Below are 136,579 nucleotides of genomic sequence, written 5' to 3' on the forward strand. Positions count from 1 at the left end.
AGGCAGAGCGTTCCAGTGGTTAGAGCACTAACCTCAGTTTAATTTCCTGTTCCTCCATAGACTGGCTGTGACATCATTGACAGTCATTTAGTCTCTCTGCCTCAGTTCCCCTCTGTAAAAAGGGGATTATAGCATGTCCCCCTACCACAAAAGTGTTGGGAAGATAAATACATGAAGGACTATGGGCCGTATAGTGTTTGGAACTATATAGGTACCTCAGATAGGCTTAAGAGCTGTGGAGCTACTCAGGGATTTCAATCGAAACTTCCTGTTTGCATCACTTACAATGTGTGCATCAGGCATCCTTAATCACCTTGAACCTTATTAGGTCTGTAGGGACTGATTTCCCAGGCACTGAGTATTTGAGTGGTCTCTAGCAAAACAGTGTCTCAATCCACTTTCAGTATATTTAGCTGCATTCAGCATGAACACATGCGGAATGCAGCCTCTTCTAGCTGTGCATGTTTCTGGTCAAAACTTCCAGAAGCAGCCACAGATTTCTACTTGCCCAGCTGTGTCATCTTGAGATGTGCAAGCAATGTGCATGAATAGTTCCTATTGGACTTCAAATGTATTGTGAGTGCTCTGTATTCTGAAAAGCAGGCCCCAAACTCCAAGGCCACTTTCGAAAAAACGTAGGCTTGTTGGCTCGATGAAAAAAAAATGCAAAATGTGCCATGCATGAGACAAGCATCAGAATGTGGTTTTTATTGCAACACTACAAAGCATTTCTCAATAGGTGTCATTGACATAATTCCACTTTAGATCTGAAGCCATTTTAAAAAACGCAGAAAGATTCAGAGAGAAATAATATTAAGTTCACTCATATCGGACTCAATCTCGGAACAGCAAAACAAAAGAAATATTCCAACAGAACTAAGAACGAACCGTTTCAGCCCCAAAAGTGAATGTTCTAGGAAGCTATGAGCAAAGAAAATCCACAGTCTGAAATGTAAAGATTTATGCAGTCTTTCCTGTGGCAGACTGCAATTAGTGGTGCTCTTGCTGCAGTGACATCGAATCATTGGTTGCTGAGAATGGGAATGCCAAACAGAAGCAAACTGCTACCTATTGATATGCCAGTAGAATCTACGCTGTAGCATGCACCTTTCAGATAATTTAATTTGCTTCAAAACAATCCCTTTCTCCTTTACTTTCCAAACCACCTTCCTCTTTCCTTTGTACTGCCTAGCACATTCCCTCTTATCTGGGCAGATGGCATCTCCCCGCTTATGAGACCGTGGGAATGGAGTACAGCAGGAGCAGGTACTAATTTTTAACGGGGGATCACTCCAAGATTTTGGTAAATGGTCAAGGGTCGCACTTTGCTACGGAGAGATGTGGGGTCTGGGATGGAGGGCGGGTGCAGAAGCGAGATAAGGACAGGGAATGGGTGCATGAGAGGGTGGCGGTCTGGGTGAGTTTGGCTGAAGAAGGGGATTGTGGCGCAGGATCTGGAAGAATGTGTGGATGAAGGAGAGTTTTCTGGCTCAGGGGAGAGTTGTAGGAAGGGTGCAGATCGGGGCGTGGTGCCAAGGGTAGGCTCTGGCTGGGAGGTGCTTACCTAAGCAGCTCCCAGCCAGCAGCACTCCAAGACGAGCTTCCCTACCTTCCAGCTGCCTCAGACCCCCTGTCTCCCTGTGCTACAGGGAAGGCTTGGCACACTGGCCCTGTCTGCAGCAACATTTCTCACCTCCTATTTGTGGGTTTCCAGCCAATCGAGCTGAGAAACTGTGCTTCACAGCCCCCTCTCCCACACACCCGGCAAACTCTTTCAGCCACCATAGCAGCTCAGACTTAGAGATTTTACTACAGGCGGGGGCAGGGTACAAAGGTCTCCCTCGGTTGTGGGCCACATGAAAAGGCTTCAAAAGGCTGGATCCATCCTGCAGGGCTTGCCTTGCTTGTCCTTGGAGTACAGACAGTAATCAACCTTGTACTGACTGACTATAGAAAGCATTTGTGAAGATGTATCCATCATACTGTTTCCTAATACACTTTATTAACACTCCCGGGCACACAAGGCATTGTTATTTTTTAAGCAGAATCATCCTGGTATGTCACAGCAGGCTGAAATTTTGTATCTGGCCTCTGGTCGCTTTGTGCAGCTTTTATCTCTATTCCACACTGAACCAAAAATGCGGCACTCTGCTTTATTAAACTCTAGTTAAGTTGAAACAAAATCCTGATGACTAGTTAATCAAAGAGGTACCATCAAGAAGAGATGTGGGCTGTGTTTAGTGATGAATTGATGCCTTATAAATATGTAATTGATTTTATACTCATCTTTTCAGGCTTTGGCTTCTGCTTTGAGACTACATACCATCATGAGCTGCGTTAAGAAAAAAAGTACTCGTGTGCATATTGTAATTGGTGGAGCTGCTCAATATTTTATGAAGTACAAGTGGGTGAAAACTTTGAAAACATGAGCACGCACTGACATCGAGACATGGAATAATTTCCTGACTGGCACTGTTTTTCCCAGAGTAAGTACAGGAAGAAGAGAGCAAAGAATCGGACTCTGCATATTCAGTGAGGGCCCCATCTTAGACAGGGCCACATACCCTCAGCTTCTGTGGAAGTGAATGATGTTAAAAGCAGTAAAAGCTCTGTTATTCAGGAGGGGGATAACCAGTACATACTGTTAACCTGCACTTGGGGCCCACTGCAGCGGGGTTGGCTGCTGTGATTCCAACTTATATGGGGCCTGCTTCCTGGGTGGGGCTGGCTGCCCTACCACAGATGGCAGCTGCATGGCCAGCTTCCTAGGTGGGGCCAGCATGCAGCTTCCCAGCCAGGGGCAGCTGCTGTGGGGTGGCTCCCATCGCCCCAGATGGGAAAGGCAAAGTGGGGCTGGCTGCCCTGCTGGGGCAGGTGGCACTGGGACACACACCCCCCAGCTCCCCAGGAGCCACAGTCAGATGAGTGGGACTAAGTAGAAAATTTGATTATCTGGCAGCCCCTGTTCTCCAGGGATGCCAGATGATCAAGCTTCCAGAATCCCTTTAATGGCCAGGCTTTAATGTAGCAGTCACCCATACATGAAAACTGAGACTGAATCTTCTGTCTTATATAATTGGCCACCCTGAGAGTTTCAAAGGATGAGGGAAAATTATTTTTGGAAAATAACAAAGAAGCAATGGTATATTCTCTCATTTTCTAGTAGGGGAAACTCAAGCACCAAGTGCAACATAGCAACAATTGAAAATAATAGACTAAACTGAAGTAAGCAACCAATTGTTTTACTTTATACCTTCTTACAGCTCCAGGGCACATAAGTTATAAACATTCTTATTCCTTTATAGTATCACATTCAGAGTACGGTAGGAAGAGGTCCGTGGGGGGTGTCAGACCATATGTGTGGGAGTCTAATTTACACCACTTTAGGCATCAGATTTGAATTTAACACAATGCATAACCCAAACTTGAACTAACTTCTTGCAAGCTGATTCATACATCCTGGGGAATATGTGGCTATCCGTTTGTGTGATGCCCCCTGAAGTAAGGAATGGGGGGGTCAGCATCTGCATAGGCACAGTTCTGCTTGCATGATCACAACTGAAATATGTATTAATACAGAAGCTAGAACATACAAAAATTAGTATCTGTGTGACTCTTTTTTGCCAGGTTGTCAAGACCTCAAAGCATGCATCTTGCCTGTTTCATCTTCATTACACAGCTCCACACAATAAAACCTATTCAAATCATTTACATGGAGCATATTTTAAAATATTTATGTCCCAAGAGAATGGTCTTTTAATGGGGTTCTTCACTAGGGATAGGGAAAGAGAATCCTTTACCCCACAGTCTTTGGAAATCAAAAATTGTTATTCTGTAGACACTGCTGGTTTCTCATATTGCTTTAGCATTTAGGGTGCTGGTTTCTGTGTAGGCTGGAACTATTACAAGAACAACTTCTTCCCAAGGGATCTCAGCATCTTTGCTTTCAGGTGAAGACAGGAACAAAGACCCTTTAAGGAACAATGCAAGTAGTTTAGTTCAGATTTACTTTGGGTTTTAGAAGAAAGGTTGGGTTAGATTTTGCCTTTTTTTTTTAACTGGAAATGATTTGCCTTTTTATAATGCAATAGGTTTTGAAACAATCATTACTTAAGATTCTCTGTCCATATGAGACATATTAACAATAAGAACATAAGAATAGCCATAAAGGGTCAAACTCATGGTCCATCTAGCCACAGTGCTGTCTTCCAATAGTGACTTCTGCCAAAAGCTTTGCAGGGAATGAACGGAACAGTGCACTAATCAAGTAATCCATCTCCTGTCATCCAGCCTCAGCATCTAGCAATCATAAGCTTAGGGACACCTGGAGCATGGGGTTGTGTCTCTGATCATCTTGGCAGATAATCTATTCTCCATTAACTTACTGAATTCTTTTTAAACCCAGTTATGCACTTGCCTTTCACCACATCCCATAGCAATGACTTCTGCAGGTTGACTGTGTACTTCCCTAGGTTTGTGTTAAACCTGCTGCGTATTAATTTCACTGGGTGACCCCTGATTTTTTTGTTAGGTAAAGGGGTAAATAACACATCCTTAGTCACTTTCTCCACACCATTTATTAGATTAGTATTATTTCCTACCTCCCCTCAGTCACTTTTTTGCCAAGGTGAACAGTTCCACTCTCAAAATCTCTCCTTATGTTCAAGATGTTCCATACCCCTATTGATTTCTTCCCCTTCTCTGTACTTTTTTTCCAACTTTAATGTGCCTCTTTTGAGATGAGGAAAGCATTCCATGGATTTATTCAGTATTTGAGGTGTGGCCATACCATGGATTTATTTATGTAGTGGCATTGTGATATTTTGTCATATACTTTATCACTTTTCTCATGGCTCTTAACATTGGCTTGTTTGTATACTTGAGTTTATGTTTTCCTATGTGCATTTTACTTTGCATTGATCAACACTGAATTTCATCTGCTTTTATTTATTTATTTGCCTTGTCACCTATTTTGTAAAAGTCCTCTGTAACTTCCAGAAGTCTGATTTGGATTTAATACTTGAAAAATTTTCTATCGTCTGCAAATTTTCCCACCTCACAGTTCACTCTCTTCTCCAGATCATTTATGAATATGGTGAACAGCACAGTTCCCAGAACAGATCATTGGATACCCTGCCATTTACCTGTCTCCATTGTGAAAAAGGGCTATTTATTTCTACCTTTTGTTTCCTGTCTTTTAACCAGTTAGTGATCCATGAATGGAGCTTCCCTGTTATCCCGTGATTGCTTACTTTGCTTAAGAAATGTTGTCAAAGCCTTCCTGAAATCCAAGTACGCTGTATCTACTGCGTCATTCTTGTCTGAATGCTTGTTAACATTCTCGATGAATTCTGATAGATTGGTGAGGCATGATTTTTCTTTGCAAAGCCATGTTGACTCTTCCTCAGTATATCATGTACATCTATTTTGGATAATTCTCGTCTACCTTTTCAACCAATTCACCTACTATTGAAGTTAGATTTACTGGCCTTTAAGTGCCAATATTGCCTCTAAAGCCTTTTAAAAATATCTGTCAAATTAACTATCCTCCCGTCATCTTCTATAGAGAGTGATTTAAGTGATAGGTTGCACAGTAATTATGTAATTAGCATACATAAGTATATGTAATTAGTATGTAAAAACTATAGCAATTAGTAATTCTGCAATTTCCACATATGAGTTCCCTCAAAACCCGTGGGAAATACCATTTGGACTTGGTGACTAATTACTTTTTAATTTATCAGTTTGTTCGAAACTGCCTCTGTTGATACCTCAGTGACAAGCTTTCTGTTTTCACCTTTAAAGTCCTCTACAATGCTTGTTTTTTTGTATATATCTTTTTTATCTTACTATGCTGCTTCACCCTCTGTGAGCGATGTATATCTGTCCACTTCTCCTACAGAATACATTTGTTTTTCATGCCTTCCCATACACCTGGATCAGGCCAACATGATAGTCTGCATAACTACTTTTCCTTTTTCAAATTTCTTATCATGACCCACATCTGCCATCAGACCTATGAGAAACTACCAGCTCATGATAAATGAATAAATGACAAGTGAGGACTGGCAATAACTATTTTCTCTGTAACTTGTAATTAATTCTATTCCTTTTTCAAACAATTTATCTGGTAGTACATCACATACAGCTTGTATCGAGAGGGTATTCTATATGCATAATGCCTAGTAGCCTTATTTGTGTATACTTATTGAAAAAGTTACACTTTTTCCCTCAAGAAATAGTTTACACTAATGCTGGGGTCAGCACCAGCAATGAATCACACGAGAGTCCATCTGAAGAGAAAGGAATATAGTAAGCATAACAGCTGACCACAAATGGTGCTTGGTTCGTATAAATAATATATTCCAGAAATGAATCAATTATGGTTCAATGGGAAAGGCTGTAGTGCCATCATACATTATTTCATGTTTGCTGTTTAAATAAACCACCACATTTGAAAGTGAACAATAACACGGCACAGTTATTCATTCATAGATCCAGCACTTTATTGTGCCTATGAAATTCTATTTCCTTTGTTTCCTGTGCCCTTGTCTGCACATCTAAAGAAATCCTCCTGGGTATTAACTAATGAAAAGCCTTATAAATCAAGAAAGGCTTGCCTTTTTGGCTGCTGTCATTTGCTGTGCTTTGGCAGCCAAACAAATATTGATATCTCTGGGCATCATCCAATTATTGGAATTTCTTTCTTCTGCGTTCCAGAGCAATGCAGTTATGAATTTAATCATTTTCTGATTTAAAAAATCATTATTATTTTCTCTGAAATATTGTCCTGTACACATTTTATGAGATGTAAAAAATAACGTTTTTAATTTGGATCCAAACTTCTCCTGATTTGCATACCCCCCTACAGCCACTTAGAAGTAAATGAAGTAAATAAAAAATAAGCAAACATCATTCTGGGAAGTATTAACAGGAGTGTTGTAAATAAGACACAAGAGGTAATCCACCCACTTATCTCTGCGCTGATTAGGTCACAAATGGAGTATTGCGTCAAGTTCTGGGTACTGCATTTCAGAAAAAATGTGGGCAAATTGGAGAGGGTTCAAAGAAGACCAACAAAAATTATTAAAGCTGTAGACAATATGACCTGTGAGGGACAATTGAAAGAATTGGGTTTGTTTAGTTTGAAAAAAGAGAAGACTGAGGGGGGACATGAAACAGCTTTTAAGTATGTAAAAGGTTGCAACAAGCAAGAGGGAAACAAATTGTTCTTCTTGACTCCTGATGAAAGAACAAGAAGCAATGGGCTCAAATTGCAGCAAGGGAGGTTTAAGTTGGATATTAGGAAAAACTTTCCAACTGTCAGGGTTGTTAACGACTGGAATATATTGACTTTGGAGGTTGTGGACTCTCCATCCTTGGACATTTTTAAAGTAGGCTAGCCAAACATCTGCCAGGGATGGTCTAAAGAGTGCTTAGTCCTGCCATGAAGACAGGGGACTGGACTTGATGACCTCTCAAGGTTTCTTACAGTGCTACAAGTCTATGATTAAATTAAATAGTATGGTGCAGAGATGATTTTTCTTCACTGTCAGTTAACAGACAGAAATTGTGCTTAGGAGAAAAATAGGTGAATTAATGCTAACAAATAACATGTAAGCAATCAGCATTTGTTCCTCTGGCGGATGTTTGAAATGAATCTAAGATTCAGCATCTGCATAAGATGAGGAGCTAATTTCTCACGCTTCTATTATACACAGCAAGTCTCATCTTATTTTGTGCCATTGTGACAAATCTCTTTGGACCCAAACAGAATACTGTGTAATCTTCAAGCCAACAGCCTCACAGGGAGAGTTTGTTGAGGAGAATTATTACTTTCTGCACCAGAATGTGGATATATGCTGTGATCACATTACAAAAACCTGAAATCAAAGCAAAACAGACATTTAGGAGGGAAACACTGACACTGTGTCTACACGGTCCCTCCCTTTCAGAAGGCGCAGGCAAATAAGCAAGATTGGAAATACAAATGAGGTATTTAAATATTGTGTGCCTCATTTGCATATTCCCCCATTATCTGGTTTCTGGAAGAGCCATTATCGGAAGCTGAAGCAGCTGTGTGGACTGGGATCCTTCAAAAGGAAACTCCCCTTTCGAAAGCACCCTCTTCCTGAGACAAAATAGGAAGAAGGGTTCTTTGGAAAGGGGAGTTTCTTTTCAAAGGAACCCCATCCATATGGCTGCTTTGGCTTCTGGAAATGGCTCTCCTGGAAGCCAGATCATGTCGGAATACGCAAGAGATGTGACATATTTAAATCTGCACCTCATTTATATTTCTGATCTTGCTCATCTGCATGCCCCTTCCAAAAGTGAGTGGTCATGTGGGCGCAGCTTGAGAGATTTTTAGATAGGCCAAGGTATTGAAGACACAAAATAAGTTATCTCTTTTTATTCCCCCAGGTTCAATTTGATCTCAAAGCCCAATTATTTTTTGGTGTCAGAGAGACAAGTACACAGAATTGAGAGTGTCTTCCATTAATTTTCTCTTTAATGATCTACCCACACTGAATAAATTGCATACCTGGGGTTAGATTCTGATCTTCCGTACATGGAGTTATTTCATGGCTTCCATGCCTATAGACAAAGCTTCACATTAAAGCACCTAAGAAAAAAAGTCAAGAACAAGGCCCTCCCTGGGCCTTCAGAGATCTCACAAAGGCTTTTGGCTTGGCCAGCGGAAAGAGCATTTCGCATCTGCTACAGTGCATTTGTTGTCCCCCAGTCCTTCGCAGCATGAATTGATAGCATAGATTGATAGCATAAATGCTGCCTGTGGTTCACAAAGAGAAATTTTCAGATCCAATCCGAGAAGCAGATTGTCAAAGCTATGGGGGAAAGTCGGAAATTTCTTAACATGAAAACAGCTACATCTGTCTTGTTGCAAACTGTTCTGTAAGAAAAAATAAAAACCTAAAAGAGGTTGGGAAGGCCCTTCCAATAGAGTGAAATGAATGGTGTGTGGTACTGTAATGCTAAATACCTTTGTTACTGTGAGCCACAAAATGCCCTTGTGATTTTGTTCAGAGTTTACTTAATATTCTGTGTGTGTGTCAGCCTAAAGAAGACAAACGTACTCAGTCAGGATGTTGCTGAATCCCCATCAATCAGCATTGACAACTATATGTTAGAGGTCGTCCACGAGTTCGTTTACCTCAGGTCCACCATCACTGACACCCTGTCGTTGGACACTGAGCTAAATAGGAGGATCGGAAAAGCGGCCACAACTCTGTCCAGACTCAGCAAGAGAGTGTGGAATAACAACAAGCTGTACACTCACACCAAAGTGCAAGTCTACAAAGCCTGCATCCTCAGCACCCTCCTTTATGGCAGCGAGACTTGGACCCTGTATGCCCACCAGGAAAAGAGGCTGAACGTCTTCCACTCGCACTGCCTCTGGCGCATCCTTGGAATATCATGGAAGGACAGTGACCAACACCGCCATCCTCGATCAAGCTGGAATCCCAACCATGCACACCCTCCTCAGGCAGCGTCAGCTCCACTGGCTTGGCCACATCTACAGGATGAATGATGGAAGGATTCCAAAAGACATCCTGTATGGTGAGCTAGCCTCTGGCAAAAGACCTCCCAGACGCCCCCAGTCTCCCTACAAAGATGTCTGCAAGAGACACCTCGTAGAGGTAGACATCGAGCTGGACAACTGGGAAGAACTAGCAGATGACCGCAGCAGATGGAGGCAGAGGTTACACAAGGGCCTTCAGAAGGGCAAGGTGAGGATCAGACAGCTAGCAGAGGAGAAGCGAGAGCACAGAAAGCACACTAAGGACTTGCCAGACACCCACCACATCTGCAAGAGATGCAGCAAGGACTGTCACTCTCATGTGGGTCTTCATAGTCACAGTAGACACTGTAAATGAAGTCCTCAATTGAAACTATAAAGGGCGCAATCCATAGTCTATGCAGACTGAAGGATGCCTACTACTACGTGTCTGTATACCTTTTAAGTCTGATATGCATTCTGTACAGTTAGGAAAATACCATGAAGATCTAAACCAGCTGACCATGGATAAGAAGAAATATTTTATGATTTGGATTATTACTTCCTTTCCATCAGCCACTGCATCCAAGGACTGGGCTGCCCTACCAACTTAGGTCAGCTTAACTACATCACTCGGTCCTGTGAGAACTTTTGTGTCTTGTGCAGTGTAATTGAGCTGACCTAACCCCTTGTGTATACACCACTAGTTTGACAGAGTAATTCTCCTATTGACCTAGCTACTGCCTCTCGGCAAGGTGGATTTACTACAGCAACAGAACACCTTCTGTGCTTCTGTAGAGTTTCTAGCTTAGACATAAATCATTGTGATCAATGATGTTTCCCTGCTTTGTGGTCACAAATCCTTCACCATAAAACTCCTGTTGTGTTCCATTCCGTCTGGCTGGGCTACCTAGGATTACAGAATGGTGCCTGTTACTGTAGTATCTGAGAGCCTACCAAAGAATAAACTGGCAATCAACATATGCCAGAAGTGTAATTTACTTTCTGTTTCCTTGAAGTGCGTTAGTGCAATATTCATAGATCTTAAAGCCAGCAGGGATCTTTACAATGAGCCAGTCGTACCACCTGCATGACCCACATCACAGTATTAATTAGTTTTCTTCTTGCCTTCCTTTCTCAACCAGCTTACATTCCAGACTTACATAACTTTGTTTTTATTACAGTAGTGCCTAGAAGTAACTTAGATTGGTGTCACCAGGTGCATCCATATACACAGCCCTATGCCTAATGTTTACAGTATCTGTTTCAATAGCCAAAGGGTGGGAAGAAAGGGTGATTATTACTATTCCTATTTGATAGGTGGGTAAAGAAGGCACAGAGATATTAGCAGTTTTGCCAAAAGTTGCACAAAATCTGAAACAGAGTCAGGAAACGATCATAAGCCTCCAGTGTGATGCTTTAATGACAAGGCCAGTGCATCTGCTGCTGCTGTCAAGTAATTCTACTGCTTCTGTCTTCATCAGAGTGATGCTCACAAGTTACTATCCTGACACAACAGCTGTTCCAGATCTCTGGCTCAGTAATGAGCATGCCAGCAAGGGCATTGCAGAAGTTTGTAATGTGGGGGTACTGAAGACCGCTGAACCAAATTGTAAATCCTAATATATAATGGAAACCACTTCGAGCCAGGGGTATGCAGCATTAATTAATTCTAGCACCTATGCAAACAGGGAGTGTTTAAAGTAGAAGAGAATACAATACAGAAGTAAACTTATAATTTGCCTTTTATCTCTTAAATCTACAATACTGCACTATTAAGGAAAATATTCAGTAGTTAATCAGAAGGTTACCTTTATGCATTTATCACAGCCTAAGGATCTTACATACTGCATATTCATTTATCACATATTTGCTCTAACAGGTTAGCCTCAATGTGTTTTATTTCCATCAGCCCTCATGCTCCTTGCAGCTATTGTTTGACACAGCATATTATAGTGATCAATCAATATCTGATTAGATGTATGAAGGTTGTTCCTTAACTTCAGGTCAGATTGAAATGTTGCAGCCATAGTAGAAAAATAATATTTTCACTTGCTCTGTGGAGGGGAAAGTCCTGAGAGCTGCTACTTGTTGATGAATTTATGTTGTGTGAAAGGAAAATTTATATTTCTGTTTTTCTTTCAGGCACTTGGGAAAGAACAAAGAGAATTAACCAGTAATTGTGTGGCTTGGTTATTACTTTCAGCCGAGCTGTGTAGTTTAAATATTGACTTGGAGGGGAAAACCCCCTAATTTCTGCATGCTGTATGAGCATTGAATGTACTAGCCATACTAATTTCAAACTGGCGGTTATTCACAACTTACACTGGATCAACTGAGATGAGAATTTGACCTATATTATATCTGTAATAAGTCAAACGCTTTACACAGGGCCTCTCAGCTACCACATTATAGGATCACTGATCACACTATATATATTATATAGTGGGAGGATATATTAAATACCGAAAGTCTTTTGCTGTACTGTGATTAAAAGAACAAGGGGAAAAACGAAACAGGTGGTCTGAACTTCCTTACACTGAGCCAGTTGCTTGGCTGATGTAAATGGATGTAGCTCCACAGAAGTCAATGGCACTCTGGTGACTTACACCTTCTGAGGAACTGTCCCATTACCTACAGTGCGTACTAATTCCGCAGTCTTCTGGGCATTTTCCATAGTGGTTGGTCTCTTATAAATACCTAGGCAGAAAGTCTCAGTTCCACTTCCATTAACATATCTTAGGGAACAGCACTTCTAGCAGTCCAATTCTCCCTTTTCCAGTACTTGTGGAGCAACACACTGACACTGAAAAGTCGCATGAAAATACTTCCTGGAGTATTTGGAGAACATTCTGAGAATCCCCTTGCAGTCCATTAGAACTCCCCCAAGCAGCTCAGTACTAAATAAAGCCATAGTGTCTGAAAAGTGCCTTTTTAATTTGTGAGGGAACTGTTCCTGCTAAGGGAACTATGACTCTGCTACGGCTATGTCTATACAATAGAGCTATTTGGGGATATCCCAAAATAGCTATTCCACATCTTTGAAATGCGCCCCTTATGTCAAAATATTTTTTGAAATAACGAGCATCCTTTTTTGGCATCCCGGTACTCCTTGTTGTAGGAGGAGTAAGGGATGCTTCAAAATAGCACTTTATTTTGACATTTGGCACTGTCTAGATAGCACCAAATGCTGAAATTAACCTAGTTCAAAATAAACTCAAAAGAAGATATGCAATTTGCATAGTGCAAATTGCATATCTTATTTTGAGTTTAGGGTGTCATGTAGATGTAGCCTGTGATATTTTAGCAAGATTAAGTCTTTCCCTGTTTAAAGTGAGAACCACAAGTGAGTTTAAAAACTTATTTAATAATGACAGTGGCCAATTCCAGACTTCTGATGTCTAGAAAGCAAAATCATCCAAGCATAAACCATCCACTGGAAACCAATGCTTGTTCAGTTCATCATAAGGCAAACCAAAATAGAGCAAAAGAGGAAACAGGAGGGGCAAAGAGAAGGGGGAGACAGTCTTGTCTTATCACTCCCTGTTAGCCGATGGCCAAGGATGTTTGGTGAGATGTCAGCTATGCCCGTTTCACACCATCCGTGACTTCAACCGCTAGGACTCACTGTCCCTTCGCGGCGGGCAGTCAGGATTGACTGACAGGCACCCTAAGAGTTTGCCCCGTGGAGGCAGCACAACTCAATGCTAGGCTCTTAGTACTCTCACCTAATGGCCAGGCTTTATAGCCAAAAACGCATGAGGTTCTTTGATTGTGTTGGCTGCTTTACAGTAACCCAGGGAAACAACAGTCAGGCTTGTGCATAAACGGTCACCAAAATTTGTTAAACTAGATTCTAATCATGTGGTTACAAAATTGCTAGTGCCTACTTATTTAAATGTATAGATGTTACACACACAAACAAGTTACAAAACTGAAGCCACGATCCCAAAGAAAAAAAAAAAACAAAGTATAGAGCTCTATTTCAAAATATGTGTACACTAAAGATAGGAGATCAGGTGTGGGCGCTTCTTACCCTCCTTGCATCTCTCGATTCCAGCGGTGCCAAGCCAGGATCGGTCACTCAATTCCGCAGAAAGACGAATAAGGGACAAGGCTTAGGGACCCCTTTTGCTGCAGAAGCCTTGGGAGGCTGTCACTTATCTGACCAGCAGATAGATAGTGAAAAGCACTCAAAAATTATGGTGCTGTTGGTCCCATACTTATACCTCTGTAGTCCTGTATTCTCTTTCTCCTTTCTTATGCCAAATTGGGGCTGGTCTGTCTGGGTGACGCCAGCTCTCGCAAGAGTAGTGTGAACTTAATTTACACTTGCAAGGGAGAGAAACAATAAGTTTTGACTACTGGACATTCCTTTTTATTAGGGTAAATATTTCTCTCCTGGGATGTTAGTGTGCGTGCATCAAGTTATTAGTAGGGGCTAAGAGCCATGTCTGTCACAGCTCCTCTGTCTGCTGTGAGCCTAATCGTTGTATATGTTCCCAGAGCCACATTGTAGCAGCACCTGTGCTTTCTCACAGCCTCAAAGGCTGTGCTGGAATTTACGTTAAGTGCCCTCTTGTCTTGGCTCCCTTGTTTTCCCAGCAATGCTGGTCTGAGAGGGGGCTGGCTGTCTGGCTACACTCCCTCACTTGTACTCCACACAACAGGATTGGTGGAGAGGGGACCTGGGCAGCACCCCATCAAAGTGCAGAGGTGCACACACTCTCTCCTATGCGCTGAGGAGCTCTGGGAGGAATTATGTTTTCTGGTGTGTGCCTGTTGCAGGGTAGCTATATGCTACTCACAGTGTGGACTAGTACCAACCAAGCATGTTCTAACTCAATATCAGTACTGTGTAAGAGGTAAGCATTGATTACTACGTAGTACTTACGTAATATCACGTTACCTGTGTCCATATTAAAACAGCTTGACAAATCACTAAAATAATCCTCATGATTACCCTGTTCAGCAAGAAACGTATGTCCCCAGTTTACAGTTTGGGAAATTAGCGAAATCCTAACCTTTGTTATTGTTTTCCAATGGGATGTGAGAGCCTAAATCCCGTATGGTTTTTATGTGGACATTTGAGCCAAAGAGTTGGCAGTTTGCCACACCACAGTGAATCAGTGACATAGGCAAAATCAGAGCTCTGGTGTCCCTAACCACCTTGTTCCATGTTTATTTTTCTCAGCCATGCTGCCATTAACTCTGTGATACATAGATCACTCTTCAGCCATCTGCTTGGTGTCCTGGGACGAACCCAGGCGGGTAGCAGGAAAAGCCCTGCTACACCTTCAGGCTCCGGGACCGTCCCCCACAACTCACCAGGCCACACCTCCGGGTTGCACAGATTCACACGGTACCCCAGCAGGATCGGAAACGTGTACAACAATGAGGTTAGGCAGGAAAGGTTTGTGCAGACTTGTGCCGGTTTATTAAAAACAAGACACAGTACAATAAGCCCTACACTTATGTGTAAGTTAATGTTTAACAAGTGCTTCCTTGAATCAAGAAGATGATAATCATTGTTAGAATACTGGGCATAGATGTGGTCTTGGGCAGGTTCGGTTCCGGAACAATTTTAAAGGAAAGTACTATATATATATATATATATATATATACATATATAAATTTGTTTAGTAAAAGGAGGAAGAGGGCACTACTCCTTTTACCCTTACCAAAGATTGGGTCACTACTCCAATCCCTAATAATAATAATTTTTTATAGTTTTATGAGAGGCTGATAGAGGCCGCTACCCCTCTATCAGACCAGAATAGAGGAATTGGGGAAAGGGGAGGCTACGCCTTCACCCTGGTAAGTACTTTATTTTCATACCAATACTTTAGCAAATTGGCAATAACTAATAACTACCTAAATACCTAACTACTAATAACTAACAAATATATTAACAATGTTACTACTCACTATAAAACAAATAACACAGTAATAATAATATACTTACCTTTTCTATGAGTCTAACAACAAAGTTAAGAAACTGACAATTTTACTAATGCACAAACTAAAGGCAAAAGGTAAACTCTTTTAAAAAGTTCTTAAATGAATAACGACTCTTGGAGTCCAGGGTTTTTTGATAGCCTTTTTGGCAAAAGGATATTATCAAGTCAAGTCAAGTCAAGTCCAGTGAGTTGTGGTTGTCAATGATGCACTGCTGCAGCCCTCGAGGTGGGCCCTGAGGATTATGATACTGGGAGCGCAGTACCTTCGAACAGGCCAGTTTGACCCCTAGCTCACTTTCCTACAGAAGCACCACCTTGCTGTGCTCAGGTGCCACCACAGGTGTTGCTGCAGGGACCGCCGCAGGAGTTGCCACTGCTGCAGCGGGTGCATAGCTGGGCGACAGTTTTGCGCCTCTGGGAATTCTTCTGTAAATTGGGATAAAGTGACAATCTTGCACCAGCTGTGTCTTCGGCTGCCGATCTCTGCCACCGAAGTCTTCAGGACTTGGGGCAAAGCCCCAGGACTGCGTTAGCTACTACCCTAGTGGGGTTCGCCAGCTGCTTCCCTCCAAGTCTACAGTGATTTCAGCTCTGCTTTCTTCAGCCCACCTAGTAGAACAGTGGACCCAGAATCCTGTCTGGGCTGTTCGTTTATAGAGGGTTCTCATGAATAATTCATGAGAACATTTGCCTATTGCTAAGTCTTCTCTCAGGTCTGCACTCTGATGGAAAGTTCCAGAAAGGCTTGGCTCTTGACCAATCAGAGTGCTTCCCTCATGGTTGTACACATATTCATGAGCATCAATTCAAATTCTCGGGGGAGTTACTGGTCAAAATGGAACCATTACAGTACTGCCAAGGGGCAAATAATAACAATTTAAGGTTTCATGTGTTTGCGTTCAGTCCACATAAAACGTGATCATACTTCCACTCTGACCAACGGGGACGATAATGCCGGTGTTGATGTTATTACACGACACTTGGGAAGCGAGAGGAGGGGAAGAGGAGGAAAAAGAGATGAAAAACTGGCCAGCACACCCCATTTTGCTGGTAATGCAAAGACAGCCCTCCTGAAAGTCAATGTGTCGGTGAGAAAGTGCCACACTTCATCAAGTGCTTTGGGTGTAAATGCAGAGTGTGAGGCTCTTGCCATTTGGAATGAATTATTGTATTGGCTTGATTAAGCTGACACATTCTTGGCACACATATGCATTTAGCTCACCCTTTTTCCAGTGTTTAGGAACCTTTTAAGAGGAATCATACTTATAATTCCCAAAGGACAATGAGAAGGATGCATTGGCTTCCAGGCTGATTTTGATGGCTCTGTGCTTTCTGTGGGGGAAAAATATAGCATTTTGACTTCTTCATTGGGGGACCAAACAGATTAAAATAATATGTGAAGAGTATTAGTAAAGGTAATGACAGAAGTGGTCATACACTCATCCCTCATGATACAAGCACAATTGGTTCCCAAATTTCTGCTTGTAGGTGAAAACTCATAAGCGCAACACTAAATTCCCATTAAAACACATGTAAAAGTATTCAATTCATTCCAAGTGCCTGTAACTTGACATAAACCAGTTGAGTTTAGGTACTTTTCTGATGTATTTGAATAGTTTGGCACCAGAAATAGAATGGAGTGTGTGTATGTAGAGCAGGGATTCCCAGCCTATGGGTTGAGACCTAAACATGGGTCACCATTAGATTTGTTAAAGTTCATCAGCTGGCAGTTCCCAGCTTCATGTAACTCTTAAAGAAGCCATTTACAGTTTCTTAACACTGCTGGTCAGGCAGATATCTATCAATAAAGAAAACTGCTGGAGATGGCAGCTATCTCTATCACTAGAAATAGCAATTACCTTATGCCTAGGTGCTGAAACCTTAGTTAATTGGTTTCAAGGACTGTTACCTTCTGGGAGCAAGAGGGCTGGGGGAGCCACTCAGCCTAGCAGCAACAGCGAAGAGGCTACGGGAGGAGTGTCTAAGGCTGGAACTGTTTACAGGTGTAGGGAACGGTCAAAGACTGGGGGAAGTTTGGGGCTGCAGGGAGAGTCTAAGACTGGGAGTGGTTTGGGGCTGCTGGGGATGTGTAAGGCTAGGGGAGGTTTGGGCTGTTAAGGAGCTCTAAGGCTGGGAGCAGTTTCAACTGTTGGGGGGTCTAAGGCTGGGGGCAGTTTGAGGCTGTTGCGGGGGTCTAAGGATTGAGGAGGCTTGGGGCTACTGGGTGGGTTTAAGGCTGGGTGTTAAAACCTGTCCAAGTGTGAGGTCTGCGGGGTGTCAGGCAAGGGGGGTTAATACAGCAAACCCTTGTGTTACCCAGGGGCTGCTCAGTTTCCTGGCTCCAAGAGTGGCGGGAGCTGGGAACCAGGTGCAGGCTGGTTCCAGTCTCCAATGGCTTGCGAGACCGGGAAACTGATCTGCTCATGGATGGTCAGTCTCACATTCATGCCAGTGGAGGGGAGGGAACGAGGCGAAGAGCCTTCTTCTTCTCTCCTCCCAGCCACAGGGCTGTCAAACAGCTGCACGCCTCAGGGAAGGGAAGGACAAAGCTCCAACCGCTGGGCTGTGAGTCTCCCCGCCTCCGTGCCAGGGACCCCATGCTTGGACAGGATCCAAGCGTGGGACTGCAAGTTATCCCAACAACGAGCCAGGGACCCCATAGCTGGAGCTGAGCCAGCCATGGGGATGGGGGTATCCCTGGCCCCTGGAGAGAGACCCGACAGCTAGCTCTCCTCCAGCCACGGGGCTGCAGGTCTCCCCACTCAATGGCTGGGGACCCATGGCTAGAGAGGAGAAAATGCGGGACTGCAGGTTTCACCACGTATCATATACCAGGCTCTTTCCTCTGATACAGCCTCCATCAAGAGCTTTCTGAGTGATCCAGGGCGAGTGTGAGGGCGGGCAGGGAGGAGGACATGGCTCTGTCCAGGGAGGCCGCCGGCAGCTAGTCGCTTCTGGCAGCAGGCAGCGCTCCGCCCCTAACGTGCTCCTTTTAAACTTTCAAAGAGCACTAGTTGAAAAGAGCCCAGAACAGGGCAAGAGATGAGAAGAGGCAGAACTAGCATGGCCCAAAAGGACTCAGCCTCACAGCCAGCAATGCTACTGCGAAGGGGAAGGCAAGAAGAAATGGCAGCTCAAGCAATCTACACGTCTGGGCCCTAAACACGCAGCCCAACTTCTCCCAGGCATCCCCGAAAAGCCTCTCTCCGCCGGGAGAGAAAGACAAGCCGCACCAAAGCTAGGCCCATCCTGGTCCCAAAGCTTGTTGCTCCGATTTTCAAAGTCTCACAGCCGGTAGAAACCCCCATGGTAGAAAGCAATACAGGAAAGCAGAGAGGGGAAAAGCGCAGCAGGAGAAGGACACAAAAGCAGAGGGTGGAACTAGCAGCGGCGATGAAAGACAAGCAGTTCGTGGAAATTCCAACAATGCCTCTGTGGGAGCCCGAAAGATGGCGTCCAACTTCTCTCCGCTCCCCCCAGAAAATCCCCTTCCCACCAGGAAAGACAGAAAGGCCATCCGGATGGAATCCAGGCCCCTCCTGCTACCAGACTCAGCGAGGAACAAACCGTTTCCTCGTCCCCCGTGGCCAGCCGTTTAACGGCAGCACGAGGCCGCTGGGCTCCTGGGAGGGAGAAGTGCCGTCGGTGCTGAAGACGCTCTCGACAGCGGCTCTACGGCATGGATCCAGCGATGGGTTTCCCGTGAGGCCGCAGGTTAGCTGGAAAGAATCTTCTCTGACCGACTGTGGCGCTCGCCAGGGTGTAGTCAGAAGCCCCGAGGGCTGCCGAGTAAAGTGCCGATCCTCCAGAAAGCGGTCCCTCTTTTCAAACGGTTCCACGGGCTGACACGGCCCGGCATCCCCTGCTGCGGGGCGTGTGCCGCCCGGGCATTTCCCAGGAAAGAGGCTCCAGCGCACATCTCGGTACGCAGAGGGCACCCGTGCCATTTGCAGACACTTGAAGGCTCCCGTCAGTTGCTCGTCCTGGGGCCAGTTGTGGATGTTTCGAAGAAGCTCCCGGCAATTGGGCCGCAACCCAAGGGACAAGGCCTCGGCACGCACCGAGCCGAAGGGCGGCCTCGTCGGCCTCTCCTGCTGCGGGGTTGTGGCCCAAAGCATCTTGCCATCACCTCCGTAAGACGTCAGCCAAGGGACCGTTTCGCTTGACAGAGGCGGGGGTCCTCCCAACGTGCCCTGTCCCCCCAAAGCACACGCTGCACCCAGTGGGGTGGAAAATCCCACAGCCTGGAGCAAAGAGTCGCTTGTGGATTTTCTCCTTGCTGTGCCCTTCCCCGCTGGCCAATTGGGCACAGCAGGGCAGGCCGCCCTTTGGGGCAGGAAGAGAAGAGGCTGCACCTCCAAAGGAACGCCGGCCACACTGGGAGCGCCCAAGCCTGTCAGGGGTGGGATTCGAACCCACGCCTCCAGGAGAGACTGCGACCTGAACGCAGCGCCTTGGACCGCTCGGCCACCCTGACGGCCGCCTGGCCTCCTCCCTCAGCTACCTCTGGGCAGACAGGCAGCACTCCGGCCCACTGCGGGTCAGGGCCGCTGTGCCAACAAAAGCTCCACCCCTGGCTGCCAAGAGGAGACGGTGGCCCTTGAAAAAGTCAGCCGCCTGCCAGGGGTGGGATTCGAACCCACGCCTCCAGGGGAGACTGCGACCTTAACGCAGCGCCTTAGACCGCTCGGCCACCCTGACGGCCACACGGGCCCCTCCCCTTCTTTTCTGCCCGCCGCTGGCGGTGGCAGGGGGACATGGCCCCTGCCAGCAGGTGGCCTGCTTTCCCAACCAGGCCCCGGGGGCCGGAGGCGGGGGCGGAAAAACTCCCGCCAGCAGATCAACAGGAAACCCCTGAAAACAACTGACGCAAAAGAGCAGGGCGCCTCCCTTCCCCCGAGCAACAAAAGCCTGACAGCCCACTTTCAGGAGTGGCATTTGGAAGCCACACCTCCCCACAAGGCAGCGCTCTGGACCACTCATTCAGCCGCACCCAGCTGGCACGTTTTTCTCCTGGGTGGCCGTCAGTGGAATTCAAAAGGCAGCGGCGCGCCTCACGCCAGCGTCCTGCTGGCCTCTTCCCCTTCTCTTTCTGAAAATGGCCACGCTGGTAGAAAACAGCACGGGGAGAGCCACGCAAGAGCAGGCAGCAAAGAACGCAGCCCAAACGGACACTCGAGCGCATGCAAACGGGGGACTTTGAGCAGGAGAGCCCCCTGCTGAACGAACCAGGCGTGAGTAAGTTCCTTTGGGGTGAGTGACTTGGCTTGACTGTTGCTCTGCATTTGTCTTCTCTTTCAGGTGATTTCACTGACCGTGACCGTTGGGATTCTGAGCCTGGGACCTCTTGGAGCCATTGTTGCTTTCCTCAGCCTCCTTGGAATCAGCCTGGGGATCAGCCCTCTGTGATGTTCTTGGATTCGAAAATGACGAGCAGAACCATTGCTGGAACCACGGTCCAAAGCTTCTAGCTAATGTTGTGCCAAGTGGGCCAGACGAGGGGTCTCACGAAAGCTGGTCATTCACGGAATCTCTCGTTGCTGCTGCTGCTGCTGCTGCTGCTATAGATCTGTATCATTTGTGGCTGGGAAGTTGTCAGGGGCGGCCCTCTGCTTGGAGTTGAAGTTGGTTCCGGGAGACCACTTGAAGAGGCGTGGCGACCTCGTCGTCAGCTGAAGCTGCGCTTAGCAGGCAAAGGGCCTCCTCAGACTCCAATCCACATCGGAAGCAACAGCCTGGGAGACTGCCACAAGCCGAATGGCTCCCTCCTCCACCGTCGAAAGGAAGAACGACCACGCCCAGGTGACCCACTCGTGTGCTTCTCCGTTTGGAGCGTGCTCCCAGACAGGAAGAAACAATGGATTTCCCTTCACATGAGGAAGGCTACCACGTGCAATTTGCACGCATAGGACGCATTCGGAACCACGCAATTTGTTGTCACTTGTTTGAAGAGACTGTCTAAAATTAGGCCTTGTTTTGGCTTTGCAAGGTTTGCAGGATTGGCCTTTAAGTCCCAACGGGCTCAGAAACGAAAAAAATACCCCAAAGTTGGACTCAAGTGCCTCATTTCCCAAAGATAACTAGGATTTCAGGCCTTAGACACCTGACAAGGGTGGTCTAGATGCTGGTTGGTCCTGCCAAGAGGGCAAGGAACTGGACCCGATGACCTCTGGAGGTCCCTTCCAGTTGCAGTGTTCCATGCTTGTAGGATGAGGGGACCCTGAGGCTCCTCCGTTTTGCCTGCACTCTCTAGTCTCGAGCCCAGCTCATCGCTTCAGGAGTGCATCTGCGACACAAACTCAGCCTGGAAGGGCTGCTGACCCAGCCTAAGAGAGGAGGTACTCCCAAGACTTTTCGGATGGCAGCTTAGTCCCCCGGCTGCAGCCTGCACCAAGAGCTTTCCGAGCGATCCGGGGCAGGCAGGGAGGAGGACATGGCTCTGTCAAGGGAGGCCGCCGGCAGCTAGTCGCTTCTGGCAGCAGGCAGCGCTCCGCCCCTAACGTGCTCCTTTTAAACTTTCAAAGAGCACTAGTTGAAAAGAGCCCAGAACAGGGCAAGAGATGAGAAGAGGCAGAACTAGCATGGCCCAAAAGGACTCAGCCTCACAGCCAGCAATGCTACTGCGAAGGGGAAGGCAAGAAGAAATGGCAGCTCAAGCAATCTACGCGTCTGGGCCCTAAACACGCAGCCCAACTGCTCCCAGGCATCCCCGAAAAGCCTCTCTCCACCGGGAGAGAAAGACAAGCCGCACCAAAGCTAGGCCCATCCTGGTCCCAAAGCTTGTTGCTCCGATTTTCAAAGTCTCACAGCCGGTAGAAACCCCCATGGTAGAAAGCAATACAGGAAAGCAGAGAGGGGAAAAGCGCAGCAGGAGAAGGACACAAAAGCAGAGGGTGGAACTAGCAGCGGCGATGAAAGACAAGCAGTTCGTGGAAATTCCAACAATGCCCCTGTGGGAGCCCGAAAGATGGCGTCCAACTTCTCTCCGCTCCCCCCAGAAAATCCCCTTCCCACCAGGAAAGACAGAAAGGCCATCCGGATGGAATCCAGGCCCCTCCTGCTACCAGACTCAGCGAGGAACAAACCGTTTCCTTGTCCCCCGTGGCCAGCCGTTTAGCGGCAGCACGAGGCCGCTGGGCTCCTGGGAGGGAGAAGTGCCGTCGGTGCTGAAGACGCTCTCGACAGCGGCTCTACGGCATGGATCCAGCGATGGGTTTCCCGTGAGGCCGCAGGTTAGCTGGAAAGAATCTTCTCTGACCGACTGTGGCGCTCGCCAGGGTGTAGTCAGAAGCCCCGAGGGCTGCCGAGTAAAGTGCCGATCCTCCAGAAAGCGGTCCCTCTTTTCAAACGGTTCCACGGGCTGACACGGCCCGGCATCCCCTGCTGCGGGGCGTGTGCCGCCCGGGCATTTCCCAGGAAAGAGGCTCCAGCGCACGTCTCGGTAGGCAGAGGGCACCCGTGCCATTTGCAGACACTTGAAGGCTCCCGTCAGTTGCTCGTCCTGGGGCCAGTTGTGGATGTTTCGAAGAAGCTCCCGGCAATTGGGCCGCAACCCAAGGGACAAGGCCTCGGCACGCACCGAGCCGAAGGGCGGCCTCGTCGGCCTCTCCTGCTGCGGGCTTGTGGCCCAAAGCATCTTGCCATCACCTCCGTAAGACGTCAGCCAAGGGACTGTTTCGCTTGACAGAGGCGGGGGTCCTCCCAACGTGCCCTGTCCCCCCAAAGCACGTGCTGCACCCAGTGGGGTGGAAAATCCCACAGCCTGGAGCAAAGAGTCGCTTGTGGATTTTCTCCTTGCTGTGCCCTTCCCCGCTGGCCAATTGGGCACAGCAGGGCAGGCCGCCCTTTGGGGCGGGAAGAGAAGAGGCTGCACCTCCAAAGGAACGCCGGCCACACTGGGAGCGCCCAAGCCTGTCAGGGATGGGATTCGAACCCACGCCTCCAGGAGAGACTGCGACCTGAACGCAGCGCCTTGGACCGCTCGGCCACCCTGACGGCCGCCTGGCCTCCTCCCTCAGCTACCTCTGGGCAGACAGGCAGCACTCCGGCCCACTGCGGGTCAGGGCCGCTGTGCCAACAAAAGCTCCACCCCTGGCTGCCAAGAGGAGACGGTGGCCCTTGAAAAAGTCAGCCGCCTGCCAGGGGTGGGATTCGAACCCACGCCTCCAGGGGAGACTGCGACCTTAACGCAGCGCCTTAGACCGCTCGGCCACCCTGACGGCCACACGGGCCCCTCCCCTTCTTTTCTGCCCGCCGCTGGCGGTGGCAGGGGGACATAGCCCCTGCCAGCAGGTGGCCTGCTTTCCCAACCAGTCCCCGGGGGCCGCAGGCGGGGGCGGAAAAACTCCCGCCAGCAGATCAACAGGAAACCCCTGAAAACAACTGACGCAAAAGAGCAGGGCGCCTCCCTTCCCCCGAGCAATAAGAGCCTGACAGCCCACTTTCAGGAGTGGCATTTGGAAGCCACACCTCCCCACAAGGCAGCGCTCTGGACCACTCATTCAGTCCCACCCAGCTGGCACGTTTTTCTCCTGGGTGGCCGTCAGTGGAATTCAAAAGGCAGCGGCGCGCCTCACGCCAGCGTCCTGCTGGCCTCTTCCCCTTCTCTTTCTGAAAATGGCCACGCTGGTAGAAAACAGCACGGGGAGAGCCACGCAAGAGCAGGCAGCAAAGAACACAGCCCAAACGGACACTCGAGCGCATGCAAACGGGGGACTTTGAGCAGGAGAGCCCCCTGCTGAACGAACCAGGCGTGAGTAAGTTCCTTTGGGGTGAGTGACTTGGCTTGACTGTTGCTCTGCATTTGTCTTCTCTTTCAGGTGATTTCACTGACCGTGACCGTTGGGATTCTGAGCCTGGGACCTCTTGGAGCCATTGTTGCTTTCCTCAGCCTCCTTGGAATCAGTCTGGGGATCAGCCCTCTGTGATGTTCTTGGATTCGAAAATGACGAGCAGAACCATTGCTGGAACCACGGTCCAAAGCTTCTAGCTAATGTTGTGCCAAGTGGGCCAGACGAGGGGTCTCACGAAAGCTGGTCATTCACGGAATCTCTCGTTGCTGCTGCTGCTGCTGCTGCTGCTATAGATCTGTATCATTTGTGGCTGGGAAGTTGTCAGGGGCGGCCCTCTGCTTGGAGTTGAAGTTGGTTCCGGGAGACCACTTGAAGAGGCGTGGCGACCTCGTCGTCAGCTGAAGCTGCGCTTAGCAGGCAAAGGGCCTCCTCAGACTCCAATCCACATCGGAAGCAACAGCCTGGGAGACTGCCACAAGCCGAATGGCTCCCTCCTCCACCGTCGAAAGGAAGAACGACCACGCCCAGGTGACCCACTCGTGTGCTTCTCCGTTTGGAGCGTGCTCCCAGACAGGAAGAAACAATGGATTTCCCTTCACATGAGGAAGGCTACCACGTGCAATTTGCACGCATAGGACGCATTCGGAACCACGCAATTTGTTGTCACTTGTTTGAAGAGACTGTCTAAAATTAGGCCTTGTTTTGGCTTTGCAAGGTTTGCAGGATTGGCCTTTAAGTCCCAACGGGCTCAGAAACGAAAAAAATACCCCAAAGTTGGACTCAAGTGCCTCATTTCCCAAAGATAACTAGGATTTCAGGCCTTAGACACCTGACAAGGGTGGTCTAGATGCTGGTTGGTCCTGCCAAGAGGGCAAGGAACTGGACCCGATGACCTCTGGAGGTCCCTTCCAGTTGCAGTGTTCCATGCTTGTAGGATGAGTGGACCCTGAGGCTCCTCCGTTTTGCCTGCACTCTCTAGTCTCGAGCCCAGCTCATCGCTTCAGGAGTGCATCTGCGACACAAACTCAGCCTGGAAGGGCTGCTGACCCAGCCTAAGAGAGAATGTACTCCCAAGACTTTTCAGATGGCAGCTTAGTCCCCCGGCTGCAGCCTGCACCAAGAGCTTTCCGAGCGATCCGGGGCGGGCAGGGAGGAGGACATGGCTCTGTCCAGGGAGGCCGCCGGCAGCTAGTCGCTTCTGGCAGCAGGCAGCGCTCCGCCCCTAACGTGCTCCTTTTAAACTTTCAAAGAGCACTAGTTGAAAAGAGCCCAGAACAGGGCAAGAGATGAGAAGAGGCAGAACTAGCATGGCCCAAAAGGACTCAGCCTCACAGCCAGCAATGCTACTGCGAAGGGGAAGGCAAGAAGAAATGGCAGCTCAAGCAATCTACACGTCTGGGCCCTAAACACGCAGCCCAACTGCTCCCAGGCATCCCCGAAAAGCCTCTCTCCACCGGGAGAGAAAGACAAGCCGCACCAAAGCTAGGCCCATCCTGGTCCCAAAGCTTGTTGCTCCGATTTTCAAAGTCTCACAGCCGGTAGAAACCCCCATGGTAGAAAGCAATACAGGAAAGCAGAGAGGGGAAAAGCGCAGCAGGAGAAGGACACAAAAGCAGAGGGTGGAACTAGCAGCGGCGATGAAAGACAAGCAGTTCGTGGAAATTCCAACAATGCCCCTGTGGGAGCCCGAAAGATGGCGTCCAACTTCTCTCCGCTCCCCCCAGAAAATCCCCTTCCCACCAGGAAAGACAGAAAGGCCATCCGGATGGAATCCAGGCCCCTCCTGCTACCAGACTCAGCGAGGAACAAACCGTTTCCTTGTCCCCCGTGGCCAGCCGTTTAGCGGCAGCACGAGGCCGCTGGGCTCCTGGGAGGGAGAAGTGCCGTCGGTGCTGAAGACGCTCTCGACAGCGGCTCTACGGCATGGATCCAGCGATGGGTTTCCCGTGAGGCCGCAGGTTAGCTGGAAAGAATCTTCTCTGACCGACTGTGGCGCTCGCCAGGGTGTAGTCAGAAGCCCCGAGGGCTGCCGAGTAAAGTGCCGATCCTCCAGAAAGCGGTCCCTCTTTTCAAACGGTTCCACGGGCTGACACGGCCCGGCATCCCCTGCTGCGGGGCGTGTGCCGCCCGGGCATTTCCCAGGAAAGAGGCTCCAGCGCACGTCTCGGTAGGCAGAGGGCACCCGTGCCATTTGCAGACACTTGAAGGCTCCCGTCAGTTGCTCGTCCTGGGGCCAGTTGTGGATGTTTCGAAGAAGCTCCCGGCAATTGGGCCGCAACCCAAGGGACAAGGCCTCGGCACGCACCGAGCCGAAGGGCGGCCTCGTCGGCCTCTCCTGCTGCGGGCTTGTGGCCCAAAGCATCTTGCCATCACCTCCGTAAGACGTCAGCCAAGGGACTGTTTCGCTTGACAGAGGCGGGGGTCCTCCCAACGTGCCCTGTCCCCCCAAAGCACGTGCTGCACCCAGTGGGGTGGAAAATCCCACAGCCTGGAGCAAAGAGTTGCTTGTGGATTTTCTCCTTGCTGTGCCCTTCCCCGCTGGCCAATTGGGCACAGCAGGGCAGGCCGCCCTTTGGGGCGGGAAGAGAAGAGGCTGCACCTCCAAAGGAACGCCGGCCACACTGGGAGCGCCCAAGCCTGTCAGGGGTGGGATTCGAACCCACGCCTCCAGGAGAGACTGCGACCTGAACGCAGTGCCTTGGACCGCTCGGCCACCCTGACGGCCGCCTGGCCTCCTCCCTCAGCTACCTCTGGGCAGACAGGCAGCACTCCGGCCCACTGCGGGTCAGGGCCGCTGTGCCAACAAAAGCTCCACCCCTGGCTGCCAAGAGGAGACGGTGGCCCTTGAAAAAGTCAGCCGCCTGCCAGGGGTGGGATTCGAACCCACGCCTCCAGGGGAGACTGCGACCTTAACGCAGCGCCTTAGACCGCTCGGCCACCCTGACGGCCACACGGGCCCCTCCCCTTCTTTTCTGCCCGCCGCTGGCGGTGGCAGGGGGACATGGCCCCTGCCAGCAGGTGGCCTGCTTTCCCAACCAGGCCCCGGGGGCCGGAGGCGGGGGCGGAAAAACTCCCGCCAGCAGATCAACAGGAAACCCCTGAAAACAACTGACGCAAAAGAGCAGGGCGCCTCCCTTCCCCCGAGCAACAAAAGCCTGACAGCCCACTTTCAGGAGTGGCATTTGGAAGCCACACCTCCCCACAAGGCAGCGCTCTGGACCACTCATTCAGCCGCACCCAGCTGGCACGTTTTTCTCCTGGGTGGCCGTCAGTGGAATTCAAAAGGCAGCGGCGCGCCTCACGCCAGCGTCCTGCTGGCCTCTTCCCCTTCTCTTTCTGAAAATGGCCACGCTGGTAGAAAACAGCACGGGGAGAGCCACGCAAGAGCAGGCAGCAAAGAACGCAGCCCAAACGGACACTCGAGCGCATGCAAACGGGGGACTTTGAGCAGGAGAGCCCCCTGCTGAACGAACCAGGCGTGAGTAAGTTCCTTTGGGGTGGGTGACTTGGCTTGACTGTTGCTCTGCATTTGTCTTCTCTTTCAGGTGATTTCACTGACCGTGACCGTTGGGATTCTGAGCCTGGGACCTCTTGGAGCCATTGTTGCTTTCCTCAGCCTCCTTGGAATCAGCCTGGGGATCAGCCCTCTGTGATGTTCTTGGATTCGAAAATGACGAGCAGAACCATTGCTGGAACCACGGTCCAAAGCTTCTAGCTAATGTTGTGCCAAGTGGGCCAGACGAGGGGTCTCACGAAAGCTGGTCATTCACGGAATCTCTCGTTGCTCCTGCTGCTGCTGCTGCTGCTATAGATCTGTATCATTTGTGGCTGGGAAGTTGTCAGGGGCGGCCCTGTGCTTGGAGTTGAAGTTGGTTCCGGGAGACCACTTGAAGAGGCGTGGCGACCTCGTCGTCAGCTGAAGCTGTGCTTAGCAGGCAAAGGGCCTCCTCAGACTCCAATCCACATCGGAAGCAACAGCCTGGGAGACTGCCACAAGCCGAATGGCTCCCTCCTCCACCGTCGAAAGGAAGAACGACCACGCCCAGGTGACCCACTCGTGTGCTTCTCCGTTTGGAGCGTGCTCCCAGACAGGAGGAAACAATGGATTTCCCTTCACATGAGGAAGGCTACCACGTGCAATTTGCACGCATAGGACGCATTCGGAACCACGCAATTTGTTGTCACTTGTTTGAAGAGACTGTCTAAAATTAGGCCTTGTTTTGGCTTTGCAAGGTTTGCAGGATTGGCCTTTAAGTCCCAACGGGCTCAGAAACGAAAAAAATACCCCAAAGTTGGACTCAAGTGCCTCATTTCCCAAAGATAACTAGGATTTCAGGCCTTAGACACCTGACAAGGGTGGTCTAGATGCTGGTTGGTCCTGCCAAGAGGGCAAGGAACTGGACCCGATGACCTCTGGAGGTCCCTTCCAGTTGCAGTGTTCCATGCTTGTAGGATGAGGGGACCCTGAGGCTCCTCCGTTTTGCCTGCACTCTCTAGTCTCGAGCCCAGCTCATCGCTTCAGGAGTGCATCTGCGACACAAACTCAGCCTGGAAGGGCTGCTGACCCAGCCTAAGAGAGGAGGTACTCCCAAGACTTTTCGGATGGCAGCTTAGTCCCCCGGCTGCAGCCTGCACCAAGAGCTTTCCGAGCGATCCGGGGCGGGCAGGGAGGAGGACATGGCTCTGTCCAGGGAGGCCGCCGGCAGCTAGTCGCTTCTGGCAGCAGGCAGCGCTCCGCCCCTAACGTGCTCCTTTTAAACTTTCAAAGAGCACTAGTTGAAAAGAGCCCAGAACAGGGCAAGAGATGAGAAGAGGCAGAACTAGCATGGCCCAAAAGGACTCAGCCTCACAGCCAGCAATGCTACTGCAAAGGGGAAGGCAAGAAGAAATGGCAGCTCAAGCAATCTACACGTCTGGGCCCTAAACACGCAGCCCAACTTCTCCCAGGCATCCCCGAAAAGCCTCTCTCCACCGGGAGAGAAAGACAAGCCGCACCAAAGCTAGGCCCATCCTGGTCCCAAAGCTTGTTGCTCCGATTTTCAAAGTCTCACAGCCGGTAGAAACCCCCATGGTAGAAAGCAATACAGGAAAGCAGAGAGGGGAAAAGCGCAGCAGGAGAAGGACACAAAAGCAGAGGGTGGAACTAGCAGCGGCGATGAAAGACAAGCAGTTCGTGGAAATTCCAACAATGCCCCTGTGGGAGCCCGAAAGATGGCGTCCAACTTCTCTCCGCTCCCCCCAGAAAATCCCCTTCCCACCAGGAAAGACAGAAAGGCCATCCGGATGGAATCCAGGCCCCTCCTGCTACCAGACTCAGCGAGGAACAAACCGTTTCCTTGTCCCCCGTGGCCAGCCGTTTAGCGGCAGCACGAGGCCGCTGGGCTCCTGGGAGGGAGAAGTGCCGTCGGTGCTGAAGACGCTCTCGACAGCGGCTCTACGGCATGGATCCAGCGATGGGTTTCCCGTGAGGCCGCAGGTTAGCTGGAAAGAATCTTCTCTGACCGACTGTGGCGCTCGCCAGGGTGTAGTCAGAAGCCCCGAGGGCTGCCGAGTAAAGTGCCGATCCTCCAGAAAGCGGTCCCTCTTTTCAAACGGTTCCACGGGCTGACACGGCCCGGCATCCCCTGCTGCGGGGCGTGTGCCGCCCGGGCATTTCCCAGGAAAGAGGCTCCAGCGCACGTCTCGGTAGGCAGAGGGCACCCGTGCCATTTGCAGACACTTGAAGGCTCCCGTCAGTTGCTCGTCCTGGGGCCAGTTGTGGATGTTTCGAAGAAGCTCCCGGCAATTGGGCCGCAACCCAAGGGACAAGGCCTCGGCACGCACCGAGCCGAAGGGCGGCCTCGTCGGCCTCTCCTGCTGCGGGCTTGTGGCCCAAAGCATCTTGCCATCACCTCCGTAAGACGTCAGCCAAGGGACTGTTTCGCTTGACAGAGGCGGGGGTCCTCCCAACGTGCCCTGTCCCCCCAAAGCACGTGCTGCACCCAGTGGGGTGGAAAATCCCACAGCCTGGAGCAAAGAGTCGCTTGTGGATTTTCTCCTTGCTGTGCCCTTCCCCGCTGGCCAATTGGGCACAGCAGGGCAGGCCGCCCTTTGGGGCGGGAAGAGAAGAGGCTGCACCTCCAAAGGAACGCCGGCCACACTGGGAGCGCCCAAGCCTGTCAGGGGTGGGATTCGAACCCACGCCTCCAGGAGAGACTGCGACCTGAACGCAGCGCCTTGGACCGCTCGGCCACCCTGACGGCCGCCTGGCCTCCTCCCTCAGCTACCTCTGGGCAGACAGGCAGCACTCCGGCCCACTGCGGGTCAGGGCCGCTGTGCCAACAAAAGCTCCACCCCTGGCTGCCAAGAGGAGACGGTGGCCCTTGAAAAAGTCAGCCGCCTGCCAGGGGTGGGATTCGAACCCACGCCTCCAGGGGAGACTGCGACCTTAACGCAGCGCCTTAGACCGCTCGGCCACCCTGACGGCCACACGGGCCCCTCCCCTTCTTTTCTGCCCGCCGCTGGCGGTGGCAGGGGGACATGGCCCCTGCCAGCAGGTGGCCTGCTTTCCCAACCAGGCCCCGGGGGCCGGAGGCGGGGGCGGAAAAACTCCCGCCAGCAGATCAACAGGAAACCCCTGAAAACAACTGACGCAAAAGAGCAGGGCGCCTCCCTTCCCCCGAGCAACAAAAGCCTGACAGCCCACTTTCAGGAGTGGCATTTGGAAGCCACACCTCCCCACAAGGCAGCGCTCTGGACCACTCATTCAGCCGCACCCAGCTGGCACGTTTTTCTCCTGGGTGGCCGTCAGTGGAATTCAAAAGGCAGCGGCGCGCCTCACGCCAGCGTCCTGCTGGCCTCTTCCCCTTCTCTTTCTGAAAATGGCCACGCTGGTAGAAAACAGCACGGGGAGAGCCACGCAAGAGCAGGCAGCAAAGAACGCAGCCCAAACGGACACTCGAGCGCATGCAAACGGGGGACTTTGAGCAGGAGAGCCCCCTGCTGAACGAACCAGGCGTGAGTAAGTTCCTTTGGGGTGAGTGACTTGGCTTGACTGTTGCTCTGCATTTGTCTTCTCTTTCAGGTGATTTCACTGACCGTGACCGTTGGGATTCTGAGCCTGGGACCTCTTGGAGCCATTGTTGCTTTCCTCAGCCTCCTTGGAATCAGCCTGGGGATCAGCCCTCTGTGATGTTCTTGGATTCGAAAATGACGAGCAGAACCATTGCTGGAACCACGGTCCAAAGCTTCTAGCTAATGTTGTGCCAAGTGGGCCAGACGAGGGGTCTCACGAAAGCTGGTCATTCACGGAATCTCTCGTTGCTGCTGCTGCTGCTGCTGCTGCTATAGATCTGTATCATTTGTGGCTGGGAAGTTGTCAGGGGCGGCCCTCTGCTTGGAGTTGAAGTTGGTTCCGGGAGACCACTTGAAGAGGCGTGGCGACCTCGTCGTCAGCTGAAGCTGCGCTTAGCAGGCAAAGGGCCTCCTCAGACTCCAATCCACATCGGAAGCAACAGCCTGGGAGACTGCCACAAGCCGAATGGCTCCCTCCTCCACCGTCGAAAGGAAGAACGACCACGCCCAGGTGACCCACTCGTGTGCTTCTCCGTTTGGAGCGTGCTCCCAGACAGGAAGAAACAATGGATTTCCCTTCACATGAGGAAGGCTACCACGTGCAATTTGCACGCATAGGACGCATTCGGAACCACGCAATTTGTTGTCACTTGTTTGAAGAGACTGTCTAAAATTAGGCCTTGTTTTGGCTTTGCAAGGTTTGCAGGATTGGCCTTTAAGTCCCAACGGGCTCAGAAACGAAAAAAATACCCCAAAGTTGGACTCAAGTGCCTCATTTCCCAAAGATAACTAGGATTTCAGGCCTTAGACACCTGACAAGGGTGGTCTAGATGCTGGTTGGTCCTGCCAAGAGGGCAAGGAACTGGACCCGATGACCTCTGGAGGTCCCTTCCAGTTGCAGTGTTCCATGCTTGTAGGATGAGGGGACCCTGAGGCTCCTCCGTTTTGCCTGCACTCTCTAGTCTCGAGCCCAGCTCATCGCTTCAGGAGTGCATCTGCGACACAAACTCAGCCTGGAAGGGCTGCTGACCCAGCCTAAGAGAGGAGGTACTCCCAAGACTTTTCGGATGGCAGCTTAGTCCCCCGGCTGCAGCCTGCACCAAGAGCTTTCCGAGCGATCCGGGGCAGGCAGGGAGGAGGACATGGCTCTGTCAAGGGAGGCCGCCGGCAGCTAGTCGCTTCTGGCAGCAGGCAGCGCTCCGCCCCTAACGTGCTCCTTTTAAACTTTCAAAGAGCACTAGTTGAAAAGAGCCCAGAACAGGGCAAGAGATGAGAAGAGGCAGAACTAGCATGGCCCAAAAGGACTCAGCCTCACAGCCAGCAATGCTACTGCGAAGGGGAAGGCAAGAAGAAATGGCAGCTCAAGCAATCTACGCGTCTGGGCCCTAAACACGCAGCCCAACTGCTCCCAGGCATCCCCGAAAAGCCTCTCTCCACCGGGAGAGAAAGACAAGCCGCACCAAAGCTAGGCCCATCCTGGTCCCAAAGCTTGTTGCTCCGATTTTCAAAGTCTCACAGCCGGTAGAAACCCCCATGGTAGAAAGCAATACAGGAAAGCAGAGAGGGGAAAAGCGCAGCAGGAGAAGGACACAAAAGCAGAGGGTGGAACTAGCAGCGGCGATGAAAGACAAGCAGTTCGTGGAAATTCCAACAATGCCCCTGTGGGAGCCCGAAAGATGGCGTCCAACTTCTCTCCGCTCCCCCCAGAAAATCCCCTTCCCACCAGGAAAGACAGAAAGGCCATCCGGATGGAATCCAGGCCCCTCCTGCTACCAGACTCAGCGAGGAACAAACCGTTTCCTTGTCCCCCGTGGCCAGCCGTTTAGCGGCAGCACGAGGCCGCTGGGCTCCTGGGAGGGAGAAGTGCCGTCGGTGCTGAAGACGCTCTCGACAGCGGCTCTACGGCATGGATCCAGCGATGGGTTTCCCGTGAGGCCGCAGGTTAGCTGGAAAGAATCTTCTCTGACCGACTGTGGCGCTCGCCAGGGTGTAGTCAGAAGCCCCGAGGGCTGCCGAGTAAAGTGCCGATCCTCCAGAAAGCGGTCCCTCTTTTCAAACGGTTCCACGGGCTGACACGGCCCGGCATCCCCTGCTGCGGGGCGTGTGCCGCCCGGGCATTTCCCAGGAAAGAGGCTCCAGCGCACGTCTCGGTAGGCAGAGGGCACCCGTGCCATTTGCAGACACTTGAAGGCTCCCGTCAGTTGCTCGTCCTGGGGCCAGTTGTGGATGTTTCGAAGAAGCTCCCGGCAATTGGGCCGCAACCCAAGGGACAAGGCCTCGGCACGCACCGAGCCGAAGGGCGGCCTCGTCGGCCTCTCCTGCTGCGGGCTTGTGGCCCAAAGCATCTTGCCATCACCTCCGTAAGACGTCAGCCAAGGGACTGTTTCGCTTGACAGAGGCGGGGGTCCTCCCAACGTGCCCTGTCCCCCCAAAGCACGTGCTGCACCCAGTGGGGTGGAAAATCCCACAGCCTGGAGCAAAGAGTCGCTTGTGGATTTTCTCCTTGCTGTGCCCTTCCCCGCTGGCCAATTGGGCACAGCAGGGCAGGCCGCCCTTTGGGGCGGGAAGAGAAGAGGCTGCACCTCCAAAGGAACGCCGGCCACACTGGGAGCGCCCAAGCCTGTCAGGGATGGGATTCGAACCCACGCCTCCAGGAGAGACTGCGACCTGAACGCAGCGCCTTGGACCGCTCGGCCACCCTGACGGCCGCCTGGCCTCCTCCCTCAGCTACCTCTGGGCAGACAGGCAGCACTCCGGCCCACTGCGGGTCAGGGCCGCTGTGCCAACAAAAGCTCCACCCCTGGCTGCCAAGAGGAGACGGTGGCCCTTGAAAAAGTCAGCCGCCTGCCAGGGGTGGGATTCGAACCCACGCCTCCAGGGGAGACTGCGACCTTAACGCAGCGCCTTAGACCGCTCGGCCACCCTGACGGCCACACGGGCCCCTCCCCTTCTTTTCTGCCCGCCGCTGGCGGTGGCAGGGGGACATAGCCCCTGCCAGCAGGTGGCCTGCTTTCCCAACCAGTCCCCGGGGGCCGCAGGCGGGGGCGGAAAAACTCCCGCCAGCAGATCAACAGGAAACCCCTGAAAACAACTGACGCAAAAGAGCAGGGCGCCTCCCTTCCCCCGAGCAATAAGAGCCTGACAGCCCACTTTCAGGAGTGGCATTTGGAAGCCACACCTCCCCACAAGGCAGCGCTCTGGACCACTCATTCAGTCCCACCCAGCTGGCACGTTTTTCTCCTGGGTGGCCGTCAGTGGAATTCAAAAGGCAGCGGCGCGCCTCACGCCAGCGTCCTGCTGGCCTCTTCCCCTTCTCTTTCTGAAAATGGCCACGCTGGTAGAAAACAGCACGGGGAGAGCCACGCAAGAGCAGGCAGCAAAGAACACAGCCCAAACGGACACTCGAGCGCATGCAAACGGGGGACTTTGAGCAGGAGAGCCCCCTGCTGAACGAACCAGGCGTGAGTAAGTTCCTTTGGGGTGAGTGACTTGGCTTGACTGTTGCTCTGCATTTGTCTTCTCTTTCAGGTGATTTCACTGACCGTGACCGTTGGGATTCTGAGCCTGGGACCTCTTGGAGCCATTGTTGCTTTCCTCAGCCTCCTTGGAATCAGTCTGGGGATCAGCCCTCTGTGATGTTCTTGGATTCGAAAATGACGAGCAGAACCATTGCTGGAACCACGGTCCAAAGCTTCTAGCTAATGTTGTGCCAAGTGGGCCAGACGAGGGGTCTCACGAAAGCTGGTCATTCACGGAATCTCTCGTTGCTGCTGCTGCTGCTGCTGCTGCTATAGATCTGTATCATTTGTGGCTGGGAAGTTGTCAGGGGCGGCCCTGTGCTTGGAGTTGAAGTTGGTTCCGGGAGACCACTTGAAGAGGCGTGGCGACCTCGTCGTCAGCTGAAGCTGCGCTTAGCAGGCAAAGGGCCTCCTCAGACTCCAATCCACATCGGAAGCAACAGCCTGGGAGACTGCCACAAGCCGAATGGCTCCCTCCTCCACCGTCGAAAGGAAGAACGACCACGCCCAGGTGACCCACTCGTGTGCTTCTCCGTTTGGAGCGTGCTCCCAGACAGGAAGAAACAATGGATTTCCCTTCACATGAGGAAGGCTACCACGTGCAATTTGCACGCATAGGACGCATTCGGAACCACGCAATTTGTTGTCACTTGTTTGAAGAGACTGTCTAAAATTAGGCCTTGTTTTGGCTTTGCAAGGTTTGCAGGATTGGCCTTTAAGTCCCAACGGGCTCAGAAACGAAAAAAATACCCCAAAGTTGGACTCAAGTGCCTCATTTCCCAAAGATAACTAGGATTTCAGGCCTTAGACACCTGACAAGGGTGGTCTAGATGCTGGTTGGTCCTGCCAAGAGGGCAAGGAACTGGACCCGATGACCTCTGGAGGTCCCTTCCAGTTGCAGTGTTCCATGCTTGTAGGATGAGTGGACCCTGAGGCTCCTCCGTTTTGCCTGCACTCTCTAGTCTCGAGCCCAGCTCATCGCTTCAGGAGTGCATCTGCGACACAAACTCAGCCTGGAAGGGCTGCTGACCCAGCCTAAGAGAGAATGTACTCCCAAGACTTTTCAGATGGCAGCTTAGTCCCCCGGCTGCAGCCTGCACCAAGAGCTTTCCGAGCGATCCGGGGCGGGCAGGGAGGAGGACATGGCTCTGTCCAGGGAGGCCGCCGGCAGCTAGTCGCTTCTGGCAGCAGGCAGCGCTCCGCCCCTAACGTGCTCCTTTTAAACTTTCAAAGAGCACTAGTTGAAAAGAGCCCAGAACAGGGCAAGAGATGAGAAGAGGCAGAACTAGCATGGCCCAAAAGGACTCAGCCTCACAGCCAGCAATGCTACTGCGAAGGGGAAGGCAAGAAGAAATGGCAGCTCAAGCAATCTACACGTCTGGGCCCTAAACACGCAGCCCAACTTCTCCCAGGCATCCCCGAAAAGCCTCTCTCCACCGGGAGAGAAAGACAAGCCGCACCAAAGCTAGGCCCATCCTGGTCCCAAAGCTTGTTGCTCCGATTTTCAAAGTCTCACAGCCGGTAGAAACCCCCATGGTAGAAAGCAATACAGGAAAGCAGAGAGGGGAAAAGCGCAGCAGGAGAAGGACACAAAAGCAGAGGGTGGAACTAGCAGCGGCGATGAAAGACAAGCAGTTCGTGGAAATTCCAACAATGCCCCTGTGGGAGCCCGAAAGATGGCGTCCAACTTCTCTCCGCTCCCCCCAGAAAATCCCCTTCCCACCAGGAAAGACAGAAAGGCCATCCGGATGGAATCCAGGCCCCTCCTGCTACCAGACTCAGCGAGGAACAAACCGTTTCCTTGTCCCCCGTGGCCAGCCGTTTAGCGGCAGCACGAGGCCGCTGGGCTCCTGGGAGGGAGAAGTGCCGTCGGTGCTGAAGACGCTCTCGACAGCGGCTCTACGGCATGGATCCAGCGATGGGTTTCCCGTGAGGCCGCAGGTTAGCTGGAAAGAATCTTCTCTGACCGACTGTGGCGCTCGCCAGGGTGTAGTCAGAAGCCCCGAGGGCTGCCGAGTAAAGTGCCGATCCTCCAGAAAGCGGTCCCTCTTTTCAAACGGTTCCACGGGCTGACACGGCCCGGCATCCCCTGCTGCGGGGCGTGTGCCGCCCGGGCATTTCCCAGGAAAGAGGCTCCAGCGCACGTCTCGGTAGGCAGAGGGCACCCGTGCCATTTGCAGACACTTGAAGGCTCCCGTCAGTTGCTCGTCCTGGGGCCAGTTGTGGATGTTTCGAAGAAGCTCCCGGCAATTGGGCCGCAACCCAAGGGACAAGGCCTCGGCACGCACCGAGCCGAAGGGCGGCCTCGTCGGCCTCTCCTGCTGCGGGCTTGTGGCCCAAAGCATCTTGCCATCACCTCCGTAAGACGTCAGCCAAGGGACTGTTTCGCTTGACAGAGGCGGGGGTCCTCCCAACGTGCCCTGTCCCCCCAAAGCACGTGCTGCACCCAGTGGGGTGGAAAATCCCACAGCCTGGAGCAAAGAGTCGCTTGTGGATTTTCTCCTTGCTGTGCCCTTCCCCGCTGGCCAATTGGGCACAGCAGGGCAGGCCGCCCTTTGGGGCGGGAAGAGAAGAGGCTGCACCTCCAAAGGAACGCCGGCCACACTGGGAGCGCCCAAGCCTGTCAGGGGTGGGATTCGAACCCACGCCTCCAGGAGAGACTGCGACCTGAACGCAGCGCCTTGGACCGCTCGGCCACCCTGACGGCCGCCTGGCCTCCTCCCTCAGCTACCTCTGGGCAGACAGGCAGCACTCCGGCCCACTGCGGGTCAGGGCCGCTGTGCCAACAAAAGCTCCACCCCTGGCTGCCAAGAGGAGACGGTGGCCCTTGAAAAAGTCAGCCGCCTGCCAGGGGTGGGATTCGAACCCACGCCTCCAGGGGAGACTGCGACCTTAACGCAGCGCCTTAGACCGCTCGGCCACCCTGACGGCCACACGGGCCCCTCCCCTTCTTTTCTGCCCGCCGCTGGCGGTGGCAGGGGGACATGGCCCCTGCCAGCAGGTGGCCTGCTTTCCCAACCAGGCCCCGGGGGCCGGAGGCGGGGGCGGAAAAACTCCCGCCAGCAGATCAACAGGAAACCCCTGAAAACAACTGACGCAAAAGAGCAGGGCGCCTCCCTTCCCCCGAGCAACAAAAGCCTGACAGCCCACTTTCAGGAGTGGCATTTGGAAGCCACACCTCCCCACAAGGCAGCGCTCTGGACCACTCATTCAGCCGCACCCAGCTGGCACGTTTTTCTCCTGGGTGGCCGTCAGTGGAATTCAAAAGGCAGCGGCGCGCCTCACGCCAGCGTCCTGCTGGCCTCTTCCCCTTCTCTTTCTGAAAATGGCCACGCTGGTAGAAAACAGCACGGGGAGAGCCACGCAAGAGCAGGCAGCAAAGAACGCAGCCCAAACGGACACTCGAGCGCATGCAAACGGGGGACTTTGAGCAGGAGAGCCCCCTGCTGAACGAACCAGGCGTGAGTAAGTTCCTTTGGGGTGGGTGACTTGGCTTGACTGTTGCTCTGCATTTGTCTTCTCTTTCAGGTGATTTCACTGACCGTGACCGTTGGGATTCTGAGCCTGGGACCTCTTGGAGCCATTGTTGCTTTCCTCAGCCTCCTTGGAATCAGCCTGGGGATCAGCCCTCTGTGATGTTCTTGGATTCGAAAATGACGAGCAGAACCATTGCTGGAACCACGGTCCAAAGCTTCTAGCTAATGTTGTGCCAAGTGGGCCAGACGAGGGGTCTCACGAAAGCTGGTCATTCACGGAATCTCTCGTTGCTGCTGCTGCTGCTGCTGCTGCTATAGATCTGTATCATTTGTGGCTGGGAAGTTGTCAGGGGCGGCCCTGTGCTTGGAGTTGAAGTTGGTTCCGGGAGACCACTTGAAGAGGCGTGGCGACCTCGTCGTCAGCTGAAGCTGCGCTTAGCAGGCAAAGGGCCTCCTCAGACTCCAATCCACATCGGAAGCAACAGCCTGGGAGACTGCCACAAGCCGAATGGCTCCCTCCTCCACCGTCGAAAGGAAGAACGACCACGCCCAGGTGACCCACTCGTGTGCTTCTCCGTTTGGAGCGTGCTCCCAGACAGGAAGAAACAATGGATTTCCCTTCACATGAGGAAGGCTACCACGTGCAATTTGCACGCATAGGACGCATTCGGAACCACGCAATTTGTTGTCACTTGTTTGAAGAGACTGTCTAAAATTAGGCCTTGTTTTGGCTTTGCAAGGTTTGCAGGATTGGCCTTTAAGTCCCAACGGGCTCAGAAACGAAAAAAATACCCCAAAGTTGGACTCAAGTGCCTCATTTCCCAAAGATAACTAGGATTTCAGGCCTTAGACACCTGACAAGGGTGGTCTAGATGCTGGTTGGTCCTGCCAAGAGGGCAAGGAACTGGACCCGATGACCTCTGGAGGTCCCTTCCAGTTGCAGTGTTCCATGCTTGTAGGATGAGGGGACCCTGAGGCTCCTCCGTTTTGCCTGCACTCTCTAGTCTCGAGCCCAGCTCATCGCTTCAGGAGTGCATCTGCGACACAAACTCAGCCTGGAAGGGCTGCTGACCCAGCCTAAGAGAGGAGGTACTCCCAAGACTTTTCGGATGGCAGCTTAGTCCCCCGGCTGCAGCCTGCACCAAGAGCTTTCCGAGCGATCCGGGGCGGGCAGGGAGGAGGACATGGCTCTGTCCAGGGAGGCCGCCGGCAGCTAGTCGCTTCTGGCAGCAGGCAGCGCTCCGCCCCTAACGTGCTCCTTTTAAACTTTCAAAGAGCACTAGTTGAAAAGAGCCCAGAACAGGGCAAGAGATGAGAAGAGGCAGAACTAGCATGGCCCAAAAGGACTCAGCCTCACAGCCAGCAATGCTACTGCGAAGGGGAAGGCAAGAAGAAATGGCAGCTCAAGCAATCTACACGTCTGGGCCCTAAACACGCAGCCCAACTTCTCCCAGGCATCCCCGAAAAGCCTCTCTCCACCGGGAGAGAAAGACAAGCCGCACCAAAGCTAGGCCCATCCTGGTCCCAAAGCTTGTTGCTCCGATTTTCAAAGTCTCACAGCCGGTAGAAACCCCCATGGTAGAAAGCAATACAGGAAAGCAGAGAGGGGAAAAGCGCAGCAGGAGAAGGACACAAAAGCAGAGGGTGGAACTAGCAGCGGCGATGAAAGACAAGCAGTTCGTGGAAATTCCAACAATGCCCCTGTGGGAGCCCGAAAGATGGCGTCCAACTTCTCTCCGCTCCCCCCAGAAAATCCCCTTCCCACCAGGAAAGACAGAAAGGCCATCCGGATGGAATCCAGGCCCCTCCTGCTACCAGACTCAGCGAGGAACAAACCGTTTCCTTGTCCCCCGTGGCCAGCCGTTTAGCGGCAGCACGAGGCCGCTGGGCTCCTGGGAGGGAGAAGTGCCGTCGGTGCTGAAGACGCTCTCGACAGCGGCTCTACGGCATGGATCCAGCGATGGGTTTCCCGTGAGGCCGCAGGTTAGCTGGAAAGAATCTTCTCTGACAGACTGTGGCGCTCGCCAGGGTGTAGTCAGAAGCCCCGAGGGCTGCCGAGTAAAGTGCCGATCCTCCAGAAAGCGGTCCCTCTTTTCAAACGGTTCCACGGGCTGACACGGCCCGGCATCCCCTGCTGCGGGGCGTGTGCCGCCCGGGCATTTCCCAGGAAAGAGGCTCCAGCGCACGTCTCGGTAGGCAGAGGGCACCCGTGCCATTTGCAGACACTTGAAGGCTCCCGTCAGTTGCTCGTCCTGGGGCCAGTTGTGGATGTTTCGAAGAAGCTCCCGGCAATTGGGCCGCAACCCAAGGGACAAGGCCTCGGCACGCACCGAGCCGAAGGGCGGCCTCGTCGGCCTCTCCTGCTGCGGGCTTGTGGCCCAAAGCATCTTGCCATCACCTCCGTAAGACGTCAGCCAAGGGACTGTTTCGCTTGACAGAGGCGGGGGTCCTCCCAACGTGCCCTGTCCCCCCAAAGCACGTGCTGCACCCAGTGGGGTGGAAAATCCCACAGCCTGGAGCAAAGAGTCGCTTGTGGATTTTCTCCTTGCTGTGCCCTTCCCCGCTGGCCAATTGGGCACAGCAGGGCAGGCCGCCCTTTGGGGCGGGAAGAGAAGAGGCTGCACCTCCAAAGGAACGCCGGCCACACTGGGAGCGCCCAAGCCTGTCAGGGGTGGGATTCGAACCCACGCCTCCAGAAGAGACTGCAACCTGAACGCAGCGCCTTGGACCGCTCGGCCACCCTGACGGCCGCCTGGCCTCCTCCCTCAGCTACCTCTGGGCAGACAGGCAGCACTCCGGCCCACTGCGGGTCAGGGCCGCTGTGCCAACAAAAGCTCCACCCCTGGCTGCCAAGAGGAGACGGTGGCCCTTGAAAAAGTCAGCCGCCTGCCAGGGGTGGGATTCGAACCCACGCCTCCAGGGGAGACTGCGACCTTAACGCAGCGCCTTAGACCGCTCGGCCACCCTGACGGCCACACGGGCCCCTCCCCTTCTTTTCTGCCCGCCGCTGGCGGTGGCAGGGGGACATGGCCCCTGCCAGCAGGTGGCCTGCTTTCCCAACCAGGCCCCGGGGGCCGGAGGCGGGGGCGGAAAAACTCCCGCCAGCAGATCAACAGGAAACCCCTGAAAACAACTGACGCAAAAGAGCAGGGCGCCTCCCTTCCCCCGAGCAACAAAAGCCTGACAGCCCACTTTCAGGAGTGGCATTTGGAAGCCACACCTCCCCACAAGGCAGCGCTCTGGACCACTCATTCAGCCGCACCCAGCTGGCACGTTTTTCTCCTGGGTGGCCGTCAGTGGAATTCAAAAGGCAGCGGCGCGCCTCACGCCAGCGTCCTGCTGGCCTCTTCCCCTTCTCTTTCTGAAAATGGCCACGCTGGTAGAAAACAGCACGGGGAGAGCCACGCAAGAGCAGGCAGCAAAGAACGCAGCCCAAACGGACACTCGAGCGCATGCAAACGGGGGACTTTGAGCAGGAGAGCCCCCTGCTGAACGAACCAGGCGTGAGTAAGTTCCTTTGGGGTGGGTGACTTGGCTTGACTGTTGCTCTGCATTTGTCTTCTCTTTCAGGTGATTTCACTGACCGTGACCGTTGGGATTCTGAGCCTGGGACCTCTTGGAGCCATTGTTGCTTTCCTCAGCCTCCTTGGAATCAGCCTGGGGATCAGCCCTCTGTGATGTTCTTGGATTCGAAAATGACGAGCAGAACCATTGCTGGAACCACGGTCCAAAGCTTCTAGCTAATGTTGTGCCAAGTGGGCCAGACGAGGGGTCTCACGAAAGCTGGTCATTCACGGAATCTCTCGTTGCTGCTGCTGCTGCTGCTGCTGCTATAGATCTGTATCATTTGTGGCTGGGAAGTTGTCAGGGGCGGCCCTGTGCTTGGAGTTGAAGTTGGTTCCGGGAGACCACTTGAAGAGGCGTGGCGACCTCGTCGTCAGCTGAAGCTGCGCTTAGCAGGCAAAGGGCCTCCTCAGACTCCAATCCACATCGGAAGCAACAGCCTGGGAGACTGCCACAAGCCGAATGGCTCCCTCCTCCACCGTCGAAAGGAAGAACGACCACGCCCAGGTGACCCACTCGTGTGCTTCTCCGTTTGGAGCGTGCTCCCAGACAGGAGGAAACAATGGATTTCCCTTCACATGAGGAAGGCTACCACGTGCAATTTGCACGCATAGGACGCATTCGGAACCACGCAATTTGTTGTCACTTGTTTGAAGAGACTGTCTAAAATTAGGCCTTGTTTTGGCTTTGCAAGGTTTGCAGGATTGGCCTTTAAGTCCCAACGGGCTCAGAAACGAAAAAAATACCCCAAAGTTGGACTCAAGTGCCTCATTTCCCAAAGATAACTAGGATTTCAGGCCTTAGACACCTGACAAGGGTGGTCTAGATGCTGGTTGGTCCTGCCAAGAGGGCAAGGAACTGGACCCGATGACCTCTGGAGGTCCCTTCCAGTTGCAGTGTTCCATGCTTGTAGGATGAGGGGACCCTGAGGCTCCTCCGTTTTGCCTGCACTCTCTAGTCTCGAGCCCAGCTCATCGCTTCAGGAGTGCATCTGCGACACAAACTCAGCCTGGAAGGGCTGCTGACCCAGCCTAAGAGAGGAGGTACTCCCAAGACTTTTCGGATGGCAGCTTAGTCCCCCGGCTGCAGCCTGCACCAAGAGCTTTCCGAGCGATCCGGGGCGGGCAGGGAGGAGGACATGGCTCTGTCCAGGGAGGCCGCCGGCAGCTAGTCGCTTCTGGCAGCAGGCAGCGCTCCGCCCCTAACGTGCTCCTTTTAAACTTTCAAAGAGCACTAGTTGAAAAGAGCCCAGAACAGGGCAAGAGATGAGAAGAGGCAGAACTAGCATGGCCCAAAAGGACTCAGCCTCACAGCCAGCAATGCTACTGCGAAGGGGAAGGCAAGAAGAAATGGCAGCTCAAGCAATCTACACGTCTGGGCCCTAAACACGCAGCCCAACTTCTCCCAGGCATCCCCGAAAAGCCTCTCTCCACCGGGAGAGAAAGACAAGCCGCACCAAAGCTAGGCCCATCCTGGTCCCAAAGCTTGTTGCTCCGATTTTCAAAGTCTCACAGCCGGTAGAAACCCCCATGGTAGAAAGCAATACAGGAAAGCAGAGAGGGGAAAAGCGCAGCAGGAGAAGGACACAAAAGCAGAGGGTGGAACTAGCAGCGGCGATGAAAGACAAGCAGTTCGTGGAAATTCCAACAATGCCCCTGTGGGAGCCCGAAAGATGGCGTCCAACTTCTCTCCGCTCCCCCCAGAAAATCCCCTTCCCACCAGGAAAGACAGAAAGGCCATCCGGATGGAATCCAGGCCCCTCCTGCTACCAGACTCAGCGAGGAACAAACCGTTTCCTTGTCCCCCGTGGCCAGCCGTTTAGCGGCAGCACGAGGCCGCTGGGCTCCTGGGAGGGAGAAGTGCCGTCGGTGCTGAAGACGCTCTCGACAGCGGCTCTACGGCATGGATCCAGCGATGGGTTTCCCGTGAGGCCGCAGGTTAGCTGGAAAGAATCTTCTCTGACCGACTGTGGCGCTCGCCAGGGTGTAGTCAGAAGCCCCGAGGGCTGCCGAGTAAAGTGCCGATCCTCCAGAAAGCGGTCCCTCTTTTCAAACGGTTCCACGGGCTGACACGGCCCGGCATCCCCTGCTGCGGGGCGTGTGCCGCCCGGGCATTTCCCAGGAAAGAGGCTCCAGCGCACGTCTCGGTAGGCAGAGGGCACCCGTGCCATTTGCAGACACTTGAAGGCTCCCGTCAGTTGCTCGTCCTGGGGCCAGTTGTGGATGTTTCGAAGAAGCTCCCGGCAATTGGGCCGCAACCCAAGGGACAAGGCCTCGGCACGCACCGAGCCGAAGGGCGGCCTCGTCGGCCTCTCCTGCTGCGGGCTTGTGGCCCAAAGCATCTTGCCATCACCTCCGTAAGACGTCAGCCAAGGGACTGTTTCGCTTGACAGAGGCGGGGGTCCTCCCAACGTGCCCTGTCCCCCCAAAGCACGTGCTGCACCCAGTGGGGTGGAAAATCCCACAGCCTGGAGCAAAGAGTCGCTTGTGGATTTTCTCCTTGCTGTGCCCTTCCCCGCTGGCCAATTGGGCACAGCAGGGCAGGCCGCCCTTTGGGGCGGGAAGAGAAGAGGCTGCACCTCCAAAGGAACGCCGGCCACACTGGGAGCGCCCAAGCCTGTCAGGGGTGGGATTCGAACCCACGCCTCCAGGAGAGACTGCGACCTGAACGCAGCGCCTTGGACCGCTCGGCCACCCTGACGGCCGCCTGGCCTCCTCCCTCAGCTACCTCTGGGCAGACAGGCAGCACTCCGGCCCACTGCGGGTCAGGGCCGCTGTGCCAACAAAAGCTCCACCCCTGGCTGCCAAGAGGAGACGGTGGCCCTTGAAAAAGTCAGCCGCCTGCCAGGGGTGGGATTCGAACCCACGCCTCCAGGGGAGACTGCGACCTTAACGCAGCGCCTTAGACCGCTCGGCCACCCTGACGGCCACACGGGCCCCTCCCCTTCTTTTCTGCCCGCCGCTGGCGGTGGCAGGGGGACATGGCCCCTGCCAGCAGGTGGCCTGCTTTCCCAACCAGGCCCCGGGGGCCGGAGGCGGGGGCGGAAAAACTCCCGCCAGCAGATCAACAGGAAACCCCTGAAAACAACTGACGCAAAAGAGCAGGGCGCCTCCCTTCCCCCGAGCAACAAAAGCCTGACAGCCCACTTTCAGGAGTGGCATTTGGAAGCCACACCTCCCCACAAGGCAGCGCTCTGGACCACTCATTCAGCCGCACCCAGCTGGCACGTTTTTCTCCTGGGTGGCCGTCAGTGGAATTCAAAAGGCAGCGGCGCGCCTCACGCCAGCGTCCTGCTGGCCTCTTCCCCTTCTCTTTCTGAAAATGGCCACGCTGGTAGAAAACAGCACGGGGAGAGCCACGCAAGAGCAGGCAGCAAAGAACGCAGCCCAAACGGACACTCGAGCGCATGCAAACGGGGGACTTTGAGCAGGAGAGCCCCCTGCTGAACGAACCAGGCGTGAGTAAGTTCCTTTGGGGTGGGTGACTTGGCTTGACTGTTGCTCTGCATTTGTCTTCTCTTTCAGGTGATTTCACTGACCGTGACCGTTGGGATTCTGAGCCTGGGACCTCTTGGAGCCATTGTTGCTTTCCTCAGCCTCCTTGGAATCAGCCTGGGGATCAGCCCTCTGTGATGTTCTTGGATTCGAAAATGACGAGCAGAACCATTGCTGGAACCACGGTCCAAAGCTTCTAGCTAATGTTGTGCCAAGTGGGCCAGACGAGGGGTCTCACGAAAGCTGGTCATTCACGGAATCTCTCGTTGCTGCTGCTGCTGCTGCTGCTGCTATAGATCTGTATCATTTGTGGCTGGGAAGTTGTCAGGGGCGGCCCTGTGCTTGGAGTTGAAGTTGGTTCCGGGAGACCACTTGAAGAGGCGTGGCGACCTCGTCGTCAGCTGAAGCTGCGCTTAGCAGGCAAAGGGCCTCCTCAGACTCCAATCCACATCGGAAGCAACAGCCTGGGAGACTGCCACAAGCCGAATGGCTCCCTCCTCCACCGTCGAAAGGAAGAACGACCACGCCCAGGTGACCCACTCGTGTGCTTCTCCGTTTGGAGCGTGCTCCCAGACAGGAGGAAACAATGGATTTCCCTTCACATGAGGAAGGCTACCACGTGCAATTTGCACGCATAGGACGCATTCGGAACCACGCAATTTGTTGTCACTTGTTTGAAGAGACTGTCTAAAATTAGGCCTTGTTTTGGCTTTGCAAGGTTTGCAGGATTGGCCTTTAAGTCCCAACGGGCTCAGAAACGAAAAAAATACCCCAAAGTTGGACTCAAGTGCCTCATTTCCCAAAGATAACTAGGATTTCAGGCCTTAGACACCTGACAAGGGTGGTCTAGATGCTGGTTGGTCCTGCCAAGAGGGCAAGGAACTGGACCCGATGACCTCTGGAGGTCCCTTCCAGTTGCAGTGTTCCATGCTTGTAGGATGAGGGGACCCTGAGGCTCCTCCGTTTTGCCTGCACTCTCTAGTCTCGAGCCCAGCTCATCGCTTCAGGAGTGCATCTGCGACACAAACTCAGCCTGGAAGGGCTGCTGACCCAGCCTAAGAGAGGAGGTACTCCCAAGACTTTTCGGATGGCAGCTTAGTCCCCCGGCTGCAGCCTGCACCAAGAGCTTTCCGAGCGATCCGGGGCGGGCAGGGAGGAGGACATGGCTCTGTCCAGGGAGGCCGCCGGCAGCTAGTCGCTTCTGGCAGCAGGCAGCGCTCCGCCCCTAACGTGCTCCTTTTAAACTTTCAAAGAGCACTAGTTGAAAAGAGCCCAGAACAGGGCAAGAGATGAGAAGAGGCAGAACTAGCATGGCCCAAAAGGACTCAGCCTCACAGCCAGCAATGCTACTGCGAAGGGGAAGGCAAGAAGAAATGGCAGCTCAAGCAATCTACACGTCTGGGCCCTAAACACGCAGCCCAACTTCTCCCAGGCATCCCCGAAAAGCCTCTCTCCACCGGGAGAGAAAGACAAGCCGCACCAAAGCTAGGCCCATCCTGGTCCCAAAGCTTGTTGCTCCGATTTTCAAAGTCTCACAGCCGGTAGAAACCCCCATGGTAGAAAGCAATACAGGAAAGCAGAGAGGGGAAAAGCGCAGCAGGAGAAGGACACAAAAGCAGAGGGTGGAACTAGCAGCGGCGATGAAAGACAAGCAGTTCGTGGAAATTCCAACAATGCCCCTGTGGGAGCCCGAAAGATGGCGTCCAACTTCTCTCCGCTCCCCCCAGAAAATCCCCTTCCCACCAGGAAAGACAGAAAGGCCATCCGGATGGAATCCAGGCCCCTCCTGCTACCAGACTCAGCGAGGAACAAACCGTTTCCTTGTCCCCCGTGGCCAGCCGTTTAGCGGCAGCACGAGGCCGCTGGGCTCCTGGGAGGGAGAAGTGCCGTCGGTGCTGAAGACGCTCTCGACAGCGGCTCTACGGCATGGATCCAGCGATGGGTTTCCCATGAGGCCGCAGGTTAGCTGGAAAGAATCTTCTCTGACCGACTGTGGCGCTCGCCAGGGTGTAGTCAGAAGCCCCGAGGGCTGCCGAGTAAAGTGCCGATCCTCCAGAAAGCGGTCCCTCTTTTCAAACGGTTCCACGGGCTGACACGGCCCGGCATCCCCTGCTGCGGGGCGTGTGCCGCCCGGGCATTTCCCAGGAAAGAGGCTCCAGCGCACGTCTCGGTAGGCAGAGGGCACCCGTGCCATTTGGAGACACTTGAAGGCTCCCGTCAGTTGCTCGTCCTGGGGCCAGTTGTGGATGTTTCGAAGAAGCTCCCGGCAATTGGGCCGCAACCCAAGGGACAAGGCCTCGGCACGCACCGAGCCGAAGGGCGGCCTCGTCGGCCTCTCCTGCTGCGGGCTTGTGGCCCAAAGCATCTTGCCATCACCTCCGTAAGACGTCAGCCAAGGGACTGTTTCGCTTGACAGAGGCGGGGGTCCTCCCAACGTGCCCTGTCCCCCCAAAGCACGTGCTGCACCCAGTGGGGTGGAAAATCCCACAGCCTGGAGCAAAGAGTCGCTTGTGGATTTTCTCCTTGCTGTGCCCTTCCCCGCTGGCCAATTGGGCACAGCAGGGCAGGCCGCCCTTTGGGGCGGGAAGAGAAGAGGCTGCACCTCCAAAGGAACGCCGGCCACACTGGGAGCGCCCAAGCCTGTCAGGGGTGGGATTCGAACCCACGCCTCCAGGAGAGACTGCGACCTGAACGCAGCGCCTTGGACCGCTCGGCCACCCTGACGGCCGCCTGGCCGCCTCCCTCAGCTACCTCTGGGCAGACAGGCAGCACTCCGGCCCACTGCGGGTCAGGGCCGCTGTGCCAACAAAAGCTCCACCCCTGGCTGCCAAGAGGAGACGGTGGCCCTTGAAAAAGTCAGCCGCCTGCCAGGGGTGGGATTCGAACCCACGCCTCCAGGGGAGACTGCGACCTTAACGCAGCGCCTTAGACCGCTCGGCCACCCTGATGGCCACACGGGCCCCTCCCCTTCTTTTCTGCCCGCCGCTGGCGGTGGCAGGGGGACATGGCCCCTGCCAGCAGGTGGCCTGCTTTCCCAACCAGGCCCCGGGGGCCGGAGGCGGGGGCGGAAAAACTCCCGCCAGCAGATCAACAGGAAACCCCTGAAAACAACTGACGCAAAAGAGCAGGGCGCCTCCCTTCCCCCGAGCAACAAAAGCCTGACAGCCCACTTTCAGGAGTGGCATTTGGAAGCCACACCTCCCCACAAGGCAGCGCTCTGGACCACTCATTCAGCCGCACCCAGCTGGCACGTTTTTCTCCTGGGTGGCCGTCAGTGGAATTCAAAAGGCAGCGGCGCGCCTCACGCCAGCGTCCTGCTGGCCTCTTCCCCTTCTCTTTCTGAAAATGGCCACGCTGGTAGAAAACAGCACGGGGAGAGCCACGCAAGAGCAGGCAGCAAAGAACGCAGCCCAAACGGACACTCGAGCGCATGCAAACGGGGGACTTTGAGCAGGAGAGCCCCCTGCTGAACGAACCAGGCGTGAGTAAGTTCCTTTGGGGTGGGTGACTTGGCTTGACTGTTGCTCTGCATTTGTCTTCTCTTTCAGGTGATTTCACTGACCGTGACCGTTGGGATTCTGAGCCTGGGACCTCTTGGAGCCATTGTTGCTTTCCTCAGCCTCCTTGGAATCAGCCTGGGGATCAGCCCTCTGTGATGTTCTTGGATTCGAAAATGACGAGCAGAACCATTGCTGGAACCACGGTCCAAAGCTTCTAGCTAATGTTGTGCCAAGTGGGCCAGACGAGGGGTCTCACGAAAGCTGGTCATTCACGGAATCTCTCGTTGCTGCTGCTGCTGCTGCTGCTGCTATAGATCTGTATCATTTGTGGCTGGGAAGTTGTCAGGGGCGGCCCTGTGCTTGGAGTTGAAGTTGGTTCCGGGAGACCACTTGAAGAGGCGTGGCGACCTCGTCGTCAGCTGAAGCTGCGCTTAGCAGGCAAAGGGCCTCCTCAGACTCCAATCCACATCGGAAGCAACAGCCTGGGAGACTGCCACAAGCCGAATGGCTCCCTCCTCCACCGTCGAAAGGAAGAACGACCACGCCCAGGTGACCCACTCGTGTGCTTCTCCGTTTGGAGCGTGCTCCCAGACAGGAGGAAACAATGGATTTCCCTTCACATGAGGAAGGCTACCACGTGCAATTTGCACGCATAGGACGCATTCGGAACCACGCAATTTGTTGTCACTTGTTTGAAGAGACTGTCTAAAATTAGGCCTTGTTTTGGCTTTGCAAGGTTTGCAGGATTGGCCTTTAAGTCCCAACGGGCTCAGAAACGAAAAAAATACCCCAAAGTTGGACTCAAGTGCCTCATTTCCCAAAGATAACTAGGATTTCAGGCCTTAGACACCTGACAAGGGTGGTCTAGATGCTGGTTGGTCCTGCCAAGAGGGCAAGGAACTGGACCCGATGACCTCTGGAGGTCCCTTCCAGTTGCAGTGTTCCATGCTTGTAGGATGAGGGGACCCTGAGGCTCCTCCGTTTTGCCTGCACTCTCTAGTCTCGAGCCCAGCTCATCGCTTCAGGAGTGCATCTGCGACACAAACTCAGCCTGGAAGGGCTGCTGACCCAGCCTAAGAGAGGAGGTACTCCCAAGACTTTTCGGATGGCAGCTTAGTCCCCCGGCTGCAGCCTGCACCAAGAGCTTTCCGAGCGATCCGGGGCGGGCAGGGAGGAGGACATGGCTCTGTCCAGGGAGGCCGCCGGCAGCTAGTCGCTTCTGGCAGCAGGCAGCGCTCCGCCCCTAACGTGCTCCTTTTAAACTTTCAAAGAGCACTAGTTGAAAAGAGCCCAGAACAGGGCAAGAGATGAGAAGAGGCAGAACTAGCATGGCCCAAAAGGACTCAGCCTCACAGCCAGCAATGCTACTGCGAAGGGGAAGGCAAGAAGAAATGGCAGCTCAAGCAATCTACACGTCTGGGCCCTAAACACGCAGCCCAACTTCTCCCAGGCATCCCCGAAAAGCCTCTCTCCACCGGGAGAGAAAGACAAGCCGCACCAAAGCTAGGCCCATCCTGGTCCCAAAGCTTGTTGCTCCGATTTTCAAAGTCTCACAGCCGGTAGAAACCCCCATGGTAGAAAGCAATACAGGAAAGCAGAGAGGGGAAAAGCGCAGCAGGAGAAGGACACAAAAGCAGAGGGTGGAACTAGCAGCGGCGATGAAAGACAAGCAGTTCGTGGAAATTCCAACAATGCCCCTGTGGGAGCCCGAAAGATGGCGTCCAACTTCTCTCCGCTCCCCCCAGAAAATCCCCTTCCCACCAGGAAAGACAGAAAGGCCATCCGGATGGAATCCAGGCCCCTCCTGCTACCAGACTCAGCGAGGAACAAACCGTTTCCTTGTCCCCCGTGGCCAGCCGTTTAGCGGCAGCACGAGGCCGCTGGGCTCCTGGGAGGGAGAAGTGCCGTCGGTGCTGAAGACGCTCTCGACAGCGGCTCTACGGCATGGATCCAGCGATGGGTTTCCCGTGAGGCCGCAGGTTAGCTGGAAAGAATCTTCTCTGACCGACTGTGGCGCTCGCCAGGGTGTAGTCAGAAGCCCCGAGGGCTGCCGAGTAAAGTGCCGATCCTCCAGAAAGCGGTCCCTCTTTTCAAACGGTTCCACGGGCTGACACGGCCCGGCATCCCCTGCTGCGGGGCGTGTGCCGCCCGGGCATTTCCCAGGAAAGAGGCTCCAGCGCACGTCTCGGTAGGCAGAGGGCACCCGTGCCATTTGCAGACACTTGAAGGCTCCCGTCAGTTGCTCGTCCTGGGGCCAGTTGTGGATGTTTCGAAGAAGCTCCCGGCAATTGGGCCGCAACCCAAGGGACAAGGCCTCGGCACGCACCGAGCCGAAGGGCGGCCTCGTCGGCCTCTCCTGCTGCGGGCTTGTGGCCCAAAGCATCTTGCCATCACCTCCGTAAGACGTCAGCCAAGGGACTGTTTCGCTTGACAGAGGCGGGGGTCCTCCCAACGTGCCCTGTCCCCCCAAAGCACGTGCTGCACCCAGTGGGGTGGAAAATCCCACAGCCTGGAGCAAAGAGTCGCTTGTGGATTTTCTCCTTGCTGTGCCCTTCCCCGCTGGCCAATTGGGCACAGCAGGGCAGGCCGCCCTTTGGGGCGGGAAGAGAAGAGGCTGCACCTCCAAAGGAACGCCGGCCACACTGGGAGCGCCCAAGCCTGTCAGGGGTGGGATTCGAACCCACGCCTCCAGGAGAGACTGCGACCTGAACGCAGCGCCTTGGACCGCTCGGCCACCCTGACGGCCGCCTGGCCGCCTCCCTCAGCTACCTCTGGGCAGACAGGCAGCACTCCGGCCCACTGCGGGTCAGGGCCGCTGTGCCAACAAAAGCTCCACCCCTGGCTGCCAAGAGGAGACGGTGGCCCTTGAAAAAGTCAGCCGCCTGCCAGGGGTGGGATTCGAACCCACGCCTCCAGGGGAGACTGCGACCTTAACGCAGCGCCTTAGACCGCTCGGCCACCCTGACGGCCGCACGGGCCCCTCCCCTTCTTTTCTGCCCGCCGCTGGCGGTGGCAGGGGGACATGGCCCCTGCCAGCAGGTGGCCTGCTTTCCCAACCAGGCCCCGGGGGCCGGAGGCGGGGGCGGAAAAACTCCCGCCAGCAGATCAACAGGAAACCCCTGAAAACAACTGACGCAAAAGAGCAGGGCGCCTCCCTTCCCCCGAGCAACAAAAGCCTGACAGCCCACTTTCAGGAGTGGCATTTGGAAGCCACACCTCCCCACAAGGCAGCGCTCTGGACCACTCATTCAGCCGCACCCAGCTGGCACGTTTTTCTCCTGGGTGGCCGTCAGTGGAATTCAAAAGGCAGCGGCGCGCCTCACGCCAGCGTCCTGCTGGCCTCTTCCCCTTCTCTTTCTGAAAATGGCCACGCTGGTAGAAAACAGCACGGGGAGAGCCACGCAAGAGCAGGCAGCAAAGAACGCAGCCCAAACGGACACTCGAGCGCATGCAAACGGGGGACTTTGAGCAGGAGAGCCCCCTGCTGAACGAACCAGGCGTGAGTAAGTTCCTTTGGGGTGGGTGACTTGGCTTGACTGTTGCTCTGCATTTGTCTTCTCTTTCAGGTGATTTCACTGACCGTGACCGTTGGGATTCTGAGCCTGGGACCTCTTGGAGCCATTGTTGCTTTCCTCAGCCTCCTTGGAATCAGCCTGGGGATCAGCCCTCTGTGATGTTCTTGGATTCGAAAATGACGAGCAGAACCATTGCTGGAACCACGGTCCAAAGCTTCTAGCTAATGTTGTGCCAAGTGGGCCAGACGAGGGGTCTCACGAAAGCTGGTCATTCACGGAATCTCTCGTTGCTGCTGCTGCTGCTGCTGCTGCTATAGATCTGTATCATTTGTGGCTGGGAAGTTGTCAGGGGCGGCCCTGTGCTTGGAGTTGAAGTTGGTTCCGGGAGACCACTTGAAGAGGCGTGGCGACCTCGTCGTCAGCTGAAGCTGCGCTTAGCAGGCAAAGGGCCTCCTCAGACTCCAATCCACATCGGAAGCAACAGCCTGGGAGACTGCCACAAGCCGAATGGCTCCCTCCTCCACCGTCGAAAGGAAGAACGACCACGCCCAGGTGACCCACTCGTGTGCTTCTCCGTTTGGAGCGTGCTCCCAGACAGGAAGAAAGAATGGATTTCCCTTCACATGAGGAAGGCTACCACGTGCAATTTGCACGCATAGGACGCATTCGGAACCACGCAATTTGTTGTCACTTGTTTGAAGAGACTGTCTAAAATTAGGCCTTGTTTTGGCTTTGCAAGGTTTGCAGGATTGGCCTTTAAGTCCCAACGGGCTCAGAAACGAAAAAAATACCCCAAAGTTGGACTCAAGTGCCTCATTTCCCAAAGATAACTAGGATTTCAGGCCTTAGACACCTGACAAGGGTGGTCTAGATGCTGGTTGGTCCTGCCAAGAGGGCAAGGAACTGGACCCGATGACCTCTGGAGGTCCCTTCCAGTTGCAGTGTTCCATGCTTGTAGGATGAGGGGACCCTGAGGCTCCTCCGTTTTGCCTGCACTCTCTAGTCTCGAGCCCAGCTCATCGCTTCAGGAGTGCATCTGCGACACAAACTCAGCCTGGAAGGGCTGCTGACCCAGCCTAAGAGAGGAGGTACTCCCAAGACTTTTCGGATGGCAGCTTAGTCCCCCGGCTGCAGCCTGCACCAAGAGCTTTCCGAGCGATCCGGGGCGGGCAGGGAGGAGGACATGGCTCTGTCCAGGGAGGCCGCCGGCAGCTAGTCGCTTCTGGCAGCAGGCAGCGCTCCGCCCCTAACGTGCTCCTTTTAAACTTTCAAAGAGCACTAGTTGAAAAGAGCCCAGAACAGGGCAAGAGATGAGAAGAGGCAGAACTAGCATGGCCCAAAAGGACTCAGCCTCACAGCCAGCAATGCTACTGCGAAGGGGAAGGCAAGAAGAAATGGCAGCTCAAGCAATCTACACGTCTGGGCCCTAAACACGCAGCCCAACTTCTCCCAGGCATCCCCGAAAAGCCTCTCTCCACCGGGAGAGAAAGACAAGCCGCACCAAAGCTAGGCCCATCCTGGTCCCAAAGCTTGTTGCTCCGATTTTCAAAGTCTCACAGCCGGTAGAAACCCCCATGGTAGAAAGCAATACAGGAAAGCAGAGAGGGGAAAAGCGCAGCAGGAGAAGGACACAAAAGCAGAGGGTGGAACTAGCAGCGGCGATGAAAGACAAGCAGTTCGTGGAAATTCCAACAATGCCCCTGTGGGAGCCCGAAAGATGGCGTCCAACTTCTCTCCGCTCCCCCCAGAAAATCCCCTTCCCACCAGGAAAGACAGAAAGGCCATCCGGATGGAATCCAGGCCCCTCCTGCTACCAGACTCAGCGAGGAACAAACCGTTTCCTTGTCCCCCGTGGCCAGCCGTTTAGCGGCAGCACGAGGCCGCTGGGCTCCTGGGAGGGAGAAGTGCCGTCGGTGCTGAAGACGCTCTCGACAGCGGCTCTACGGCATGGATCCAGCGATGGGTTTCCCGTGAGGCCGCAGGTTAGCTGGAAAGAATCTTCTCTGACCGACTGTGGCGCTCGCCAGGGTGTAGTCAGAAGCCCCGAGGGCTGCCGAGTAAAGTGCCGATCCTCCAGAAAGCGGTCCCTCTTTTCAAACGGTTCCACGGGCTGACACGGCCCGGCATCCCCTGCTGCGGGGCGTGTGCCGCCCGGGCATTTCCCAGGAAAGAGGCTCCAGCGCACGTCTCGGTAGGCAGAGGGCACCCGTGCCATTTGCAGACACTTGAAGGCTCCCGTCAGTTGCTCGTCCTGGGGCCAGTTGTGGATGTTTCGAAGAAGCTCCCGGCAATTGGGCCGCAACCCAAGGGACAAGGCCTCGGCACGCACCGAGCCGAAGGGCGGCCTCGTCGGCCTCTCCTGCTGCGGGCTTGTGGCCCAAAGCATCTTGCCATCACCTCCGTAAGACGTCAGCCAAGGGACTGTTTCGCTTGACAGAGGCGGGGGTCCTCCCAACGTGCCCTGTCCCCCCAAAGCACGTGCTGCACCCAGTGGGGTGGAAAATCCCACAGCCTGGAGCAAAGAGTCGCTTGTGGATTTTCTCCTTGCTGTGCCCTTCCCCGCTGGCCAATTGGGCACAGCAGGGCAGGCCGCCCTTTGGGGCGGGAAGAGAAGAGGCTGCACCTCCAAAGGAACGCCGGCCACACTGGGAGCGCCCAAGCCTGTCAGGGGTGGGATTCGAACCCACGCCTCCAGGAGAGACTGCGACCTGAACGCAGCGCCTTGGACCGCTCGGCCACCCTGACGGCCGCCTGGCCGCCTCCCTCAGCTACCTCTGGGCAGACAGGCAGCACTCCGGTCCACTGCGGGTCAGGGCCGCTGTGCCAACAAAAGCTCCACCCCTGGCTGCCAAGAGGAGACGGTGGCCCTTGAAAAAGTCAGCCGCCTGCCAGGGGTGGGATTCGAACCCACGCCTCCAGGGGAGACTGCGACCTTAACGCAGCGCCTTAGACCGCTCGGCCACCCTGACGGCCACACGGGCCCCTCCCCTTCTTTTCTGCCCGCCGCTGGCGGTGGCAGGGGGACATGGCCCCTGCCAGCAGGTGGCCTGCTTTCCCAACCAGGCCCCGGGGGCCGGAGGCGGGGGCGGAAAAACTCCCGCCAGCAGATCAACAGGAAACCCCTGAAAACAACTGACGCAAAAGAGCAGGGCGCCTCCCTTCCCCCGAGCAACAAAAGCCTGACAGCCCACTTTCAGGAGTGGCATTTGGAAGCCACACCTCCCCACAAGGCAGCGCTCTGGACCACTCATTCAGCCGCACCCAGCTGGCACGTTTTTCTCCTGGGTGGCCGTCAGTGGAATTCAAAAGGCAGCGGCGCGCCTCACGCCAGCGTCCTGCTGGCCTCTTCCCCTTCTCTTTCTGAAAATGGCCACGCTGGTAGAAAACAGCACGGGGAGAGCCACGCAAGAGCAGGCAGCAAAGAACGCAGCCCAAACGGACACTCGAGCGCATGCAAACGGGGGACTTTGAGCAGGAGAGCCCCCTGCTGAACGAACCAGGCGTGAGTAAGTTCCTTTGGGGTGGGTGACTTGGCTTGACTGTTGCTCTGCATTTGTCTTCTCTTTCAGGTGATTTCACTGACCGTGACCGTTGGGATTCTGAGCCTGGGACCTCTTGGAGCCATTGTTGCTTTCCTCAGCCTCCTTGGAATCAGCCTGGGGATCAGCCCTCTGTGATGTTCTTGGATTCGAAAATGACGAGCAGAACCATTGCTGGAACCACGGTCCAAAGCTTCTAGCTAATGTTGTGCCAAGTGGGCCAGACGAGGGGTCTCACGAAAGCTGGTCATTCACGGAATCTCTCGTTGCTGCTGCTGCTGCTGCTGCTGCTATAGATCTGTATCATTTGTGGCTGGGAAGTTGTCAGGGGCGGCCCTGTGCTTGGAGTTGAAGTTGGTTCCGGGAGACCACTTGAAGAGGCGTGGCGACCTCGTCGTCAGCTGAAGCTGCGCTTAGCAGGCAAAGGGCCTCCTCAGACTCCAATCCACATCGGAAGCAACAGCCTGGGAGACTGCCACAAGCCGAATGGCTCCCTCCTCCACCGTCGAAAGGAAGAACGACCACGCCCAGGTGACCCACTCGTGTGCTTCTCCGTTTGGAGCGTGCTCCCAGACAGGAGGAAACAATGGATTTCCCTTCACATGAGGAAGGCTACCACGTGCAATTTGCACGCATAGGACGCATTCGGAACCACGCAATTTGTTGTCACTTGTTTGAAGAGACTGTCTAAAATTAGGCCTTGTTTTGGCTTTGCAAGGTTTGCAGGATTGGCCTTTAAGTCCCAACGGGCTCAGAAACGAAAAAAATACCCCAAAGTTGGACTCAAGTGCCTCATTTCCCAAAGATAACTAGGATTTCAGGCCTTAGACACCTGACAAGGGTGGTCTAGATGCTGGTTGGTCCTGCCAAGAGGGCAAGGAACTGGACCCGATGACCTCTGGAGGTCCCTTCCAGTTGCAGTGTTCCATGCTTGTAGGATGAGGGGACCCTGAGGCTCCTCCGTTTTGCCTGCACTCTCTAGTCTCGAGCCCAGCTCATCGCTTCAGGAGTGCATCTGCGACACAAACTCAGCCTGGAAGGGCTGCTGACCCAGCCTAAGAGAGGAGGTACTCCCAAGACTTTTCGGATGGCAGCTTAGTCCCCCGGCTGCAGCCTGCACCAAGAGCTTTCCGAGCGATCCGGGGCGGGCAGGGAGGAGGACATGGCTCTGTCCAGGGAGGCCGCCGGCAGCTAGTCGCTTCTGGCAGCAGGCAGCGCTCCGCCCCTAACGTGCTCCTTTTAAACTTTCAAAGAGCACTAGTTGAAAAGAGCCCAGAACAGGGCAAGAGATGAGAAGAGGCAGAACTAGCATGGCCCAAAAGGACTCAGCCTCACAGCCAGCAATGCTACTGCGAAGGGGAAGGCAAGAAGAAATGGCAGCTCAAGCAATCTACACGTCTGGGCCCTAAACACGCAGCCCAACTTCTCCCAGGCATCCCCGAAAAGCCTCTCTCCACCGGGAGAGAAAGACAAGCCGCACCAAAGCTAGGCCCATCCTGGTCCCAAAGCTTGTTGCTCCGATTTTCAAAGTCTCACAGCCGGTAGAAACCCCCATGGTAGAAAGCAATACAGGAAAGCAGAGAGGGGAAAAGCGCAGCAGGAGAAGGACACAAAAGCAGAGGGTGGAACTAGCAGCGGCGATGAAAGACAAGCAGTTCGTGGAAATTCCAACAATGCCCCTGTGGGAGCCCGAAAGATGGCGTCCAACTTCTCTCCGCTCCCCCCAGAAAATCCCCTTCCCACCAGGAAAGACAGAAAGGCCATCCGGATGGAATCCAGGCCCCTCCTGCTACCAGACTCAGCGAGGAACAAACCGTTTCCTTGTCCCCCGTGGCCAGCCGTTTAGCGGCAGCACGAGGCCGCTGGGCTCCTGGGAGGGAGAAGTGCCGTCGGTGCTGAAGACGCTCTCGACAGCGGCTCTACGGCATGGATCCAGCGATGGGTTTCCCGTGAGGCCGCAGGTTAGCTGGAAAGAATCTTCTCTGACCGACTGTGGCGCTCGCCAGGGTGTAGTCAGAAGCCCCGAGGGCTGCCGAGTAAAGTGCCGATCCTCCAGAAAGCGGTCCCTCTTTTCAAACGGTTCCACGGGCTGACACGGCCCGGCATCCCCTGCTGCGGGGCGTGTGCCGCCCGGGCATTTCCCAGGAAAGAGGCTCCAGCGCACGTCTCGGTAGGCAGAGGGCACCCGTGCCATTTGCAGACACTTGAAGGCTCCCGTCAGTTGCTCGTCCTGGGGCCAGTTGTGGATGTTTCGAAGAAGCTCCCGGCAATTGGGCCGCAACCCAAGGGACAAGGCCTCGGCACGCACCGAGCCGAAGGGCGGCCTCGTCGGCCTCTCCTGCTGCGGGCTTGTGGCCCAAAGCATCTTGCCATCACCTCCGTAAGACGTCAGCCAAGGGACTGTTTCGCTTGACAGAGGCGGGGGTCCTCCCAACGTGCCCTGTCCCCCCAAAGCACGTGCTGCACCCAGTGGGGTGGAAAATCCCACAGCCTGGAGCAAAGAGTCGCTTGTGGATTTTCTCCTTGCTGTGCCCTTCCCCGCTGGCCAATTGGGCACAGCAGGGCAGGCCGCCCTTTGGGGCGGGAAGAGAAGAGGCTGCACCTCCAAAGGAACGCCGGCCACACTGGGAGCGCCCAAGCCTGTCAGGGGTGGGATTCGAACCCACGCCTCCAGGAGAGACTGCGACCTGAACGCAGCGCCTTGGACCGCTCGGCCACCCTGACGGCCGCCTGGCCGCCTCCCTCAGCTACCTCTGGGCAGACAGGCAGCACTCCGGTCCACTGCGGGTCAGGGCCGCTGTGCCAACAAAAGCTCCACCCCTGGCTGCCAAGAGGAGACGGTGGCCCTTGAAAAAGTCAGCCGCCTGCCAGGGGTGGGATTCGAACCCACGCCTCCAGGGGAGACTGCGACCTTAACGCAGCGCCTTAGACCGCTCGGCCACCCTGACGGCCACACGGGCCCCTCCCCTTCTTTTCTGCCCGCCGCTGGCGGTGGCAGGGGGACATGGCCCCTGCCAGCAGGTGGCCTGCTTTCCCAACCAGGCCCCGGGGGCCGGAGGCGGGGGCGGAAAAACTCCCGCCAGCAGATCAACAGGAAACCCCTGAAAACAACTGACGCAAAAGAGCAGGGCGCCTCCCTTCCCCCGAGCAACAAAAGCCTGACAGCCCACTTTCAGGAGTGGCATTTGGAAGCCACACCTCCCCACAAGGCAGCGCTCTGGACCACTCATTCAGCCGCACCCAGCTGGCACGTTTTTCTCCTGGGTGGCCGTCAGTGGAATTCAAAAGGCAGCGGCGCGCCTCACGCCAGCGTCCTGCTGGCCTCTTCCCCTTCTCTTTCTGAAAATGGCCACGCTGGTAGAAAACAGCACGGGGAGAGCCACGCAAGAGCAGGCAGCAAAGAACGCAGCCCAAACGGACACTCGAGCGCATGCAAACGGGGGACTTTGAGCAGGAGAGCCCCCTGCTGAACGAACCAGGCGTGAGTAAGTTCCTTTGGGGTGGGTGACTTGGCTTGACTGTTGCTCTGCATTTGTCTTCTCTTTCAGGTGATTTCACTGACCGTGACCGTTGGGATTCTGAGCCTGGGACCTCTTGGAGCCATTGTTGCTTTCCTCAGCCTCCTTGGAATCAGCCTGGGGATCAGCCCTCTGTGATGTTCTTGGATTCGAAAATGACGAGCAGAACCATTGCTGGAACCACGGTCCAAAGCTTCTAGCTAATGTTGTGCCAAGTGGGCCAGACGAGGGGTCTCACGAAAGCTGGTCATTCACGGAATCTCTCGTTGCTGCTGCTGCTGCTGCTGCTGCTATAGATCTGTATCATTTGTGGCTGGGAAGTTGTCAGGGGCGGCCCTGTGCTTGGAGTTGAAGTTGGTTCCGGGAGACCACTTGAAGAGGCGTGGCGACCTCGTCGTCAGCTGAAGCTGCGCTTAGCAGGCAAAGGGCCTCCTCAGACTCCAATCCACATCGGAAGCAACAGCCTGGGAGACTGCCACAAGCCGAATGGCTCCCTCCTCCACCGTCGAAAGGAAGAACGACCACGCCCAGGTGACCCACTCGTGTGCTTCTCCGTTTGGAGCGTGCTCCCAGACAGGAGGAAACAATGGATTTCCCTTCACATGAGGAAGGCTACCACGTGCAATTTGCACGCATAGGACGCATTCGGAACCACGCAATTTGTTGTCACTTGTTTGAAGAGACTGTCTAAAATTAGGCCTTGTTTTGGCTTTGCAAGGTTTGCAGGATTGGCCTTTAAGTCCCAACGGGCTCAGAAACGAAAAAAATACCCCAAAGTTGGACTCAAGTGCCTCATTTCCCAAAGATAACTAGGATTTCAGGCCTTAGACACCTGACAAGGGTGGTCTAGATGCTGGTTGGTCCTGCCAAGAGGGCAAGGAACTGGACCCGATGACCTCTGGAGGTCCCTTCCAGTTGCAGTGTTCCATGCTTGTAGGATGAGGGGACCCTGAGGCTCCTCCGTTTTGCCTGCACTCTCTAGTCTCGAGCCCAGCTCATCGCTTCAGGAGTGCATCTGCGACACAAACTCAGCCTGGAAGGGCTGCTGACCCAGCCTAAGAGAGGAGGTACTCCCAAGACTTTTCGGATGGCAGCTTAGTCCCCCGGCTGCAGCCTGCACCAAGAGCTTTCCGAGCGATCCGGGGCGGGCAGGGAGGAGGACATGGCTCTGTCCAGGGAGGCCGCCGGCAGCTAGTCGCTTCTGGCAGCAGGCAGCGCTCCGCCCCTAACGTGCTCCTTTTAAACTTTCAAAGAGCACTAGTTGAAAAGAGCCCAGAACAGGGCAAGAGATGAGAAGAGGCAGAACTAGCATGGCCCAAAAGGACTCAGCCTCACAGCCAGCAATGCTACTGCGAAGGGGAAGGCAAGAAGAAATGGCAGCTCAAGCAATCTACACGTCTGGGCCCTAAACACGCAGCCCAACTTCTCCCAGGCATCCCCGAAAAGCCTCTCTCCACCGGGAGAGAAAGACAAGCCGCACCAAAGCTAGGCCCATCCTGGTCCCAAAGCTTGTTGCTCCGATTTTCAAAGTCTCACAGCCGGTAGAAACCCCCATGGTAGAAAGCAATACAGGAAAGCAGAGAGGGGAAAAGCGCAGCAGGAGAAGGACACAAAAGCAGAGGGTGGAACTAGCAGCGGCGATGAAAGACAAGCAGTTCGTGGAAATTCCAACAATGCCCCTGTGGGAGCCCGAAAGATGGCGTCCAACTTCTCTCCGCTCCCCCCAGAAAATCCCCTTCCCACCAGGAAAGACAGAAAGGCCATCCGGATGGAATCCAGGCCCCTCCTGCTACCAGACTCAGCGAGGAACAAACCGTTTCCTTGTCCCCCGTGGCCAGCCGTTTAGCGGCAGCACGAGGCCGCTGGGCTCCTGGGAGGGAGAAGTGCCGTCGGTGCTGAAGACGCTCTCGACAGCGGCTCTACGGCATGGATCCAGCGATGGGTTTCCCGTGAGGCCGCAGGTTAGCTGGAAAGAATCTTCTCTGACCGACTGTGGCGCTCGCCAGGGTGTAGTCAGAAGCCCCGAGGGCTGCCGAGTAAAGTGCCGATCCTCCAGAAAGCGGTCCCTCTTTTCAAACGGTTCCACGGGCTGACACGGCCCGGCATCCCCTGCTGCGGGGCGTGTGCCGCCCGGGCATTTCCCAGGAAAGAGGCTCCAGCGCACGTCTCGGTAGGCAGAGGGCACCCGTGCCATTTGCAGACACTTGAAGGCTCCCGTCAGTTGCTCGTCCTGGGGCCAGTTGTGGATGTTTCGAAGAAGCTCCCGGCAATTGGGCCGCAACCCAAGGGACAAGGCCTCGGCACGCACCGAGCCGAAGGGCGGCCTCGTCGGCCTCTCCTGCTGCGGGCTTGTGGCCCAAAGCATCTTGCCATCACCTCCGTAAGACGTCAGCCAAGGGACTGTTTCGCTTGACAGAGGCGGGGGTCCTCCCAACGTGCCCTGTCCCCCCAAAGCACGTGCTGCACCCAGTGGGGTGGAAAATCCCACAGCCTGGAGCAAAGAGTCGCTTGTGGATTTTCTCCTTGCTGTGCCCTTCCCCGCTGGCCAATTGGGCACAGCAGGGCAGGCCGCCCTTTGGGGCGGGAAGAGAAGAGGCTGCACCTCCAAAGGAACGCCGGCCACACTGGGAGCGCCCAAGCCTGTCAGGGGTGGGATTCGAACCCACGCCTCCAGGAGAGACTGCGACCTGAACGCAGCGCCTTGGACCGCTCGGCCACCCTGACGGCCGCCTGGCCTCCTCCCTCAGCTACCTCTGGGCAGACAGGCAGCACTCCGGCCCACTGCGGGTCAGGGCCGCTGTGCCAACAAAAGCTCCACCCCTGGCTGCCAAGAGGAGACGGTGGCCCTTGAAAAAGTCAGCCGCCTGCCAGGGGTGGGATTCGAACCCACGCCTCCAGGGGAGACTACGACCTTAACGCAGCGCCTTAGACCGCTCGGCCACCCTGACGGCCACACGGGCCCCTCCCCTTCTTTTCTGCCCGCCGCTGGCGGTGGCAGGGGGACATGGCCCCTGCCAGCAGGTGGCCTGCTTTCCCAACCAGGCCCCGGGGGCCGGAGGCGGGGGCGGAAAAACTCCCGCCAGCAGATCAACAGGAAACCCCTGAAAACAACTGACGCAAAAGAGCAGGGCGCCTCCCTTCCCCCGAGCAACAAAAGCCTGACAGCCCACTTTCAGGAGTGGCATTTGGAAGCCACACCTCCCCACAAGGCAGCGCTCTGGACCACTCATTCAGCCGCACCCAGCTGGCACGTTTTTCTCCTGGGTGGCCGTCAGTGGAATTCAAAAGGCAGCGGCGCGCCTCACGCCAGCGTCCTGCTGGCCTCTTCCCCTTCTCTTTCTGAAAATGGCCACGCTGGTAGAAAACAGCACGGGGAGAGCCACGCAAGAGCAGGCAGCAAAGAACGCAGCCCAAACGGACACTCGAGCGCATGCAAACGGGGGACTTTGAGCAGGAGAGCCCCCTGCTGAACGAACCAGGCGTGAGTAAGTTCCTTTGGGGTGGGTGACTTGGCTTGACTGTTGCTCTGCATTTGTCTTCTCTTTCAGGTGATTTCACTGACCGTGACCGTTGGGATTCTGAGCCTGGGACCTCTTGGAGCCATTGTTGCTTTCCTCAGCCTCCTTGGAATCAGCCTGGGGATCAGCCCTCTGTGATGTTCTTGGATTCGAAAATGACGAGCAGAACCATTGCTGGAACCACGGTCCAAAGCTTCTAGCTAATGTTGTGCCAAGTGGGCCAGACGAGGGGTCTCACGAAAGCTGGTCATTCACGGAATCTCTCGTTGCTGCTGCTGCTGCTGCTGCTGCTATAGATCTGTATCATTTGTGGCTGGGAAGTTGTCAGGGGCGGCCCTGTGCTTGGAGTTGAAGTTGGTTCCGGGAGACCACTTGAAGAGGCGTGGCGACCTCGTCGTCAGCTGAAGCTGCGCTTAGCAGGCAAAGGGCCTCCTCAGACTCCAATCCACATCGGAAGCAACAGCCTGGGAGACTGCCACAAGCCGAATGGCTCCCTCCTCCACCGTCGAAAGGAAGAACGACCACGCCCAGGTGACCCACTCGTGTGCTTCTCCGTTTGGAGCGTGCTCCCAGACAGGAAGAAACAATGGATTTCCCTTCACATGAGGAAGGCTACCACGTGCAATTTGCACGCATAGGACGCATTCGGAACCACGCAATTTGTTGTCACTTGTTTGAAGAGACTGTCTAAAATTAGGCCTTGTTTTGGCTTTGCAAGGTTTGCAGGATTGGCCTTTAAGTCCCAACGGGCTCAGAAACGAAAAAAATACCCCAAAGTTGGACTCAAGTGCCTCATTTCCCAAAGATAACTAGGATTTCAGGCCTTAGACACCTGACAAGGGTGGTCTAGATGCTGGTTGGTCCTGCCAAGAGGGCAAGGAACTGGACCCGATGACCTCTGGAGGTCCCTTCCAGTTGCAGTGTTCCATGCTTGTAGGATGAGGGGACCCTGAGGCTCCTCCGTTTTGCCTGCACTCTCTAGTCTCGAGCCCAGCTCATCGCTTCAGGAGTGCATCTGCGACACAAACTCAGCCTGGAAGGGCTGCTGACCCAGCCTAAGAGAGGAGGTACTCCCAAGACTTTTCGGATGGCAGCTTAGTCCCCCGGCTGCAGCCTGCACCAAGAGCTTTCCGAGCGATCCGGGGCGGGCAGGGAGGAGGACATGGCTCTGTCCAGGGAGGCCGCCGGCAGCTAGTCGCTTCTGGCAGCAGGCAGCGCTCCGCCCCTAACGTGCTCCTTTTAAACTTTCAAAGAGCACTAGTTGAAAAGAGCCCAGAACAGGGCAAGAGATGAGAAGAGGCAGAACTAGCATGGCCCAAAAGGACTCAGCCTCACAGCCAGCAATGCTACTGCGAAGGGGAAGGCAAGAAGAAATGGCAGCTCAAGCAATCTACACGTCTGGGCCCTAAACACGCAGCCCAACTTCTCCCAGGCATCCCCGAAAAGCCTCTCTCCACCGGGAGAGAAAGACAAGCCGCACCAAAGCTAGGCCCATCCTGGTCCCAAAGCTTGTTGCTCCGATTTTCAAAGTCTCACAGCCGGTAGAAACCCCCATGGTAGAAAGCAATACAGGAAAGCAGAGAGGGGAAAAGCGCAGCAGGAGAAGGACACAAAAGCAGAGGGTGGAACTAGCAGCGGCGATGAAAGACAAGCAGTTCGTGGAAATTCCAACAATGCCCCTGTGGGAGCCCGAAAGATGGCGTCCAACTTCTCTCCGCTCCCCCCAGAAAATCCCCTTCCCACCAGGAAAGACAGAAAGGCCATCCGGATGGAATCCAGGCCCCTCCTGCTACCAGACTCAGCGAGGAACAAACCGTTTCCTTGTCCCCCGTGGCCAGCCGTTTAGCGGCAGCACGAGGCCGCTGGGCTCCTGGGAGGGAGAAGTGCCGTCGGTGCTGAAGACGCTCTCGACAGCGGCTCTACGGCATGGATCCAGCGATGGGTTTCCCGTGAGGCCGCAGGTTAGCTGGAAAGAATCTTCTCTGACCGACTGTGGCGCTCGCCAGGGTGTAGTCAGAAGCCCCGAGGGCTGCCGAGTAAAGTGCCGATCCTCCAGAAAGCGGTCCCTCTTTTCAAACGGTTCCACGGGCTGACACGGCCCGGCATCCCCTGCTGCGGGGCGTGTGCCGCCCGGGCATTTCCCAGGAAAGAGGCTCCAGCGCACGTCTCGGTAGGCAGAGGGCACCCGTGCCATTTGCAGACACTTGAAGGCTCCCGTCAGTTGCTCGTCCTGGGGCCAGTTGTGGATGTTTCGAAGAAGCTCCCGGCAATTGGGCCGCAACCCAAGGGACAAGGCCTCGGCACGCACCGAGCCGAAGGGCGGCCTCGTCGGCCTCTCCTGCTGCGGGCTTGTGGCCCAAAGCATCTTGCCATCACCTCCGTAAGACGTCAGCCAAGGGACTGTTTCGCTTGACAGAGGCGGGGGTCCTCCCAACGTGCCCTGTCCCCCCAAAGCACGTGCTGCACCCAGTGGGGTGGAAAATCCCACAGCCTGGAGCAAAGAGTCGCTTGTGGATTTTCTCCTTGCTGTGCCCTTCCCCGCTGGCCAATTGGGCACAGCAGGGCAGGCCGCCCTTTGGGGCGGGAAGAGAAGAGGCTGCACCTCCAAAGGAACGCCGGCCACACTGGGAGCGCCCAAGCCTGTCAGGGGTGGGATTCGAACCCACGCCTCCAGGAGAGACTGCGACCTGAACGCAGCGCCTTGGACCGCTCGGCCACCCTGACGGCCGCCTGGCCTCCTCCCTCAGCTACCTCTGGGCAGACAGGCAGCACTCCGGCCCACTGCGGGTCAGGGCCGCTGTGCCAACAAAAGCTCCACCCCTGGCTGCCAAGAGGAGACGGTGGCCCTTGAAAAAGTCAGCCGCCTGCCAGGGGTGGGATTCGAACCCACGCCTCCAGGGGAGACTGCGACCTTAACGCAGCGCCTTAGACCGCTCGGCCACCCTGACGGCCACACGGGCCCCTCCCCTTCTTTTCTGCCCGCCGCTGGCGGTGGCAGGGGGACATGGCCCCTGCCAGCAGGTGGCCTGCTTTCCCAACCAGGCCCCGGGGGCCGGAGGCGGGGGCGGAAAAACTCCCGCCAGCAGATCAACAGGAAACCCCTGAAAACAACTGACGCAAAAGAGCAGGGCGCCTCCCTTCCCCCGAGCAACAAAAGCCTGACAGCCCACTTTCAGGAGTGGCATTTGGAAGCCACACCTCCCCACAAGGCAGCGCTCTGGACCACTCATTCAGCCGCACCCAGCTGGCACGTTTTTCTCCTGGGTGGCCGTCAGTGGAATTCAAAAGGCAGCGGCGCGCCTCACGCCAGCGTCCTGCTGGCCTCTTCCCCTTCTCTTTCTGAAAATGGCCACGCTGGTAGAAAACAGCACGGGGAGAGCCACGCAAGAGCAGGCAGCAAAGAACGCAGCCCAAACGGACACTCGAGCGCATGCAAACGGGGGACTTTGAGCAGGAGAGCCCCCTGCTGAACGAACCAGGCGTGAGTAAGTTCCTTTGGGGTGGGTGACTTGGCTTGACTGTTGCTCTGCATTTGTCTTCTCTTTCAGGTGATTTCACTGACCGTGACCGTTGGGATTCTGAGCCTGGGACCTCTTGGAGCCATTGTTGCTTTCCTCAGCCTCCTTGGAATCAGCCTGGGGATCAGCCCTCTGTGATGTTCTTGGATTCGAAAATGACGAGCAGAACCATTGCTGGAACCACGGTCCAAAGCTTCTAGCTAATGTTGTGCCAAGTGGGCCAGACGAGGGGTCTCACGAAAGCTGGTCATTCACGGAATCTCTCGTTGCTGCTGCTGCTGCTGCTGCTGCTGCTGCTGCTATAGATCTGTATCATTTGTGGCTGGGAAGTTGTCAGGGGCGGCCCTGTGCTTGGAGTTGAAGTTGGTTCCGGGAGACCACTTGAAGAGGCGTGGCGACCTCGTCGTCAGCTGAAGCTGCGCTTAGCAGGCAAAGGGCCTCCTCAGACTCCAATCCACATCGGAAGCAACAGCCTGGGAGACTGCCACAAGCCGAATGGCTCCCTCCTCCACCGTCGAAAGGAAGAACGACCACGCCCAGGTGACCCACTCGTGTGCTTCTCCGTTTGGAGCGTGCTCCCAGACAGGAGGAAACAATGGATTTCCCTTCACATGAGGAAGGCTACCACGTGCAATTTGCACGCATAGGACGCATTCGGAACCACGCAATTTGTTGTCACTTGTTTGAAGAGACTGTCTAAAATTAGGCCTTGTTTTGGCTTTGCAAGGTTTGCAGGATTGGCCTTTAAGTCCCAACGGGCTCAGAAACGAAAAAAATACCCCAAAGTTGGACTCAAGTGCCTCATTTCCCAAAGATAACTAGGATTTCAGGCCTTAGACACCTGACAAGGGTGGTCTAGATGCTGGTTGGTCCTGCCAAGAGGGCAAGGAACTGGACCCGATGACCTCTGGAGGTCCCTTCCAGTTGCAGTGTTCCATGCTTGTAGGATGAGGGGACCCTGAGGCTCCTCCGTTTTGCCTGCACTCTCTAGTCTCGAGCCCAGCTCATCGCTTCAGGAGTGCATCTGCGACACAAACTCAGCCTGGAAGGGCTGCTGACCCAGCCTAAGAGAGGAGGTACTCCCAAGACTTTTCGGATGGCAGCTTAGTCCCCCGGCTGCAGCCTGCACCAAGAGCTTTCCGAGCGATCCGGGGCGGGCAGGGAGGAGGACATGGCTCTGTCCAGGGAGGCCGCCGGCAGCTAGTCGCTTCTGGCAGCAGGCAGCGCTCCGCCCCTAACGTGCTCCTTTTAAACTTTCAAAGAGCACTAGTTGAAAAGAGCCCAGAACAGGGCAAGAGATGAGAAGAGGCAGAACTAGCATGGCCCAAAAGGACTCAGCCTCACAGCCAGCAATGCTACTGCGAAGGGGAAGGCAAGAAGAAATGGCAGCTCAAGCAATCTACACGTCTGGGCCCTAAACACGCAGCCCAACTTCTCCCAGGCATCCCCGAAAAGCCTCTCTCCGCCGGGAGAGAAAGACAAGCCGCACCAAAGCTAGGCCCATCCTGGTCCCAAAGCTTGTTGCTCCGATTTTCAAAGTCTCACAGCCGGTAGAAACCCCCATGGTAGAAAGCAATACAGGAAAGCAGAGAGGGGAAAAGCGCAGCAGGAGAAGGACACAAAAGCAGAGGGTGGAACTAGCAGCGGCGATGAAAGACAAGCAGTTCGTGGAAATTCCAACAATGCCCCTGTGGGAGCCCGAAAGATGGCGTCCAACTTCTCTCCGCTCCCCCCAGAAAATCCCCTTCCCACCAGGAAAGACAGAAAGGCCATCCGGATGGAATCCAGGCCCCTCCTGCTACCAGACTCAGCGAGGAACAAACCGTTTCCTTGTCCCCCGTGGCCAGCCGTTTAGCGGCAGCACGAGGCCGCTGGGCTCCTGGGAGGGAGAAGTGCCGTCGGTGCTGAAGACGCTCTCGACAGCGGCTCTACGGCATGGATCCAGCGATGGGTTTCCCGTGAGGCCGCAGGTTAGCTGGAAAGAATCTTCTCTGACCGACTGTGGCGCTCGCCAGGGTGTAGTCAGAAGCCCCGAGGGCTGCCGAGTAAAGTGCCGATCCTCCAGAAAGCGGTCCCTCTTTTCAAACGGTTCCACGGGCTGACACGGCCCGGCATCCCCTGCTGCGGGGCGTGTGCCGCCCGGGCATTTCCCAGGAAAGAGGCTCCAGCGCACGTCTCGGTAGGCAGAGGGCACCCGTGCCATTTGCAGACACTTGAAGGCTCCCGTCAGTTGCTCGTCCTGGGGCCAGTTGTGGATGTTTCGAAGAAGCTCCCGGCAATTGGGCCGCAACCCAAGGGACAAGGCCTCGGCACGCACCGAGCCGAAGGGCGGCCTCGTCGGCCTCTCCTGCTGCGGGCTTGTGGCCCAAAGCATCTTGCCATCACCTCCGTAAGACGTCAGCCAAGGGACTGTTTCGCTTGACAGAGGCGGGGGTCCTCCCAACGTGCCCTGTCCCCCCAAAGCACGTGCTGCACCCAGTGGGGTGGAAAATCCCACAGCCTGGAGCAAAGAGTCGCTTGTGGATTTTCTCCTTGCTGTGCCCTTCCCCGCTGGCCAATTGGGCACAGCAGGGCAGGCCGCCCTTTGGGGCGGGAAGAGAAGAGGCTGCACCTCCAAAGGAACGCCGGCCACACTGGGAGCGCCCAAGCCTGTCAGGGGTGGGATTCGAACCCACGCCTCCAGGAGAGACTGCGACCTGAACGCAGCGCCTTGGACCGCTCGGCCACCCTGACGGCCGCCTGGCCGCCTCCCTCAGCTACCTCTGGGCAGACAGGCAGCACTCCGGTCCACTGCGGGTCAGGGCCGCTGTGCCAACAAAAGCTCCACCCCTGGCTGCCAAGAGGAGACGGTGGCCCTTGAAAAAGTCAGCCGCCTGCCAGGGGTGGGATTCGAACCCACGCCTCCAGGGGAGACTGCGACCTTAACGCAGCGCCTTAGACCGCTCGGCCACCCTGACGGCCACACGGGCCCCTCCCCTTCTTTTCTGCCCGCCGCTGGCGGTGGCAGGGGGACATGGCCCCTGCCAGCAGGTGGCCTGCTTTCCCAACCAGGCCCCGGGGGCCGGAGGCGGGGGCGGAAAAACTCCCGCCAGCAGATCAACAGGAAACCCCTGAAAACAACTGACGCAAAAGAGCAGGGCGCCTCCCTTCCCCCGAGCAACAAAAGCCTGACAGCCCACTTTCAGGAGTGGCATTTGGAAGCCACACCTCCCCACAAGGCAGCGCTCTGGACCACTCATTCAGCCGCACCCAGCTGGCACGTTTTTCTCCTGGGTGGCCGTCAGTGGAATTCAAAAGGCAGCGGCGCGCCTCACGCCAGCGTCCTGCTGGCCTCTTCCCCTTCTCTTTCTGAAAATGGCCACGCTGGTAGAAAACAGCACGGGGAGAGCCACGCAAGAGCAGGCAGCAAAGAACGCAGCCCAAACGGACACTCGAGCGCATGCAAACGGGGGACTTTGAGCAGGAGAGCCCCCTGCTGAACGAACCAGGCGTGAGTAAGTTCCTTTGGGGTGGGTGACTTGGCTTGACTGTTGCTCTGCATTTGTCTTCTCTTTCAGGTGATTTCACTGACCGTGACCGTTGGGATTCTGAGCCTGGGACCTCTTGGAGCCATTGTTGCTTTCCTCAGCCTCCTTGGAATCAGCCTGGGGATCAGCCCTCTGTGATGTTCTTGGATTCGAAAATGACGAGCAGAACCATTGCTGGAACCACGGTCCAAAGCTTCTAGCTAATGTTGTGCCAAGTGGGCCAGACGAGGGGTCTCACGAAAGCTGGTCATTCACGGAATCTCTCGTTGCTGCTGCTGCTGCTGCTGCTGCTATAGATCTGTATCATTTGTGGCTGGGAAGTTGTCAGGGGCGGCCCTGTGCTTGGAGTTGAAGTTGGTTCCGGGAGACCACTTGAAGAGGCGTGGCGACCTCGTCGTCAGCTGAAGCTGCGCTTAGCAGGCAAAGGGCCTCCTCAGACTCCAATCCACATCGGAAGCAACAGCCTGGGAGACTGCCACAAGCCGAATGGCTCCCTCCTCCACCGTCGAAAGGAAGAACGACCACGCCCAGGTGACCCACTCGTGTGCTTCTCCGTTTGGAGCGTGCTCCCAGACAGGAGGAAACAATGGATTTCCCTTCACATGAGGAAGGCTACCACGTGCAATTTGCACGCATAGGACGCATTCGGAACCACGCAATTTGTTGTCACTTGTTTGAAGAGACTGTCTAAAATTAGGCCTTGTTTTGGCTTTGCAAGGTTTGCAGGATTGGCCTTTAAGTCCCAACGGGCTCAGAAACGAAAAAAATACCCCAAAGTTGGACTCAAGTGCCTCATTTCCCAAAGATAACTAGGATTTCAGGCCTTAGACACCTGACAAGGGTGGTCTAGATGCTGGTTGGTCCTGCCAAGAGGGCAAGGAACTGGACCCGATGACCTCTGGAGGTCCCTTCCAGTTGCAGTGTTCCATGCTTGTAGGATGAGGGGACCCTGAGGCTCCTCCGTTTTGCCTGCACTCTCTAGTCTCGAGCCCAGCTCATCGCTTCAGGAGTGCATCTGCGACACAAACTCAGCCTGGAAGGGCTGCTGACCCAGCCTAAGAGAGGAGGTACTCCCAAGACTTTTCGGATGGCAGCTTAGTCCCCCGGCTGCAGCCTGCACCAAGAGCTTTCCGAGCGATCCGGGGCGGGCAGGGAGGAGGACATGGCTCTGTCCAGGGAGGCCGCCGGCAGCTAGTCGCTTCTGGCAGCAGGCAGCGCTCCGCCCCTAACGTGCTCCTTTTAAACTTTCAAAGAGCACTAGTTGAAAAGAGCCCAGAACAGGGCAAGAGATGAGAAGAGGCAGAACTAGCATGGCCCAAAAGGACTCAGCCTCACAGCCAGCAATGCTACTGCGAAGGGGAAGGCAAGAAGAAATGGCAGCTCAAGCAATCTACACGTCTGGGCCCTAAACACGCAGCCCAACTTCTCCCAGGCATCCCCGAAAAGCCTCTCTCCACCGGGAGAGAAAGACAAGCCGCACCAAAGCTAGGCCCATCCTGGTCCCAAAGCTTGTTGCTCCGATTTTCAAAGTCTCACAGCCGGTAGAAACCCCCATGGTAGAAAGCAATACAGGAAAGCAGAGAGGGGAAAAGCGCAGCAGGAGAAGGACACAAAAGCAGAGGGTGGAACTAGCAGCGGCGATGAAAGACAAGCAGTTCGTGGAAATTCCAACAATGCCCCTGTGGGAGCCCGAAAGATGGCGTCCAACTTCTCTCCGCTCCCCCCAGAAAATCCCCTTCCCACCAGGAAAGACAGAAAGGCCATCCGGATGGAATCCAGGCCCCTCCTGCTACCAGACTCAGCGAGGAACAAACCGTTTCCTTGTCCCCCGTGGCCAGCCGTTTAGCGGCAGCACGAGGCCGCTGGGCTCCTGGGAGGGAGAAGTGCCGTCGGTGCTGAAGACGCTCTCGACAGCGGCTCTACGGCATGGATCCAGCGATGGGTTTCCCGTGAGGCCGCAGGTTAGCTGGAAAGAATCTTCTCTGACCGACTGTGGCGCTCGCCAGGGTGTAGTCAGAAGCCCCGAGGGCTGCCGAGTAAAGTGCCGATCCTCCAGAAAGCGGTCCCTCTTTTCAAACGGTTCCACGGGCTGACACGGCCCGGCATCCCCTGCTGCGGGGCGTGTGCCGCCCGGGCATTTCCCAGGAAAGAGGCTCCAGCGCACGTCTCGGTAGGCAGAGGGCACCCGTGCCATTTGCAGACACTTGAAGGCTCCCGTCAGTTGCTCGTCCTGGGGCCAGTTGTGGATGTTTCGAAGAAGCTCCCGGCAATTGGGCCGCAACCCAAGGGACAAGGCCTCGGCACGCACCGAGCCGAAGGGCGGCCTCGTCGGCCTCTCCTGCTGCGGGCTTGTGGCCCAAAGCATCTTGCCATCACCTCCGTAAGACGTCAGCCAAGGGACTGTTTCGCTTGACAGAGGCGGGGGTCCTCCCAACGTGCCCTGTCCCCCCAAAGCACGTGCTGCACCCAGTGGGGTGGAAAATCCCACAGCCTGGAGCAAAGAGTCGCTTGTGGATTTTCTCCTTGCTGTGCCCTTCCCCGCTGGCCAATTGGGCACAGCAGGGCAGGCCGCCCTTTGGGGCGGGAAGAGAAGAGGCTGCACCTCCAAAGGAACGCCGGCCACACTGGGAGCGCCCAAGCCTGTCAGGGGTGGGATTCGAACCCACGCCTCCAGGAGAGACTGCGACCTGAACGCAGCGCCTTGGACCGCTCGGCCACCCTGACGGCCGCCTGGCCTCCTCCCTCAGCTACCTCTGGGCAGACAGGCAGCACTCCGGCCCACTGCGGGTCAGGGCCGCTGTGCCAACAAAAGCTCCACCCCTGGCTGCCAAGAGGAGACGGTGGCCCTTGAAAAAGTCAGCCGCCTGCCAGGGGTGGGATTCGAACCCACGCCTCCAGGGGAGACTGCGACCTTAACGCAGCGCCTTAGACCGCTCGGCCACCCTGACGGCCACACGGGCCCCTCCCCTTCTTTTCTGCCCGCCGCTGGCGGTGGCAGGGGGACATGGCCCCTGCCAGCAGGTGGCCTGCTTTCCCAACCAGGCCCCGGGGGCCGGAGGCGGGGGCGGAAAAACTCCCGCCAGCAGATCAACAGGAAACCCCTGAAAACAACTGACGCAAAAGAGCAGGGCGCCTCCCTTCCCCCGAGCAACAAAAGCCTGACAGCCCACTTTCAGGAGTGGCATTTGGAAGCCACACCTCCCCACAAGGCAGCGCTCTGGACCACTCATTCAGCCGCACCCAGCTGGCACGTTTTTCTCCTGGGTGGCCGTCAGTGGAATTCAAAAGGCAGCGGCGCGCCTCACGCCAGCGTCCTGCTGGCCTCTTCCCCTTCTCTTTCTGAAAATGGCCACGCTGGTAGAAAACAGCACGGGGAGAGCCACGCAAGAGCAGGCAGCAAAGAACGCAGCCCAAACGGACACTCGAGCGCATGCAAACGGGGGACTTTGAGCAGGAGAGCCCCCTGCTGAACGAACCAGGCGTGAGTAAGTTCCTTTGGGGTGGGTGACTTGGCTTGACTGTTGCTCTGCATTTGTCTTCTCTTTCAGGTGATTTCACTGACCGTGACCGTTGGGATTCTGAGCCTGGGACCTCTTGGAGCCATTGTTGCTTTCCTCAGCCTCCTTGGAATCAGCCTGGGGATCAGCCCTCTGTGATGTTCTTGGATTCGAAAATGACGAGCAGAACCATTGCTGGAACCACGGTCCAAAGCTTCTAGCTAATGTTGTGCCAAGTGGGCCAGACGAGGGGTCTCACGAAAGCTGGTCATTCACGGAATCTCTCGTTGCTGCTGCTGCTGCTGCTGCTGCTGCTGCTGCTATAGATCTGTATCATTTGTGGCTGGGAAGTTGTCAGGGGCGGCCCTGTGCTTGGAGTTGAAGTTGGTTCCGGGAGACCACTTGAAGAGGCGTGGCGACCTCGTCGTCAGCTGAAGCTGCGCTTAGCAGGCAAAGGGCCTCCTCAGACTCCAATCCACATCGGAAGCAACAGCCTGGGAGACTGCCACAAGCCGAATGGCTCCCTCCTCCACCGTCGAAAGGAAGAACGACCACGCCCAGGTGACCCACTCGTGTGCTTCTCCGTTTGGAGCGTGCTCCCAGACAGGAGGAAACAATGGATTTCCCTTCACATGAGGAAGGCTACCACGTGCAATTTGCACGCATAGGACGCATTCGGAACCACGCAATTTGTTGTCACTTGTTTGAAGAGACTGTCTAAAATTAGGCCTTGTTTTGGCTTTGCAAGGTTTGCAGGATTGGCCTTTAAGTCCCAACGGGCTCAGAAACGAAAAAAATACCCCAAAGTTGGACTCAAGTGCCTCATTTCCCAAAGATAACTAGGATTTCAGGCCTTAGACACCTGACAAGGGTGGTCTAGATGCTGGTTGGTCCTGCCAAGAGGGCAAGGAACTGGACCCGATGACCTCTGGAGGTCCCTTCCAGTTGCAGTGTTCCATGCTTGTAGGATGAGGGGACCCTGAGGCTCCTCCGTTTTGCCTGCACTCTCTAGTCTCGAGCCCAGCTCATCGCTTCAGGAGTGCATCTGCGACACAAACTCAGCCTGGAAGGGCTGCTGACCCAGCCTAAGAGAGGAGGTACTCCCAAGACTTTTCGGATGGCAGCTTAGTCCCCCGGCTGCAGCCTGCACCAAGAGCTTTCCGAGCGATCCGGGGCGGGCAGGGAGGAGGACATGGCTCTGTCCAGGGAGGCCGCCGGCAGCTAGTCGCTTCTGGCAGCAGGCAGCGCTCCGCCCCTAACGTGCTCCTTTTAAACTTTCAAAGAGCACTAGTTGAAAAGAGCCCAGAACAGGGCAAGAGATGAGAAGAGGCAGAACTAGCATGGCCCAAAAGGACTCAGCCTCACAGCCAGCAATGCTACTGCGAAGGGGAAGGCAAGAAGAAATGGCAGCTCAAGCAATCTACACGTCTGGGCCCTAAACACGCAGCCCAACTTCTCCCAGGCATCCCCGAAAAGCCTCTCTCCGCCGGGAGAGAAAGACAAGCCGCACCAAAGCTAGGCCCATCCTGGTCCCAAAGCTTGTTGCTCCGATTTTCAAAGTCTCACAGCCGGTAGAAACCCCCATGGTAGAAAGCAATACAGGAAAGCAGAGAGGGGAAAAGCGCAGCAGGAGAAGGACACAAAAGCAGAGGGTGGAACTAGCAGCGGCGATGAAAGACAAGCAGTTCGTGGAAATTCCAACAATGCCCCTGTGGGAGCCCGAAAGATGGCGTCCAACTTCTCTCCGCTCCCCCCAGAAAATCCCCTTCCCACCAGGAAAGACAGAAAGGCCATCCGGATGGAATCCAGGCCCCTCCTGCTACCAGACTCAGCGAGGAACAAACCGTTTCCTTGTCCCCCGTGGCCAGCCGTTTAGCGGCAGCACGAGGCCGCTGGGCTCCTGGGAGGGAGAAGTGCCGTCGGTGCTGAAGACGCTCTCGACAGCGGCTCTACGGCATGGATCCAGCGATGGGTTTCCCGTGAGGCCGCAGGTTAGCTGGAAAGAATCTTCTCTGACCGACTGTGGCGCTCGCCAGGGTGTAGTCAGAAGCCCCGAGGGCTGCCGAGTAAAGTGCCGATCCTCCAGAAAGCGGTCCCTCTTTTCAAACGGTTCCACGGGCTGACACGGCCCGGCATCCCCTGCTGCGGGGCGTGTGCCGCCCGGGCATTTCCCAGGAAAGAGGCTCCAGCGCACGTCTCGGTAGGCAGAGGGCACCCGTGCCATTTGCAGACACTTGAAGGCTCCCGTCAGTTGCTCGTCCTGGGGCCAGTTGTGGATGTTTCGAAGAAGCTCCCGGCAATTGGGCCGCAACCCAAGGGACAAGGCCTCGGCACGCACCGAGCCGAAGGGCGGCCTCGTCGGCCTCTCCTGCTGCGGGCTTGTGGCCCAAAGCATCTTGCCATCACCTCCGTAAGACGTCAGCCAAGGGACTGTTTCGCTTGACAGAGGCGGGGGTCCTCCCAACGTGCCCTGTCCCCCCAAAGCACGTGCTGCACCCAGTGGGGTGGAAAATCCCACAGCCTGGAGCAAAGAGTCGCTTGTGGATTTTCTCCTTGCTGTGCCCTTCCCCGCTGGCCAATTGGGCACAGCAGGGCAGGCCGCCCTTTGGGGCGGGAAGAGAAGAGGCTGCACCTCCAAAGGAACGCCGGCCACACTGGGAGCGCCCAAGCCTGTCAGGGGTGGGATTCGAACCCACGCCTCCAGGAGAGACTGCGACCTGAACGCAGCGCCTTGGACTGCTTGGCCACCCTGACGGCCGCCTGGCCTCCTCCCTCAGCTACCTCTGGGCAGACAGGCAGCACTCCGGCCCACTGCGGGTCAGGGCCGCTGTGCCAACAAAAGCTCCACCCCTGGCTGCCAAGAGGAGACGGTGGCCCTTGAAAAAGTCAGCCGCCTGCCAGGGGTGGGATTCAAACCCACGCCTCCAGGGGAGACTGCGACCTTAACGCAGCGCCTTAGACCGCTCGGCCACCCTGACGGCCACACGGGCCCCTCCCCTTCTTTTCTGCCCGCCGCTGGCGGTGGCAGGGGGACATGGCCCCTGCCAGCAGGTGGCCTGCTTTCCCAACCAGGCCCCGGGGGCCGGAGGCGGGGGCGGAAAAACTCCCGCCAGCAGATCAACAGGAAACCCCTGAAAACAACTGACGCAAAAGAGCAGGGCGCCTCCCTTCCCCCGAGCAACAAAAGCCTGACAGCCCACTTTCAGGAGTGGCATTTGGAAGCCACACCTCCCCACAAGGCAGCGCTCTGGACCACTCATTCAGCCGCACCCAGCTGGCACGTTTTTCTCCTGGGTGGCCGTCAGTGGAATTCAAAAGGCAGCGGCGCGCCTCACGCCAGCGTCCTGCTGGCCTCTTCCCCTTCTCTTTCTGAAAATGGCCACGCTGGTAGAAAACAGCACGGGGAGAGCCACGCAAGAGCAGGCAGCAAAGAACGCAGCCCAAACGGACACTCGAGCGCATGCAAACGGGGGACTTTGAGCAGGAGAGCCCCCTGCTGAACGAACCAGGCGTGAGTAAGTTCCTTTGGGGTGGGTGACTTGGCTTGACTGTTGCTCTGCATTTGTCTTCTCTTTCAGGTGATTTCACTGACCGTGACCGTTGGGATTCTGAGCCTGGGACCTCTTGGAGCCATTGTTGCTTTCCTCAGCCTCCTTGGAATCAGCCTGGGGATCAGCCCTCTGTGATGTTCTTGGATTCGAAAATGACGAGCAGAACCATTGCTGGAACCACGGTCCAAAGCTTCTAGCTAATGTTGTGCCAAGTGGGCCAGACGAGGGGTCTCACGAAAGCTGGTCATTCACGGAATCTCTCGTTGCTGCTGCTGCTGCTGCTGCTGCTATAGATCTGTATCATTTGTGGCTGGGAAGTTGTCAGGGGCGGCCCTGTGCTTGGAGTTGAAGTTGGTTCCGGGAGACCACTTGAAGAGGCGTGGCGACCTCGTCGTCAGCTGAAGCTGCGCTTAGCAGGCAAAGGGCCTCCTCAGACTCCAATCCACATCGGAAGCAACAGCCTGGGAGACTGCCACAAGCCGAATGGCTCCCTCCTCCACCGTCGAAAGGAAGAACGACCACGCCCAGGTGACCCACTCGTGTGCTTCTCCGTTTGGAGCGTGCTCCCAGACAGGAGGAAACAATGGATTTCCCTTCACATGAGGAAGGCTACCACGTGCAATTTGCACGCATAGGACGCATTCGGAACCACGCAATTTGTTGTCACTTGTTTGAAGAGACTGTCTAAAATTAGGCCTTGTTTTGGCTTTGCAAGGTTTGCAGGATTGGCCTTTAAGTCCCAACGGGCTCAGAAACGAAAAAAATACCCCAAAGTTGGACTCAAGTGCCTCATTTCCCAAAGATAACTAGGATTTCAGGCCTTAGACACCTGACAAGGGTGGTCTAGATGCTGGTTGGTCCTGCCAAGAGGGCAAGGAACTGGACCCGATGACCTCTGGAGGTCCCTTCCAGTTGCAGTGTTCCATGCTTGTAGGATGAGGGGACCCTGAGGCTCCTCCGTTTTGCCTGCACTCTCTAGTCTCGAGCCCAGCTCATCGCTTCAGGAGTGCATCTGCGACACAAACTCAGCCTGGAAGGGCTGCTGACCCAGCCTAAGAGAGGAGGTACTCCCAAGACTTTTCGGATGGCAGCTTAGTCCCCCGGCTGCAGCCTGCACCAAGAGCTTTCCGAGCGATCCGGGGCGGGCAGGGAGGAGGACATGGCTCTGTCCAGGGAGGCCGCCGGCAGCTAGTCGCTTCTGGCAGCAGGCAGCGCTCCGCCCCTAACGTGCTCCTTTTAAACTTTCAAAGAGCACTAGTTGAAAAGAGCCCAGAACAGGGCAAGAGATGAGAAGAGGCAGAACTAGCATGGCCCAAAAGGACTCAGCCTCACAGCCAGCAATGCTACTGCGAAGGGGAAGGCAAGAAGAAATGGCAGCTCAAGCAATCTACACGTCTGGGCCCTAAACACGCAGCCCAACTTCTCCCAGGCATCCCCGAAAAGCCTCTCTCCGCCGGGAGAGAAAGACAAGCCGCACCAAAGCTAGGCCCATCCTGGTCCCAAAGCTTGTTGCTCCGATTTTCAAAGTCTCACAGCCGGTAGAAACCCCCATGGTAGAAAGCAATACAGGAAAGCAGAGAGGGGAAAAGCGCAGCAGGAGAAGGACACAAAAGCAGAGGGTGGAACTAGCAGCGGCGATGAAAGACAAGCAGTTCGTGGAAATTCCAACAATGCCCCTGTGGGAGCCCGAAAGATGGCGTCCAACTTCTCTCCGCTCCCCCCAGAAAATCCCCTTCCCACCAGGAAAGACAGAAAGGCCATCCGGATGGAATCCAGGCCCCTCCTGCTACCAGACTCAGCGAGGAACAAACCGTTTCCTTGTCCCCCGTGGCCAGCCGTTTAGCGGCAGCACGAGGCCGCTGGGCTCCTGGGAGGGAGAAGTGCCGTCGGTGCTGAAGACGCTCTCGACAGCGGCTCTACGGCATGGATCCAGCGATGGGTTTCCCGTGAGGCCGCAGGTTAGCTGGAAAGAATCTTCTCTGACCGACTGTGGCGCTCGCCAGGGTGTAGTCAGAAGCCCCGAGGGCTGCCGAGTAAAGTGCCGATCCTCCAGAAAGCGGTCCCTCTTTTCAAACGGTTCCACGGGCTGACACGGCCCGGCATCCCCTGCTGCGGGGCGTGTGCCGCCCGGGCATTTCCCAGGAAAGAGGCTCCAGCGCACGTCTCGGTAGGCAGAGGGCACCCGTGCCATTTGCAGACACTTGAAGGCTCCCGTCAGTTGCTCGTCCTGGGGCCAGTTGTGGATGTTTCGAAGAAGCTCCCGGCAATTGGGCCGCAACCCAAGGGACAAGGCCTCGGCACGCACCGAGCCGAAGGGCGGCCTCGTCGGCCTCTCCTGCTGCGGGCTTGTGGCCCAAAGCATCTTGCCATCACCTCCGTAAGACGTCAGCCAAGGGACTGTTTCGCTTGACAGAGGCGGGGGTCCTCCCAACGTGCCCTGTCCCCCCAAAGCACGTGCTGCACCCAGTGGGGTGGAAAATCCCACAGCCTGGAGCAAAGAGTCGCTTGTGGATTTTCTCCTTGCTGTGCCCTTCCCCGCTGGCCAATTGGGCACAGCAGGGCAGGCCGCCCTTTGGGGCGGGAAGAGAAGAGGCTGCACCTCCAAAGGAACGCCGGCCACACTGGGAGCGCCCAAGCCTGTCAGGGGTGGGATTCGAACCCACGCCTCCAGGAGAGACTGCGACCTGAACGCAGCGCCTTGGACCGCTCGGCCACCCTGACGGCCGCCTGGCCTCCTCCCTCAGCTACCTCTGGGCAGACAGGCAGCACTCCGGCCCACTGCGGGTCAGGGCCGCTGTGCCAACAAAAGCTCCACCCCTGGCTGCCAAGAGGAGACGGTGGCCCTTGAAAAAGTCAGCCGCCTGCCAGGGGTGGGATTCGAACCCACGCCTCCAGGGGAGACTGCGACCTTAACGCAGCGCCTTAGACCGCTCGGCCACCCTGACGGCCACACGGGCCCCTCCCCTTCTTTTCTGCCCGCCGCTGGCGGTGGCAGGGGGACATGGCCCCTGCCAGCAGGTGGCCTGCTTTCCCAACCAGGCCCCGGGGGCCGGAGGCGGGGGCGGAAAAACTCCCGCCAGCAGATCAACAGGAAACCCCTGAAAACAACTGACGCAAAAGAGCAGGGCGCCTCCCTTCCCCCGAGCAACAAAAGCCTGACAGCCCACTTTCAGGAGTGGCATTTGGAAGCCACACCTCCCCACAAGGCAGCGCTCTGGACCACTCATTCAGCCGCACCCAGCTGGCACGTTTTTCTCCTGGGTGGCCGTCAGTGGAATTCAAAAGGCAGCGGCGCGCCTCACGCCAGCGTCCTGCTGGCCTCTTCCCCTTCTCTTTCTGAAAATGGCCACGCTGGTAGAAAACAGCACGGGGAGAGCCACGCAAGAGCAGGCAGCAAAGAACGCAGCCCAAACGGACACTCGAGCGCATGCAAACGGGGGACTTTGAGCAGGAGAGCCCCCTGCTGAACGAACCAGGCGTGAGTAAGTTCCTTTGGGGTGGGTGACTTGGCTTGACTGTTGCTCTGCATTTGTCTTCTCTTTCAGGTGATTTCACTGACCGTGACCGTTGGGATTCTGAGCCTGGGACCTCTTGGAGCCATTGTTGCTTTCCTCAGCCTCCTTGGAATCAGCCTGGGGATCAGCCCTCTGTGATGTTCTTGGATTCGAAAATGACGAGCAGAACCATTGCTGGAACCACGGTCCAAAGCTTCTAGCTAATGTTGTGCCAAGTGGGCCAGACGAGGGGTCTCACGAAAGCTGGTCATTCACGGAATCTCTCGTTGCTGCTGCTGCTGCTGCTGCTGCTATAGATCTGTATCATTTGTGGCTGGGAAGTTGTCAGGGGCGGCCCTGTGCTTGGAGTTGAAGTTGGTTCCGGGAGACCACTTGAAGAGGCGTGGCGACCTCGTCGTCAGCTGAAGCTGCGCTTAGCAGGCAAAGGGCCTCCTCAGACTCCAATCCACATCGGAAGCAACAGCCTGGGAGACTGCCACAAGCCGAATGGCTCCCTCCTCCACCGTCGAAAGGAAGAACGACCACGCCCAGGTGACCCACTCGTGTGCTTCTCCGTTTGGAGCGTGCTCCCAGACAGGAGGAAACAATGGATTTCCCTTCACATGAGGAAGGCTACCACGTGCAATTTGCACGCATAGGACGCATTCGGAACCACGCAATTTGTTGTCACTTGTTTGAAGAGACTGTCTAAAATTAGGCCTTGTTTTGGCTTTGCAAGGTTTGCAGGATTGGCCTTTAAGTCCCAACGGGCTCAGAAACGAAAAAAATACCCCAAAGTTGGACTCAAGTGCCTCATTTCCCAAAGATAACTAGGATTTCAGGCCTTAGACACCTGACAAGGGTGGTCTAGATGCTGGTTGGTCCTGCCAAGAGGGCAAGGAACTGGACCCGATGACCTCTGGAGGTCCCTTCCAGTTGCAGTGTTCCATGCTTGTAGGATGAGGGGACCCTGAGGCTCCTCCGTTTTGCCTGCACTCTCTAGTCTCGAGCCCAGCTCATCGCTTCAGGAGTGCATCTGCGACACAAACTCAGCCTGGAAGGGCTGCTGACCCAGCCTAAGAGAGGAGGTACTCCCAAGACTTTTCGGATGGCAGCTTAGTCCCCCGGCTGCAGCCTGCACCAAGAGCTTTCCGAGCGATCCGGGGCGGGCAGGGAGGAGGACATGGCTCTGTCCAGGGAGGCCGCCGGCAGCTAGTCGCTTCTGGCAGCAGGCAGCGCTCCGCCCCTAACGTGCTCCTTTTAAACTTTCAAAGAGCACTAGTTGAAAAGAGCCCAGAACAGGGCAAGAGATGAGAAGAGGCAGAACTAGCATGGCCCAAAAGGACTCAGCCTCACAGCCAGCAATGCTACTGCGAAGGGGAAGGCAAGAAGAAATGGCAGCTCAAGCAATCTACACGTCTGGGCCCTAAACACGCAGCCCAACTTCTCCCAGGCATCCCCGAAAAGCCTCTCTCCGCCGGGAGAGAAAGACAAGCCGCACCAAAGCTAGGCCCATCCTGGTCCCAAAGCTTGTTGCTCCGATTTTCAAAGTCTCACAGCCGGTAGAAACCCCCATGGTAGAAAGCAATACAGGAAAGCAGAGAGGGGAAAAGCGCAGCAGGAGAAGGACACAAAAGCAGAGGGTGGAACTAGCAGCGGCGATGAAAGACAAGCAGTTCGTGGAAATTCCAACAATGCCCCTGTGGGAGCCCGAAAGATGGCGTCCAACTTCTCTCCGCTCCCCCCAGAAAATCCCCTTCCCACCAGGAAAGACAGAAAGGCCATCCGGATGGAATCCAGGCCCCTCCTGCTACCAGACTCAGCGAGGAACAAACCGTTTCCTTGTCCCCCGTGGCCAGCCGTTTAGCGGCAGCACGAGGCCGCTGGGCTCCTGGGAGGGAGAAGTGCCGTCGGTGCTGAAGACGCTCTCGACAGCGGCTCTACGGCATGGATCCAGCGATGGGTTTCCCGTGAGGCCGCAGGTTAGCTGGAAAGAATCTTCTCTGACCGACTGTGGCGCTCGCCAGGGTGTAGTCAGAAGCCCCGAGGGCTGCCGAGTAAAGTGCCGATCCTCCAGAAAGCGGTCCCTCTTTTCAAACGGTTCCACGGGCTGACACGGCCCGGCATCCCCTGCTGCGGGGCGTGTGCCGCCCGGGCATTTCCCAGGAAAGAGGCTCCAGCGCACGTCTCGGTAGGCAGAGGGCACCCGTGCCATTTGCAGACACTTGAAGGCTCCCGTCAGTTGCTCGTCCTGGGGCCAGTTGTGGATGTTTCGAAGAAGCTCCCGGCAATTGGGCCGCAACCCAAGGGACAAGGCCTCGGCACGCACCGAGCCGAAGGGCGGCCTCGTCGGCCTCTCCTGCTGCGGGCTTGTGGCCCAAAGCATCTTGCCATCACCTCCGTAAGACGTCAGCCAAGGGACTGTTTCGCTTGACAGAGGCGGGGGTCCTCCCAACGTGCCCTGTCCCCCCAAAGCACGTGCTGCACCCAGTGGGGTGGAAAATCCCACAGCCTGGAGCAAAGAGTCGCTTGTGGATTTTCTCCTTGCTGTGCCCTTCCCCGCTGGCCAATTGGGCACAGCAGGGCAGGCCGCCCTTTGGGGCGGGAAGAGAAGAGGCTGCACCTCCAAAGGAACGCCGGCCACACTGGGAGCGCCCAAGCCTGTCAGGGGTGGGATTCGAACCCACGCCTCCAGGAGAGACTGCGACCTGAACGCAGCGCCTTGGACCGCTCGGCCACCCTGACGGCCGCCTGGCCTCCTCCCTCAGCTACCTCTGGGCAGACAGGCAGCACTCCGGCCCACTGCGGGTCAGGGCCGCTGTGCCAACAAAAGCTCCACCCCTGGCTGCCAAGAGGAGACGGTGGCCCTTGAAAAAGTCAGCCGCCTGCCAGGGGTGGGATTTGAACCCACGCCTCCAGGGGAGACTGCGACCTTAACGCAGCGCCTTAGACCGCTCGGCCACCCTGACGGCCACACGGGCCCCTCCCCTTCTTTTCTGCCCGCCGCTGGCGGTGGCAGGGGGACATGGCCCCTGCCAGCAGGTGGCCTGCTTTCCCAACCAGGCCCCGGGGGCCGGAGGCGGGGGCGGAAAAACTCCCGCCAGCAGATCAACAGGAAACCCCTGAAAACAACTGACGCAAAAGAGCAGGGCGCCTCCCTTCCCCCGAGCAACAAAAGCCTGACAGCCCACTTTCAGGAGTGGCATTTGGAAGCCACACCTCCCCACAAGGCAGCGCTCTGGACCACTCATTCAGCCGCACCCAGCTGGCACGTTTTTCTCCTGGGTGGCCGTCAGTGGAATTCAAAAGGCAGCGGCGCGCCTCACGCCAGCGTCCTGCTGGCCTCTTCCCCTTCTCTTTCTGAAAATGGCCACGCTGGTAGAAAACAGCACGGGGAGAGCCACGCAAGAGCAGGCAGCAAAGAACGCAGCCCAAACGGACACTCGAGCGCATGCAAACGGGGGACTTTGAGCAGGAGAGCCCCCTGCTGAACGAACCAGGCGTGAGTAAGTTCCTTTGGGGTGGGTGACTTGGCTTGACTGTTGCTCTGCATTTGTCTTCTCTTTCAGGTGATTTCACTGACCGTGACCGTTGGGATTCTGAGCCTGGGACCTCTTGGAGCCATTGTTGCTTTCCTCAGCCTCCTTGGAATCAGCCTGGGGATCAGCCCTCTGTGATGTTCTTGGATTCGAAAATGACGAGCAGAACCATTGCTGGAACCACGGTCCAAAGCTTCTAGCTAATGTTGTGCCAAGTGGGCCAGACGAGGGGTCTCACGAAAGCTGGTCATTCACGGAATCTCTCGTTGCTGCTGCTGCTGCTGCTGCTGCTATAGATCTGTATCATTTGTGGCTGGGAAGTTGTCAGGGGCGGCCCTGTGCTTGGAGTTGAAGTTGGTTCCGGGAGACCACTTGAAGAGGCGTGGCGACCTCGTCGTCAGCTGAAGCTGCGCTTAGCAGGCAAAGGGCCTCCTCAGACTCCAATCCACATCGGAAGCAACAGCCTGGGAGACTGCCACAAGCCGAATGGCTCCCTCCTCCACCGTCGAAAGGAAGAACGACCACGCCCAGGTGACCCACTCGTGTGCTTCTCCGTTTGGAGCGTGCTCCCAGACAGGAAGAAAGAATGGATTTCCCTTCACATGAGGAAGGCTACCACGTGCAATTTGCACGCATAGGACGCATTCGGAACCACGCAATTTGTTGTCACTTGTTTGAAGAGACTGTCTAAAATTAGGCCTTGTTTTGGCTTTGCAAGGTTTGCAGGATTGGCCTTTAAGTCCCAACGGGCTCAGAAACGAAAAAAATACCCCAAAGTTGGACTCAAGTGCCTCATTTCCCAAAGATAACTAGGATTTCAGGCCTTAGACACCTGACAAGGGTGGTCTAGATGCTGGTTGGTCCTGCCAAGAGGGCAAGGAACTGGACCCGATGACCTCTGGAGGTCCCTTCCAGTTGCAGTGTTCCATGCTTGTAGGATGAGGGGACCCTGAGGCTCCTCCGTTTTGCCTGCACTCTCTAGTCTCGAGCCCAGCTCATCGCTTCAGGAGTGCATCTGCGACACAAACTCAGCCTGGAAGGGCTGCTGACCCAGCCTAAGAGAGGAGGTACTCCCAAGACTTTTCGGATGGCAGCTTAGTCCCCCGGCTGCAGCCTGCACCAAGAGCTTTCCGAGCGATCCGGGGCGGGCAGGGAGGAGGACATGGCTCTGTCCAGGGAGGCCGCCGGCAGCTAGTCGCTTCTGGCAGCAGGCAGCGCTCCGCCCCTAACGTGCTCCTTTTAAACTTTCAAAGAGCACTAGTTGAAAAGAGCCCAGAACAGGGCAAGAGATGAGAAGAGGCAGAACTAGCATGGCCCAAAAGGACTCAGCCTCACAGCCAGCAATGCTACTGCGAAGGGGAAGGCAAGAAGAAATGGCAGCTCAAGCAATCTACACGTCTGGGCCCTAAACACGCAGCCCAACTTCTCCCAGGCATCCCCGAAAAGCCTCTCTCCGCCGGGAGAGAAAGACAAGCCGCACCAAAGCTAGGCCCATCCTGGTCCCAAAGCTTGTTGCTCCGATTTTCAAAGTCTCACAGCCGGTAGAAACCCCCATGGTAGAAAGCAATACAGGAAAGCAGAGAGGGGAAAAGCGCAGCAGGAGAAGGACACAAAAGCAGAGGGTGGAACTAGCAGCGGCGATGAAAGACAAGCAGTTCGTGGAAATTCCAACAATGCCCCTGTGGGAGCCCGAAAGATGGCGTCCAACTTCTCTCCGCTCCCCCCAGAAAATCCCCTTCCCACCAGGAAAGACAGAAAGGCCATCCGGATGGAATCCAGGCCCCTCCTGCTACCAGACTCAGCGAGGAACAAACCGTTTCCTTGTCCCCCGTGGCCAGCCGTTTAGCGGCAGCACGAGGCCGCTGGGCTCCTGGGAGGGAGAAGTGCCGTCGGTGCTGAAGACGCTCTCGACAGCGGCTCTACGGCATGGATCCAGCGATGGGTTTCCCGTGAGGCCGCAGGTTAGCTGGAAAGAATCTTCTCTGACCGACTGTGGCGCTCGCCAGGGTGTAGTCAGAAGCCCCGAGGGCTGCCGAGTAAAGTGCCGATCCTCCAGAAAGCGGTCCCTCTTTTCAAACGGTTCCACGGGCTGACACGGCCCGGCATCCCCTGCTGCGGGGCGTGTGCCGCCCGGGCATTTCCCAGGAAAGAGGCTCCAGCGCACGTCTCGGTAGGCAGAGGGCACCCGTGCCATTTGCAGACACTTGAAGGCTCCCGTCAGTTGCTCGTCCTGGGGCCAGTTGTGGATGTTTCGAAGAAGCTCCCGGCAATTGGGCCGCAACCCAAGGGACAAGGCCTCGGCACGCACCGAGCCGAAGGGCGGCCTCGTCGGCCTCTCCTGCTGCGGGCTTGTGGCCCAAAGCATCTTGCCATCACCTCCGTAAGACGTCAGCCAAGGGACTGTTTCGCTTGACAGAGGCGGGGGTCCTCCCAACGTGCCCTGTCCCCCCAAAGCACGTGCTGCACCCAGTGGGGTGGAAAATCCCACAGCCTGGAGCAAAGAGTCGCTTGTGGATTTTCTCCTTGCTGTGCCCTTCCCCGCTGGCCAATTGGGCACAGCAGGGCAGGCCGCCCTTTGGGGCGGGAAGAGAAGAGGCTGCACCTCCAAAGGAACGCCGACCACACTGGGAGCGCCCAAGCCTGTCAGGGGTGGGATTCGAACCCACGCCTCCAGGAGAGACTGCGACCTGAACGCAGCGCCTTGGACCGCTCGGCCACCCTGACGGCCGCCTGGCCTCCTCCCTCAGCTACCTCTGGGCAGACAGGCAGCACTCCGGCCCACTGCGGGTCAGGGCCGCTGTGCCAACAAAAGCTCCACCCCTGGCTGCCAAGAGGAGACGGTGGCCCTTGAAAAAGTCAGCCGCCTGCCAGGGGTGGGATTCGAACCCACGCCTCCAGGGGAGACTGCGACCTTAACGCAGCGCCTTAGACCGCTCGGCCACCCTGACGGCCACACGGGCCCCTCCCCTTCTTTTCTGCCCGCCGCTGGCGGTGGCAGGGGGACATGGCCCCTGCCAGCAGGTGGCCTGCTTTCCCAACCAGGCCCCGGGGGCCGGAGGCGGGGGCGGAAAAACTCCCGCCAGCAGATCAACAGGAAACCCCTGAAAACAACTGACGCAAAAGAGCAGGGCGCCTCCCTTCCCCCGAGCAACAAAAGCCTGACAGCCCACTTTCAGGAGTGGCATTTGGAAGCCACACCTCCCCACAAGGCAGCGCTCTGGACCACTCATTCAGCCGCACCCAGCTGGCACGTTTTTCTCCTGGGTGGCCGTCAGTGGAATTCAAAAGGCAGCGGCGCGCCTCACGCCAGCGTCCTGCTGGCCTCTTCCCCTTCTCTTTCTGAAAATGGCCACGCTGGTAGAAAACAGCACGGGGAGAGCCACGCAAGAGCAGGCAGCAAAGAACGCAGCCCAAACGGACACTCGAGCGCATGCAAACGGGGGACTTTGAGCAGGAGAGCCCCCTGCTGAACGAACCAGGCGTGAGTAAGTTCCTTTGGGGTGGGTGACTTGGCTTGACTGTTGCTCTGCATTTGTCTTCTCTTTCAGGTGATTTCACTGACCGTGACCGTTGGGATTCTGAGCCTGGGACCTCTTGGAGCCATTGTTGCTTTCCTCAGCCTCCTTGGAATCAGCCTGGGGATCAGCCCTCTGTGATGTTCTTGGATTCGAAAATGACGAGCAGAACCATTGCTGGAACCACGGTCCAAAGCTTCTAGCTAATGTTGTGCCAAGTGGGCCAGACGAGGGGTCTCACGAAAGCTGGTCATTCACGGAATCTCTCGTTGCTGCTGCTGCTGCTGCTGCTGCTGCTGCTGCTATAGATCTGTATCATTTGTGGCTGGGAAGTTGTCAGGGGCGGCCCTGTGCTTGGAGTTGAAGTTGGTTCCGGGAGACCACTTGAAGAGGCGTGGCGACCTCGTCGTCAGCTGAAGCTGCGCTTAGCAGGCAAAGGGCCTCCTCAGACTCCAATCCACATCGGAAGCAACAGCCTGGGAGACTGCCACAAGCCGAATGGCTCCCTCCTCCACCGTCGAAAGGAAGAACGACCACGCCCAGGTGACCCACTCGTGTGCTTCTCCGTTTGGAGCGTGCTCCCAGACAGGAAGAAACAATGGATTTCCCTTCACATGAGGAAGGCTACCACGTGCAATTTGCACGCATAGGACGCATTCGGAACCACGCAATTTGTTGTCACTTGTTTGAAGAGACTGTCTAAAATTAGGCCTTGTTTTGGCTTTGCAAGGTTTGCAGGATTGGCCTTTAAGTCCCAACGGGCTCAGAAACGAAAAAAATACCCCAAAGTTGGACTCAAGTGCCTCATTTCCCAAAGATAACTAGGATTTCAGGCCTTAGACACCTGACAAGGGTGGTCTAGATGCTGGTTGGTCCTGCCAAGAGGGCAAGGAACTGGACCCGATGACCTCTGGAGGTCCCTTCCAGTTGCAGTGTTCCATGCTTGTAGGATGAGGGGACCCTGAGGCTCCTCCGTTTTGCCTGCACTCTCTAGTCTCGAGCCCAGCTCATCGCTTCAGGAGTGCATCTGCGACACAAACTCAGCCTGGAAGGGCTGCTGACCCAGCCTAAGAGAGGAGGTACTCCCAAGACTTTTCGGATGGCAGCTTAGTCCCCCGGCTGCAGCCTGCACCAAGAGCTTTCCGAGCGATCCGGGGCGGGCAGGGAGGAGGACATGGCTCTGTCCAGGGAGGCCGCCGGCAGCTAGTCGCTTCTGGCAGCAGGCAGCGCTCCGCCCCTAACGTGCTCCTTTTAAACTTTCAAAGAGCACTAGTTGAAAAGAGCCCAGAACAGGGCAAGAGATGAGAAGAGGCAGAACTAGCATGGCCCAAAAGGACTCAGCCTCACAGCCAGCAATGCTACTGCGAAGGGGAAGGCAAGAAGAAATGGCAGCTCAAGCAATCTACACGTCTGGGCCCTAAACACGCAGCCCAACTTCTCCCAGGCATCCCCGAAAAGCCTCTCTCCACCGGGAGAGAAAGACAAGCCGCACCAAAGCTAGGCCCATCCTGGTCCCAAAGCTTGTTGCTCCGATTTTCAAAGTCTCACAGCCGGTAGAAACCCCCATGGTAGAAAGCAATACAGGAAAGCAGAGAGGGGAAAAGCGCAGCAGGAGAAGGACACAAAAGCAGAGGGTGGAACTAGCAGCGGCGATGAAAGACAAGCAGTTCGTGGAAATTCCAACAATGCCCCTGTGGGAGCCCGAAAGATGGCGTCCAACTTCTCTCCGCTCCCCCCAGAAAATCCCCTTCCCACCAGGAAAGACAGAAAGGCCATCCGGATGGAATCCAGGCCCCTCCTGCTACCAGACTCAGCGAGGAACAAACCGTTTCCTTGTCCCCCGTGGCCAGCCGTTTAGCGGCAGCACGAGGCCGCTGGGCTCCTGGGAGGGAGAAGTGCCGTCGGTGCTGAAGACGCTCTCGACAGCGGCTCTACGGCATGGATCCAGCGATGGGTTTCCCGTGAGGCCGCAGGTTAGCTGGAAAGAATCTTCTCTGACCGACTGTGGCGCTCGCCAGGGTGTAGTCAGAAGCCCCGAGGGCTGCCGAGTAAAGTGCCGATCCTCCAGAAAGCGGTCCCTCTTTTCAAACGGTTCCACGGGCTGACACGGCCCGGCATCCCCTGCTGCGGGGCGTGTGCCGCCCGGGCATTTCCCAGGAAAGAGGCTCCAGCGCACGTCTCGGTAGGCAGAGGGCACCCGTGCCATTTGCAGACACTTGAAGGCTCCCGTCAGTTGCTCGTCCTGGGGCCAGTTGTGGATGTTTCGAAGAAGCTCCCGGCAATTGGGCCGCAACCCAAGGGACAAGGCCTCGGCACGCACCGAGCCGAAGGGCGGCCTCGTCGGCCTCTCCTGCTGCGGGCTTGTGGCCCAAAGCATCTTGCCATCACCTCCGTAAGACGTCAGCCAAGGGACTGTTTCGCTTGACAGAGGCGGGGGTCCTCCCAACGTGCCCTGTCCCCCCAAAGCACGTGCTGCACCCAGTGGGGTGGAAAATCCCACAGCCTGGAGCAAAGAGTCGCTTGTGGATTTTCTCCTTGCTGTGCCCTTCCCCGCTGGCCAATTGGGCACAGCAGGGCAGGCCGCCCTTTGGGGCGGGAAGAGAAGAGGCTGCACCTCCAAAGGAACGCCGACCACACTGGGAGCGCCCAAGCCTGTCAGGGGTGGGATTCGAACCCACGCCTCCAGGAGAGACTGCGACCTGAACGCAGCGCCTTGGACCGCTCGGCCACCCTGACGGCCGCCTGGCCTCCTCCCTCAGCTACCTCTGGGCAGACAGGCAGCACTCCGGCCCACTGCGGGTCAGGGCCGCTGTGCCAACAAAAGCTCCACCCCTGGCTGCCAAGAGGAGACGGTGGCCCTTGAAAAAGTCAGCCGCCTGCCAGGGGTGGGATTCGAACCCACGCCTCCAGGGGAGACTGCGACCTTAACGCAGCGCCTTAGACCGCTCGGCCACCCTGACGGCCACACGGGCCCCTCCCCTTCTTTTCTGCCCGCCGCTGGCGGTGGCAGGGGGACATGGCCCCTGCCAGCAGGTGGCCTGCTTTCCCAACCAGGCCCCGGGGGCCGGAGGCGGGGGCGGAAAAACTCCCGCCAGCAGATCAACAGGAAACCCCTGAAAACAACTGACGCAAAAGAGCAGGGCGCCTCCCTTCCCCCGAGCAACAAAAGCCTGACAGCCCACTTTCAGGAGTGGCATTTGGAAGCCACACCTCCCCACAAGGCAGCGCTCTGGACCACTCATTCAGCCCCACCCAGCTGGCACGTTTTTCTCCTGGGTGGCCGTCAGTGGAATTCAAAAGGCAGCGGCGCGCCTCACGCCAGCGTCCTGCTGGCCTCTTCCCCTTCTCTTTCTGAAAATGGCCACGCTGGTAGAAAACAGCACGGGGAGAGCCACGCAAGAGCAGGCAGCAAAGAACGCAGCCCAAACGGACACTCGAGCGCATGCAAACGGGGGACTTTGAGCAGGAGAGCCCCCTGCTGAACGAACCAGGCGTGAGTAAGTTCCTTTGGGGTGGGTGACTTGGCTTGACTGTTGCTCTGCATTTGTCTTCTCTTTCAGGTGATTTCACTGACCGTGACCGTTGGGATTCTGAGCCTGGGACCTCTTTGAGCCATTGTTGCTTTCCTCAGCCTCCTTGGAATCAGCCTGGGGATCAGCCCTCTGTGATGTTCTTGGATTCGAAAATGACGAGCAGAACCATTGCTGGAACCACGGTCCAAAGCTTCTAGCTAATGTTGTGCCAAGTGGGCCAGACGAGGGGTCTCACGAAAGCTGGTCATTCACGGAATCTCTCGTTGCTGCTGCTGCTGCTGCTGCTGCTGCTGCTGCTATAGATCTGTATCATTTGTGGCTGGGAAGTTGTCAGGGGCGGCCCTGTGCTTGGAGTTGAAGTTGGTTCCGGGAGACCACTTGAAGAGGCGTGGCGACCTCGTCGTCAGCTGAAGCTGCGCTTAGCAGGCAAAGGGCCTCCTCAGACTCCAATCCACATCGGAAGCAACAGCCTGGGAGACTGCCACAAGCCGAATGGCTCCCTCCTCCACCGTCGAAAGGAAGAACGACCACGCCCAGGTGACCCACTCGTGTGCTTCTCCGTTTGGAGCGTGCTCCCAGACAGGAAGAAACAATGGATTTCCCTTCACATGAGGAAGGCTACCACGTGCAATTTGCACGCATAGGACGCATTCGGAACCACGCAATTTGTTGTCACTTGTTTGAAGAGACTGTCTAAAATTAGGCCTTGTTTTGGCTTTGCAAGGTTTGCAGGATTGGCCTTTAAGTCCCAACGGGCTCAGAAACGAAAAAAATACCCCAAAGTTGGACTCAAGTGCCTCATTTCCCAAAGATAACTAGGATTTCAGGCCTTAGACACCTGACAAGGGTGGTCTAGATGCTGGTTGGTCCTGCCAAGAGGGCAAGGAACTGGACCCGATGACCTCTGGAGGTCCCTTCCAGTTGCAGTGTTCCATGCTTGTAGGATGAGGGGACCCTGAGGCTCCTCCGTTTTGCCTGCACTCTCTAGTCTCGAGCCCAGCTCATCGCTTCAGGAGTGCATCTGCGACACAAACTCAGCCTGGAAGGGCTGCTGACCCAGCCTAAGAGAGGAGGTACTCCCAAGACTTTTCGGATGGCAGCTTAGTCCCCCGGCTGCAGCCTGCACCAAGAGCTTTCCGAGCGATCCGGGGCGGGCAGGGAGGAGGACATGGCTCTGTCCAGGGAGGCCGCCGGCAGCTAGTCGCTTCTGGCAGCAGGCAGCGCTCCGCCCCTAACGTGCTCCTTTTAAACTTTCAAAGAGCACTAGTTGAAAAGAGCCCAGAACAGGGCAAGAGATGAGAAGAGGCAGAACTAGCATGGCCCAAAAGGACTCAGCCTCACAGCCAGCAATGCTACTGCGAAGGGGAAGGCAAGAAGAAATGGCAGCTCAAGCAATCTACACGTCTGGGCCCTAAACACGCAGCCCAACTTCTCCCAGGCATCCCCGAAAAGCCTCTCTCCACCGGGAGAGAAAGACAAGCCGCACCAAAGCTAGGCCCATCCTGGTCCCAAAGCTTGTTGCTCCGATTTTCAAAGTCTCACAGCCGGTAGAAACCCCCATGGTAGAAAGCAATACAGGAAAGCAGAGAGGGGAAAAGCGCAGCAGGAGAAGGACACAAAAGCAGAGGGTGGAACTAGCAGCGGCGATGAAAGACAAGCAGTTCGTGGAAATTCCAACAATGCCCCTGTGGGAGCCCGAAAGATGGCGTCCAACTTCTCTCCGCTCCCCCCAGAAAATCCCCTTCCCACCAGGAAAGACAGAAAGGCCATCCGGATGGAATCCAGGCCCCTCCTGCTACCAGACTCAGCGAGGAACAAACCGTTTCCTTGTCCCCCGTGGCCAGCCGTTTAGCGGCAGCACGAGGCCGCTGGGCTCCTGGGAGGGAGAAGTGCCGTCGGTGCTGAAGACGCTCTCGACAGCGGCTCTACGGCATGGATCCAGCGATGGGTTTCCCGTGAGGCCGCAGGTTAGCTGGAAAGAATCTTCTCTGACCGACTGTGGCGCTCGCCAGGGTGTAGTCAGAAGCCCCGAGGGCTGCCGAGTAAAGTGCCGATCCTCCAGAAAGCGGTCCCTCTTTTCAAACGGTTCCACGGGCTGACACGGCCCGGCATCCCCTGCTGCGGGGCGTGTGCCGCCCGGGCATTTCCCAGGAAAGAGGCTCCAGCGCACGTCTCGGTAGGCAGAGGGCACCCGTGCCATTTGCAGACACTTGAAGGCTCCCGTCAGTTGCTCGTCCTGGGGCCAGTTGTGGATGTTTCGAAGAAGCTCCCGGCAATTGGGCCGCAACCCAAGGGACAAGGCCTCGGCACGCACCGAGCCGAAGGGCGGCCTCGTCGGCCTCTCCTGCTGCGGGCTTGTGGCCCAAAGCATCTTGCCATCACCTCCGTAAGACGTCAGCCAAGGGACTGTTTCGCTTGACAGAGGCGGGGGTCCTCCCAACGTGCCCTGTCCCCCCAAAGCACGTGCTGCACCCAGTGGGGTGGAAAATCCCACAGCCTGGAGCAAAGAGTCGCTTGTGGATTTTCTCCTTGCTGTGCCCTTCCCCGCTGGCCAATTGGGCACAGCAGGGCAGGCCGCCCTTTGGGGCAGGAAGAGAAGAGGTTGCACCTCCAAAGGAACGCCGGCCACACTGGGAGCACCCAAGCCTGTCAGGGGTGGGATTCGAACCCACGCCTCCAGGAGAGACTGCGACCTGAACGCAGCGCCTTGGACCGCTCGGCCACCCTGACGGCTGCTTGGCCTCCTCCCTCAGCTACCTCTGGGCAGACAGGCAGCACTCCGGCCCACTGCGAGTCAGGGCCGCTGTGCCAACAAAAGCTCCACCCCTGGCTGCCAAGAGGAGACGGTGGCCCTTGAAAAAGTCAGCCGCCTGCCAGGGGTGGGATTCGAACCCACGCCTCCAGGGGAGACTGCGACCTTAACGCAGCGCCTTAGACCGCTCGGCCACCCTGACGGCCACACGGGCCCCTCCCCTTCTTTTCTGCCCGCCGCTGGCGGTGGCAGGGGGACATGGCCCCTGCCAGCAGGTGGCCTGCTTTCCCAACCAGGCCCCGGGGGCCGGAGGCGGGGGCGGAAAAACTCCCGCCAGCAGATCAACAGGAAACCCCTGAAAACAACTGACGCAAAAGAGCAGGGCGCCTCCCTTCCCCCGAGCAACAAAAGCCTGACAGCCCACTTTCAGGAGTGGCATTTGGAAGCCACACCTCCCCACAAGGCAGCGCTCTGGACCACTCATTCAGCCCCACCCAGCTGGCACGTTTTTCTCCTGGGTGGCCGTCAGTGGAATTCAAAAGGCAGCGGCGCGCCTCACGCCAGCGTCCTGCTGGCCTCTTCCCCTTCTCTTTCTGAAAATGGCCACGCTGGTAGAAAACAGCACGGGGAGAGCCACGCAAGAGCAGGCAGCAAAGAACGCAGCCCAAACGGACACTCGAGCGCATGCAAACGGGGGACTTTGAGCAGGAGAGCCCCCTGCTGAACGAACCAGGCGTGAGTAAGTTCCTTTGGGGTGAGTGACTTGGCTTGACTGTTGCTCTGCATTTGTCTTCTCTTTCAGGTGATTTCACTCACCGTGACCGTTGGGATTCTGAGCCTGGGACCTCTTGGAGCCATTGTTGCTTTCCTCAGCCTCCTTGGAATCAGCCTGGGGATCAGCCCTCTGTGATGTTCTTGGATTCGAAAATGACGAGCAGAACCATTGCTGGAACCACGGTCCAAAGCTTCTAGCTAATGTTGTGCCAAGTGGGCCATACGAGGGGTCTCACGAAAGCTGGTCATTCACGGAATCTCTCGTTGCTGCTGCTGCTGCTGCTGCTGCTGCTATAGATCTGTATCATTTGTGGCTGGGAAGTTGTCAGGGGCGGCCCTGTGCTTGGAGTTGAAGTTGGTTCCGGGAGACCACTTGAAGAGGCGTGGCGACCTCGTCGTCAGCTGAAGCTGCGCTTCACAGGCAAAGGGCCTCCTCAGACTCCAATCCAGATGAGGGGTCTTATGAAAGCTGGTGTTTCACGGAATCTCTTGTTGCTGCTGCTGCTGATAGATCTGCACCATTTGTGGAATCATCCTAGGGATAAGCCCTCTGTGACGTTGTTGGATTTGAAAATGAATAGGAGATCCTTTTCTATAACTATGGTCCTAAGTTTCCAGCTCATGTTGTGTTTGTCTTAGCTTGCTCCTTAGGGTCCCGGAATCCCTCTCAGGGCTCCACAGTCTAGTCAGGTTTCTGCGGCACAATCACAGCTCGCAAGCTTCCTGGCTGCATGAGTCTTGTGTTGCCTCGGGTCACTTTGTGGGTCTCTGCCGCCTAGTCAGAATTTCTGGCCCTCCCGGGCCTGTCAATCCTTTGTGGCCTATTTACAGTTTGCGGGCCTCTGCAGGCTAGTCACAGTTCATTGTCCTCTGCAGGCTAGTCACAGTTTGCCAGCCTCCTGGCCTCGTCCTGCCTCTGCAGCCCAGTCAGAGTTTGCAGGGCTCATGGCCCATTCAGGCCTTTGCTGCCTAAGTCCTCCCTGCCTTCGGCTCACAGGGAAGTGGGGTTCGGGGTGCTTGGGTCTGCCCTCTCTACCAGGCTCCAGCCCAGGGCTCTCTTTTTGGTGTGTGTGAGAGCCCAGCCACCAACTCAGTGGGGATCCCCACTGCAATTAGCTGAATTTATGGGTTACCACTGTGGGCTACTTCCTACCTCGTTCCTCGTGTAGTCTGTCTTTTCCCCTCAGGTCTTGCCCCCTCCAGCCACTCCTGCCATGGACTGCTGCTCCAGTGGGGGCTGCCACTCCTGTCACTGCTGCACCTGTGGCAGCAGTTGCGGCGGTTACTGTTGCTGCTGCTTCCGCCTGGTCAGTTGCTTTGGCTGCTCCCCGGGTGACTGTGACTCCCAGTAGTCTGTGGGAGTTCCTTCCCCCCTGCTGGTCAGCCTCACCTGCCAGGCTTTTTCAGCCTTTGTACCTGGCCTACCTTAGGAACATGCCCAGCAGGGCCTTGGGGGTGGGGCCTTTTCTGTTTGATAGGCCTGGCGCCCAACCCCCTGCTCAGTGCATGGTTGGTACACCCCTTTATTTCAGTATCTGAGTGCCTTACAATCTTTATCCCCAAAAAGAAGAGGAAGTGAGGATCAGAAAGTGTGAATAATTTTCCCAAAGTCACAAGGAAGGCTGCAGAACATCAGGGAATTGGATCTCCATATCCTTCGTCCCAGACTAGCAACTCACCTATTGGCCCATCTTTCCGTCCTGTTTATAAGACCTGCATATTGCCCTTGAACTAGGACAATGGTCTTTATGGCCACCTAACCCTGTTGGAGTGGCATTAATTGTCCTCAGAGTGGAAAAATCTGGTTTATGGCATCCATCTGTTTTCAATATATATGTACCCCAGTGGTGCGTAAGTCCAACCCCCTGCTGAGAGCAGGACCAGTCCCAATTAAAACATCCCAGTCAGAGCTCTGTCAAGCTAGGACTTAAAGACGTCTAGGGAAGGAGATTGTACCAGCTCCATAGATAACCCATTAGAAAGCTTCATCACTCTCCTATTGACATTGTTTTTCCTAATATCCAACCTAGATCTCCCCCACTGTAACTTGAGACCATTGCTCCTTTGTCTGCCATCTGTCACCGCTGAGAACAACCTCTTTCCATCCTCTTTGTAACCCCTCCTGAGGTAACTGATGGCTGCTATCAAATCTCCCCTCTCTGTTCTCTTCTACAGACTGAATAAATCCAAATCCCTCAGCCTCTCCTCATAAATCATGTGCTCCAGCCCCCTTATCATTTTGTTTCCCTCTGCTGAACTCTATCCAGGGCATCTATGTCCTTTCTGCAATGAGGGTACCAGAACTGTACATAATACTCCAGATGTGGCCTCACCTCCCATGCCAAATAAAGAGGAATAAGTACCTCCCTAGATCTGCTAGCTCAGACTAATGCCCCACAGAATGCCATTAACTTTCTTGGCTACAAGAGCACAGTGTTGGCTCACATCCAGCTTCTCATCCACTGTAATATCCAGGTCATTTTCTGCAGTATGGTATGATTCCTACTAAAGTACTGTATTTTTAAGTCAGTACTTAATCATGGAGTGTTGAATTGTTTTGGAAAGTTTAAAAAATACATATGTTAAACAAGTTCAAAACAAATAGCTATTTTCTCACATACACCTAAAAACTATTCTAAATAGCAGTTAATGTAGGAAGTTTGAATCAATTCCCTTGTGAAGTTAATATAGGATGTTAAATTATATCTCTGAAGATGCCAACTTGCTGAAAGTTTAATCCACAGAATAAGATGAATCTCACTTGAAAATTGATTTCCACAAAAACGTACAAGTGTAGTTATGTTTCACATTTAATGATTTTCTTAGGCCATGTCTACACTAGAGCATAAAGTTGATTTTGAGGGGGTTAGGTTGATCTTACAATGTGCCTGTCTTCACTATAAATATCATTAGGTTGATTTTAAGGGGTCCTATGGCTGACTTTTCTGCTCCACCTTTTTCATGAAGAGTAATGCCTAATTCAAATTTATTAGGTCAACTTAATGCTAATGTAGACACAATGTTATTAATTTTGATTTTATTGGCCTCCAGAAATATCCCCCAATGCCCCCCAATGTGTCCATTCTGACCACTGCTTTCACCTCCACTGCTCTGCAGGTGAGCAGGAAGTAGGAAACAGGAAGCAGGAATCAGCCCAGGCTCTCCAGCTGCCCCCTGCACCCTCTCTGGCTGCCCCCACTACCATGCAGATGCTGGGTCAAAATAAAACGAATCAAAACAACACAATCAAAATGAAGCATTTCAACAATACCAAAAACAACTTTTCAATCGCTCCAAATTGCAAACTTCAGATTTTTATTTCTGAATTTTACATTTATCAGGACTGGCCCACTGGCCTTGTAACTGTGTGTGCCAGGGGCAGGCTGTGGACAAGTGGTGCTAAAATACATTTGGCGGTTTGTTTTCAATGGGAGCCGGGAGAGAGGGCAATGCACTCTGGGATGATGACATCAGATACCCACAACCACTTGTGGTGTATTTTTTTCCCATAACACAATGGCACAGAAACCCAGAATGTAACAGAGGTGCAGGAACTGTAGAACAGGTACCCACAATGCACTGCTGACCCAGTCGAACTTAGTAAAGGTAATGGGGACTCACTATGCTGACTTTTTAAATGTGTGTGAACACTCACCATCAGCTTTGTAACATCTAGTGGTAGAAAGTCGACTTTAATAAATTTGACTATTTCCTAGTGTAGACAGAGCCTTAGAGTTGCTTAATATTTACAAAATTAGACACAAATACGAATTTAGTAGAAGCAATAAAAGGCTTTAAAAATGATCTGTATAATAAGAATTTGTAAAATGCGCACTGATTTGATTTCCAGTTAATATTTTACAAAGGTGTAGAAAAAGAAAGGTGCTACATTGTAACAAACCATGGCAGTAATACTGCAGTGGAATAGTTCTCATAGTGAGTGTTTTGGGATTAGTTACATAAATAAAGTTACTTGTACAAGTGTTTGAAAGATCGAGCCCTCTTTGATACTTGTCACGGTGCAGAGCCCTATAACAGTAATTTTTGCCAGAATATAGCAGTCTGTTATGTGAGTCTTTGTGGGAATAAAAGAAGATGAAATCTTCTAATGTGGGTGCTTAGCAAAACACATTCTCAATCTCTTGCTCCTTCATGCCTCCAAATCAAGCAGGACTGAAATTTGTTAGCCGATGGCCACGGATGTTTGGTGAGGTGCCAGCTATGCCCGTTTTACACCACCCGTGACTTTAACCGCTAGGACTCACTGTCCCTTCACGGCGGGCAGCCCGGGCCAGGCTGACGGATGCCCCAAGGTCCTAAACACCCGTGACTTTAACCGCTAGGACTCACTGTCCCTTCGCGGCGGCCAGTCAGGATTGACTGACAGGCGCCCCAAGAGTTTGCCCCGTGGAGGCGGCACAACTCAACACTAGGCTCTTAGTACTCTCACCTAATGGCCAGGCTTTATAGCCAAAATGGCTGAGGTTCTTTAATTGTGTTGGCTGCTTTACAGTAACCCAGGGAAACAAGTCAGGCTTATGCACAAATGGTTACCAAAATTTATTAAACTAGATTCTAATCATGTGGTTACAAAATTGCTAGTGCCTACTTATTTAAATGTATAGATGTTACACACACAAACAAGTTACAAAACTGAAGCCACGATCCCAAAGAAAAAAAACAACAAAGTATAGAGCTCTATTTCAAAATATGTGTACACTAAAGATAGGAGATCAGGTGTGGGCGCTTCTTACCCTCCTTGCATCTCTCGATTCCAGCGGTGCCAAGCCAGGATCGGTCACTCAATTCCGCAGAAAGACGAATAAGGGACAAGGCTTAGGGACCCCTTTTGCTGCAGAAGCCTTGGGAGGCTGTCACTTACCTGACCAGCAGATAGATAGTGAAAAGCACTCAAAAATTATGGTGCTGTTGGTCCCATACTTATACCTCTGTAGTCCTGTATTCTCTTTCTCCTTTCTTATGCCAAATTGGGGCTGGTCTGTCTGGGTGACGCCAGCTCTCGCAAGAGTAGTGTGAACTTAATTTACACTTGCAAGGGAGAGAAACAATAAGTTTCGACTACTGCCCATTCCTTTTATTAGGGTAAATATTTTCCCACCTAGGATGTTAGTGTGTGTGCATCAAGTTATTAGTAGGGGCTAAGGGCCATGTCTGTCATAGCTTCTCTGTCTGCTGTGAGCCTAACCGTTGTATATGTTCCCAGAGGCACACTGTAGCAGCACCTGTGCTTTCTCACAGCTTCAAATGCTGTGCTGAAATTTACATTAAGTGCCCTGTTGTTTTGGCTCCCTTGTTTTCCCAGCAACGCTGGTCTGAGAGGGGGCTGGCTGTCTGGCTACAAAATTACAATCATCACTCTCCAGAGTAATGTAACATAGGTGCAAATTATTAAAGTTACAAGTTACTTTAGTCCAACTTTTGACCATTGCTGGAAATGATGAAGAAGAAAGTTCGTATAACGTGGTAAGCTTGGTTAATGGTATCTTACTGGGATGTCTTCAGAGAAGAGAGTTGCTGCCTGAGTGAATGATTCTGGTTAAATTTTGTGTTGCTAGGATGCAGGCAGAAGGGGCCTCTGGAAAAAAGACTTCCTTCCGGAAGGTCCACCGAGGCCACGCTTCTACACAGTGTTTTGGAGTCCGGGAGAACAGTCTTCCAGACTCCAAATCATGTGACCGTATGCTAATGAGGCATGGGGAATTTGCATCTGCACCTCATTAGCATATTTCAGGCCGTGTATTACCGTATCACTTTCGAAGAAAGTCGCCTGTGTAGAAACGGCCATAGACTTTATGATGATAAGGGACCATCATGATCATCTAGTCTGACCTCTTGCACATTGAAAGCCACATAACCTTATACACCTGCTCCTGAAATAGATGCCTAACCTCTGGCTCAGTTACTGACATCCTCAGATCTTGATGTAAAGACTTCAAGATACTGAAAAGCCACTATTTACTACCAGCCAAAGCAGTAAGTGTCCCCATTCTACATGCTGCAGACGAAGGCCCAACTTCCCAGGGTTTCTGCAGTTCTTTTCTGACCTTAAATATGGTGATCAGTTACACCCTGACCTTAAGCAGGCAAGAACCACAAGCCAAACATCTGGGAAAGAATTCTCTGTAATAGCTCAAAGCTCTTCCCATCTCTAGTCACTGGAGATATTTGCTAATGCAGTTGCCATTTTGTCAGTGTAGGCAGTCACTTGTTGGCAACTTATCATACTTAGTCTTAAAACAAGTTAGTATTTTTGCTTCCGCTCTTCCCCTTGGAAGGCCATTCTGGAGCTTCACTCCTCTAGCGGTTAGAAACCTTTCTCTAATTTCAAGACTAAACTTGTTGATGGCCAGTTTATATTCATTTGTTCTTGCATCAGCATTAGTGCTTAAATAACTCCTTTCCCTCCCTGGTACTTTTCCTTCTTATATAGTGACAGTGAGCAATCAGATCTCCCATCATCCTTTGTTTTATTAAGTTAAACAAGCCAAGCTTCTTAAATCGCCTCTTGTAGACAGATTCTCTATTCCTTTGATCATCCTGGTAGCCCTTCTTAGCACGTATTCCAGCATCAGTTGATTTTTCTTAAACACGGGAGACCAGAGTTGCATACAGTATTCCAGATAAAGTCTCACCTGTGCATATTATCCGAGATGCAAGAAAAAGTGAAGTTCCACTACCATATTTAGCATCTTTAATAAACAACATTTTTCAGAAGCATGGATGGCAATATCATTAGAACAGTGGGAAGCAATAGAGTCATGAAAAGGTCTTCCCTCACATCTGCTGTCAACACGCATATTCTTATATGTAAGTCACTGCCAAGAAAAAGTCTGGATTCGAACACTGTGATATGTCAACCCACCAACTTGTGTATGTAAAATTATAAAACACCTGCTTCTGTGACATCTAGTGTTCAATTAACATTCCAGGACTGACAGAGATCTAATCAATTAGTGCATGCATGAGGAATCACAGATGTGTGTGTTCTGGGACAGTAATTTGAAATTTTAAAAAAGATCAGTCTGTGCAGAGTGGTGCCGAACTACACCTCACTGAGCTCTAGCAGTGACAATAGCTCCTGTAGCAAGCAGGGAGAGAATACAGAGAGGCAACTTGAACTAACAGATCTGGTGGAGACCTACAACCATCTCTGCCCCTTTGGGGTATCCCTAGCCCTAATAATGCCAACCATCCGTAATCCTTGTATCTAGGAAGCCTAAGAACTAAAGATGTGCTTCTTACATGTATCCCACCATTGAACACCCATGAAGGTGTGTACTTAGTGTGTGGCTAGCTGAGCGCTCACAATATTTCTTCAGCATAGTAGCAGGCATTGGTTGTTTCGAGGCTCCAGGTCCAACAGAAATAGTGGTTGCTCAGCAGTTAGCACCCAGAACCAGAGCGTGGAATCTGATGAATTCCGTGCTGCTAACAAAACAAAAAAACAGTCAAGTAGCACTTTAAAGAGTAACAAAATAAATATTAAGTGATGAGCTTTCATGGGACAGATCCACTTCTGCAGATCATCATCTGAAGAAGTGCATCTGTCCCACAAAAGCTCACCACCTAATAAATTATTTTATTAGTCTTTAATGCGCTACTTGACTACTTTTTTGTTTCGATAGAATACGGACTAACATGGCTCTCTCTCTGTCACTGTGCTGCTAACAATTTTTGCCCTTGAGGCAGTGAGTTTGTTTATAAGTAGAGGCAGGGTAATTAAGATACCAAAAGGCTTGTCATTAACTTAAATTAAGGATTGTTAGCTGATCCTGAAAGCATCACCAGGTACTCCAGTTAAAAGATAGGAAACAAAGGGTATGGAGAGAGGTAAATAGCCATGATTCTGTGATTCTGTGTTTCACAGAGGCTTGTACTAAGACTCATGCTGTTCAACTTATTCATAAATGGTCTTCAAAAAGGGGTAAAATCTGCAGATCATACAAAATTACTTGAGATAGTAAAGTCCAAAACACACTGCAGAAAGTTGCAAAGGGGGATCACAAAACTGGGTGATGTGGCAATGAAATGGCAGATGAAATTCAATGTTAAAGTAATGCACATGGCAAAACATAATCCCAATTATACGTACAAATGATGGTGCCTAAATTAGCAGTTACCCATCAAGAAAGAGATCTTGGAGCTGTCTCGCAAATTCATCAAAGCCTTTTTCATTGTGCCTGTATCATCCTGAACTCATTCTTCAGTTTCAGAAAGCTTAAAAATTATCTTCACTCATTGCTGGGACAGACGCAACTGAGTAATGTAGCTACACTTAAAGTGTATCAGAACAATACCAGGGAACCTAGATGGCAGTTTCATAGAATCATAGGGTCAAAGAACACTAGAACTGGAAGGGACCTCAAGAAGTCATAGAGTCCACTTCCCTGCTCTCATGGCAGGACCAAACATCGTCTCTAGATCGTCTCTGATATATGTCTGTCTAACCTGCTCTAAATATCTCCAGTAATGGAGATTACACAACTACTGTAGGTAGTTTATTCCAGTATTTAACCTCCATGACAGTTTGAAAGTTTTTCTAATGTCCAGCCGAAACCTTCCTTGCTGCAGTTTAAGCCCATTGCTCCTCGTCCTATCCTCAGAGGCCAAGGAGAACAATTTTTCTCTCTCCTCCTTGTAACCCTCTCTTAGATACTTAAAAACTGCAATCTTGTCCCCTCCAAGTTTTCTCTTTTCTAAACTAAACAAGCTCAGTTCTTTCAGTCTTCCTCATAGCTCATGTTCTCTCGACCTTTAATCATTCTTGTTCTTGTCTGGACTTTCTCCAATTTCTGCACCTCTTTCTTTAACTGTCCAGAAAGCTACAGCGAGACAGAATGTCTTGAAATTGGGATTGTAGTGAAGACAGCTTGCAAGTGATTGCAATATTTTTAATTTACTGTAATTCATGGTAAGGTAATGATGTTGTTTATAACAACTGAATCATTATTAAAATAGTAACGATAGCAATGAGAGTCCCATTGACTAACTAGAATATGAAAGTCATACATAAATGTGCTGAAAATAGTGTTCCACCACAACCAAGTACTGTCCCCCAACGCACACTACTCTTCAAAAGCACCTATCAACAAAACAAAAGTCAGTCCCTACTTGGGGGGAGGGATAACTCCGTGGTTTGAGCATTAGCCTGGTAAAGCCCAGGGTTGTGAGCTCAGCCCTTAGGGGTGCCATTTAGGGATCTGGGGCAAAATGGGCAGGGGGAAAACAAGGGAAGATGCTTGACCCTTCCAAAAGGGCAGGGGAGTGGACTTGATAATCTCCCAAGGTCTCTTCTAGCCCTATGAGATGTGTATCTCTATGCATGTTTGTATATGTAAATACATCACTGACTTCTCTCAGTTAGAGTACATGGGTGCCAGATCACTGAGGCCATTATATTCTTGTCACTGAGATGAAAATTTCAGCCAATGCCTTATTTTTTGTTTCAGGTTAACGTAGGAGTTTATTTTAACATTGTTTTAATTATGATGGCTTTTATGTTCACAGACTATAGGAACATATTATAATGTGTATACTCCACCAGACAGTGAAGTGTCCTGTGCAGAAGGGATTATTTTGCTTCATGTGGACAAATATGTTTTGGCAGACTTGCAGATATTAATGAAATCAGTATGAATTTGTGTCTATGGTGTGTGAGAGGATGCCAGGATAGGGAAAGCAACAGTTGCATTCAAGTCTCTTTGTCCCATATGGGGTTCACAGATAATATCTGGGAAGATGAAACTACGAATCTTCACTACAAATGTGAAGAGTGTGTACTTGTATGAATGGTCGGCCTGGTGTACTAAAAAGTCTTCAGATCACAAGTGTAGGGTGCAAGACGACTTTGTAACGGTCGAGAGTGCAGTCCGATCCCTCTGTGAATCCTCAGGAGAATTCCAAACAGCCCAGTCTGTGCAAGGTGAAAAGCTGCAAAACAGCTAACCCTGCCGTGGCAACAACTGCAAGCAAAGCACGCTTGCCAAAACTTCATGGCTATGCTGGCAGTAGGCCACAAGAGATAATGATAAGGAATGCATGGGCAATTTTAGGCAATCTTATGTTAATAAGTTAAGCTTTATCAGCTAGTGTTAGGAGGCCTGTTACAGAGCCTCTCCCCGAGCAAAGCTCCGATGCATCTGGTTTTCCCCCACTGGTGACTGCAGCATCTCCGGGGCTCCTGTTGCGGGTGTCACGTGCTTTCAATAAACCAAATATAGCACTCGCCTTCTACGTACAGCCTTGTTTCTGGGGAACCCGAGCCTGGTTGGTTACAACAAGCTACAGACATTCATAAACAAATGCTTGTCATACATCCTTTGCATCAAATGGCAACACTTTGTCACAAATGAGAAGCTGTGGAACAGAGCAGTACAAGAATGACTTGATGCTCAAATCAAGAGAAGAAAGTGGGGATGGCTAGACCAAACTGTCAGAAAACCATCATCTAGCATAGTCTGTCAAGTTCTCACATGGAACCCTCAAGAAAAATGCAAAAAAGGAAGACCTGGGACAATGTGGAGAAGATCTTCTGAGATAGAAGGACAACAACTGGGGTACTCCTGGTGTCAGCTAGAAGTTTTCTCTCAAGACAGAGTGAAGTGAAGGAGACTTTTAATGACCTATGCTCCACTCAGAGTACAAGGGTTTAAGTCAAATAAGTCAAATGTTTGAGAATCCTGCAAGGGTTGCAAAACAGCATCTCATCAGAGAATTCAAAATCATGAACTAAAATGAACAGAAGCCACTCTAGTGATGCATGTAAAATAAACCAAAATCCTATTGAATAGCATTTTTTCCAAAAATAGTCAGTAATAATCCTTCTGAAGACACATTTTTTGTTGAGGTACTAGTAAAATATCACTATTTAGATAACATCTAAAACACAGGAGTTAGTAATCAAAATTCCACGTCACTGTTGAATAAATTGGCAGAAATGTGAGGCCATTTCCTTATGTCCGACCTCATCAGTTCCCTGGGATCTTGATGTACCTACTGCACTTTAAAATCTCTGAATTGTTTCCTGTTCCTGCTTTTCCAACACAGCTATGTCCTTTATGGAGCCATAGGTTCTTAGAGTAGTATTGTCTGTGGATGGGCTATGGTATTGTCTATGGATGGTCAAGTATCAAAAACCCTGCCATATGTAGGACAAAGGTTGGAAAAGTCTGCATGTTTAGTTGCCGGTGGTCATCTCTCTAATGCTTACTCAATTTGATAAACCAAAGCCTGATTTGGATCTCAGTCAGACCAGTTGTAGTCAGGAGTAACTCCACAGATGTCAGTTCAGTTTCTGCTGTGTAAAACCAAAGCCAAAGAAATTAACATCAAGCCTTAATTTACTCACAGATGCACAGAGCTACTATGACTTCTTTTCAGTGTTATTAAGCACTAAAACAGAAGGACAAGGATGTTCTGCTTGAGTCATCTGCACTAGGATCCTGATAACTGTCCATATCCAGGCCAGCTTGCATATTCATTAGCATTATACTTGACCGAGGAAATTTGTGATGGAGGTATTAAAATCCTGATGAGTTCCACTTCGGGTGCAATAGCTTTATTTTGGATTATTGCCATTATACAGTAGTATCAATGGAGGGGATGACCTCAGGAGATCCATCAACTACATGCTTTTTCTCCGTTACTAATTATCCTGATGTGAAAGTGCAAATGAGCAACTGGACGAACTTTGCTCGCAGCTGCTGTACTAACTTGACTTGTGTGTTATTTGTGAGGTTAATATGGATTTACATGCTTGTAACAGAAGAAAATGTGGCCAGTATCTCTACTATTACCGATAAAGACTCCAACACTGTTGAGCTTTGATAGACAGCAGAAGTTGCACTGTTTACTTTTGGACAATGACAAGTAAATTTCGATCTTGAAGACAAGTTTGTAGGCAAAGCACATCTGGTATGGAAATTAACAGTTTTAATTTCTCATTCATTTGTTTCTGTAATTAAATTACTTCAATCCATATGATCAACTTCTTTAACCTTTGCATATTGTGGGGCAGCAAGAATATAATTCATTTCCTTTTGACAGAAGACTACTTTCCACAAAGTGATGATTCATCAAGTAAAACTGTACAGTTAATCAAGGCTATTGAAAACAACAATATCATGGAAGTGAATGAAAAATGAATGATCTTCACACCGTATTCTTAGCAGACTGGATGGCTCCAGGAATTGGTAACACAGTAAATGATTGAATGCAGCCCACAATGGCTGTGATAAAAAGTCATTTATTTTAACTTCTGTGGAATAGTCAGTGGATCATGGGATAAGAGTTAGTGGTTGCCTCACAGTTGCTAGCGAGCTAGGTTCAATATCAGTAAAATCATCACACAATGGTACCCTTGTAGCCGAATGCACATTTAAAGTGCTTTGAATGTTTGTAGAACACTTAGCATCCACTCACAAAAGCACCTTCAATTGTGGGCTCATAACAATTTAGAAAACACCACCTTTTGGCAGAATTAATACACTATTAAATCTGAACTGGTCCAGTGGAAACCACTCTAGTGCCAATATCAATTAAAATAGGTTGAAAAGGGTCAGCGAATCTCCCCATTATTGTTCCATAGAACTTTGGTGATCATGTGAAATCTTGCTTCTGAGAAGTCTGGGATAGTGTAGCCAGATAAAAGCTCCCCACTACAGACCAGATTTTGCCTCCCCTCTAAGGTGCCTCAGAGCACACAGGGCACTGAACAGCAGTTAAACAGCACAGTCTTTGATGCCTTCCTAAAGGAGCTCAGATGTGCTGGCTCATCATGACCCTGAGGAACTGAAAACACAGAGAGAGGGCTAGCAGGCTAACTGTTAACGAAGGGCCTCAGAGAACTGCCCTTGGCTGGCATTAATGGAGTGATGCACCCACACAGTTATCCCAGAAGAGAAATCTCCGCCCTTGTAAAAGAATGTCCTGTACTCCCAAGTTCTTTATCTCCTGTTTTACAAGTGCAAATCAAGTAAGAATTGCCCTTGTAAAAACTGGCGTCACAAAAGACAGACCAGTACAATCTGGCACCATAGATAAGAAAGAGAATACATGATCCGGGGGTATAAAGATGGGCCCAGCAGCACACTGATTCTGAGTGCATTCCCACCAACTACCCGCTGGTCGGGTCAGGTGATTGCCTCCCCAGGTCCGCAACTGGGGACGCCCAACCTCGTATTCGTCTTTCCGCGGAATTGAGTGACCGATCCCGGCTTGGCTACGCTGGTATCGAGAGATGAAAGGAGGGTAAGATGAACCCACATTAAGGTCTCCTTTTGGTGTACACAGTTAAAGAATTAGAGCTCTATAGATAGATGTCGTTGTATTAAGATGTCGTTGTATTGGATTGTAACGTAACCTGTTAACACCTGTACTCTTCTAGCACATAAGAAGTAGACAATAGCCTTTTGTAACTGCACGCTTATAACTGTAGCTTAATAAACTTGTAACTAGTTAAGATCTAAGCCTGACTACTGTCACTGCAACACAGCCGGCACAATCAAAAGAACTTTAACCGTTTGGTTACCACAGCCTGGCCATAGGTGAGAGTGCTAGGAGCCCAGCGCTCTAGCAGTTAAAGACTCGGATGGTAACAAGGGCATAGTTGGTACCTCACCGCACATTACCAGGCCACTGGCTAACAGATAGATACCCAACTGACATTGCAACTAAAATGCTTTTTAGGCAATCACTGGCATAGATGTGGGGCAAAATTTAAACCACTTCAGTGTATCAAGTATGAGTGGTCTGAACCTGTTTGTTCTACCATTAGTTCAACTACAGATATGTGGACAAGGCCTTAGTCTGAACAGACAGGACAAGATTTGACTAGAGAGGGACAATAATCTCTCTTCTCACCTCTAGGAGGTAGCTTACGCTGTAGTTAATCTGTTTGGTGGACAGTCATACAGTTGCTAGGGCTGTCAAAATGGCCCCTTTCAATTCCTTTCAAAATATATAAGATGTTATCCTTGCCAATAAATACTGCATCATTTGTAATTATTTAAAACAATTAAAAATCATAGTAATAAGCCCACAATAAAACTGAGTGGAGAAAAAAAATGTGGTTCAAAAAAGTCCAGACTTGATACCTTCAGGGATGTATTTGACAGGGTATTTGAGGAAGATTGAAGGTATGTTTCTGCAGGATGAAGAGGAAGAGATTAGTGCTGTTGTTTTTGCTGCTATGAAAATTTGGCAAGCTGGTTTAATTCATTATTTATATGGGATTATTTGTTTGTATTTTCTGCTGGAGAACACTTTTAACAAAGTGATCATTCTATAGCTGACCTATCAGCCCTCATCTTCAAAGAAAACTTGAACCACACTTTCAAAAGTGAAGCCTGGGCGCTTAAATTCATAACTTTCTAGAGAAAAAAAATCATGGAATGAACTGTTACTGGATTCATGGCTTATTATTACTAATATCCCCTAACAACCACACTCTGTGGCTTCTTCTCTTATGGCAGTAGGTGGGGTTGAGGGAAAGTACCACTTCACCTTGGATAGTCTTTTAAAATGTTTATGCCAAACAATCAATTCTAGCCTGTACATAGCTGACCCCCGGAGCTGAAGAAGAGCTCTGTGGAAGATTAAAAATTGGTTTGTCTCACCAAGATAAATAGGTCTAATAAAAATATTAACTCACTCACTTTGTCTCATGATCATTTGCAATTATAAGTCAAATGAATTGTTAGGATTCTAAAGCTCTCTTATGAGTGTCTTACTGTTGTACACACACAGACATGCGTCCAGTAAAATACATTGGCACTCTTTGGAGTTTATTTCTGTTAAAAAGTTTTGTTCTTGGAATTTTGTTCTGTACATTGGGTGTCTATGAACTATTGCCAATGATTTTCTTCAAAGCAAATGCACACCTGTAACTCCAGTAGTGGCAGGCATCCTTCAGTCTGCATAGACTATGGATCGCGCCCTTTATAGTTTCAATTGAGGACTTCATTTACAGCGTCTACTGTGACAATGAAGACTCACACGAGAGTGACAGTCCTTGCTGCATCTCTTGCAGATGTGGTGGGTGTCTGGCAAGTCCTTAGTGTGCTTTCTGTGTGCTCGCTTCTCCTCTGCTAGCTGTCTGATCCTCATCTTGCCCTTCTGAAAGCCCTTGTGTAACCCCTGCCTCCATCTGCTGCGGTTGTCTGCTAGTTCTTCCCAGTTGTCCAGCTCGATGTCTACCTCTACGAGGTCTCTCTTGCAGACATCTTTGTAGCGCACCTGGGGGCATCCAGGTGGTCTTTTGCCAGAGGCTAGGTCACCATACAGGATGTCTTTTGGAATCCTTCCATCATTCATCTTGTTGACGTGGTCAAGCCAGTGGAGCCGACGCTGCCTGAGGAGGGTGTGCATGGTTGGGATTCCAGCTTGCTCAAGGATGGCGGTGTTGGTCACCTTTAAACATATCTAATCCTGTTCGATCTCAGGTATTACAATAATTTAAGCGTCACAGTTAACTGATGCTACATTTGCTCTATGATCCTCTCTGCACACTTTCCAAATTTCTCAAAACTTTAATTGCTGCTTCAGGAGTGAATTTGGCTAAACTTGTGAAACATATGAATTGAAAACACAGAGATAGACTTGCTATAGGATATATGTGTGAAGCTTCATGTCACAGAAGCCTCTGCCCCACCCACATTTCAGCTGTGTAGTGATGAAGCATCAGGGATAAAAGCTTCACCTATGCCATCCACCCTGAAGCAAAGTAGATGTTAATAAGGCAGGGACTTCACTGATCTGGCTATCGGGGTGCAGAATGGTTGAAGAAGGGACATCACAGAAACCTGGGCTTGACGCCAGCCCTGCAGAAGGACATATGGGTGCAGAAGGCCCTCACCAAAGTCTCTTTCCTGACATTTTCCCAGAAGCAGGCTATGAGAAGCAGGGAACATATAGGCAGTTGCACCCTGACATCAGTTCTGAATCTTGATTTTAACTTTTTAGCTCCAATTTGAGATGGAAAAAATTTTAATTCAAAAATATTTTCAGGAAGAGAATAACATTTCCTGCCCCACTGTAATGTCAAGCCATACAGTATTATTTTCTGCTTTAGAATTCTGAAACACAATAAGTTATCTATGAATTTCTGTATGTGAAATTTTAGCCTCAGAAGTAAACTGCAAAACCTATTAATTTCAGTGGGACTAAGATTTTATTCTGTGGACTGAAGACTAATTTCTATTGAGTCCAATTAAGGTCTTGATCCAAGTATAAAGCATGTGAGTAATCCTATTAAGTCAGTGAAATGACTGATGTACATCACCTGCTTAAATGTTTTGCAGAATCAGGGTCTAAATCCCTTTACAATTCTATTGGTTTCACTTCTATTAATTTCTGTGTGATTTTTTCAGTAAAGCTGGAGGACGAACCATTACTAAACTAGAGTCTATGTAGTCTATCTATTGTGTACAAAAGACTTTATATAAGAATTAATGTGTTTTGCTTTAAGGATTTTTTAAATGTCCAAAATTGCGGAAAAGTTCAAGCATGTGATTTGTCTTTTCCCTAAGGCACATGTAAAAAACTGATTAGATCATTCAGTCTAATTGTACTGAGATTAAAAATGTATGCAGCATGAGGCACCCAGCCTATCAGCCAGTGGCTGATACCATTACTTTTAATGAAATCAAGCATGAAGGAAACCTATTGGAAGACTACAGCCTGCCTTTTGACAAATTTATTACATTGTTTTGAGTGCTGTAATTAAGTTGATAAGATTGCTTAGTGGTGCTAGTAAAACAAATATATTTTTGAAAAGTATTCAACGAAAAAGTGGTATGTGTACACCTGAAGATGAAGATGTCATGAAAGCTGTGTCTACTGGATTTTGTACCAAATTAATTAGCATCCATGTAATGATTATGCCTCTAATTCTCTCGTGTGTTTATTATGCTGTACAGTTTATTATAAACCTAATTTTTGCTGTTTCTTGTATAATTACCAACTATCCCCACTTTATGTCAGTGATATAATTATACTTTTCCACTTTTCACTGGTGTTACATGAAATGTCCATTTTACTATTACACTTAGATTTCTTGACTTCCAAATGCAACCTTCTGTATGCTAAATCTATAAGCCTAAAGCATCAAAAGTCACTAGTGATTTTAGGTGCCTGGTTGTTGGAATTTCTTTGTGTTCACTGTGGCTGCTATGAAAATATCAGGATTTATTCACAGTTACCATGCTGGGGCATCTGAGACAACACAGTCGTTTCCTACTATTAGCATCCAAAAATACTGCATGATCTATCTGCTCTATTTTGTCAAAGGTACCTATCATTTGAAATCCCTTATCTCCTGGGGTAGTCCCTTTAGGCAAACACTGAGTTTTTAACAATGGCCACTGTGTGCTTAAATAGTCACCACTGGTCAAAGTATGGGATTTATAGGGTGACTACAATTTTCCTTTTCAATATTCTCTTATTTTTTTGTCTTGAAGGTATGCAGCTGATATGTGGCCTCACAGGAGAGAGGTAATAAAAAGAAATTATAGCAATAATTGGAACATTTCTTGTTAGTCATTTTTTCTCCAAGCTGCGTCTCCTACAATATTTGGAGTCTGAGCTGCTCTTCTCACTTTGCAGCTCATTCAAGGAGATCAATGCTTTGGGGCCAGTTCTCTGGCCACAATATTTCTGTTCCCAGTTGTGGTCAGATGATTATTTCTAAGCTGTAGAAATGTGTACAGCAATATTAGGCACACATACTTCAAAAACAACTGACCAATCTATGTACAGTGGACAACAACAGGAAAAAAAACAAAACAGTTGTGTAGTAAAGATCCTACTGACCTTGTGACCTTCTGGCTCTTTAGCCAATTAGCAGGGAGCAGAATTTTTGGAGCCACTGCTAGCAGAAAGGAAATTATCAACTGGAAATCTTTTATTCTTCAGTCCAACATCTCCAGCAGCTCTTGACATTTGCGAAGCAGCAAACAGTGAACAGATGTAGGGAGGGGAAAGGATAAGGTCAGAAGCAAAGAAAGAAAACAGTAATTCTCCCTGTTTATAACAGTTGACCAAAGGACAAAATCATTTCTAGGCCGCTGCATGCAGCACTTTCCGGCCAAAGGTTGCCTCTGCTGAGAATAGAAAATCTGCCTGTAGTTCTTGATAAAGACAGTACAGTTTTCCTGATAGCTACCTTACAAATTTCCACGGTGAATGTAATAGATCATGCTGCCCACAAGGGCATCGGAGATCATGTGGAATGCACCCTGACCTCTTACAAGCTTCTGCAATGCACAATCTGATCCATCTAGTAATGAAGGACTTGGGTGCTCTAAGCCCTTCACATTGTGGGTGGAAAGTTACAAATAGGGCAGCCAATACTCTTGTAGACTCTGTAGCTATGTCTACACTAGAGCACTCTTTCGAAAGGGCACCACTCGAAAGAGAGTAGCCAGAAGATGCCCTTTCAAGGGGAAGCGTTTACACATGAGCTGGGGCTGGCGCTGTCGATTCGTGCTGTCAAAAGGGCCCACTGCCCTTTAGAAAGGGGGCAGCGAGCCCTTCGAAAGACAGCGTCTACACATACCCATGCCCTCTTTTGAAAGAAGGGGTCAGGAAATGTCGTGGCCAGGGCTTCATGGCAAACAAGCCCTTCCAGGGTCACAGCCAGCATCCCCTTTAAAGTCTCCCTCCCAAACACCCCCTCCCTGCACAACGCAAGGCCTGCAGAGCTGCTACCAGCCCCGCAGACACAGCGCCCGCAGGATAGAGCATGAACCAGCACCAGCTGGGAACCCTGCTTGCTGCTGCCAGCAGAGTGCTCGCCCTGCTGGCCATAGCAGTGGTGGGCACTCTGCAGTTCCTGTTGAGGGAGACCCCCCAGGAGCATCCGGGGATGCCCCAGACCCGTGGATCCTTTGGCGCCACACACCCACCCCACCCAGTGCTTTGCCAGCTCTGGAGCTATCCCACCAGCTCATATTGGTGGGAGCACCTGGTCATGGGGGAGTGGGACAATGACCTGTGGCTCTGGAATTTCCCGATGTGGTGGCAGACATTTATGGAGCTCTGCCAGTGGCATCTTAACCACTCTTTGTTTTAGCAGATTAATGCGGTGGGTCCTTTCTTTCCAGGTTTTAGAAGTATTTAGCTGTTTGGGACCCAAAGTGGACTTTCCTGGCTGGCATCTGTTGTGACATTCATGGGCTCTAGAAGCTCTGTGGGCATGTGCTGGTGGACGTTGTCCGGGCTGGCCACCATTTGAAGGAATCAATCACTTGTGGAACCTTCACTTGATACCTCATGCATTCTGGGGAGTTATCCACTCTTTTTAGGCTGAATTCTTGATGCTTGATGTGTGACTGCACCTACAGTGTGATCTACAGGCCCAGTACTAGGAGGCCTACCTGTTGAAGGCTCAGTGCTATGACAAGCAACTTGAAGCTCTGAAACAATGTGAGGAGAACTTGACTCTTCTGGACCCTTTCTAGGGATGGGTATATCCTTGCTATTGATGTCTCTATCTCCATTCCCAAGTGGGCTATTTTGTGGGTGGAATCAAGGAGTTTTTTTGATGTTGATGCAAAAGCCACGCACCCAGAAGAGATTCAAGGCCAGGGGTGTAGCTCCGTGTGCCATTGCTGGGCTCTAATTAAGTTCTTCTCCAGGAAGTATTACAATGTGAGTCTGGCTTTGATTATCACCAACTTCTCTGTCATGATCCAAGGGGCCAACAACAAGCCAAATGGGTGTTTCCAATATTGATAATGCTTTCTGCAGTAGGCAAACTTTACAAACCTCCTGTGACCTGATCTGATAAAAATGTGGAGAAATGCTGGATCCACTGAAATTAGAAAGTTTCCCTTGAAAGCAAGAATGACACAGTAGAGGTTAGGGGCTCCATCTCTAACTTTGATTTCTTCATCCACTGTTTGAGTCTTTTGGGATCTAGAATGGTTTGAATTCCTCCTCATTGGACTTCTGAATGATACAGATGATACAATAGAAATCTGAAAATGTTTCTTTTGAGTAAAGTTTCTATTACTCCCTTATCCATGAGGTGAGAAATTTCATTCTGGATTAGAATGCTCTTTGTGGAGTCATTCAAGATGACCAATTTGATGAAAAATTGTTGGGGTGAAGCCCATAGCTTGAACAACTATCTCTGGCTCACTGTGTTTCTGACCCTCCGGTCCATGACAAAAGCAGCATATTCCTGCTGCAAATGGGAAATCTTGCCCTCTAGCTTCAGTTCTGGGAAAAGACCTAAGTGGTCGTTGTCAAAAGAAGGCTTTGGGAGTACCAGGGTTCCTGTGGGGCTTTCCTCTTGAGCCATATTTTCACAGATTTCACCTGAAGAACCTGTTGTGCCTTCACTGGTACTTCTGAGTGTGAAGGGTAAAAGAAAGGCGTTTGTCTGAAGGCCAGTCTGTGCTCTTTTAAAGGCAGGTGTGACGTTCAGAGGGGCTGTTTAGATTTGCCACAGTTGTTTGCTCATACTTAGCCCAGCTTCCCTCTGTAAAGCAGGGCTCCTGTGACTGTGTCTACTTTCCAGGGACACAGCTGTGGTTGATGCCCAGTGACTGAACTGGAGGCTAGGGCTTTGTCTGAGAATTTCATCTCATCCATCTGAGATGTCAGCAATGCATGCTGTTGCCAAGTCCTTTTTTTTTCTTCTAAATAAAGCCAAAGTCAGACTGATCTCTGTGTTTCAGGGCTTTGAGAGCCTCTTGCCATGAGAGAGATGCCCTTGCAAAGCAAATAGCTGCTATGGAAGCCAACTCAAAGTCTTCTCAGAGTGGCCTCTACTTTTCTTTCCATCGGGCTCTTTGGTTAGAACTCTCCTTCTGAGGACATACCTATATCTTTTGCCATGGATAACTTTCTGTGTCCCAGTAATTAGGACCTTTGGTTCTTGGATCCTGTAGAATATAAGATTATTTCTTTTAGTGTGCTTGTCCTTGCCTGGTTTGTTACGTTCATCCTTGATTACTTCCTCAAAGGAGGACTGTAAAGCAATCAAATTTCAAGGATAAATTTGCTGAGAAGCTTCCTGTTGGGATTCTTCTCAGGCTGCATCTGAATAGTGTACACAGTCTTGTTGCACACAGCCCTCAAATTTTTCAGGATGAAAAATTTTGCTGAAGTTTTCCTAGTTCCAATCAGAGTGAAAGCCTGATAATTCGTCATCCTCTGTGTGGAGGAGGGGGGCAGAAGAACAAAAGGAAAAGTATCCATACCTCATAGATCTTTTATATTTTTTTACTTTGAAGTTTTGTAGCTTTCTTAGATCACTGACAGAGCATACAAGCTCCATCATGGCTTTGAAGAGGTCTTGGCCTTGCTGAGGAACAGAAATCCTGTCAGAAGCTCTATTTCTGAATTGTCATACTTTCTTGCAGGTCATTGGAGGGAGAAATGCTTCCAAAGCTCTCCTGGCCAAATTGGGAAGAGGGGGTGATGTTTATCAGTCCTGTTCTTTTTCCCAGGGGCTCAGTACCCATTTCGGAACATGTTTGGAGAGTCTGCCTTCTCTGGTTTCCAGAGGCCTTCCAAAACTTACACCCTAAGTTGGCTGACTTGGATCCCCCTCTTCCTTGGAGCCTCTCCCTGCTCTCCCCAGAGACTTCTGGTCTATTTTTCTCACGTTGTAGTAGCACCTGTTCTGGTGGGACCCCATGGGCCTGGCTGACTCATAGCCCTGGAGCCTAACTGAGTTAAGGACAGAAGGCTGACTGCAGCTCACTATCAGCTGAGCTGGGAGGGCAGACTCACAGGGGAAATACTGTTAGACTGTTATTTGGTATGTTTTAGGCTGCTCTGCCAAACCTGAAAGGCGCAGAGGAGCCAGCAGAGATGTCCCAAGTTTTAACAAAAAAAAAAGAGGTAAAGACAGATGAGAAGGTGACAACACTGAAGCTGCTGCCCACGTGTTACCCTGGAGGCAGAGAAGAATGTGCAGAGAGAAGCAGAGGAGGCCTGGCCAAAGTAGTCGAACTAAAAGGTCCATCATGCTCTGTGACTTTCAAAGTGAGCCCAACAGCTCAGACACCAAGAAGAGTGGGAGACTCTGGGCTCCAGAAAAATGGGCCTAGCTGGAGGGCATGGCATTGTTAGAGGGTGCCCTGATATTGTAGTTTGGCATATATATTGAATCTTAATGCTTTAGGACATAGTCCTGTGAGTTTCTGAGCACCATAACAGCTGTGGCCACACTTGGCCAAAACTTCGAAATGCCCATGCAAATGGCCATTTCAAAGATTACTAATGAGGCACTGAATTGAATATTCAGCGCCTTGTTAGCATTAGGATGCTTCCTTGGGACTTGAGCAGTTCCAGACTAGGGATTTTGCTGGACCCAGTGGAGGTAAAATGCCCTCCGGACTCGCCTCCCAGCAGTCAGCTTCCCATTCCTGGCCCCTGCTCCCCAGCCCCAGGGCTCCCCAGGGCTTCCAGGCCCTGCCTGTGGTATCCTGGCCCCAGTTGCTGTTACCTCACTGCTCCCAAGTGGCTCCCAGGCCACTGCAGCCCCACTTCCCCTTGGCCATTGCTTCCTGGCCCTACTGCTCCCCAGCCAACTTTCTGCCAGCTCACTGGCTGCTGCGGGTGGCTTTCCACCAGCTTCCAGGCTATCACAGCCCTACCACTTCCCAGCTTCCAGTCCCCTCCAGCTTCTCATCCCCTGCTTCCTGCCTCTTCCCTGGCTGCTGCCAGCTCCCCCATCACTGGCTGTGGCTGCCCAGCCTGCGTGGAGACCACCAGTCTCTGGTCTCTAAGATGGTCCCCCAGTCCAGACTGCCAGGACTCTCTGATCCAGCCACATCCATGGTCCTGCCAGACCACAGATGTCTCAGATTTCTGAGGTTCACCCTGTATATAAATCCATGGTACACTCACTCCTTGAATGATGCATGAACTTCTAGTCACCCAATCCCAGAAAAGATATTTTAGAATTGGAAAGGAGCAGAGGTCAACAGAAATTATTAGGGGTATGGAACAAAAAGAGACAAAAAAAAACCCTGTATCTGTTCATTTATAAAATAGATGACTAAGAGACAATATGATAGAGATATATTAAATTATGAGAAAGCAGTAGGGAAGAGTTATTTTCCCCTTTATATAATACCAGAATTACGGGGTCACCCAAAGAAATCAATAGACAGCAAATTTCAAATAGACATAAGAAAGCACTTCGTGCAACACACAATCAATCTATGGAACTTATTGCTATGGGGTGTAGTGAAGATATACTTATGATAATAATAGAGGTTAACTTGTACAACCAACTGAGGCAGCAATTACAGAAACTGCTGGAAATAAGTAGGATCCAGCAGGGAATATTCAGTCTTCAGGAACAACGGCTCCGGACACAGAAGTCCTGCAAGAGCTTAACTATGGAAAAATTACACTACTATTCACCCATGTCTAACAATTATGACACCTAGGCCGTGTCTACACTAGCCCCAAACTTCGAAATGGCCATGCCTATGAGCAGATGGGAATAAGGGGACTTTGAGGTAGGTGGGGTCCTTTCGAAAAGGAGCCCCGTCTAAACGAGCTGTGCGGCAGTGAGCCACGTCAATTTCGAAGTGCCGCGGCCCCCTGCATGTTAATGAGGCTCTGAATATGCATTTCAGCGCTTCCTTAGTAAACTTCAAAATGGCCATTTGCATGGCCATTTCGAAGTTTGGGGCTAGTGTAGACATGGCCCTAATAAACTAACCTTTATATATAAATGAATAAACATGTTTGTGAATAAGGTGGGCATGTGGTTTGGTTTCCCCCAGTGTCCCATCCACTCCACCAGGTACAAACCCATGGCCCTAGGAGAGTTAACAGTACCTGGGATAGTCTCCCTGGCTCACTTCATGTCATTGTTTTTAACTCCCAGCTTCCAGTCCAAGATAAGGCAAAAAGGAAAAGGAAAGGAAATCAAAGGGTCAGCCCCAAGCAGGCCCAACATCTAATCTTATCCCCTAAGGGAGGCTTCTCCAGAGCATTTGTCGGGAGCCTTAAGGACAGGTCTGGCCTCCTCTGCAATCATTCTTCTAAACTGGGTTACACCCTTTTCAACCCCTTCTTGTTTGAGCATGCTCTGTAGGTTTGGAGGGACAGGACTACCTGAGCCCACTACTGCCTTTAACCTCTTCCAGTTCAGTGTGGGGTTTATGAACATCAGTTCACTGCCTTGACCGTACCTGCTTACATCTTGGTTTTCTCTGTGTTCTATATAGTATAATCACTGTATATTACCCATCCCATTCAAAAGAAACTCTTGTAATCCTGCAGTTTTGTAGGTCTGACTGATGATAGATTGTGATGTCTTCTCTGGAGTTCTGTTTGTATGAGCTATAAAAAGTTTGTTGTGGCACAATAAAATGCCCAGCTTCCATATACATGAGGGCCACGTCTACACTAGTAAGTACATTCAAAATTAGGATTGGAAGACCGAGCTCTTTCGAAAGACCGAGCTCTTTCGAAAGAACCCGCGGAGCGTCCACACACACCCTGTGCCCTTTCAAAAGTAACTTCGAAAGAGCGCCCTCCTTCGAAAGATAATTTCGGAAGAGAGTAAGTGTAGATGATCCGCGGCCCGCTCATTTGAAAGATGGAGTCCTCCATGGCCTTGATGAGCTGGCCAGTGGCGGTGCCACTCACAACACAGACGGAGCTCTACGGTTCTAGCGTCCGGCCGCGCTTAACAGGACGCAGGCTCCAAGAAACCCTCAGGGAGGAAGCTGAGAGTGTGCAGCCAGCAGTGAGGCCACGCTGCTCTGCAGCTCACCAGACACCGCGACGGCCAGCCAGTCTCCCACACCACCCGGACCCATGGCCAGCCACCCAGCCAGACCCCCGCCCACTCCAGGGGCCCTCCAAAGACAGTGGGGAGTTGTCCCAGGAGGCAGGCAAGGCTCCGAAGCGCAGAGCCCCCTCCTGGACAGAGGCCAAGATCCAGGATCTCCTCTCCCTCTGGGAGGATGAGGAGGTCCTCCAACAAACAGGGGTCCATCGCTGCAATGCAGTCGCCTTCCAGTGGCTGGTAAAGGGGCTGCTCGGCCGCAGCCACCCACCCGCACACCGGACCAAGTCCGGTCCAAGGTAAAAGAACTGCAGCAGGGCTATTGCAGGGCCTGGGATGCAGCCGGTTAGTCGGGAGCAGCCTCCACAAGCTGCCCCTACTACAAAGAGCTCCACCGCCTCCTGAGGCTGAAGGAGGACGGACCTCCCACCATCTTCCTCGACACATTCATCGGTGACACCGAGCCAGAGACAGTGACCGAGGGCGAGGAGCACCCAGGATCATTAGCCAGTACCAGGAGACCGGGCACAGCACAGCAACTCGACCCCACCAGCAATGACGAGGGCTCAAGTGAGGGGGCCCTCGTCATCGACGTCCCATCTGGGCCGTCCAGCCAGGTCCCATCCAACTCTGCTTTGCCTGGCTTCCCGGAGGGACCCCAGGCAGGTGGCGTGTGCACCGTCCCTAGTGCCCAGGGAGGGAGTGTCAGGTCCCACCCGGGGTGGCCACAGGCATCCCACGCAGCCACCAGTCCAGGTGCATGTGGACCCTGGACAGCTATGTTCCCTGGGCTCTCAGGGGGATGATGCGCGGTACTCAGCACCACATAGATGGGACAGCGTCAGGGGCTGCCCAGACTTGGAGGGAGCAGGGAAGAGCACGGGGGTGGGGGCGCGTTCCCTGTACCCCTGTGGGGCACCCAGGGACATGTACCCTGTGGGGGGGCCAGGACACGGGGACCTGCACCTGGGACTAATGGCCCATTGCCCCTGCCCTTCTGTCTCCACAGCTCCTGCAGCCAGAGGCCGGACCAGCCCCACCACGGAGGACGAGGGGGAGTGGCCGTTGTCCCAAGCAGGGACCGTGCGGGGTTGCTGCCAGGCCATCTGCCGGCGCCACCAGAGTGGCAATGAGGAGGCGGGGGCCACTGCCTATACCGCAGCTTTGCGGGACCTTACTGGCGTGCTGTGGGAGTGGCTTGCCATTGAGCAGCAGGCCTGGGACTGGGTTGCAGTGAACATGGACGCACTGACCCAGGCCATGGTGGGCCATGTAGACCCAGCTGCCGCCCCATTGCAAGCCACTCCCGCCCCTGCTCCCCCCGCCCCCATCCCACCATCCCTCATCCCCCTGTCACCCAGCCACACCCCCGCCTCCCCAGTCCCCCGGTCAGCCTCCCCACCCCTGACATCTCCTGCCCCCCTGGCCTCCCCCCCCACCCCCTGCAGCAAACCCCTCCCCACAAGCATGACCTTTCTTCCCTTGTCCCAACCCATCTGCCCCTGTCTGCCCTGATTCAGCTGGCCCACATGTTGATGGCCAGGGCTGGCCAAGGTGAGGCCATTCCCCCTGCACCTCCCATGCTGACCCCAGGGAGCCCACAGGGGCCCCTCCCCAGCAGCGCCCCTGCCTCCCTGTGCCACCCACCCCAGCCCAGCCATGACGGACCACCCAGACCTGGGGGGAAAGGGGCAGACGTGGGCGACAGGGATCCTGTCGCTCAACTCCCATAAACGAATAGGACCTTCCACCCTTACCTTCGGCCCTCCCAGGGCCCGGAGGGTGACCACCTGGGGCTGCAATGCCCTTGTATATAGTTCCCCCCAGCCCCACTTTCTGTGATACCCCTCCCTGTACATAGGCAGCAAAGCAGTAGTATTGGTTAAGTAAAGTGTTTATTTCGTGGTTACATCTGGGTCCCCTATGCATGTGTGGGGTGGTGGGGTGTGCATGGGGGTGGGGTGTGCGTACATGGGGGTGGGGTGGTTACTGCAGTTCCTGCTCAAAGGCCTGGCGCAGGGCCTCCCGTACCCGCACCCTGTCCTGCTGGGCCTGGCGGCATGGGGCAGAAGGAGGCTGCTCATACCCGTGCCCTGCCTCAATGGCCCGCCCGTGCACGAATGGCTCGTGCTTTGCCTCCACGAGGCTGTGCAGGGCACAGCAGGCCCCATCCCCTGCTGGAACACTGGGGAAGCCAGTCTCCAGCCTCATGAGGAGGCATCTGAAGCACCCTTTCAAGCGGCCAAATGCTCGCTCCACTGTGTTGCGGGCCTGGTTCAGCCGGTCATTAAAAACGTCCTGGCTGGGCTGTGTGTGTCCCGTGTACAGCCTCATGAGCCAGGCCTGCAGAGGGTAGGCCACGTCCACCGCAATGAAGGGTGGCATTGTGGTGTCCCCAATGGGGAGCTTCTGCTGGGGGATGAAGGTCCCCTCAGCCATGTGGCAGCCCAGCCCTGAGTTCCGGAACACCCTGGTGTCATGGGCACAGCCAGACCAGCCCACACAGATGTCCTGGAACCAACCATTGGCATCGACGAGTGCCTGCAGGACCACGGAGTGGTAGCTCTTATGGTTCATGAAAGCCCCGCCTCTGTGCTCTGGGGCCCAGATGGCAATGTGCGTGCTGTCCAGGGCCCCGAAGCAGTTTGGGAAGCCCAACTCCTCGAAGCCCTGGATGGCATCGTCCAGGTCCCTGACACACTCCAGCTGCCGTAGGAAGACCCTGTTGCTGGCCCGGATGACTTGCAGGGAGCGGGAGGAGGATGCACTCATGAGCATGGTGGGGCTGTAGTGTGCCCGATCCTCCCTGTCTCCTGCAGGGCAGGCCTCCCTGCGGCCCCTGTCCCCGTCCCTGTACCGTCCCCAGTGGGGGTTGCCCTGTGGTCCTCGATGGTGCCCCATGCCGGAGTGCCCCCCGTCCCCTGGCCCCCACATGCGCACGGCTTACCTCATTGAGGACAGCCCCACAGTGGCCCTGCCTGCCCCGAAATGGTGGCCAACAGGTTGGTGACTGTCTGGGGTGGCCAGTTTCCAGAGGGCAATGGCCACCCTTTTCTGGAGCGGGAACGCTGGCCTTATGCGGGTGTCCTTGTGCTGGAGGGCTGGGGCGCGCCTGTGGCACAGTTCTAGGAATGTCCCCTTGGTCATCTGGAAGTTCTGTAGCCACCGGTAATCGCCCCAGTCCTCCAGCACCAGCCAGTCCCACCAGTCACTGCTTGTGGGGAAGCTCCACAGGCGGTGGATGCCCTGGGGGACTGGCTGGGGACGTTGCGCCCTCTGGATGACTTCCAGGAGGGTGGCTAGTAGGCTGGCTGCCCATAGCCACTGCTGCACGGTGGCCAGGACCACAGCCAGTGCACTGGCCATGGCCTCGATGGGGATGGGGGGCTGCTCGGGTTCCATGGGGGTCTGGGGTGCCTCCTCTGATCTCCTCAGTGTGCGAGCCTGGGGACAGGTGGCTGGCCCTCCACGTGTGTGGGCTGACGTATGGGATGGGGGGGGTCTGTAAGGGGACAGCAGGCCACAGTCCCGGAAGGGCTCATCTGCCGTGCTACCCTGCCCATGGGACTTCCTGCGCCTGTACTTTCCAAAGAGCGCCCTGCATCGTGTGGATGCTTATTTTCAAAATTGCACTCCGGGACTTTCGAAAGAGCAGATCACACCTTCGGTCTCTGGTTTTCTGGGTGGATGTTCCCTTATGAAAGAACGGCTTTCGATGTTCTGTTTCGATAGCTGTCCTTTCAAAAGGGGGCTGTAGAGTAGACACGGCCAAGCAGATTTTCTGAATATGAGCATGCATATAACAATAAAGCAAACACTAGACTATGCAATATTATATGTTACCTTCCACATGCAGTATATAGAAAACATTATGGACTGATCCAGTATCCCTAGGCCCCAGATTCACTCATGTCGTGCTTTCCCCACTGGCTTTTGAAAAGGATGCTGTGATGTGGTGACCACTCCTCTCCCCCAGTACATGACTTGAAGGCATTAAGGTGGCCAGGTGTGCCAAATAGCTCCCCAGGCTGCAGACTGAGAGAGGGAGAGAAAGGGAGCGAGCAAGTGAGCGAGGTGGAGTGTCACTGAAGGAAGAGGGTCAGCGGTGTAGAGTTAATTCCTAGAGTGATCAGGAAGTGGTACCAGCCAGTGAGTGGTGAACAGAATAGTGCCCCATCACAGAGGCTCAGGAACAAACACAGAAGAATTCAGGAGTGTTCAGATTGTGGGATTCTGGTTATATGCATTATAAAAACTGGGGACAAATTTTGGGACTTGAGGCAGGGGGTCTGTTTACCCAAACACTGGGTACAGACCTTCAATAAGACTGATAGGTATCTTCCCCACTTCTCTGCACTGTCACTTTTTCATTGACATACTGTGGAACTCCTAGGAGCCCCAGGCAAGTATCAGGAGTTTTCTGATCTGAGTATTGTACAAAAGCTGCAGCAAGGGATTGTCCCTGTTCAAAAGAGCAATCATATGGCATAGCATGCAGCATTGGCCCCTCTCGCCCTCCACTAAGCTGAGGGCTAAGGAAGAAAAATTTCCAAGTTCTCTGACCTTCAGTATGAATTTGACTCTGTGTTTACCAGCTGCACAGCCAGCAGTAGTTCTATCTTTTTGAGATTACAAAAGTGTGGAGAAGTAACGGGGAGAATGACCAATGAGGTAGAAAGAAAGGGGAAAAAGCATAGCCACAGCTGACTCAACCATCCTAAACTATCTTCTTGATCTTTCTCCTCATCTGCTGAAATGTAAATGAAAAGGGCAGTGGTATAATCTGGTAACTGTTCGTATTTTTGTTGATTGTTAAGAGAATTAATATAGCCATCTGTAAAGTGTGATTCTTTGGTTCAGCCACTGTTCACTTCATGGTTGCCCAAACTTTAATGATCTTATATGACATCTATAAAACCATTCCTTATTGAAATAGCACAGGCACAAACTGAGCTAGCCTGGCCAGGATTGCTCTTCTCTGGATTGATGACAAAAAAGCCAGCTGCTCAACTTCATAATTAAACAGAATGCCAATATGCTTTTGCTGCAAAAGCTGGTGTTGTGAATATTACTGGCATCCCTTTTACCTCTTTGGCAATTGCAGACCTTTCTGAAAGCCAGTCTCTTTCATGTCTTGTCTTTGCATTGCATTTTAGCTGTGGAAATAGGATGACATGGCCTGTAGCACTTAGCTAATGAAAATACCTTGCCACTGATCTGTACACAGATTGGGTGGAATAATAGTTTCTGTTTTGTCCCTTGACATGTGGACAGAGCAATCTTACTAACATAGAAATTTTATTCATCATGAAGATTAAAAATACCTTAAAACTCAGTTTTTACTACGCTATGTTTTAAGAGATGCCTCTTTCACATTCTAACTTGGTTTGTACCACTTTTTCAATGAGAAGTCCAGATACTTCATTAGCTGTTTCACCATAAACTTGACTCACCATGACCAAAACCCAGGTATTCTACACTTCTGTGGCTATGGAGTCCACTTCTTGCTGTGGTGTTGTGCAAACTTTCATGCTTAGAAGAATGTGTGTGTCTCACCACCACGGTTGCTCCAAAGGTAAATGGAGACAGCGACATCTTCCTACACGTACAGAGGGACTCAAAGAACAGCTTCATTGTTCATCTTCGGTGTAATACTCCAAGACTCTATTCTTCTCAAAATGACAATAACTCAGAGTCTAAAGGCTCGCCTACAAGAATATTAATTTGCAGCAAGCTGAGGTGTGATCCTACCAGGCACTAGCCTCCCACAAACTCACTGTTCACGTGGACCATGATGACATGTATAAGTAATATAAGAAGATACTTTAAAGGTATTTCTTCACTGCAGGGTTCAGTTGGGTTCTTGATTGATTGGCGTCCCCCTCTCCCCCCTTCCATACACAAAAACAGCTGACTTGTGCTTAGTAGTGCTTTCAGGTTAGTTGACACTAGTTGGCTACTGGTTTTAAACCTCAAATGCTGCTTACACTCAAGCGAGTGATCCACCCACTTTGCTGTGATGGTTCAGGCTAAATCACTTGAGTGATGCTAGGCCCTCCTAAAATTCCCCCATACTTCTTTGGAAAAGAATCATGGACCAGCTCAGTGTACTGCAGAACAGAGCTAAAGGCTCTGTCCCCAGAAGTCCTAGCACCATGCACAGGTGAGAGTTACACCAGTAGTGATACAATCACTTGAGTGTGGATGCTTATGCCTGGGTTAAGCTAACTTAGATGATCAGATCCAGGTCCCAAACACTCAGTTTACTTCTGCAGTGAAGCCATAGCTTTAGTATCTAGATTAACTATTTGACTGTTGACTGCTGAGGGCACCACCCTGAAGGCAATGGGGTAATCTCATTTCCCATTAAAGATTTTATAATGTGGCATCAGAGGATACTCAGCATCTCAGAAGACGAGCTCATCTCTTCAGTGTATGAGGCCCATTAGTATTCCCACCCAGCTAATATTCTCACTCCAAAATTCTAGTCTTCCCTTCGTCAATTCCAGGTGCCAGAGGATACAACCCTGGACACCCTGGGATGAGGAAAACACCACTGAGCCTGCCTGGGCAACCCTTTAACCCTGTCTTGCTGAACCAAGCTCTTAAGCTTCCTCCAGTATACACACATGGAGGCCCCACCCAATGGCAAAATGATGCAGCCACGGAAGTCAGCTGTGGGAAGGCTCAGCTTAAGGGACTTGCCACAGCACCCTAATGTCCACCTCCCTTGGAGTACAAACCCAATGTTATATGAAGTTCACCTCTTTCCTCAATGCAGGGGAAGGCATACACAACTTCCTGACACCAGTTATATATAAAATAAGTTATATTATAAACCAGAAATAAGTTTATTAATTACAGAAAGGTGTATTTAAGTGGCTAAAGAGATAGCAGAAAAAATAAAACAGATTATTAAAATAAGAAAGCAAAGCACACAAACTAAGCTACATTCACTAAAGAAATCAGTTACAATTGGTTACCTCACCCTAGATACTGTTTTAGGTAGAGTTCTTCCTAGGCCAGAGATAAAATGGCCAATGAAGCCTGGGTTCAGCAGTTCTCCCTTTGCCCCTCATTTCAAGTCTTTATGTTTCCAGGTCTGTGGGAGGGGAGATGAAGGTGAGGTAAAGGGAAGACATTGGTTCTTTTCCTCACCCAGCTGATACAGGATTTCCAGCATTAAAGGTATGTGAAAAGAGGAAGAATAGTCTTCCATTTAAAGTTCTTGAGCAGGACTCAGCAGAACTGAATTCCAGTCCTAGCTCTGCCACAATTTTCTTGTGTGTCCTAGGGCAAATCACTTAATCTCTCTTTGCCTTAGGTCTCCATCCGCAAAGTAGGGATGCTACTATTTGTATTCAGAATGATCTTGTTCATTTAGATCCTAAAACTTGTAGCCTTTTATTTTATTTAAAGTGAGTTTAATAATTTTCTATTACAACACTGTGGATTCAACTCTATCGGCTGCATTCCAAGCTCATCTGAGCAAAAGTGGCCTCTGCTACTTGCTTCAGATTTAGTGTCTCTCAGAACACATAAAAACCACAGACAGTGACCATGCATACATTTACAAGTACAAGGACAAGTTTGTTTTTTTGATGTTAAGGTTACAATTAAAGTTATGATTACCCAAGCATGTAGAAATCCTACACAGATCTATGCCTGGATTACAAATACAGTCACACTCACATCCTTAGTGATAGTCTGATGGTCTGATGGCTGCCTTGCCAATTGATCATCAGCTACAGGATGGTTTCTGCTGGAATTTTCCCCTGGGGAACTCATTTTACACAGTTTGAGAGCCCTCCTTTACCCTGTGATTCTGACTACACCTAAGACTCTACTCATACATGTGTTAGAAAAATGTGGCTACTGGGTATCTTGTCTCTTATGGTTAATTTTTTGCAATACCATTGCACATCCTTTCCTGTCATCTTGTGACAGAGGGTCATTCTTTGCTTACTTACTTATGTCAAGCACTTCTGAAGCCTATGGCACAACATGGCTAAGCTACATTATATAGGCCTTAGCCTGCAGATCTTGCATGTTAACCCTACTTACTTACATACCTCATGCATACCTATCCTTTCTGATCTACCTTGTGCTTCTAAATCTGACAACCCCAATCTGCTTAGCATGCAAGGGTTGTATATGACAGCAAGTTAGCTTATCACAACATCACACAACACACAATAAATGAATGATAAAACGAAGGAACCAATTACATCTTTTAGGACAAGGTCTAGCACGTAGCTGAATGAGTCATCAATCTCAGGTAAGGCCTTTACAGCCTGGATCTACCCAGTACATCTCTGTAGCAATTATACACCTAGGGCTCGTTCCCAACTGCCTCTGCTCACGGATTTTGGGTGGTGGGGCTGTAAATTGGCCATGGAGACATACAGATTCAGCCTGCTGCTCAAGCTATGGGATCCAACACGATAGGGAGGCCCAGGCTCCAGCCTCAGTCTGAACTTCAATGCACCAGTTTTTAGCCCTGCTGCCTGAGCCCAAGTCAACTGACACAGGCCAGCCTTAGTCATGTCAAAGGTCTTCAATTCCATTGTAGACATACAACATAGCATCTACTCTGTCCCGTAGGAGGCGTCTTACACTCATGTTTTTTTCCCTTGGAGATATCCATTCTGTGAACATATTCACAGTGTACTTTCTCCTATCACCTTTGCATTGAATATTGCAGTACAGATCCATAAAAGAGAGAGGAAAACAACCCAACTGTTTGTCCTGTTCACAGAAATAAAGATCAGCTTCATGCCTAAAGCAGCTCAGATCACACTGAAGTATGGAGCTAGAAAGAGAGAGCTTCAGTCACAGCCGTGTTTGCTTCAATAACCAAGACTACTTTTGGCTACGGTCTTCATAACAGTGTTTACATGCAGTACAATGTAGGATGTGTCATTGGTAGCTGCTGTATGCTACTTGCATATGCAGGAGGTTATGAATCATCACAAGTGAATAATTTCCCCACCTTCCACTGTCTATCAAATTGACACATTTTTATGGGCAAACAATTCTGTGCGTGGGTTTGTGACTCTTTAATACATACAGTGCTATTTTCTCTAAGACCCAGTATGAAAGATACACCACTGAAATACACTAAAATGACAAAAGAATTAGCGTATGATTCTTTTAGGATTAGGAAAGGGGAATAAATAGTAAGGGCCTGACCACTGAAGTCAATAGCAGTCTTTCCTTTAACATCAGTGATTTTATGTTAGTTACTAAACACTAAGGAGTGGAGTACGGATTTGAAGGTTCAGATCCTCAGCTTCAGCCAGGGAGTCCTTCATGAAAATCAGGAGGGACGAGAGAAAGAAAAGGTGCTAGTGTGACTTTATCTGTAGATGTGGGAGTCCTTACGTTCCTGTGATCCTGGGTATTTCCACAGGGTATGTCGGAGAGGCCAGAAGGCTGCTTTGAGGATGGTGGCAGCCAGCAAGAGTGAATCAATCCTCCCTGATGGTGCAGAGGCATGAACATTTCACCTCTTTGTAGCCTGTGAAGAATTCTTTAGAGCACATGCTGCTTTCCACCTTTCTCTGGGGCTTCTGCTGGGAGAGGGCAGATTTTTACTGCTGTGAGAGATTGGGTAGGATATGGTGACAGAATTTCTGGGGAGCAACCCGGACTGTGGAACCACTGAGCCTTCGGTGCCACCAGCCTGCGATATCCTGCTCTCTTTGTGCTGCTGATGCCAAACTGCAAGCCAATGACAGGTGCTGCCCTTAGACATCCACAGGCAGGGACGCACTCAACTGAGTTACACCAATGCAACTCCAGCGCTCATGAACCAACAATAAAGAGGACAATTCCCTACAGCTCCCTTCACTCTCCAGAACTGCGCTATCTTGCACTGCTCAAAAGCCTTGCCGGTGTAAGTTCATTACTCCGTCTGGTCTCAATGTGAAGACAGAACACACTAACCTTTGCAAACTGAGCTGAGATTTCCCAAGCACTTCAACAGAAACACACTGCTTTATAAACACACAGATTTATTAACTGCAGACAGATAGGGGTTAAGTGATTATAATAGCAAGCACAGAGATCAAAGTTGATTATTTGAGAAATAAAAGTAAATTCTTTGTCTGAGTTCTATAAACTAAACAGGAGTTGAGTAAAACATTGTCTCACCCTGACAAATAATATACAATAAACTCTTTCATGTCTAGAAGCCCTGGGACCGGGAGGTTGTTGGATATTCAAATATTCTGGATAATAGAAAGGTGTAGTTAGCAATGTGTAACACTAAATTAAAACAAGATTATATATTAAGAAACAAACAAAAGTGTATGCAGAGTACTTCATTTACCAACAACAGTAATATTGTACATTGTAAACTTATACTGCATGTATCAGAGAGGTAGCCGTCTTAGTCTGTAGGTTCGAGAACAACAAGAAGTCTTGTGGCACCTTATAGACTAACAGATATTTTGGAGCATAAACTTTCGTGGGCAAAGACCCGCTTCATCAGATGCATGGTGGGGGGGGGGTGGTAATACTTCATGGGCTGTATTTATTTGTATTTACTTCCACTGTACTGTGCTGATGGAAAATTTACGTATGGTTAAAATGCAGGTTATTTGAGAATTCCAGAAGACAGAATGACAGATATGAAAGAGTTTACTGGAGTTCCTCCGTATACAAGCTGGGACATTTTCAAGCCAGGGCTCAGTCTCCCCAGTTCAAAGTCTTTGTCCTCCAGACATGTTTCCATGTGTGGAATTGCAGGGGAATGGGGAGGGGGAGTGAGGCCAAATCATGTTGCCACTTCCCTTTTATAGTTTCTTTTAGCTTTCTGGAGCAATCCTTTGCTATGACATGGGTCAAGCAGTCTCCATTGTCTACATGAACATGCTAAGACTTCTGCATCCTACACAGTTCCTGAGCTAGTGAATTCCATCCTTGATGGGTGTTGATGAGCCATTTACGCTGTCTGGCTACTACCACTTTTGTAGGTCAAAGGCTGGTGGTGGGCGTTCTCAATCTCACAATATATTTCAGTAGCCAACTTGCAGCAAAAAACTTTATAACTTCACACACCAGGACAGCATGTAAAATCAAAATATCAAAACTTGAAAATTGCCATCTCGCCAGGCATATTTTGCATGAAATATACCATAATTATGTGACAGTGGTGAATAAGGAAGTTACAGATTGCTTCTATCAATTACAGGAGCATCACAAATACCAGCTGGTGGAGGCTGCTGCCTAGGAGAATGTGTTAAAGCCACTCATCCTTGGTCACCCTAACAGCTTCCTCAACATACCATGCTGCCCACTTTTGGCTGATTCCCATTACAAGAGGCCTCCACTGGACTGGTACAGACTCCTGCAAAATCCAGCCCATGATAACTGATTTACTACTTATTAAAATCGCATTGTTTAGGATATTTTAGTGACAGATGTTTATTAAGATAAATCTCTAACAAAATGAACTGGACAGATCTCCGAAGGATGATATTACAGACTAGTGGTCACCTGGCTGCAGTGTACAATCAGATATCCGAATACTTTTGGCACCCTATTTATTAATCAGAATTCCTGAGTGTTTTTATGGACATTCCAGCTTATATTCTGTCTCTATCTCTCCCAGGACATAAAAGACTTTTACTTCACATTGCCATCTGCACTGTTAGCCAGGCAACATCCATCATTTTTTGGTTTGCCAAATTATGTTAGACACATCACTTTTATTCCAGGAGTTGCGTTGCTATGGCCACAAGAAAGGGTCAGGAGGTACTGGAGATGCATAGGGCTACCATCGTGTTTCCAAAAATCCCTGGAGTTTGGGGCTCACACAGTTCTGCAATTTTCTACCACCCTGATCGGAGGAGCAAATGGACGCTTGTGGCCTAACAGGTATGAGAAAATAATGCGTAAAATGATTTCATTCATGATATTCACATTCTTGTCAGACTTTAGCAATAGCTCTTTCTTTCACGTGTCAAGTCACACTAATGCGGTAGCTGATACTGAACACTGCATTTGCATATACAGCACAGTGTTTTCTACTGAGATAACAAATGATGTAACAGGGCCATTAAACTGCAGCCTTCATCTTATTCATGTCATTCAGTTGGCACTTTTTTATAAACAACTTATCGCATGTGGGTTAGAGTGGCTCTGTAACGTTACACGGATATTTCTGAGTTATACACTCGTAAGGAAAATTCAGCCCGACACTTTCACAGATTCATAGAGCTTAACACCTCTTCCTTATATGCTGTTAATTTTCACACAGCTACCCCTATATTAAGTCCAAAGACTTTAGCTGGAGTAATGCATTTCAGTCCCCAGGAAACTAAACTATTGTATATCACAGACTGAGAACAGGAAAGACCAACTTACCAATGTCTGAGGACCCTGCAGTGTCAGAAAATCCACCAGGTGAGACGGCCCAGATGATCCCAGCAGGTGGACCACACCCCATGCTGCAGAGAAAGGTTTTAAAAAGACTCCAAGGTGGCTGCCAACTTGTCCTAGGGAAAAATTGTTTATTGTCCCCAGCTCAGTATAATCCTGAGCACACGAGCAAGACACGCTAGCTAGGCCGAAAGGTAATTCCCAGTCCCACTTCAAACCTCTGCTCGGTCCTGTCCACAGTCCCGTCTCCAGCTGTAACTATTCTCTGATGCCTGAGAGTAAGGCAAAAAACAAAAACAACCCACCCCCCAACGCATTTAGTTAATCGTGCACTGAGATGGGGAGATAGGCAAAAGCAGTATCTGTGTGGGTAGAATCTTCCTCCCTCTATGAGACCAGCTGAATCCCTGAAGCATGAAATTTGACTCGTTATGACAAAGTGCTGAGAAGGGTAGCTGACCCAGCACTCTGATCACTTAAGCATTAATTAGCTCAGCCAGGAAAGGCCTGATAAAGGGGCAGTGTATTTAGTTGCTGAAGCAAACTGTGGGCTGATGAGCTAAGCAGCTAGCCATCTCCTCAGCTGAGGAGGCTAGTTAAGAGCATGGGAAGATAAGATAAGCGGGAGAGGGACTGACAGATCTCATGGGACTCTAGCTGTCTCCTTGGTGAGATCACATCCTGGATTGAAGGAAATCAGAGTGCAAAGTGCTATGTAGTGATTATGACTGGGACTCAGCGGCAGTAGTATGAAGACAACTCAGAGCAAAAAGCATCCAAGGCCATCAGTGAAAGTTTGGAGAGCTACTGTCCCAATAGTCCTGAACTCAGTGCAGAGCTGGAGGTGCGATGGGCATGCTGAACGCAATGTAGGCATTCTTATTCTCCCCGTGGCCCACGAAGGAAGAGAAGAAGGAAACTCATTCACAGACTCCCCTGCCTGAAAGGACTACTATGACCATCCAGCCTGAACTCCTACTCCCCAGGCATACCCAGGCCATAGAATTCCCCCAGAAACTGGATTAAAATGTATCTTTTAAAAAAGGATTTAATCTTATTTGAAGTGCCCCAAGGGATATAGAGCCCCGCTTCCCCCCCGTCTCCTCATGAAGCTGTTTCAATGTTTGGCTAGTCTCTTTGCTAAGAACTGAGTCTTAGTTTAAGGTTATTTTTAAGGAATTTGTCCAACTTCGGCTTCCGGTCACTGGATCTTGTTGTGCCTTTATCTGTAGGGCTGCGTCTACACGTGCACGCTACTTCGAAGTAGCGGCAGTAACTTCGAAATAGTGCCCGTCACGTCTACACATGTTGGGCGCTATTTCGAAGTTGAAATCGACGTTAGGCGGCGAGACGTCGAAGTCGCTAACCCCATGAGCGGATGGGAATAGCGCCCTACTTCGACGTTCAACATCGAAGTAGGGACGTGTAGACGATCCGCGTCCCGCAACATCGAAATAGCGGGGTCCTCCATGGCGGCCATCAGCTGGGGGGTTGAGAGATACTCTCTCTCCAGCCCTTGCGGGGCTCTGTGGTCACCGTGGGCAGCAGCCCTTAGCCCAGGGCTTCTGGCTGCTGCTGCTGCAGCTGGGGGTCCGTGCTGCATATACAGGGTCTGCAACTAGTTGTTGGCTCTGTGTATCTTGCACTGTTTAATGAAAGTGTGTCTGGGAGGGGCCCTTTAAGGGAGCGACTTACTGTTGAGTCCGCCCCGTGACCCTGTCTGCAGCTGTGCCTGGCTCCCTTATTTCGATGTGTGCTACTTTGCCGTGTAGACGTTCCATCGCTGTGCCTATTTCGATGTTGGGCTGAGCAACGTCGAAGTTGAACATCGACGTTGCCAGCCCTGGAGGACGTGTAGACGTTATTCATCGAAATAGCCTATTTCGATGTCGCAACATCGAAATAAGCTATTTCGAAGTTGGGTGCACGTGTAGACGTAGCCTAGGACTAACAAGTCCCCATTATCAAATACCTTTTCCCTGTATAAGAACCTCTGCACAGTGATCAGGTCACCTCTCAAACTTCTGTTTGGAAAGGCAAATAAATTCAGCTTTTTCAGCCTTACGTTGCAAAACTTGTTTAGTAGTTGTCGGGTCATTTTTGTGGCCTACCTTTCAGCCGCCATTAGTACACCACATCCTTTTTGACAGGTGGACATTACAGCTCTCAGTGTTTTGGTAGCAGCCTAAACCACTGCTGTGTATGGACACATTCACTTTCCTACTTTGATGGTCCCCCGTTCATACCTTTAAGGATTGTGTAAAACCTTTTTGCTACAGAATTTCACTGACAGGGCATGTTGAAGGAATTATCCACAAGGGCTCGGAGTCACTGCTTTCCAAGACAGAATCTCCCATGTTATGGGTATAATCTATTTCTTGATTCCCAGATGTATTACATGGCATGTGGCTGTGTTAAAATACATTTTCTTGGATTGTGACCATTTAACAAGGGAATTCACATGACTGTAATGGTAACCTGTGCTTCTCATTATTTATTACCCCATCAATCTTTGTTTCATCTACAAACTTTACCTGCAAAATATTGACAGCATCCTTTAGACTGTTGATAAAAATATTAACTAATGTTGGACCAGGAACTGATCCAAGGGGGCACTCACTAGAAACTCATTGATATCTCCCCATTAGCAGTTAAATTTTGAGATCTGTCCATGACCCAGGTTTTAATCCATCTAATTGTGCCATGTTCATTTGATATAATTCAATTTTTAAAATCAAAATGACATAATATGAAGTAAAATGCAAATGTATCATATTAATAGAGTTGCCTTTATCAAGCTGGCCTTCAATCATGGTTTTTTTAAGAAGACAACAGATTTGTTTGACCAGTCTTACCATCCATAAAACCCTACTTATTGATCTACCTATCTTATCTGTGATCGGAAGAAGGGCTTTCGAAAACTGAGGGGGGGTCATTTCGGAAGGTCCCGTCTCCACAGGTGGCGCGTGATTCGAAAAGCCCCACTTTTGAATTGTCGCGGCCGCCATTATGCTAATGAGGCGCTGCATATTCATTGCAGTGCCTCATTAGCATATTTCGAACCTGATCATTAACATGCCCCTTTCAAAAGCAAGGGGCACGTGTAGACCCAGCCTAAGAGTTTAGAGAGCTCCTTACCTAGTGCCTTTAAGACTTGAGTGTAAATTAGCCAATCCTAGTTTGAAAATTAATTTAATCTGAAAATATTTAATTTTAGCAGATGTTGTCTCACATTCTCCTTTGTTACAGATGGTACACTTTCTGTTCCATCCATAACCTCAAATGGGATTGATACAGCCTTCTGCTTCATTCTGTGTGTAGCTCCACTGACATGGATGAGACTGTGCAAATGCTCACCAAGATGGATAAGATTGTAAAGACTAGCTCTGGTAATATGCAGTTTGTCACACTGCGGCCGCATCTACACGTGCCAGCTACTTCGAAGTAGCGGCGCCAACTTTGAAATAGCGCCCATCACGGCTACACGTGTTGGGCGCTATTTGGAAGTTGAAATCGACGTTTGGCGGCGAGACTTTGAAGTCGCTAACCCCATGAGGGGATGGGAATAGAGCCCTACTTTGAAGTTGAATGTCGAAGTAGGGCACGTGTAGACGATCTGCGTCCCGCAACATCGAAATAGCGAGGTCCGCCATGGCGGCCATCAGCTGAGGGGTTGAGAGACACTCTCTCTCCAGCCCCTGCGGGGCTCTATGGTCACTGTGGGCAGCAGCCCTTAGCCCAGGGCTTCTGGCTGCTGCTGCTGCAGCTGGGGATCCATGCTGCATGCACAGGGTCTGCAACCAGTTGTCGGCTCTGTGGATCTTGTGTTGTTTAGTGCAAGTGTGTCTGGGAGGGGCCCTTTAAGGGAGCGGCTTACTGTTGAGTCCGCCCTGCGACCCTGTCTGCAGCTGTTCTTGGCACCCTTATTTCGATGTGTGCTACTTTGGCGTGTAGACGTTCCCTCGCAGCGCCTATTTCGATGTGGTGCTGCCCAACGTCGAAGTTGAATGTTGACTTTGCCAGCCCTGGAGGACGTGTAGACGTTATTCATCGAAATAGACTATTTTGATGTCGCTACATCGAAATAAGCTATTTTGATGTAGCGTGCACATGTAGACGTAGCCTGAAAAAATTTGTAGCTTTCTAATTAAATAGTGATGACATGATGTATCTGAATGACATCTGTGCAATTTTCGTAGGAATATTGTTTTGCTTTTTCGTATTGCAAATAACTTCAGTGCTGAAAAGCTTATGTGACCGCCATGCATTTATCAGCTTCACAGACAGCACATTTAAGAGCTTCAAAGGCCAGTGTGGAAGAAGGGTGCATTTTTAACCCTTGGTAAAATGATAAATAGCACAAAGTAATAATCTTGTCTATAAGTTTGTCAGTAATAATATGATCTACTGCTTTAACTTCCAGTAAAATTAGCAAGCATGAGTAAATAGCAGCCATTAAAATACTATATGTTAACAGCATCAGTTGCAACATCAAGCCAGCTATGGGGGTTTGTGACGGGATAAGACTCATCAGTTCACTGTGGCACCACTTACTGGGTATCCGTGGGATCAGCTGTGCTAGCCAGTGTGCCCTCCACTGGTGGCATCTCAACGCTTTCACTTCTGCTCTGGGAACCCTTGCCATTCCCAGGACTGGTCTTTTCATGACACAGCCCTACAGCTGTGCTGCACTTTGTGCTCCCAGGAATATTGCAGTCCTTTAGTCTAGTCACTTCCTCTG

At 52.7% G+C, this 136,579-nt stretch overlaps 44 non-coding genes across 44 annotated transcripts; all 44 read right to left on the reverse strand.

Annotated features, from left to right (window-relative positions):
- Positions 1 to 19,871: 19,871 nt before the first annotated feature.
- On the reverse strand, positions 19,872 to 19,954 carry TRNAL-CAG (transfer RNA leucine (anticodon CAG)). Its single transcript has one exon. It is a non-coding gene; the product is annotated as a tRNA-Leu (tRNA).
- A 141-nt stretch (positions 19,955 to 20,095) lies between these two features.
- Positions 20,096 to 20,178, reverse strand: TRNAL-AAG (transfer RNA leucine (anticodon AAG)). The gene has a single exon. It is a non-coding gene; the product is annotated as a tRNA-Leu (tRNA).
- A 3,211-nt stretch (positions 20,179 to 23,389) lies between these two features.
- On the reverse strand, positions 23,390 to 23,472 carry TRNAL-CAG (transfer RNA leucine (anticodon CAG)). The gene has a single exon. It is a non-coding gene; the product is annotated as a tRNA-Leu (tRNA).
- Positions 23,473 to 23,613: 141 nt separating this feature from the next.
- Positions 23,614 to 23,696, reverse strand: TRNAL-AAG (transfer RNA leucine (anticodon AAG)). Its single transcript has one exon. It is a non-coding gene; the product is annotated as a tRNA-Leu (tRNA).
- Positions 23,697 to 26,907: 3,211 nt separating this feature from the next.
- TRNAL-CAG (transfer RNA leucine (anticodon CAG)) lies at positions 26,908 to 26,990 on the reverse strand. The gene has a single exon. It is a non-coding gene; the product is annotated as a tRNA-Leu (tRNA).
- A 141-nt stretch (positions 26,991 to 27,131) lies between these two features.
- TRNAL-AAG (transfer RNA leucine (anticodon AAG)) lies at positions 27,132 to 27,214 on the reverse strand. Its single transcript has one exon. It is a non-coding gene; the product is annotated as a tRNA-Leu (tRNA).
- A 3,211-nt stretch (positions 27,215 to 30,425) lies between these two features.
- TRNAL-CAG (transfer RNA leucine (anticodon CAG)) lies at positions 30,426 to 30,508 on the reverse strand. The gene has a single exon. It is a non-coding gene; the product is annotated as a tRNA-Leu (tRNA).
- A 141-nt stretch (positions 30,509 to 30,649) lies between these two features.
- On the reverse strand, positions 30,650 to 30,732 carry TRNAL-AAG (transfer RNA leucine (anticodon AAG)). Its single transcript has one exon. It is a non-coding gene; the product is annotated as a tRNA-Leu (tRNA).
- A 3,211-nt stretch (positions 30,733 to 33,943) lies between these two features.
- On the reverse strand, positions 33,944 to 34,026 carry TRNAL-CAG (transfer RNA leucine (anticodon CAG)). The gene has a single exon. It is a non-coding gene; the product is annotated as a tRNA-Leu (tRNA).
- A 141-nt stretch (positions 34,027 to 34,167) lies between these two features.
- TRNAL-AAG (transfer RNA leucine (anticodon AAG)) lies at positions 34,168 to 34,250 on the reverse strand. Its single transcript has one exon. It is a non-coding gene; the product is annotated as a tRNA-Leu (tRNA).
- A 3,211-nt stretch (positions 34,251 to 37,461) lies between these two features.
- Positions 37,462 to 37,544, reverse strand: TRNAL-CAG (transfer RNA leucine (anticodon CAG)). The gene has a single exon. It is a non-coding gene; the product is annotated as a tRNA-Leu (tRNA).
- Positions 37,545 to 37,685: 141 nt separating this feature from the next.
- On the reverse strand, positions 37,686 to 37,768 carry TRNAL-AAG (transfer RNA leucine (anticodon AAG)). Its single transcript has one exon. It is a non-coding gene; the product is annotated as a tRNA-Leu (tRNA).
- Positions 37,769 to 40,979: 3,211 nt separating this feature from the next.
- Positions 40,980 to 41,062, reverse strand: TRNAL-CAG (transfer RNA leucine (anticodon CAG)). The gene has a single exon. It is a non-coding gene; the product is annotated as a tRNA-Leu (tRNA).
- Positions 41,063 to 41,203: 141 nt separating this feature from the next.
- TRNAL-AAG (transfer RNA leucine (anticodon AAG)) lies at positions 41,204 to 41,286 on the reverse strand. The gene has a single exon. It is a non-coding gene; the product is annotated as a tRNA-Leu (tRNA).
- A 3,211-nt stretch (positions 41,287 to 44,497) lies between these two features.
- TRNAL-CAG (transfer RNA leucine (anticodon CAG)) lies at positions 44,498 to 44,580 on the reverse strand. Its single transcript has one exon. It is a non-coding gene; the product is annotated as a tRNA-Leu (tRNA).
- Positions 44,581 to 44,721: 141 nt separating this feature from the next.
- TRNAL-AAG (transfer RNA leucine (anticodon AAG)) lies at positions 44,722 to 44,804 on the reverse strand. The gene has a single exon. It is a non-coding gene; the product is annotated as a tRNA-Leu (tRNA).
- A 3,211-nt stretch (positions 44,805 to 48,015) lies between these two features.
- On the reverse strand, positions 48,016 to 48,098 carry TRNAL-CAG (transfer RNA leucine (anticodon CAG)). The gene has a single exon. It is a non-coding gene; the product is annotated as a tRNA-Leu (tRNA).
- Positions 48,099 to 48,239: 141 nt separating this feature from the next.
- Positions 48,240 to 48,325, reverse strand: TRNAL-AAG (transfer RNA leucine (anticodon AAG)). The gene has a single exon. It is a non-coding gene; the product is annotated as a tRNA-Leu (tRNA).
- A 3,208-nt stretch (positions 48,326 to 51,533) lies between these two features.
- TRNAL-CAG (transfer RNA leucine (anticodon CAG)) lies at positions 51,534 to 51,616 on the reverse strand. The gene has a single exon. It is a non-coding gene; the product is annotated as a tRNA-Leu (tRNA).
- A 141-nt stretch (positions 51,617 to 51,757) lies between these two features.
- Positions 51,758 to 51,840, reverse strand: TRNAL-AAG (transfer RNA leucine (anticodon AAG)). The gene has a single exon. It is a non-coding gene; the product is annotated as a tRNA-Leu (tRNA).
- Positions 51,841 to 55,051: 3,211 nt separating this feature from the next.
- On the reverse strand, positions 55,052 to 55,134 carry TRNAL-CAG (transfer RNA leucine (anticodon CAG)). The gene has a single exon. It is a non-coding gene; the product is annotated as a tRNA-Leu (tRNA).
- A 141-nt stretch (positions 55,135 to 55,275) lies between these two features.
- Positions 55,276 to 55,358, reverse strand: TRNAL-AAG (transfer RNA leucine (anticodon AAG)). The gene has a single exon. It is a non-coding gene; the product is annotated as a tRNA-Leu (tRNA).
- A 3,211-nt stretch (positions 55,359 to 58,569) lies between these two features.
- Positions 58,570 to 58,652, reverse strand: TRNAL-CAG (transfer RNA leucine (anticodon CAG)). Its single transcript has one exon. It is a non-coding gene; the product is annotated as a tRNA-Leu (tRNA).
- Positions 58,653 to 58,793: 141 nt separating this feature from the next.
- On the reverse strand, positions 58,794 to 58,876 carry TRNAL-AAG (transfer RNA leucine (anticodon AAG)). Its single transcript has one exon. It is a non-coding gene; the product is annotated as a tRNA-Leu (tRNA).
- Positions 58,877 to 62,087: 3,211 nt separating this feature from the next.
- Positions 62,088 to 62,170, reverse strand: TRNAL-CAG (transfer RNA leucine (anticodon CAG)). Its single transcript has one exon. It is a non-coding gene; the product is annotated as a tRNA-Leu (tRNA).
- Positions 62,171 to 62,311: 141 nt separating this feature from the next.
- Positions 62,312 to 62,394, reverse strand: TRNAL-AAG (transfer RNA leucine (anticodon AAG)). Its single transcript has one exon. It is a non-coding gene; the product is annotated as a tRNA-Leu (tRNA).
- Positions 62,395 to 65,605: 3,211 nt separating this feature from the next.
- On the reverse strand, positions 65,606 to 65,688 carry TRNAL-CAG (transfer RNA leucine (anticodon CAG)). Its single transcript has one exon. It is a non-coding gene; the product is annotated as a tRNA-Leu (tRNA).
- A 141-nt stretch (positions 65,689 to 65,829) lies between these two features.
- On the reverse strand, positions 65,830 to 65,912 carry TRNAL-AAG (transfer RNA leucine (anticodon AAG)). The gene has a single exon. It is a non-coding gene; the product is annotated as a tRNA-Leu (tRNA).
- Positions 65,913 to 69,132: 3,220 nt separating this feature from the next.
- Positions 69,133 to 69,215, reverse strand: TRNAL-CAG (transfer RNA leucine (anticodon CAG)). Its single transcript has one exon. It is a non-coding gene; the product is annotated as a tRNA-Leu (tRNA).
- A 141-nt stretch (positions 69,216 to 69,356) lies between these two features.
- On the reverse strand, positions 69,357 to 69,439 carry TRNAL-AAG (transfer RNA leucine (anticodon AAG)). The gene has a single exon. It is a non-coding gene; the product is annotated as a tRNA-Leu (tRNA).
- Positions 69,440 to 72,650: 3,211 nt separating this feature from the next.
- TRNAL-CAG (transfer RNA leucine (anticodon CAG)) lies at positions 72,651 to 72,733 on the reverse strand. The gene has a single exon. It is a non-coding gene; the product is annotated as a tRNA-Leu (tRNA).
- A 141-nt stretch (positions 72,734 to 72,874) lies between these two features.
- Positions 72,875 to 72,957, reverse strand: TRNAL-AAG (transfer RNA leucine (anticodon AAG)). The gene has a single exon. It is a non-coding gene; the product is annotated as a tRNA-Leu (tRNA).
- Positions 72,958 to 76,177: 3,220 nt separating this feature from the next.
- Positions 76,178 to 76,260, reverse strand: TRNAL-CAG (transfer RNA leucine (anticodon CAG)). The gene has a single exon. It is a non-coding gene; the product is annotated as a tRNA-Leu (tRNA).
- Positions 76,261 to 76,401: 141 nt separating this feature from the next.
- Positions 76,402 to 76,484, reverse strand: TRNAL-AAG (transfer RNA leucine (anticodon AAG)). The gene has a single exon. It is a non-coding gene; the product is annotated as a tRNA-Leu (tRNA).
- A 3,211-nt stretch (positions 76,485 to 79,695) lies between these two features.
- Positions 79,696 to 79,778, reverse strand: TRNAL-CAG (transfer RNA leucine (anticodon CAG)). Its single transcript has one exon. It is a non-coding gene; the product is annotated as a tRNA-Leu (tRNA).
- A 141-nt stretch (positions 79,779 to 79,919) lies between these two features.
- Positions 79,920 to 80,002, reverse strand: TRNAL-AAG (transfer RNA leucine (anticodon AAG)). The gene has a single exon. It is a non-coding gene; the product is annotated as a tRNA-Leu (tRNA).
- Positions 80,003 to 83,213: 3,211 nt separating this feature from the next.
- TRNAL-CAG (transfer RNA leucine (anticodon CAG)) lies at positions 83,214 to 83,296 on the reverse strand. Its single transcript has one exon. It is a non-coding gene; the product is annotated as a tRNA-Leu (tRNA).
- Positions 83,297 to 83,437: 141 nt separating this feature from the next.
- On the reverse strand, positions 83,438 to 83,520 carry TRNAL-AAG (transfer RNA leucine (anticodon AAG)). The gene has a single exon. It is a non-coding gene; the product is annotated as a tRNA-Leu (tRNA).
- Positions 83,521 to 86,731: 3,211 nt separating this feature from the next.
- Positions 86,732 to 86,814, reverse strand: TRNAL-CAG (transfer RNA leucine (anticodon CAG)). Its single transcript has one exon. It is a non-coding gene; the product is annotated as a tRNA-Leu (tRNA).
- Positions 86,815 to 86,955: 141 nt separating this feature from the next.
- On the reverse strand, positions 86,956 to 87,038 carry TRNAL-AAG (transfer RNA leucine (anticodon AAG)). Its single transcript has one exon. It is a non-coding gene; the product is annotated as a tRNA-Leu (tRNA).
- Positions 87,039 to 90,258: 3,220 nt separating this feature from the next.
- TRNAL-CAG (transfer RNA leucine (anticodon CAG)) lies at positions 90,259 to 90,341 on the reverse strand. The gene has a single exon. It is a non-coding gene; the product is annotated as a tRNA-Leu (tRNA).
- A 141-nt stretch (positions 90,342 to 90,482) lies between these two features.
- TRNAL-AAG (transfer RNA leucine (anticodon AAG)) lies at positions 90,483 to 90,565 on the reverse strand. The gene has a single exon. It is a non-coding gene; the product is annotated as a tRNA-Leu (tRNA).
- A 3,220-nt stretch (positions 90,566 to 93,785) lies between these two features.
- TRNAL-CAG (transfer RNA leucine (anticodon CAG)) lies at positions 93,786 to 93,868 on the reverse strand. The gene has a single exon. It is a non-coding gene; the product is annotated as a tRNA-Leu (tRNA).
- Positions 93,869 to 94,009: 141 nt separating this feature from the next.
- TRNAL-AAG (transfer RNA leucine (anticodon AAG)) lies at positions 94,010 to 94,092 on the reverse strand. The gene has a single exon. It is a non-coding gene; the product is annotated as a tRNA-Leu (tRNA).
- Positions 94,093 to 136,579: the final 42,487 nt, after the last annotated feature.

Source organism: Carettochelys insculpta, chromosome 2, assembly GCF_033958435.1.
Source record: "Carettochelys insculpta isolate YL-2023 chromosome 2, ASM3395843v1, whole genome shotgun sequence".
NCBI classification, from domain to species: domain Eukaryota; kingdom Metazoa; phylum Chordata; order Testudines; family Carettochelyidae; genus Carettochelys; species Carettochelys insculpta.